The sequence below is a fragment of the Eptesicus fuscus genome, chromosome 9 (assembly GCF_027574615.1).
Source record: "Eptesicus fuscus isolate TK198812 chromosome 9, DD_ASM_mEF_20220401, whole genome shotgun sequence".
NCBI lineage: Eukaryota > Metazoa > Chordata > Mammalia > Chiroptera > Vespertilionidae > Eptesicus > Eptesicus fuscus.
The window spans coordinates 26,412,601-26,534,453 of record NC_072481.1 but is presented as its reverse complement, the minus strand read 5'-3'; the positions used below and the strand labels follow the sequence as shown (position 1 = coordinate 26,534,453).

Below are 121,853 nucleotides of genomic sequence, written 5' to 3'. Positions count from 1 at the left end.
GAGAAGCCATGCCATTTTAAGAATTTTATAATTTACCCTAATAGCAATTGGAAGTTATTTAATGGTTTTACAGTTTCAGATTTGTATTTTGAAAAGACAACTCCAGTTGCTATAATGACAATAGATTTGAGGAGATCAAGAATGGAAGCGGGGAGGCCTTCTGGTATGGAAGTTGAGATGATAGTGAAGCAGTGGATTGAGAAGCGATACCTTCAATTCTTACAAAGTTGGATTTGTGTATGGGTTGATGGGTTTTATTTAGACATGAAGCAGAGAAGTTATCAAGAATAATGACATTTCTGACTTACATAAGCAGCTGAGTTACTTATTCCCATTCACTGAAATAATGGAAGAGAAAGCGGACAATGTGATGACATTATGCGGACAGTATGCTGAATATGAGGTGTACCTCCCAGAAGAGGTCTGAGCAGGAGAAACAGACGGACATATTTAGTCTAGAGATGGTAGATGAATTCATGGATATGGATAGAACTGCCAGGGGGAAAGGCATACTAGAGAAAGCAGCAGGAGTCAAGGAGAATTAAAATGAACAGATTTAGGAGTAAAACTAGATGAATGAGTTGTCATGGAGCCAATGGTAGAGTTTTTCCTGGAGAAGATTAGTCAACAGTGATGGTTATTGAAGACATGAAGGAAAGTAGTTTCAAGTAATGGTGGAAACTGTATTGAAATGCTTAAGGAGCTGAGGCAATAAAGACAAATTTAGACAATTTTGTGAAACTGCTGTCTTGCACTCTTGCTGAGCCTAACAAGGCCCTCTTCTCATGGATATTGTGCCGCAGTCCCATGGATATATAAAACAAGCACGCAGTCAGTACCTGAAAAGACTATCTCTCCTCGGTGGAGTTGTCAGAGGCTGGGTCTGGACTGTTGGAGGCCATTTGTCCACCTGGAGAGAGCCTAAACACAAAGTGAAACCAAGCATGAGCTGGCATAGCAGAGATGGAGATATGGTGCTTGGGATATTTGAGGCCCATAATCAGATTTTCCAATTATATTAGCCAATAAAGGCCATGTTCAAATGTCAGTGGATGATTCAACTGAGAGGAAACAATGTTGAAAGAATTGCTACCTGATGATGGGAGGTTACTGAGAAGGTGAGAGAAAACAATCCAAGGGTTACCTTTTGTAATTTAATAGGTGAACAGGAGAGTTTTGTGAATACAGATAGGTTTGTAGATTTGGTGGTAAAAAGATAAGGGAATTCATAACCAAGCATGTTTTCTCTGTAAATAAGAAGTTAGCAGTATCTGTGGGATGCTGAAGTTCCTAGTAAAGATATCCAGTCAGCAGATGGAGTACAGAAGAGAGGACTGGACTGAAGATAGGAATTTGAGGTCCTTTGTAGAGTGGAAGCAACTCTTGGGATTCGGGGAAATAATCCATAATTCCTAGCAGTGGCCTTGGGGGTGCTATGTAGCTAAAATGTAGTGAGGGAGGTCACAGGCAAGGTCATTTAGAACAAGGAAACTATTCCCTTACCTGATCTGATTTGTAAGTCAGTGCACATCCATGGGGCCTGAGACATGGATGAGAACTGCAATGTTCTGTGCAAGCAGAGGTCATCACTTGTTTGTTGACTGTTCCCAACACATAGGAACCTCAACCAAGTACCTGGCAGAATGGTGACAAGGGCCTGGGGCAACAAGAGGACAAACGGTAAGCCTGAGCCCATTTCCCCTGCCTCCAAAATAGAATGTGAAAATACGTTTATTTCCAGGCAGAAAGATGTGATGAGAATCAATAAACTGGGCTTTCTAATCGTCAGGAATGGGGAGAGGAGGAAATGTCTCTCAGATTTAACTTTCCCAGATGAGTTTCTGAGTCTCCCTGTGTCCTGTGTCGGGCTGACAGGATTCTGGCTTCATACCTGTTTGGGTCGACTTTCTCCTCTTCAGGGATAGAAGTGCTTCTGGTGGCCCCAGTTTGTTTGCAGGACCAATCTTTTGATGCTCATGGGAGAGAAGGTTTGGAAGTTTCAGGGCTTTTCAACACCCCAGACCTCTTCCCCTTGCTCCTAGCCCCAAACCACCTCCCTCTATAGTACGAGGACAAAAAAGGTACTTTATTGAAATGTCTTTATTGCATTACTGGAGCAAGTTGGTCAAACTGTCCCCTCTTGGGGAAAGGTCCAAAACAAAAAGACCAAAAAGTATCTCCCCCATCCTCCCCCCACCCTCCCCTACAACTGCACAGCAATGTCTGAACACATCTGGTGACAAGAACAATTTGCAAAAGTGGTCTAGGAACTACATTATGAACTGTCCCAACACAAGACATATAGTTGGCTTCCTTGTGAATCATATTTTTACGTAAACTACATGAATTTTTTTGACTACATCAAAGACAACAGAATAGGTTTTTCACAAGTAACAACAGGGCACCAAAGTCACATGCTGGAATCTGTAAGGAAACAAGGTTGTCACAAGTGGCTGGAGCTGGAGCAAGGCTGAGCCATTGGCAGCAGAGGGCCCAGACAGACCCCCATCTGGACCCTCTGCTCTGAGGCCACTAAAGCCTCACAGAGGACTACTCTGGAGTCTTAACTGGCAACAGAGATCACCCTGAAAACCAGGAATTGCCCAGATGCAATTCTTGGCCCAAGAGGACCCAGGAGGCTGGTTCCTTGCAGCAAGAAGAAACCCATGGAAGACACCATATTGGCTCTCAAAAAAGCATTCCCGGAGCACATGAGGCCCAAAATGACTGGGAGGTCCCATCAGGGCTTGGAGATGAAATGGGGCAGGAGAGTTATTAGGAAGTCCTCAACCTTGACTAAATCAGCAATAAGGACACAGCTACCCTGTAGAGGCCTGAGCCATGGCCAACGTTTAGCATCTATGGCCTGGTGGAGACAGAACATTGTTCAGTGATGAAAGCTCCATCTGGAATAGATGGGCCTAGGACCTGTGTCCAGCCAGCCCCAAGCTGCTTCCATGTTGGTAGCTGGCTTCTCTAGCCAGGAAAGCAATGGGCCGCACTGGTCTTGTTCTGTCTCTTTACCCTCTGCCTCAGTGAGGATGCAGTTAAGATGCCATAAAAGAGCATCCCAGGACACAGAGCTAGACTCACACGGAGGCCAAGGCTTGCTGCCTAGACCACAGAGTAAAGAAGCAGCATACTACCCCTCCACATGGTTAGTCGACTGGTCCCTATGCCACTTCCACTGACTCATTAGGATCAAGCAATTCGTGGCAAAGAAGACACTTTTCAATTTCTCAAATGATCCCTGGGTCTTAGTCCCCACAAAGCAACAAATTCAAGAATGAAAAACAGGAAAGAAACAAAAAGTGAAGGAATGTAGGACTAAAAAAGAGCAGCCCTTCTCCACAAGCCAGCAGCCCAAGTGCAGATAATAGATGATGCTAGCTCTCTCCCTGCACACCCTTAACGTCTGCCTGACAAGGAGCAACATTACAGTTGTGTATCCTTATCCCCATTTTCATTTAAGACATTCCGGATACTAAATTTTAGTACCAGAAAGGAGGGACACCTTGCACCCAATCTTGAGCAACTAACACCAGGTTCAACACCAGGTGCAAGGCTACCAAGGTTCAACACCAGGTGCAAGGCTACCAAGGTGTGTCTAGCAGCAATCAGCCTGCCATTACCCTAAAACTTTCAGCAAGATTTCAATCTGGCAATTCGGGGAAGGGATGTGCAGTTCACACAGTTAAGGGCTTAAGTCAGAACAGAGACACTGAAAGGACTTCATTTGTCTGCCTCATCCAATTTGGAACTGCAACATAATGAAGGAATAGCCAAAGATATGTCCTTTCCTTCCTATCCTCATCTAGATCTAATTTCTGTCATAGTCCTAAATGCGCAGGAAAAGCAATATGTTTCTTCCATCCCCAAAACTAGAGCTTTCCTAGCTGTAAGCCTAAGTACCAAGACCCAGATACTGGCTTCTTGTGTAGCTCAGCCAGGACGCCTGACTGCACAGCTTTGGGCTCAAACAGCTGACTCACTCTGAGCCTATTCTGGTTCCAGGACTGGCTCAGAGGCAGCTGAATTCTATTTGTCCAATGAGTGTTGACTGCTGGGGGAGGGCATAATGGAGGTAGGAGGAGATGCCTGCCTCCAACTCCATTTGCCTAGCTCCACTCAGCTGGAAGGCTTAAACACATGGAGCAGAAGATCCTGGCCTAAAATCAGGACAGTCTGTGCACATCATCTTAATGGCAGGATCACAGAAAAGGCAAAGAGAAAAGCCTCCAGCTGGTTTTTACTAACAGTCTGAACTCCAAACCATCCTATCCTTTCCTTACAAAATGGAAGCACATGGGTAATGTGGTATGACCCTTGCCCTGGACACCGGAGCTCCTGGGTCTGTGATGTACTGAGGTCCCTGCCCCCCATCTGGTCCCTTACTGCTACAGCCTTAGCAACCTATGAATGCCCTGAAGCCCTACCCAGCAAAGGACAGGGGTGAGTCGTTAACATGGTCACTGTTTCTGCAGGGCCTTTAAACTTGGGGAAGCACATATAAGAATATTGTTCTATATCATTATTTGGTATATCAAGCCATCTAAAAGCACTGGATTGCACCTTTTCTTTACTCATACAAACAAGTTACAAAGGTTTCAAACAACAGACCATTCTTTAGGCTAAGGAAACACCACACAAGCACCAACTTCATTTTATGATTCAAAGCTTACCATGCCTACAAAAAGAACACTATTCCTCACCTCAGAGAAACAAGGGCAGGGCAGAAGGGTTCAACTGACCAATTTAGTGTTTGCTAAAACTAACAAATTCTAGCTTTCCTTTTATTTTCAAGTTTCGGTACAGAAGTGTGCATTCAGACACGAGTGCTGCCTTCTTCCATCAGACCTTAGTCCTATAACAAACATTGTTTTTCTGGGATCAATTTGGTTTCTAAACAATGCTTTTTTAGAGGGAGGAGCTATGAGACGCTGATGTCTAAGTTATGTTAATTAAGAAACACAGGACCTGCAGTTGAAGGGTTTTTACCCCTTAACTGAGAGTCTGTAGATGAAATCCCAAGCCTCCCCATTCTCCTTTGGTTGTCTTTTTCACTGAATGCCATTCTACCACAGAACCAAAACAACCTTTTCTGGGAGGAAGTTAAGAGAGACTGCCAGATCAAAACAGAACTCCCCACAGAGCCACACCCATCACATTCTCAGAGTTGAAGACCCAAAGAGGATATGGACTCTGCAGAAGCTTCCAGATATAACCCCTCACCACCTCAAGCCTAATGTGTTCTGTTGAGGGTGCTTGGCTAAAAAAAAAAAAAAAACACAAAAAAACCCCAGTGAAACAGACTTCCCGAAAAACCACATCTGCTTCCAGCTTCCTATGCTAGTGCAGCAGCACAGCTGGGTCCCAAAGACCCGTAGGCCCCTTACACCCTCTCCTGACCGCTGCTGCTCGGCCTCTCCACTTCACATTCACAGAATCACTTCTTGTGCAAAACAAGCAGTCTACGTAGAAAGAATGCCCTCATAGTCTAATAAAACTGTAGAAAAAAATGCTAGAGAGCCACCTCTCTTCCCACTCCCACTTTATCTGCAGAACGAGGGCATCTGTGCGTGGACAGGGTAGGCAAGCCTGACGTTGAGGGAGTCGTTGTGCTGAACGAGGGATGTCTGCTGGTAGTGGAGCACCAGCTCCTTCAGCGAGCTGTACAGGTTGTAGGGCTCCGCAAAGCCATAGCCCCGGGCGGTGCTGTAGATCACACAGTGCTTCACTTCCCCGTCGGCACTGCAAGACACAACACAAACACCACGGAATTAAGGCAGGGAATGATAAAGGGATCCCAGAAGCCTGAAAGCAACTGTTTTGTAGCGGAGGCGCAGAAATGTTTCTTCTCAACCAAGTTTGTAAAATGTTACATCCATGTGTGTCTCCATAACTCCCTTACAGACCTGTCACCTCCCACCAAGACCTGGTAAAGCTAAAATGGATGGCTCCATGTAGTCACTCAACTTAGGCAAGAATACTAAGAGGAGCAAAACAAACCAAAAAACATTTTTTTAGTGTATAAATCAGTATTTTTTAGAATATTGACAAGGTTGTGCAACAATCCCCACTATCTAATTCTAGAATATTTTCATCACCCTAAAAAGAAACCATGTAGCAATTACTCTGTATTCCTCTCTCCCCCCAGGCCCTGGCAACTAACCTATTTTCTTTCTCTATGGATTTGCCTATTCTGGACATTTCATATAAATGGAATCATATAATATCACACTTTTTGTACCTGGCTTTCATTTAGCACACTATTTTCAAAGTCTCTCATGTTGTAGCATGTATTAGTACTTCATTTTTTCTTATAGCTGAATAAATATTCTATTGTGTGGATATTCCACATTTTGTTTATCCATTCATCAATTGATGGACATTTGGGTTGTTTCCACTTTTTTGGCTATTATGAATGATGCTCTGAACATTGGTGTATGAGTTTTTGTATGGACATATATTTCCAGGTCTCTTGGATGTATATCTAGGAGTGGGAACTGCTGAGTCACATGGTTTAGCTTTGTGAGGAACTGCCTAACTGGTTTCCCAAATGGTTGCACCGTTCTATACTCCTGCCAGCAGTGCAAGGGGATCCAATTTCTCCACATTCTTTCCAACACTTCTTATTGTCCATCTTTTTTATTTTATAGTCATCCTAGCAGTGTCTCATTGTGGTTTTGATTTGCAGTTTTCTAATGGCTACTGATATTGAGCAACTTTTCATATGCTTATTGACCACTTATATATCTTAAGAAAAATGTATATTTAAATCTTCTGCTCATTTTTAAATTGGGACATTTGTCTTTTTATTAAGAGTTCTTTATGTATTAGACACTAGTTGCTTAACAGATATATGATTTCTAAATATTTTATCTTATTCTGTAGGTTGTCTTTTCACTTTTTTGACAGTTTCCTTTGATGCAATAAAGTTTTTAATTATGTTGAAGACCAATTTATCTATTTTTTCTTTTGGTGTTTGTGCTTTGGATATGTAAGAAACTACTGCCTAACCCAAAGTCACGAAGATTTATGCCTATGTTTTCTCCTAAGTGTTTTACACTTGTAGCTTTTACATTTAGATCTATAATTCATTCTTAATTATTGTATATAGTGTGAGGTAGGGGTCCAACTTTATTCTTTGCATGTGGCTCACCAGTTGTCACAGCATCATGTTGAAATGACTATTTTTTCCCCACTGAATGGTCTTGAGACCCTGTTGAACACCAATTGACCATAAATGTAAGAATTTCTTGACTCTCAATTCTGTTCACTGATCTACATGTTTATCCTATTGTCAGTGCCTCACAGTTTTGATTACGGTAGCTTTGTTGTAAGTTTTGAAATCAGGAGGTGTACTTCAACTTTTTTCTATTCGTTCAAGATTATTTTAGCTGTTCTGGATCCCTTGCATTTTCACATGAATTTTAGGATCATCTTGTCAATATCTGCAACAATCCAGCTGGGATTTTTGAAAGGGATTACATTGAACATGTAGACCAATTTGGGAAGCACTGCCATCTTAACAATATGAAGTCTTCTGTTCTATGAACACTGGATGTCTTTCAACTTATTTAGATCTTACTTTAAGTTCTTTCATTGTTTTTTTTTTCTTTCATTGTTTTATAGTTTTCATTATACAGCTCTTGTACTTCTTTTGTTTTAATCCTAGGTATTGAATCATTTTTGATGTTATTATAAATCGTATGTCTTGCCGAAACCGGTTTGGCTCAGTGGATAGAGCGTCAGCCTGCGGACTGAAAGGTCCTGGGTTTGATTCCGGTCAAGGGCACATACCTTGGTTGCGGGCACATCCCAGTGGGGGCGTGCAGGAGGCAGCTGGTCGATGTATCTCTCTCATCGATGTTTCTAACTCTCTCTCTCTCTCCCTTCCTCTCTGTAAAAAATCAATAAAATATATATTTTTAAAAAATAAAATAAAATAAAAAATAAATCGTATGTCTTCTTCATTTCATTTTCAGATTGTTCATTTCTAGTATATAGAAATACAGCTGATTTTTGTATCCTAATCTTTTAACTTACAACGCTGATGAACTCATTTATTCTACTCTTTTCCAATCTGGATGTCTTTTATTTCTTTTTCTTGCCTAACTTCCCTAGCTAGAACCTTCTGTGGAATATTTAGAAGTGGTGAGAGTAGACATTCTTGTCTTTTTCCTATTTTAGGGAAAAGCATTTGGTCTTTCACCATTAAGTATGACATTAGCTGTGGGTTTTCATAGATAACTCTTTATCAGGTTGAGGAAGTGCCTTCCTACTCCTAGTTTGTTCAGTGTTTTTTAAAATAAAAGAGTTGTTGGATTGCCCTAGCTCCGTGGTCGGCAAACTGCGGCTCGCGAGCCACATGCGGCTCTTTGGCCCCTTGAGTGTGGCTCTTCCGCAAAATACCACAGCCTGGGCGAGTCTATTTTGAAGAAGTGGCGTTAGAAGAAGTTTAAGTTTAAAAAATTTGGCTCTCAAAAGAAATTTCCATCGTTGTACTGTTGACATTTGGCTCTGTTGACTAATGAGTTTGCCGACCACTGCCCTAGCTGATTTGGCTCATTGGATAGAGTGTCAGCCTGCAGACCAAAAGGGTCGTTCGATTTGGGTCAAGGGCAGTTGCAGGCTGCTCCCTGGCCCGGACCCTGGTGTTTCTCTCACATCAGTGTTTCTCTGTCTTTCCCTCTCTTTTCCACTCTCCCTAAAAACCAATGGGAAAATATCCTCGGGTGAGGATTAACAACAACAAAAATGTAGGTAGGAGTAAAGATATTTGCCTTGCAAAAAAAAAAAAAAAAAAGAAGAGTTGTTGGATTTTGTCAAAGCTTTTTGCATCTACTGAAATAATTGTGTAATTTTTGTCCTTTATTTTATTAACATGGGTTATTGTATTGATTGATTTATACTGATCCACCCTTGCATTCCTGGGATAATTCCTACTACAATTCTTTTCTTGTGATAACTTTGTATGGGCCCAGCCAGCATGGCTCAGTGGTTGAGGGTCGACCTCTGAACCAGGAGGTCACAGTTTGATTCCCAGTCAGGGTACATGCCTGGATTGCGGGCTTGATCCCCAGTACGGGGTGTGCAGGAGGAAGCTGATCAATGATTCTCTCTCATCATTGATGTTTCTATCTCTTTCTCCTTCTCCCTTCTCTAAAATCAATAAAGATATTAAAATAAAATAAAAAAAACTTTGGGTTTTGCTATCAGGGTAATATTACCCTTATAAAATGAGTTGAAAAGTGTTCTCTCCTCTTCTATGTTTTTGTGAGGGTTTGTGAGGGACTTGTGTTAATTCTTTAAAATGTATTTGATAGACTTCACCCGTAAAGCCTACTGGGCCTGGGCTTTTCTTTGTGGATAGTTTTATTTTTTAATTAATATTTCAACTTCTTTACTTGCTATAGTTTTCTTCATATTTCAGATTTTCTATTTCCTCTTAAGTCAGTTTTGGTAGTTTGTGTGTTTCTTGGAATTTGTACATTTCATCTAGATATTTAATTTGCTGGTATATAATTGTTTTATAATATTCCCTCGTCATCATTTTAAATTTCTATAAGGACTACAAGTAATGTCTCCTTTTTCATCCTGATTTTAGTAATTTGTATCTTTGTGTGAGTGTGTGTGTGTGTGTGTGTGTGTGTGTGTGTGTGTGTGAATTTAGAGGTTGTCAATTTTGTTGGTCCCAACTTTTGATTTCACTGACTTTCAATTGTTTTTAATTCTCTATTTCATCTTTATTATTCCTTTCCTTCTGTTTGTGTGGGCTTAGTTTGCTCTTCTTTTTTGGGGGCGGGTAGTTTCTTAAGGTAGAAGGAGGTAAGGCTATTAATTTGAGATCTTTTTTAATAGAAATGTTTATAGTTATAAATTTCCCTCTTAGCACTACTTTCACTGCATTCCATAAGTTTTGATATGTTTTTTTGTTTTTACTCATTTCAAAGTATTTTCTAATTTCCCTTTTCCTTTTTGGTCTACTGGTTATTTAGGAATGTGTTTACTGTCCACATTTGTGAAATTTCCCAAATTTCCTTCTGTTTTTGATTTCTGATTTATTTCCATTGTGGTTAGAGAACATATTTTGTATTATTTTGATCCTTTTAAATTTATTGAGACCTGTGGTCTAACCTGTGGTCTATCCTGAATAATGTTGCATGTGCACTTGAGAAGAATGTGTCCTCTGTTGGTAGGTGGAATATTCTAAACATGTCTGTTAGGTCTAGCTGTTTTATAGTGCTGTTCAAGTCTTCTGTTTCTTTCTTTATCTATCTAGTTGTTCTATCCCTAATCAAATTTTGTATCCCAAATGGCAACAACAATAAGGATCACAAGTGCTCACTCTGACTCCCTAGCCTAGTGGAATAGATGTACTGCTGGCTGTAGGTCTTTAGCCTCAGAAGGCTATATGGTTTATTCTGAGGCTTTTTTATGATGGCATTAACAAAAATTAAAGTGGAAAAACAAAGGTGTTACATGCCTTCACTTCCTACTACATGATCATTTTAATTTTGGTATGAGTGTCTCCTAAAAAACTGAACTTATTCATGTCCCTCCTTTAGCAAATGTCTTAAGTATATTGGAGATCACTGTAAGCAGGCTTCCTGTAGCCAAAGTGGCTACCAAACAAGTGGAAGTTTTTGTGATGCCAGACTCTTTCGCTTCCGAAAATCTCAATGTGAACTCCAATTTGATATATGACTGCAGTTGGATTTAATAGGCAAGGGAAATCCACACTGCTGTGGACCTGAGTCTGGCCAAGTCTATGGCTAAAGAAAGGAGAAAAAGCCTGGCTGGCATGGCTCAGTAGTTGAACGTCAACCTATGAACCTGGAGATCACGGTTCGATTCCTGGTCAAGGCACATGCTCAGGTTGTGGGCTCAATCCCCAGTGGGGGGCATGCAGAAGGCAGCTGATCAATGATTCTCTCTCATCATTGATGTTTCTATTTCTATCTCCCTTCTACCTTCCTCTCTGAAATCAATAAAAATAATTTAAAAAAAAAAAAAGGAGAAAAAGAATACACAGCTCCCTAAGATATTCAAGCTGCTCCTTGGTCTCCCTGGATTTATGTGAGCCTGTGACCCAGTGACCTGGGGTGAGGGACCAATGCACTGGGATTATCACCTTCCTTCTTTTTATTGGTCTTAAAAGATCTCAAATCCTACAAGAACCATCCCTTTCCTGCCATTTCCACTCATATAACTTGAGCAGTCCATGTTTCAGAGAAATGAAACCGCTTTTCAAGTAGCTCTATCTCTGGAAAACAGTAATCCAATGTACTTTTCAATTCCTCCCATTTCCTGCCAATAGGTATCCCATTATTCATCTTTTCAAAGTTCAGCTCAAATGCCACCTCTTCCGCAAAACCCCCCAATTCTCTTTTTCTCCACCAAAATTAACAATTCTTCATGTGCACAGGCAACTAATGATACCATTTCACAGTGATTCTATTTATCTTGGATATTTAATTGTGAAATGAAGTGTGTTGCAATAGGAAAATGTGGGCTTTGAAACCAGGTAAACTTGGACTCAAACTCTGACTCAATACAGAGGTAGACCACTAAAGACAAGATGATCATGTAAAGCATTGAGCACTCTGTTAATGAGTGCCTTTATCCTCACCACACTGCCCTCTTTGAGGGGAAAAACATTTGGTCATCTTTGCTTGCCTTCTGCCATGTCCATCAGTAGCATCACTATCACAATAATATAGTAAGATTACTTACTGTGAGCTAGCACTGATCAACGCACGTTACATTACATATATTAATTCATTAAATACTTGGAAAAAACTTCCAAGTAGATATTATTATTATTATCCTTATTTTATAGATAATGAAACTGGGCAAAGAAAAGTTAAGTAATTTACCCTAGGTCACACATCTGGTAAGGAGCAGAATCAGGATTTTAATCCAGTACATCTGGCACCAAAGCTTGCTCTCATAATCATCATACTAAACCTCCAATCTAAGTATGGTCTTTGTCAATGAAGAAATTTGCCTTTCTAAGGAATATACATAACACTTAGGCAAAAATCTGACCAACACATGGTTAGTTGCCCCAGAATTTCCATTAAAAGGAAAATAGGCTTTTCCAAACAAATTCATAAGATGATCTTATGGAAAACACCGAACATTACCTATCACTACCCAACAGAATACTATTTAAGTACAAAATTTAGATAGAGTTTTTCTGCTGAAGCAAAAACATTTCTATTTAATCAAGCCTTCCTAAATCTGATAATGAAGACCACGTTAGGCATGCAGAAGACTACTAAAGAATTAAGTGATGCCTGGCAGGCATGGCTTGGTGGTAGAGCATGGACCTATGAACCAGAAAACCAGAAGGTCATGGTTCCCGCAGTAGGGGGCATGCAGGAGGCAGCCGATCCATGATTCTCTCTCATCATTGATGTATTTTTCTCTCTCTCTCCCTCTCCCTTCCCCTCTAAAATCAATAAAAATACATTTAAAAAAAGAATTAAGTTATCTTTTCAATGGAAGATCTCATTACTTTTCACAAATACCTAAAATCCAAGCAATACTGCAGGACCTAATCTACTTACCATTTAAATTAAAATCCCTAAAATGATTTCAGATATCATTTCTCCTAAAGCAACTGTTTTCTTTATTTTTATTTTTTTAAATATTTCTTTATTGATTTCAGAGAGGAAGGGAGAAGGAGAGAGAGGTAGAAACATCAATGATGAGAGAATCATTGATCAGCTGCCTCCTGCACGCCCCCTACTGGGGATCAAGCCTGCAACCCAGGCATGTGCCGTTGACCAGAATCGAACCTGGGACACTTCAGTCCGCAGGCCAACACTCTACCCACTGAACCAAGCCAGCTAGGACAGCAACTGTTTTCTTTATAAAATATTAATGGTCTAATAGATCAACCAAAAAACTCATATGTATGCATATAAGCATAGCCCATGGACATAGTAGGGGGGTGAGGGCATGTGCTGAGGGGTGGGAACGGCTGGGGAGAGATCAATGGGGGGGAAATGAGACATATGTAATACTTTAAACAATAAAGAATTTAATATATATAGCCGAAACCGGTTTGGCTCAGTGGATAGAGCGTTGGCCTTCGGACTCAAGGGTCCCAGGTTCGATTCCGGTCAAGGGCATGTACCTTGGTTGCGGGCACATCCCCAGTAGGGGGTGTGCAAGAGACAGCTGATCGATGTTTCTCTCTCATCGATGTTTCTAACTCTCTATCCCTCTCTCTTCCTCTCTGTGAAAAATCAATAAAATATATTTTTTTTAAAAAGAATTTAATATATATGTAATAAAAAATAAAATAAAATAAAATATTAATGGTCTAAGCCCTGGGCCCTCATTACTGCACCTGAACTAATTTTATTGAATTTTATGAGAGACTGATTTTCTTTTAATCAATGCAGAAGTTTTCAAAAGGTCGTACTCCCAGGAAGACTTACACCACAGAGCAAGCATAACATCCTTTCTTGCTACTCTCACGAATTAAGAATGCACCATCAGGCTTCCCATAAAGCAAGTCCTCTGCTTGTACTCGATTGATATCCTCAACAAACCAGGTTTTCTCATCATAATGGGGCAGGTTTTCATCTTCCTCATTGATAAAATAGGTCCTAAAAATTAAATGTTAAAATATTATTCTAACAATCAGGTTACTTATATCTAAAAGCAAATTCACAAATAAAACTCTCTTCTAAATCTTTAACCATAAAATGATAAAATGAAATTCTAATTAGTTGGATGCTTTTCAACAACTTCATTACTTGCTATGGTACGGAAAGCACAGAATTCACATGTCTCATCCAACAAGCTGACATGTGGGTATCTGAATGACCTTCAGACCAATGCTTTTGTTTCATGTGGTTAGGCAGGTCTCAGAACTCAAATGCCTATAGGGTACTCTAGAAAATTCAATTCAAAAAAAGGAGCAAAGTTCTTAATTCAATGTCCTCAAATGACAATAAAAACCAATATTTAACATGTATAAAGAAGGCCCAGGTCTTAAATTGGGAACAAAACCCTCTGACAGAAAGGTACAGAGGGAACTTACTCATCAGCATCCTCATTCTTGATTCCCAGCCAGGCATTTAGGCGTTTCTGTCTCACTCCTTTGTGATTGAGCCATCTGCCAGAGGGAAGATAGCAGTGTCAGTATCTATGCAAACTGCCTGGATGAAGTAGACCCGTGCAGCCAACCAAATTTCCAGAGTCCAGGAACCTCTTATTTTTCCCAATCCCACAGAGTGGCCAGAAATTTCCCTAAACTAGTTTCTCCATTACTTTCCCTTCAACTTCCTGCAAAAAGGCAGAAACACAAAGAGCTACTTGAAATGAGACTTCTCACTTTGCATTTTCCTTTTCTATAAGATTTTACTACCATAAACGTACACATACACTCAAACACAGTGGGAGACACATGTTGCTGAAATCATTAGTTAGATCATTATGGTGTCACATATTTGTGATTTCCACTTAGCTAGAGGAATCAATTCCTATGTGGTCTCTATATTATAGAGTTTAAAATTGTAAAACAGAATTTTAAGGTCTATACTTGCACCTAAGCAAGCCACAGAATTTACTTCGTCACCAGGCAAATCATAGTATTTTACAATACAGCAACATTTTTTAAAATTATTTTGGAGAGAGAGAGGAAAGGAGAGAGAAACATCGACTTGTTGTTCCACTTATTTATGCATTCATTGATTGATTCTCCTATGTCAGTGGTCAGCAAACTGTGGCTCACGAGCCACAAGTGGCTCTTTGGCCCCTTGAGTGTGGCTCTTCCACAAAATACCACGGCCTGGGCGAGTCTATTTTGAAGAAGTGGCATTAGAAGAAGTTTAAGTTTAAAAAGTTTGGCTCTCAAAAGAAATTTCAATCGTTGTACTGTTGATATTTGGCTCTGTTGACTAATGAGTTTGCCGACCACTGTCCTATGTCCTCTGAACGGGGATCGAACCCACAACCTTGGTGTACCAGGATTACACTCAAACAAACTGAGCCACCCAGCCAGGAAAATACATTTTAGATGTAAAATGATATAAACCACTGAGATGGCAGATGGTCTAAAACTTCAGTCGAATATAAAAACTCTTTCACTGCTGTCCCCCAACCAGGCCCCTATTCATTCAGATCTCATCCTAAACACCTCCCTCAGGGGGATTCCCAACTAAGGCAATCCCCCAGTCACTCTCTGTACTTTATCATCTTCTTAGCCCTTGCCTGAAATTGTTTTATATTTTCACTTGTTAATGTTTGTCTTGTGGATGAAAAGGGGCCACATACTAAACCTGACAAGTTCAGGGGAGGCCTACAGAGTAGTCTTACAAACTCAGAGACCTAAAGTAACTACATAGGATAGTCTGAAATTAAAACTTTTTAACTAAAAACAGTTCATGGCCGGTATTTTTCCATAACAAAGGTCAATCTTCACCTTAACTGAGCCTGCATATTGTCTTCTTGTGCATCTACAATAGCATACCTGATAACATATCTTCGGAATGCAAAGTAATTCCTTCCCCCTGCCACTCCCACCCCTCAAAGCACAACTACCACACCAGAGCAGAGACCACAAATCGCCTCTCTGTTATCGTGTTAACAGTTAACTATCCTCCTATACCAGTGGTTGGCAAACTCATTAGTCAACAGAGCCAAATATCAATAGTACAACGACTGAAATTTCTTTTGAGAGCCAAATTTTTTAAACTTAAACTTCTAACGCCACTTCTTCAAAATAGACTCGCCCAGGCCGTGGTATTTTGTGGAAGAGCCACACTCAAGGGGCCAAACAGCCGCATGTGGCTTGCGAGCCGCAGTTTGCCGACCACTGTCCTATACCACCTGTGTAAAAGTATGTGTCTATTTGTTTTACTTTTTATCCAATTCCAGAGAATCCCCGCCCCAATGCCCCCCACACACACTCTTGCTTTCTCCTGCCTCCCTAATCTATCACCAATGAATTTTATGTAACCCCTTACACTCTCCTCCTTTGACGGTAATGTATAAAATAAGGTACAAAACTGCCATTCTTTGCAGCATTTTCCCAGTCCCATAAGATTTTGTCTTTTGACAACTGTCATCAGTTTGACTCAAATAAACGCATAAAAATTCTTACAGGTTTGGGCATTTATTCTCTTGACAGTCTCCTCCACTAAAATATAAGCTGCTTTGCCTGGCCAGTATGGCTCAGTGGTTGAGTGCTGACCCATTAACCAGGAGGTCAAGGTTCAATTCCCAGTCAGGGCACATGCTCAGGTTGTGGGCTCGATCCCCAATAGGGGGCATGCAGGAGGCAGCTGATCAATGATTCTCTCTCACCATTTATGTTTCTAACTCTCCTCTCTGAAATCAATAAAAACATATTTTTAATAAAAAATAAAATAAAATGTAAGCTGCTTTAAAGAAAGGGGATTGTCTTGCTCATGGCTAATCCCAATGCTGAAAAGTGCCAGTACATGGTAGAGATTCAATAAATAGTCAGTAAATATTTGCTGGTGGGCTGTTTTTAATAAATCTTCATGGTCAACCCCAAGTACACTATATAACTTGGCATCACACTAATTTAAAGTTCCTTTAGACAGATTTCACAGCCTTTCTCAATAAGACATGTCTTTCAGTTAACCTGGGTTCCATTTCATATGCTTAGTGAAGCCAGAAAACAACTAATATGATCTTGATAGAATTTATTTAGTAATAAACTCCCTCCTACACCACCACTTCTATTAGCAAAATATCCAGATACCCTCCTCTAAGTACTCTTAGCATCCAAACTTTCTGTCCTTAAAATCTGTCCTACTTGGTTTGGCTCAGAGGATAGAACGTCGGCCTGCAGACTGAAGGGTCTTAGGTTCGATTCCAGTTAAGGACATGTACCATGAGTGGCAGGCTCGATCCCTGGCCATGTGCAAAAGGCAACCAACCAATGTGTCTCTCTCACATTGATGTTTCTCTCTATCTATCTCTCCCTCCTCCCTTCCACTCTCTCTAAAAATCAATGGAAAAATATCCTCAGGTGAGGATTAACAAAAATAAATAAAAATTGATCTTTCCTTTATTAAAGAGACAAGCACACTGGGTAAAAGTCTTGAAATGAACCAACCACACTACATTTTCTCTTGAGTTTTCATTTTCTTTTCTTTTTTAAAGAATAGTTTATTGATTTTTAGAGAAAGAGTTCCCATTTTCTTTTAAACACCGACCTCTTTAAACTGAGCCTCCTTTTCTACCCCAAGGAATGTTAGGACACCAAGAGAAATCCAGGAGAAAGAGAAGACTATTTTTGGTCCTCCTTTCATCTAAGATGGTGTCCTGCCTTTTCACATTTGCAACTTTTCTAATCTCCCAAAAGTCCATTCCAAATACTAATACATACTTCTGAGTCCTTAATTATCTATTAACAATGCCAGGAACTGACTAGCTTTTAAAAATGATTTTGAAAAAGCTTAAGTGACTTTAGTATGGCAATTCATATTTATCTTATGATTGAGTAATGCCTAGATCACTCCTAAAGAGTACATTCTAGCGGAAAAAGCTGAGGCCAAAAAATGAAAAGACCTAATGTTAGCATAGGTACCTAGATAATAAAGAGAAGGGAGCAAAACTGGCTAAGCTTAATTAGGTCGGAAGCTACAGCTTCACACACTCCAGGAGATAGCCACATTGTTCTGCCAAGAGGATTAACACTCCTCCCTTCCTCCCTGCATGGGGAGGAAGGACCTACTCTCCAATCTCCCTGGGTACCAACCGTCCACTTGCAGGGACTATGGGGGTGGGAGGAATAAACAATAAAGGGGAAATTCTTCTGTTAAGTGAATGCCCAGTAGAAGCCAGGATGGCGACCATAAAGGGTCAGTGTTTAATCTGGGAAAAAAGACCTGATTGGTTAGGGGAAGGACAAGCCCACAGAGCACTGGGAAAGAGACTGGTCAGTTTGAAAGCCTGAGGTAATATCATCAAAGCTTAACGAAGGCCTCACTAGGTAGCACGCATTTGTTCGCCCATTTGGTCCTGCACTGTATAATTGCATTCTCCCTCCCTAGCAGCCATGTATTCCTGGCAGCCACAGGGAGCCCGAGTACCTGCCTGGCTGTGCAGGCTCCAAGCATGCGGGCCTGGATACAGCAGCCCAGCACAGTGGAGAACAGAGACTAAGCTAGCCAAATGGGGACAGAAACTAAACCGGATTAAGCTTTAGCATGGATTAAACTAATGGTACAGAATTTCTGGACCCTGGCCCTTCTTCTGGGCTTGATGAAGACAAGGCTGAACTTCCACAGCAGGACGAAGCTGAACCACCTGCCCATGGCTGAGACACAGACTCCGGGCACCTGGGGACAGTCCTTTGTGTTTATTCCAGCTTCAAAAAACTTGACCATTACACCTCATCCTCCCCTGCATGGTCCCCAAAGTGCTTTCCTTACAACTCTCTGGCAGGACCCCATTTCCACCAGCAACATCAACATCCAGTTCTCATCCTACTAATTGTGTGGTTTTAATCAGCCTCTACTATGCTTCAGTATTCTCTTCTAAAAAACAGGAAAAATACTACTCCCGTAGTCAATTTACACTTATCTTAAGAAAAACAAGAGAAAAAATAGCTGGTGTTAGTATATCCTTACCTAGTCCTTAACCCAGCAAGTAGTAAAAAAAATCTATATATATAAAAGGCTAAATGACCATCTGACTGTTTGAACGGCCGGCACCTATGACGCACACTGACCAACAGGGGGCAGACACTCAACGCAGGAGCTGCCGAGCTCCGGTAACTTGGCAGCGGTAGTTCTTGGGTGACGCACCCTGGAACCAGAGAGGAGGGAGCCCGATTCCTCACAGGGCCAGTGAGCACTTCCACCTTCAGTCATAGGTTATGTTGTCGGCCTTGAACAAATGTTGTCAGCCTTGAACGCACTTGCATTTGCGTTCCACACCATGTACAACAGCAACTTTGCAGAGTGCCCTCTTGCACTCTAGGACCCCTCGGGGATATTGGAGAGCTGGTTTCAGCCCAATCCCTGCAGGTCAGGCTGAGGGACCCTGCTTACTCCACAGAAGCCCTGAGCCACAGCAGGTGCAGCCTGCTGAGGAGGGACCTTGGGAGGTTAGCTCCAGGGCATGTCCGGCTGGACACGCCCATCTTACCCAGCCCCCCCCCCCCACTTCCCCAACCCCTCACCCTGCCTCCACCAGGACCGCCTGCATTAGTCCCTGCACCAGAGCCAGTGCAGCCAGCCGGAAGATGGAGCATGAGTTGTCTTTCTTCCTTTTTTTTTTTTCATTCACTCCCCAGATACCCTTCCAACCACAGCACTTCCCCAGGAATTCTAATTAATTTCCTTTCAATGTGCACGAATCTGTGCACTGGGCCACTAGTGTGTACTGATAGTATCCTTTCTAAAGGTCTTAATTAGCCTTACAACCCAACTACCACCCCTAATAGAAAAAGTGCTTGTGTTTCAGTCCAAGGAAGAGGATTAAACTAGGCAGTCCCTGAGAGAGGGTAATACCAAAAAAATACTTTGAAGCTGAAGCAGTAGTCCTGGAGGGAAATTCATGCTTCCCTAGAGCCTGGCTATATTATGAGATGGGCAAAAGAAAAGGGTGCCCCATGTATAAGGCACCCTGGATGGAGGCAGAAGGTTTTAAGATGCAGAGTCTGTTGGTGGCCAAATAAGGAGATCGCTGTGAAGAGCACCTCTGAATTTTCTGGAACAGCAGTATTTAACCAGATGGCAGGACCCAATGGTTAGGGGTAGAGGATGGGGGACAAGGGACTTTTGCTCCACTCATTTCCTGGCAGTACTTCATGATGACATTCTCATGTAAAACAAGTGTGTGTGTATGTGTAGGAAGTAGGAAGAGTCCTAATCACAACTGAGATAAAATACTTTTCATATAACCAGGCAGATGGAAACATGGAATAAATTAATTTTCATTTAAAGAAAAAGAAGAATGCAACTTGTCTTATATAAAATTTTATAAACAGAACTTGACACTCCCTACATAAAAATGAGATAATATATAAGACATTTTGAAATAAAAAATCAGTTTTAAAAATTTTAAGTTATGAGATAAATTAAGAAGTGATTCACTACTTAAAAAAAATAAAAAACACACCATCACTGGTAGAAATGTAAAACAGTGCAGCCACTTTGCAAAAGTCTGGCAGTTCTTCAGTTAAGCACAGTTACAATAAAATGTGGTATATCCATACAATGGAATATTATTTGACCATTAAAAAGAATGAAGTACTAATACATGCTCCACATGGATGAACCATAAAAACATCATGCTGAGAGGGAAAAAGCTACTCCCAAAAATTACATATTTTATTATTTCATTTATATAAAATGTCCAGAACAGGCAGCAGAGACAGAAAATGGATTAGTGGTTGTTTAGGGCTGAAGGGAATAGGGTGATTAGGGGGATGATAGGTTAAGGATACCTGGTTTCTTTTTGGCATAATGAGTATGTTCTAAAATTGATTATGGTGATGGTTAAATATATCTATGAATATAATAAAAATATTGCATTATGTATTTTGAAATGGGTGAATTGTATGGGGTGTAAACTATATCTCAATAAAATTGTTTTAAAATATAACAAAACCTACCACCCCTCCACAGAACTCCTTTAGCTGCAAACTTCCCTAGTCCAGTGGTCGGCAAACTCATTAGCAACAGAGCCAAATATCAACAGTACAACGATTGAAATTTCTTTTGAGAGCCAAATTTTTTAAACTTAAACTTCTTCTAACGCCACTTCTTCAAAATAGACTCGCCCAGGCCGTGGTATTTTGTGGAAGAGCCACACTCAAGGGGCCAAAGAGCCGCAGTTTGCCGACCACTGCCCTAGTACATATTACTCAAAACTCATCATTAATGCACCTGTATTGTTATGCTAAGTTAGTCTTTATTTTGAATTTATGAATTTAGGTTTATAAATACCAAGAAAAGTAAATGGTAATCATGAAAACTAGTTCCTCATGAAAACGAATTACAAATAAACAACCAAATTCCTTTTTTTGAAAATGAATTTTAAAAGATTTTATACTTAAGATAATATTTATTCTATGTTTAAGAAATGAAATTCTATATTTAAGCATTCAAGAATATCCTAGACGCCCTAGCCCAGTGGTTGGCAAACTGCGGCTCACGAGCCACATGCGGCTCTTTGGCCCCTTGAGTGTGGCTCTTCCACAAAATACCACGGCCTGGGCAAGTCTATTTTGAAGAAGTGGCGTTAGAAGAAGTTTTAAGTTTAAAAAATTTGGCTCTCAAAAGAAATTTCAATCATTATACTGTTGATATTTGGTTCTGTTGACTAATGAGTTTGCCAACCACTGCCCTAGCCAGTTTGGCTCAGTGGATAGAGCATCGACCTGCGAACTGAAGGGTCCCGGGTTCAATTCCGGTCTAGGGCACATGCCCAGGTTGTGGGCTCAATCCCCAGTGGGGGACTTGCAGGAGGCAGCCAATCCATGATTCTCTCTCATCATGGATGTTTCCATGTCTCTCTCCCTCTTCCTTCCTCTCTGAAATCAATAAAAATATATTTAAAAAATATATATCCTAGAAACAGTACGCTGGGATTTCAGCCTTGTAGGTTATACAGTGGGAAGTCAGGGAAATGTCCACACCCCAAGTGGGCCTGATGAACTAACGACAATCTCTAGTTGGGTACTGTAGAATTCCAATCTATTCCAACTTCAAAACAGGACCAAAGAAAAATCATACTCAATATCATGCAGCACACATTTTACAACCAGTCTCCTCTTCAGCACTGACTAGACAATTTCAGTACTGGAACACATCCAGTCCACCACACTTAGTATTGTCTTTGCTAGAAACATCAAAGTATGGACTGTGGAACACTGGACTATCCTACCTGAAGTAATCCTTCCAAGAGAGGTAAGGGTTGTCTGTGTCTCCCTAAACATCCTATCTATCTTTACTAGCAGGTCATGGCTTATCATCCATGATGTTATCTAAGCTCTTTTATATTTGGTTTATTTATCCCATTAAAGGAACTTTTAAGGTCTAGTTTGCCTCACTTATTCATGCCCATTTGGATGGTGTATTTCTTAGTATCTTATTGCTTTCTAGGCCAAAGAAGTGCTTCCACTCATTCCTTTGGTTCATGGCAACAACTTCCTAAGCATATTTTCAGCTTCATTATGTGAGAACCACGTAAGTATTCCAAGAGCAGGCACACCCTGATTTTAGATAAGGGCAAATTCTTGCCTTGTTTCCAAAGCTCTTCTGTGTGCTCTGTATATGTGCTTGACTTTTGGGGAGGTCACAACAGAAAACTGAAATGATCTCTAGAGAGGAGTGTTATTAAAAACTACTCGGCATAGTGTAGTTGTAATTGTTTGCCCCTAAAACAATCACCTTAAATTTTTCTCTACTAAATCCAGATACATAGAAGTATGAAACAGTCTGTCACATCTCAGAGGGAAGGCGGGGTTGGACGGGTAGGTGGAAAGACATCAACCAAAAAACTTGTATGCATATATGCATAACCCATGGACATAGACAATAGGGTGGTGAAGACCTGGGGGGGGGGCGGGGCTGGAAGTGGTCAATGGGGGAAAAGGGAGACATATGTAATACTTTCAACAATAAAGATTTAAAAAAGAAAAGATTTTAAAATAAATAAATAAAAATTTTCCTCTACTGAAACAACAGCACTGTCCCAACTTCTAAGCTTGTATTTTATCCCTTCTCCCTTTCTGACACAAGGAAAGCCTGATTACATATGGAAAACACAGATGTCTTCTGCCAGGAGTTTGAATTGAGTTGTTTTACATGAATGAAACCCATAAACATATTTCATAACAGTCCATTCATTTCCTAAAACTAAACTTAATATATTCTCCTTTCTCACAGCTTTTCTCTTTGAAATAGTCATTTGTCCTAAAAATCTAATCCACACAATTTGTTCTGATAATATATCTTTCAATCTGTATTTGGATAACATCCCTATATCTAGCCAAATTGTATCATTTTTAATATTAACAAATTAGGTTTCACTCTTAGGATCAAATTATCTTTCATGCTTGCTATCCACACATTTCTATTACTTAAATACAGAATTTCATTTCTTAGACATAAAAACCTTTAATAGCTTGTTCTGTATACTTACCTACAGGCCCGCACTATTAGTGTCCTTGCCTGTGCCCATGAAGGACAATTTCCATTTCTGTGGTTCTAATATGTAACCAGAGATTCTGGTTTTTGTGTTTTAGGCAAACATCACTCTGTACATTTTAAGCTACATCACTTTGCTCATGCCACAGCCACCCTCTGAGATTTCCAAGGCATTTGTACAGAGTGGGAGTCCTATATTGCTCCCACACATTGACTGTAGGTCAACTCTGATAGCCCTACTACTAATAGGAATACTTGCCTACATTCTTACTGGCCATTTCTCAATTACAAATCTGTTCTTCTAAATCTAACGTTTCTAGTGCCAGCAGAAATCTGGTGCTAGAGGTACCTCCTGCCCTCCACCCCTCCCACACTACTCACACAAGATGTTGATCTCGGATCTTGCGCAGCTGGATCAGGTCAGGTTTGATACTATTCATTTTTTTATCTATTTCCCGGTTGTCCAAAGCTTGTTTCTTCAAATCTTGCTCTAGACGCATTTTGCTATCATGAATCTCACCCAGACGGGATTTCAATTTGTCATAATTCATCATAATTCTGTGAAAATATTTGACATATTAAGGCTAAAATAGGAACCAAGCAGAAGCATTCTATAGTGTGAGCAGAGACTAATATCTTAAGTGTGGTCGACATCTGCTGTTTTTTCCTGGTCCATATCCATTCCCACTCTTCTAGTAATAGCACCTGATTGTCCCTGCAGTATGGTTTCCCTGCCCTCATCTTAGATTCATGGGTGAACATCCACATAACCCAGCATGGCCAATAAAAGTATTCCATTCCATCTTATCCACACCCTCAGGCCAGTGACTGGTTCAAGAATAGGAGTAATACCCAAACTGACTCAATGAGAGTCAATTCCAGGACTTTTGCTACTATTGTAAATAGAGATTCTCTTTCCATTAGGATTGCTAAATTATGAAAGTGTATTTGATTCTAGGGACTCCCAGCTGCTATACTGCCATCTCATAGCGAAAGACTGCCTGAGGATGAAGCCAACACAGAGAAAAATGGAACCAAAAGACAGAGTATGGCTCAGTCTGTGTGGCTCAGTAATCAAACATATATCCGTGTACCAAGAAGTTGCCAGTTCGATTCCCAGTCAGAGCACATGCCTGGGTTGTGGGCTCCATCCACGGTGAGGGGTTTGCAGGAGGCAGCCAATCAATCGATGTTCTCTCTCATCAATGTTTCTATCTCTCTCTCCCTTTCCCTTCCTCTAAAAAAAAAAAAAAAAAAAAAAAAAAAACCACAGAAGACAGAGTATGAGAGAGGATCCATGCCCTTTTTTGGGCTTTGGACTGAGCCATGATTGAACAAATACTGGTAGCTATATGGATGATATAAAGAGATAACACAATATAACAGTTAAGAGCAATGGCTTTGCAATCAGCCTGCCCTAAGTATGAGGTTCTGGCCTATCACTTACTGTGTGGCTATGGGCAAGTTATTTAAATTATCTGAGCCTTTATTTCCTCTTTTGTTTAAAATGGGTACTTAAATAGTACCTACTTCACTGGGTTACTGTGTAAATTAAATGTGATAATACATGTAAAGGACTTAACAATGCCTAGCACATCTTCATAAGTACTCAGTAGGTGGTGGCTATAAGCTTTTCCAGCACACTAAATTTTGCTGTGCTCTGAATCCTTTCAAGGCACAATTGTCCACACTACTCACTTGTCATTTAATATATGGTTTTATATTACTAGAGGCCCGGTGCATGAAATTCATGCACTGGGGGAGGGGGTCCCCACAGCTCAGCCTGCACCCTCTCCAATCCGGGACCCCTTGGGGGATGTTTGACTGCTGGTTTCAGGCCAATCCCAGGGATTGAGCCAAAACTGGCAGCCGGACATCCCTCTCACAATCCGGGACCGCTGGCTCCGAACTGCCCCCCCCCCCCGCCAGCCTTATCACCCATAACTGCCTCTGCCTGCTAGCCTGATCGCCCCTAACTGCCCCCCCTGCTGGCCTGGTCGCCCCTTAGTGCCCCCCTTGCCGGCCTGGTTGCCCCTCACTGCACCCCCTGCTGGTCTGGTCACTCCCAACTACCCCCCCTGCCAGCCTGGTTATTCCTCGCTGTCCCCCTCTGCTGGCCCGGTCACACCTCACTGCCCCCCTCTGCTGGCCCGGTCACCCCTCACTGCTCCCCCTGCCGGCCTGGTGGCCCCATGAAGCCTGCTGGTCAGTCATTTGGTCGCCCCTCACTAACCCACCTGCCAGCCTGGTGGCCCCACGCAGCCTGCTGGTCAGTTGTTTGGTTGTCCCTCGCTAACCCCCCTGCCAGCCCTGTTGCCCCACCCAGCCTGCTGTTCGGTTGTTACTGTGAGGGTGTCATGACCACTTTGCATATTACCCTTTTATTAGTATAGATTAAAATGTCATCATGTTACTTTACCTCCCATTGCACTAAACTAAAAAAATCTTTTCTATTTCTTCATTATTAATAATTGCTATTGACTGCAAATGCCAAGATATATTCAGATACACAAACATGCCTTTCTGCATCATTAATGTATGTGTGTGTGTGTGTGTGCCACTCTCATGGCATTTCAATAAGATATTATCCACAGTTTATGGACGAGGAAACAGGCCCTAAGAATTAAGTAACTCACCCAAAATCACACAGCTAGTAAATAATTCAACACAGAATCCAAGCCCCTGGTTTTAACATTAGGCTATACTGCCTCATACCACTTAGCCCTAGTCTTTTGCACAAAGAAGTTCACTAACACTTTGGTGCTAACATGAGAAATAATTTTGCTTTTCTCTTGGCTTATTTTCCTGATAGTTACAGCACCTGCAATGGTGTGGAGAGTACATAGCAGTACTCAATGAATAGGATTCATTTTTATTTATTATCCACTTCTTCACTCCTCAACCCACTGTTTTCTGTCTTCCAATATTCTGTCTTCCAATATTCCACTAAATTTGCTTTGATAAAGGCTTACAATATCCTTTGGTTGCCAGATCCAATAGTTCTCATGCTGCTCATTCTCCCTGTGTAATCTCATTCTTACCATCTACCGTCACCTACACACTTATGCCTCCCAAATCCTTCCTGTACCCTGAGTTCCAAGTCTAACAGCCTTTCAGACAACTCCATTGGGTTCTCAAAGGAACCTCAAACTCATTGGTTCTAACCCCAAACTCTCCTCATACTCTCTATTTTGTGGACAACACCATTCCTTAGTCCAGTGGTCGGCAAACCGCAGCTCGCGAGCCACATGTGGCTCTTTGGCCCCTTGAGTGTGGCTCTTCCACAAAATACCATGGCCTGGGCAAGTCTATTTTGAAGAAGTGGCGTTAGAAGAAGTTTAAGTTAAAAAAATTTGGCTCTCGAAATTTCAATCGTACTGTTGATATTTGGCTCTGTTGACTAATGAGTTTGCCGACCACTGCCTTAGTCAGTAGGCATAAACTTTGACTTGCCCCACACCTATCATTCCTGATCAGGCTTCAAGTCCTCAGCATTTCCATTAACTCCACCTCCTTTCCTGCCATTGCTCTGGTTCAGGCCCTCACCATCTTTTAACCTGATGACCTAAGACTACAACCACCTGCAACAGTCAGCCAGCTGCTCTTCCTACCCACGGTCTTGTTCCACTCCAATTTATTCTCAGACTGCTGCTATTGATTTTCAGTTCAACAAATATTCAGTGAGTACCGCTATGTACTCTCCGCACCATAACAGGTGCTGTAACTGTCAGGAAAATAAGCCAATATCCCTACTTTCAACAAGCTCACGGATTAGCAAGTGGGACATTCAGTAAATGTTACAGTAGGGGTCAGGAGCAGATACTATAAGAATAGGGACAAAAAGCCCCCAAAACAGTCTATGGAATCAGGTAAATTTTTCTAGAAAAAATCTTGTCTAAGCTGAGTCCTAAAGGGTGTGCAAGAGTTAATATTTAGGAGGAGGAGAAAGAATGCAGAAGATAGGAGGTTCAGTTTGCTGCCACTGGTGGGAACAGCAAGTACCTCCATATGAAAAGACTGTGAAGTTTGAGGGTTAAAAGCAAACACAACAGAGATTATTGGGGAAGAAAAGACATCTTGTCTCACTGATGTACTTTGAGATGATTAGGTAGAGTTACCGTTCAATTTCCTTTTCATTCCCCTCTCTGCGAAATCGCTCAATATATTCTTTGCGATACTGTTCTTGTGTGTGACACTGCTCTTCAAAAATTTTAATTGTTTCATTAAAAGCTTCAATTGCCGTCCGCTTCATCTGTATTTCCTATAGGAGAGAAAAAGAAAAGCTATATACTTCATTATCTTTATTTTTTTTGTAAGTTTTTTACAGTTCCATGTAAGACTGAATTCAGAAAGCTAAACCAGCGATTTTCTATGTTTTTCATCTCATGGCACACATAAACTGATTACTAAAATTCTGCAGCACACCAAAAAGTATATTTTTTGCCAATCTGACCAAAAAACAGGTATAATTTTGATTCATTCACATCTGACGGCTCTTGTTATGTTGGCTGTTGGAATTTTTTTTATTTGACAAACTAAGGGAAAAGAGGTCAGTGCCCCTGACTAAATAGTCAGGTATTGCATGTTTTAAAAATTCTAGTGGGACAATGGTTGAAAATCACCTGGCTAAAATAAGACCCTTTGTTTAACTCCTACCCTTATTATTTATATGCAAAATGAATCATTCGAAACCTAAGATAAAAGAAAAAGTATAGCTGAGAACCACAGAAAGACTCAAGATGCTAAGAGGGATTAACCCTTGAAGACAAGGATGAAGTCCTGCCTTTGCACCTATTATAGGGCTGAACCCCAAAAGGTGCTAAAGGGGTGAATGGATAGAGCAGAGGAGTCCAGCCACCAACCTGCAAAGACTTATCCCTAGAAGAGCCCTATAGAGTCTATTCTTCTCTTAAAGATTTTTAAAATATCCTACCTAATAAAGAGGGAATATGCTAATTGATCCTCACGCCATAACAAAGATGGCAGTGCCCACAGCCAATATGATAATTGACTGCCCCGCCCTCAAATATGGCGGTGCCCACAGCCACAAAATGGCGGCGCCCAGTCCCCTCAGCTCCGCCGGGGCGGCAGGCACACGACAAGCCTTGGAGCCGCCCAGGGCCGCCCGAGGCTCAGGTAACCAGGGCCGGCCAAGGCTTGCACTGCTGGCAGTGGCAGCAGTAGAGGTGTGATGGGGCATCGCCTTCCCCTGATCGCCGGGGCACCTCCCGCCCCTGAGGGCTCCCGGACTGTGAGAGGGGGCAGGCCAGGCTGAGGGACCCCCCCGCTCCAGTGCATGAATTTTCATGCACTGGGCCTCTAGTGTGTATATATATATATATATATATATGTGTGTGTGTGTGTGTGTGTGTGTACACACACACACACACACACACATACACACACTATTGATTTCAGAGAGGAAGGGAGAGGGAAAGAGAGATAGAAACATCAATGATGAGAGAGGATCATTGATTGGCTGCCTCCTGCACACCCCCTCCTGGGGATCGAACCCACAACTCTGGGCATGTGCCCTTGACTGGAATCAAACCCTGGACCTTTCAGTCGGCAGGCCAACGCTCTATCCACTGAGCCTAACCAGCTAGGGCCAGAGTCTATTTATTCTTGCTTTAGTTTCTAAAGCATGTAGTTTTTAAAACTGAATCACCAGCAAATTAATCTGATTACAAGTAGAAAATGAAAAAGGGAAGAATAGCTGCAAAAAGCAGATGTAGAATAAGATGTAAAATGAAAACTCCATAAAACAAAAGCCTATTCAGCACTAGGGTAAGAAGTCCTATATATTTCGATGAGCTCTGAGGGTATTTGTAGACTTTAGCATCTGACTCATGATTCCCCTAAAACCTTCAAAGAGGATTAGACTTTATTCAATTTACTTTAGAAAGTCAAGAGATATGTATAAAGGTCTAGAAAGATTATTATCCTGAATGTTTATAATTTTTAAAGGTTTGGTGCTTACAAGATAATTCCTCATCTATCCAGCATTGATTAATTTCAACAAATGGTTATTGAAAATCCACTATACAGGAAGTACCATCTGGTGATAAAGAGATTCATAAAACATGGAGCCTACCTTTCAGGATTTAAACTACACAGGTGAAATAGATTTCTGAACTCTAATAGGTTCTGTTTCATGTCATGGTAGGGAAATCAAGTGGAATAAATTAATTACTTATTGCTTTACAGATGCTTCATGGAGAAGACAGCATTTGAGCTAGTTCTTAAAGAACTGGGGTGGAGGGTAATGCAGCATCGCACACAGATGGCATGGCATGTACATGTAATATTAGGAGATGCTCAGGGATAAGCAGCTGCTCAGTAGGGTTGGAACATAAGGGGATTGGTTGATGAGGGAAGCTCAAACCTTTATAATGTTCCATATAATTGGGGTAATATTATACATATCTCAAATAGTACTGCAAACTTATTGAAATGCCCCTATCCAAATATTTAGCTACAAATTCTGCACTCTGAAATTCATTTGGCTCAATGAATAGCAGTCGGACATCCCTCTCACAATCCGAGACTGCTAGCTCCCTTGTAAAGTTAGAACATACCTACAAAGCTCTGGCCCTGTATCTTTAAAGAAAACACCAATAATATAGACTTTACTAACACTGGTATATGTGTTGGTAAATGGGGCAGCAAACGGGAAAATATTTGACATCACTGTTCAAGCAGGAGCTCCCCTGTAAACAATGTCACTACATCTACTACCAAAACTATAAACCTACCTAGATCTACACCCCTTCCTTCTTCCTCCTTCCTTCATCTACGTGTGCTCTGGGGCTCACTTCCTCTTCCATTCTCAGGCACTTCCATCCATTACATCAGCCGCCCCTCTTACATCATTAACTCTCCCCATCTAATGGTTCCTTCTCATCAACATACAAACAAGTTCTAGTTACACCACTCTGGAAAAATAAAATCCCTAACCTAAATCCTCACCCAGTCACAGCTAAACTTCTTGAAAGAGTTGGCTGTCTCTCTTCCTCATCTCTCATTCACATTCCAACTCACTCTATTTTGGCTTCTGTACTCACCATTCCATAGAGACTGCTCTTCCAAGGTGACCAATGATCTCATTGCCAAATTTCTATCTCTTATCCCAATCTATCACTAAGTCCTATCACTTTCCTCCTAATTATATGTAATCCAGATGTTCAATAGCCTCACCTGCAGATTATTCTCATCCTGTGCCAACCAACACCATCTCATTCCCATTCTCTGAGAAGAATTCACTTATATCACAGCAATCTAGATTTTATCTGAGATTTCATAAAAATATAGAGGAAGTCTATAAAACTTAGAAACACACAACACAAGGAGTTCTATAACACTTATGAACACTACAACACTTATACACAGAAGAGGTCAATTATTTAATCTCTGGCAAAAAAAAAATGTTGGAGCCCTAACCGGTTTGGCTCAATGAATAGAGCGTCAGCCTGCGGACTGAAAGGTCCCAGGTTCGATTCCAGTCAAGGACATGTACCTTGGTTGCAGGCACATCCCCAGTAGGAGGTGTGCAGGAGGCAGCTGATCAATGTTTCTCTCTCTTTGATGTTTCTAACTCTCTATCCGTCTCCCTTTCTCTCTGAAAAATATCAATAAAATATATATATATATTTTTTTTTAAGTTGGAATAAATCTGGAGGGGTGGGGGGAGAAAGAGAGAGGGAGAGAGGGAGGAAGGGAGAGCGAGAGAGTGAGCAAGAGCCCGAGCCAGCAAGAGCAAATGACCAAGATCAAAGAGGAGAAATCAGCAAAGACTGAGAAGGAAAAACCAGGGAGGTCCAAATCTCAGTGACCTCTACTTATTTCCAGATCTGAAAGTTCCATTTATGGTTATTATTATGGACTAGAAGCCCGGTGCACAAAATTCGTGCACTGGGGGGAGTGTCCCTCAGCCCAGCCCGCACCCTCTCCAATCTGGGACCCCTTGGGGGATATCCGACTGCTAGCAGTCAGACATCCCTCTCACAATCCGAGACTGCTAGCTCCTAACCACTCACCTGCCTGCCTGCCTGATTGCCCCTAACCACTCCCCTGCCGGCCTTGTCCCCCCGCAACTGCCCTCCCCTGCTGGCCATCTTGTGGCAACATGGGGGCGACCGTCTTGTGACAACGTGGGGGTGGCCATCTTGTGATGTGAAGGTCAATTTGTAAATTACCTCTTTATTATATAGGATGCCTCTGATCTATAGAAATATTCATATTGGTTTTGCATACAGCTATGTGCCTTTTTATTTTTTATTATTATTTTTTTGTTAATCCTCACCCAAAGATATTTTTTCATTGATTTTTAGGGAGAGTGGGAGAGAGAAACATTGATGTGAGAGAAACACATCAATTGGTTGCCTCCTGCATGCGCCCCAACCAGGACCTGGGCCAGGGAGGAGCCTGCAACCAAGGTACATGCCCTTGACCAGAATTGAACCCAGGACCCTTTGGTCTGCAGGCCGATGCTATACCCACTGAGCCAAACCGGCTAGGGCAGCCATGTGCCTTTTAAAATATATATATCTTTATTGATTTCAGAGAGGAAGGGAGAGGGAGAGAGATAGAAACATCAATGATGAGAGAGAATCATCGATCAGCTGCCTCCTGCACATCTGCACTGGGATTGAGCCTGAAATTTGGGTATGTGCCCTGACTAGGAATCAAACTGTGACTTCCTGGTTCATACGATGATGCTCAACCACTGAGCCATACCAGTCAGGCCAGCCATGTGTTTTTAATGTTTATTCTTTTTAGTGGGAAATATAAAATAAGTGCATAAAACAAATACACAGCTTAACAAATTATTATAAAATAAACATCCACTACCAGCACCCCCAGAAATTCCATGCATCCTTTCCAATCACAACTCTCTTTTTCCCAATCCATCTCCCCTGCCTTGGTGATAATACTATCCTTTATGATGATTCTTTGTGATTCTTCATGATTTTACCACTTCATGTTCCTATCCAAAATAAAAAAGTTTACATCTGTCTGGTTTTGTACATTGTATGAACAGACATGTATTATATGTATTCTTTTGCATTTTTTACTCAATATTCTTTGTGAGATTAAACATAGTATCATGTGTCGCCTTATGATATTTGTGTGTGCAAGTATGCACACACAAATATAGTAATCCACCATTGCTTTGTTTAATGCAGAGGAAAGGGATTAAAGTTTAATATTTTTCCTTCCTGGTTGTTATGGTTGATATTGGAATAAGCCAACTTCCACAGATAGCAAGGCATCAAGACAAAAGAACCCTAGGCCCCAATTACTGTGGAGTTGCCATAAAAACCCTGAAATGCCTATACATAAAAGAAAACTAAATTTCTATCTGAAGCCTTTGTTATTTTATTTTTTTGTCACTTACAGTCAAATCTTATTCTAGTTAACATTAACTGACATAAAATATATGCTTAACCAATAAAAAAGTGATTTATGAATGGAAGAGGATTTTATATCATCCAAGTCCCAAAAAGGCTATTTAAGATATTAAGACCTCTAAAGATTGTCAGATAATTAAAGAAAATTTGATGTAACTGTAATGTTGCATACTTACTGGCCTAAATAACAAAAATATACTAACCTGGGATGTTCTGGTATATTCTTCATATAGCCTGTCATACTCTTTACTCTTTTCCTGATACTGAGAATGATACTCCTGCAGTTTTTTACCGACTGCATCAATGTTATCTTCTTTTACCAACTGATCCTGTGCAGGTAAACAAAAGAAGTAAAAAATGTCAAAAATTCTGATATTAATTTCTACATCTATTTATTTTTAAATTGAATTTCTACTGTAAGTTTAAACCACTGGTTTAATATCAAGCATACAAAAGCACTAAATCCTTTTGTTAACACAAATATCAATCTTTATATTACAACAAAATAGTTAATTCAAAAATTAAGAAAAAGTATAAACAGAAAACATAAACAAAAGTATTTTTTAAATATATTTTTATTTCAGAGAGGAAGGGAGAGGGAGAGAGAGATACAAACATCAATGATAAGAGAGTATCATTGATCAGCTGCTTCCTGCATGCCCCTTACTAGGGATCGGGCCTGCAACCTGGGCAGATGCCCTGACCGGAATCTAACCGTGACCTCCTGATTAATAGGTCAATGCTCAACCATCTGAGCACACCAGCCGGGCAACAAAAGTATTTTATATAAAGTTAATAAATACATGGAACAAGCTATTCATAGTTGCCACAAAATAAGTTACAAAATTCTTAAATCGTGAGTAGAAAATTTTAAATGGCTAGATTTCTTTTTTTTTAAACTGGTAAGTTAGAATAAAATAATCCTGTTAAGTAATTACTTGAGGAATAGCTATCAAGAATTTGTGTGACAGAAAACCAAGATGGCAGCATAGGTAAACACCTAAACTGCTGCCTCAGACAACAATATCAAAACTACAACTAAAAGACAAAACAGACACCATCCAGAACCACAGGAAAGCTGGCTGAGTGGAAATTCTACAACTAGAAGGAAAGAGGAAAGCACATTGAGACTCAGAGGAGCTGCAAAAGGCTGAGGTACAGAGACGCGCACGTGGAGAGGACGGGCAGCTGAGTGCACAGGCGGCTGAGTGCGCGGCTGGCTTTCTAAAGCGGGGAGGAGACAGAAGCTCCTGACTGCACTGTACTCCAGTCCCGGGCGAGACTCTGGGAAACCAGACTCATTCGGGGGGGAATCTGGACTGTCAGGAAAAGAGAAAGCACACTGAGACTCAGGGAAGATGCGGATGGCAGAGGTCTGGAGGCATGCGCACGCAGAGAGGACTGACAGGAGGCTGAGTATGTGGCTGGCTTTCTAAAGTGGGAGGGAGACAGAAGCTCCCGACTGCTCTGAACTCCAGTTCCCGGCGAGTTTCTGGGAACCCAGATTCATTCGGAGAGAAACTGGACTGTCTGCAGCAGGCGAAACTCGAGGGCGGTTTTCTCTCTGATGTGCGTGCAGCGATTACTGAGGGACACTGAGACCCAGGGGCTTCATAGGGCAGGGCTGATGGGAAGCCAAGGCTGTATGCTCCACCCTGAGACTCCACCCCATCCAAGCTGAGCACAGAGGCTTTTGCAATTTTGCAAGTCTTGTCTCATAAGGGTGTCTCCAGCACAGAAGTTCTCCCAGCATAGACACAGCTGATCCTCACAGCCAATTGGCCTGGAGGCCAATTCCTCCCAATGATACCAACAACAATCAAGACTTAACTACAACAAAGCTGTGCACACAGTCCACAATCGGTGCACCAAGAGTGTCCACCTCAGGTAACTGGGGAGGCTGAGCCACTGGGCCCTATAGGACACCTAGCACACAAAGCTAGTCTACCAACTCAGGGAAGCAGCGAAAATGCAGAGACAAAGAAACAGATCACAAATGAAAGAAATGGAGGAAAGCAAACGACTGGATATAGAGGTCAAAACCACAATTATAAGGTTTTACAAGAATTTCCTAGAAAAGGCCGATAAATTTAGCGAGACCCTCAAGGATATGAAAAAGGACCAACTAGAAATTAAACATACACTGAGTGAAATAAAAAATATTATACAGAGACCTAACAGCAGACTAGAGGACCGCAAGAATCAAGTCAAAGATTTGAAATACAAAGAAGCAAAAAACACTCAACGAGAAAAGCAAACAGAAGAAAGAATCCAAAAATTTGAAGATAGTGTAAGGAGCATCTGGGACAACTTCAAGCGTACCAACATCAGAATTATGGGGGTGCCAGAAGAAGAGAGAGAGCAAGATACTAAAAACCTCTTTGAAGAAATAATTACCGAAAACTTCCCCCACCTGGTGAAAGAAATAGACTTACAAGTCCAGGAAGCGCACAGAACCCCAAACAAAAGGAATCCAAAGAGGACCACACCAAGAAACATCATAATTAAAATGCCAAGAGCAAATGACAAAGAGAGAATATTAAAAGCAACAAGAGAAAAACAGTTAATTACACCTACAAGGGAGCACCCATATGATTGTCAGCTGAATTCTCAACAGAAACTATGCAGGCCAGATGGATGTGGTAAGAAATATTCAAAGTAATGAATAGCAAGAACCTACAACCAAGATTACTCTACCCAGCAAAGCTATCATTCAGAATTGAAAGTCAGATAAAGAGCTTCACATATAAGAAAAAGCTAAAGGAGTTCATCAACACCAAACCAGTATTATATGAAATGCTGAAAGGTATTCTTTAAGAAGAGGAAGAAGAAGAAAAAGGTAAAGATAAAAATTATGAACAACAAATACATATCTATCAACAAGTGAATAAAAAAATCTGATGAACAGAATAAACTGGTGAATATAATAGAATCAGGGGCATAGAAATGGAGTGAACTGACAATTCTCAGGGGGAAAAGGGTGTCGGGGGGTGCGGGAAGAGACTGGACAAAAATCGTACACCTATGGATGAGGACAGTGGAGGGGAGGTAAGGGCAGAGGATGGGTTGAGAACCAGGTGGAGGGGAGCTATGGGGGGAAAAAAGAGGAACAATTGTAATAATCTGAACAATAAAGATTTATTAAATTTAAAAAAAAGAAGAACTTGTGTGATCATACCTGTTGGTATTTGGACACTGGGTACATCAGCTTCACATCAAGTTTGGGATTGTATTGAGCAAGAGATTCATGATGATAGTGGTTAATGAGCTCCACCACAGAATTAAACGTCAGAGGATCAGAAAATCCGTATTTCCCATCTCGGTGATAGATCTTTATTAACTTATTATTGCCTCCTTTCCTGTAAACAACAAGATAACAACTGTAGATTTTCCCCAAAAAAATTCTACTGAAGTATTACTACTTTCATATGAAGATATGAAAGCTTGATGTCACATAATAAACAAGTTTTATTATGCTGAGGCTAAAGCAGGTGAAAAGACATATAAAAGTATATGTGCAAAAGTATATGTAATACCACATTATTTTTACAACTCTTTCTTTTATCTATGAATAACCTTGCTTACTAAAGGTTAATATACCTAAATAGCAGTCAGTATCTACAAATTTGGCAAAAATAATCACTTAAGAGAAATAATTTATGTATCTTTTTTTTTTTTTCCTGAATGAATTAGACTTCTAGCCCAGACCTTCTCCTGAACTTTAGATAAGCACAGCTGAACAACAGAAGAGATTCAAGGTTTGGGCCCACGGGTACACCCATGTTTAGTGGTCAGGGGATGAGGAAGAACCAGCAAAGGAAACCAAGAGAAAGCAATTAATGAAGTGAATGGAGAACTAAGTGTGTGTTATCTTAAAAACTAATTTTTTATTTTTTTCTAAAACATGATGTTGTGTGTGTTTTTTAATATATTTTATTGATTTTTTACAGAGAGGAAGAGAGAGGGATAGAGAGTGAGAAACATCGATCAGCTGCCTCTTGCACACCCCCTACTGGGGATGTGCCCGCAACCAAGGTACGTGCCCTTGACCGGAATCGAACCTGTGACCCTTCAGTCCACAGGCCGACGCTCTATCCACTGAGCCAAACCGGTTTTGGCTAAAACATAATGTTTTAAAAAGCATTTCAACATAGAGGAAATAATCAACTGAGGCTTGACAAAGTAGAGATCACTAAGTGATCTAGATAAAATGGTTTCAGTTGAATGGTAAGGATGGAAGCCTGACTGAAATGGATTAAAGACAATGAAAGAAGAGGGAAAAGACATGCCTACAGACAACTAACTGTCTTGAAGAACATTGCTGTAAATGATCACTCTGGCTGCTGTGCGGAAAATGAGTCAACAGGGGTGGGGAAGATTAGAAATGGTAAGATGCTGGGAAGCCTGTTAGGAGGTGACTGCAAAAGATCAAACAAGATGAGGGTGGCTTAGATTTAGATGGTAGAGAAATGTGAAGAAATTACTAATATAGATTTGAAGGTAGAGTTGGCAGGATTTATTTAATGACTAGTGACCCGGTGCATGAAATTTGTGCACATTAAAAGGGGATTAATTAGAGGAAATAATTTAATATTGCTATTTGCCCTTTCTCTATAATAGAAGTGTCAGAGATGAAAGAAAATTAGTAAAATGTATATGAAAACCTTCCTCCTGTCAGAGTCTGGGGCTCACCACGGGACCCAGAGTTAAGTCCCCGCCACCCACATGCACCTCAAAATCGCGTGAGACCTAGACCCAGCTGGCCTCCCACCATTGGGCTAGATCCTGACCCAGCCAGTCCCACCCTTGTTAAGCCCTGCCGGGCAGGGGGCATAGCCTCAGGTCCCCTGGCCTGGCACTAGGATGGGGAGTGTGGCCTGAGGTCCCCCAGCACAGACCAGGGCGGGGGGCGTGCCTTGAGGTCCTCTGTCAAGCCCCACCAGGTGGGGGACATGGCCTGAGGTTCCCCGTGAAGCCCCGCCAGGCGGTGGGGCACAGCCTCAGGTCCCTCGGCCCAGCACCAGGAGGAGGGGTACAGCCTCAGGTCCCCCATCAAGGCCTGCTGGGCGGGGGCATGGCCTGAGTTTCCCTGACCTAGCACTGGGGGTGCACCTTGAGGTCCCCCGTCAAGCCCCACTGGATGGGGGGCATGGCCTGAGATCCCCCAGCCTGGTGCTGGGGTTAGGGGAGCAGCCTGAGGTCCCCTAGCCCAGCACCAGGACAGGAAGAGCACCTTGAGGTCCCCCGTCAAGCCCCGCCGGGTGGGGGGGCGCGGCCTGAGGTCCCCTGTCAAGCCCCATGGGGGCAGGGGAGGGCGTAGCCTCAGGTCCCTGCTGATTGGTCCTTAAGGCTCCTTATGGGAATTTGGCCTCAGCTGTGGGTGCAGCCATCTTTGTGATGGAGTGATGGTCAATTAGCATATTCCCTCTTTATTATATAGGATGATTTGGATGTGAGAGTGAGAGAAAGAGGGGAAAAGACTTGTGGCTTGAGTAACTGTAGAGATGGTGGTTCTATTGCTTAAAAAGAGTGAAGACTTGAAGAGAAACAGTTTGGATAGGGGAGTTGGGATTGAAATAAAAAATTCTGCACTGACCATGTTAAAATTAGTATATCCCCTAGTTCAGTGGTCGGCAAACTCATTAGTCAACAGAGCCAAATATCAACAGTACAACAATTGACATTTCTTTTGAGAGCCAAATTTTTTAAACTTAAACTTCTTCTAACGCCACTTCTTCAAAATAGACTCGGTATTTTGTGGAAGAGCCACACTCAAGGGGCCAAAGAGCCGCATGTGGCTCGCAAGCCACGGTTTGCCGACCACTGTCCTAGTTATATAGCGGCAAAAGCAAGCAGGCAACTGGATATATGCATCTGGAGTTCTGAAGGTCAGAGCTGGAGATAAGGTTTATGAGTCATCACTGTATAAGTGTATATTAAAGCCAAGGGACAGGACAAGCTTTGCTGTGGAAAAATGAATACAGAGAAGGCCCAAGTCTGAAGCCAGGAACACTTAACATTTTGATATTGAGCAAAGGAGTGGTCTAGAATTAGGAAGAAAATCAGAAGAATGTGATATCACAACAGCCAAGATAATAAACTGTTTCTAGGAAGAAATGTCTATGACTAATGCTGCTAAGAGGTCAGGCAAAGTAAGAAAGAGAAGTGGCCATTGGTTTAGCAGTCCCTGTAGAGTGATAAGACAGAAGCCTGACTAGAATGAGAAAAAATTGTGTTGAATCAATACAGAACACTGATTATACCTCAGCAACAACTAAAGTCCTAAGGCATTAATTTATTTCACTATCTTTATCAGAAACTAATATAGTAACTCCAAATTTCTAGCATAAAATATGGGATTCTTTTTCTTAAAAATACTAGGATGGAAAAGCAGCAAAGAGCCAGATTAATCTGGATTTGAACCCATCCTCTGCCACTCTCTAGCTACTAGTATGTGTCTTGAGGTGACTTTCTTAACCAATTTAAGTTTTAGCTGCCTCATCTATAACATGGAAATATTAATACCTATGTGTCATAAGGTTGTTGTGAGAAATAAATAAGTTATTACATGTAAAATGCTTAGTACAAGAAAGTTGTTATTGTTGCTATTATTATTACTTTTAGATAGCACTTTATTTTTTTAAAATCACAAGACTTTATTGTAATTAGGCTATTTTAATGGTTAAAATTAAATGTGGAGATATCTAAAGCAGTTTTCCTAATTTTAAAAAAATATGTGTCCCACTTTTGTAAATATAAAAGAGATACAACCACCACTTATGAGATTCTAATATGCCCACATGGATGGCATGATACAGACTGAGAATTGCTTTATCTTCTACATATCATCATCATTCTAAATAAGGTTGAGTTTTAACGCTGAAATCTGCATTAAGGAAAATAATAGGGTTATTAGAGGGGTGGATTCCAAACATATCATGAACAACCTTAAGCTGTGCACATCACTTCTTCTATACTCATAAGGTCAATAATATACATCTTATTTCCTTACATTAAAGCTTTTTCACTTTATTGCTACCAAAAAATAAAAACTGTCATTTTTGTAAAACATTTAAATGTTTAATGTATAAAAAAGGATAGTTAGCCAAACAAAAATTATGTATCTATATTAAATTAAAATATGAAAAGTCCTATATAATAAAGAGGTAATATGCAAACTGACCATCACTCCAACACACAAGATGGCCGCCCCCATGTGGATACATGATGGCCACCACAAAATGGCCAGCAGGGGAGGGCAGTTGTGGGTGGTCAGGCCAGCAGGGGAGGGCAGTTGGGAGGGACCAGGCCAGCAGGGGAGGGAGTTGGGGGGGACCAGGCCTGCAGGGGAGGGCAGTTAGGGATGACCTGGTCAGCAGAGGAGGGCAGTTAGGGGCAATCAGGCCAGCAGGGAAGCAGTTAGGCTTCGATCAGGCTGGCAAGGGAGTGGTTAGGGGGTGATCAGGCAGAAGCAGTGAGGGGCAATCAGGCAGGCAGGCAGGCAAGTAGTTGGGAGCCAGCAGTCCTGGATTGTGAGAGGGATGTCTGACTGCCCTCGAGGGGTCACAGATTGGAGAGGGTTCAGGCTGTGCTGAGGGACACACACCACACCCCGTGCACGAATTTCGTGCACCGGGCCTCTAGTGTATATATAAAGATTTACACAAAATACAGAAATCTTTGTATACCAGAAATAAATAATGCTAATGAAAATGCTGAAAAATACTCACCGCAAAGTCAAAGTATAATCTCCCTGCATTTTTGTTGAGGCATCTCTGACCAAGAAGGTACCATCTGGCATGTCCCGTAATTTGTCATTTACCTCCTCCCTGAAGAATTATAGGAAAAATGAAAAAAACACAAGTTTCATTTGTGCTCTTCATATATTATTACTAAGGCTAGTTGGGAAGTGATAAGTCTAAAGTTATAGAATCATAGGGCCTTTCAGAGGTCATTTAGTTCCTCTCTCTAGGTATGTTCATTCTGTCTTGATTTTCGGTGTTATGCAATCTAAGGAAGGGCTATTTACTTCTTAAACTTTTCCAGATTTCAACTATCTATAAGAGATAGTGTTTCCATTAAGCCTTTAGGGATTCCTTGGGCAGCTCTGAACTTGCAGAGTTTCAGGAAAAACCAGCAGCTGTTTAGAAAGAAGGTTATATTTAAGCAACAGTGGCAGCTGTGTCCAATCGGGGGGGGGGGGGGAGGGGAATTTACTAAATTCACAATTTTTCAATATAATATCCTCCAATATAAACTTATACCGATAATAAATTTCTCTTTGGAGCTGGTTTGAGACTTTAAGGAACAATACTGGAACAACACTCAAAGGAAATGGCAGGGTCTAAAAGACCCTTGAATTATAGAACCACAGGGTCTTAAAATATAAATTTAAATATTTAAATATAATAGATCCTTTTATTGTATAATGCTAAAATAAATTTTTTCTGATAATTTTAATATAAATACATATTATCTTTCTCAAAAAATTAAACATAGAATAACCATATAACCCAGAAATTCCACTTCTGGGTATATACCCAAAAGAAATAAAAGCATGGACTTAAACATTTATACACCAATGTTTATAGCAACATTACTCACAAGCCAAAAGCTGGAAACAATCCAAATATTCATCAAAGCCAAATGTCCAAATGAATAAGTAAATATATATTAAGTGGAATATTGTTCAGCTTTAAAAAGGAAGTAAATTCTGACACGTGCTATGACATGGATGAACTTTGGGGAATAAATATTGTATAATTCTACTTATATGAGATAGCTAGAGTAGTCAAACGCACAGAAAACAGAAAGTAGGATGGTGATTGCCAGGGAGGGGCTGGGGAGAATAGAAGGCAAGGGGAGTTAGTGTATTATGAATGGGTACAGAATTTCACTTTAGGAAGATGAAATAGTTCCAGAGATGGATGGTAGTGACAGTTGAACACCAATGTAAATGTACTTTTTCCACTGAATTGTACATTTAAAGATGGTTAAAAGGGTAAGGAAAAGAAGGAATGAGTGCCATTTTGGTAATGAGAGAGAAGAGACAAAAGAAAGAGGAGGACAATCATATTGAGAAATATAGCATCAACCTAAAACCTGAGTTGGCTGAAATGTGTAGTGTTTTTTAAAAACAAGGAAATACAATATTCAAATTTTTAAAAAATATATATATAGTGTGTGTATATATTCCTTCTCTAGATTCAAATTTTTCCAAAACCACATTTTACTCAAAGAGAAATTTGTCCAAGAGTCCTGTTTCCCAAAATGAGGTGTGTGAAGAGTGCATCAAAATCACTTGGGGAGATTGTTAAATGCAAATTCCTAGGCCCCACCCAATTGATTCTTGCACATGTAAAGATTTGGAACTACTACTGCCTTAGAGACAAAAGGTAAGGAAAATTAAGTACCTATAAGTATCTTTCACCCTACGATATGTGTAACTATCTTAAGAGTATGTATTACTTATTCAGAAATATATCCCCAATATAGCATTAAAGTAAAATGATACCCATAATTTAAAGATTTTCTTGTCATTTTTTTTTTTTTGTGTGTGTGTGTGTGGGTGGGTGGGTGGGAAGAAAAGCATTTAGAAACCTTTGAAATATTCCCACACAATTTCTTAAAATGGTCATCTTAAAATGACAATTAATGGGACATTAAAGTATTTTATTTTAACTACTAATTCTAAAAAGTGATTTTTTAAAAACTACATTCAATTATAGCAGCATTCTGGTTACCTTGAAATATCCCCCCAGTACCATTCTGCATCCTGAAGAGAAACAGAATTGTCCTTCATTCCATTTGTAACAGCTGAAGTCATTGGCTTAGGTGGCTTTGGTGGAAGAGCTAGAAGAAAAATGAATATTATTTTGTAGATGTAAATTATAATTTGTTTTCTAATTCCCTCAGTCAGGAACCCTCATTAACCAACGTACACTGAGATTCAAATAATTATAAGTCAAATAGTGTTATTTTAGGTCAAATCTTTTTTTTTTCTAAAATGTTTTTACTGATTTTAGAGGGAAGCGGGAGGAGGGTGAAAGAGGAGGAAGGAAGACAGATAAGAGAGACAGAGACATCGGATGTGAGAGAGAAACATTGATCGGTCGCCTCCCACACGCACCCTAACTGGGATTTGAACCGGCAACCTTTTGATGCATGAGATGATGCTCAACCAACCTGGCCAGGGCTTATGTTAAATCTAAAACATTAGTCAAAAAAATCCTTTTAAAACTATAACAACAATTGCCTGAAAAGTAAAATTTTCAAACTATTTGAGGTTTTTACCCTTCCTATTTTTAAAAATGTATCTTTAAATACATTGCATAGAATATTATATTAGTTTCACGTGTACAACCCCATGATTAGGCATTTATATAACTTACGAAGTGATCACCCAGATAAATCTAGTACCCATATGACACCATACATACTTATTACAATATTATTGACTATGTCCCTATGCTTTACATTATATCCCCATGACTATTCTATAACTACCAATTTGTACTTCTAAATCCCTTCACCTTTTTTACCCATCCCCCAATCCCTCTCCCAGCTGGCAACCATCAAAATATTCTCTTCATCTGTAAATCTGTTTCTGTTCTGCTTTTTTAAATTCCACATGTAAGTGAAATAATCTAGCATTTGTCTTTCTCTGACTTATTTCACTCAGCACAATACCCACTAGGTCCAACCATATTGTTGCAGATGCTAAGATTTCATTCTCTTTTATGGCTGAGTCATATTCTATTGTATATATGCTATACTTCTTTATCCATTCATCTGCTGATGGACGTTTAGGTTGCTTCCATATCTTGGCTATTGAATATAATGTTGCAATGAATATATGGATGTACATGACCTTTTGATTTAGTTTTTGGGTTTCTTTGGATAAATACCCAGAAGTGGAGTTGCTGGGTCCTTCTTTGTCTCCTGTTGTAGATTTTGTTTTAAAGTCTATTTTGTCTGACCCTGGCCAGGAGGCTCAGTCGATTGGAGCATCATCCCAATGCCCCACAGTTGCAGGTTCGATCCTCCAGTCAGGGCACATACATGAATCACTCAATGAATGCATAAATAAATGGAACAACAAATCAGTCCCTCCCTCTCTCTCTCCCCCGCTCCACTTTCTCTAAAAAGAATACTTTTTTTTAAATTTTAAAATAGATTTTGCCTGGTTTAAGAATTGCTACTCAAGTTTTCATGTTTTGTTGTTTCTATTTTCATTAAATATCTTTTTCTACACCTTTACTTTCAGTCTTTATGTGTATTTTGATCTGAAGTGAGTGTCTTGTAAACAGCATATGAAAAAGTCTTGTTTTGTTATCCATTCAGCCACTGTGCATGTCTTTTGATTGGAGCATTTAATCTATTCGCACTTAAAGGAATTGTTGATAGATATGTAGTTATTGCCACCTTATTTTTCATTTTTTAAAATTTATTTTATTGATTTTTTTACAGAGAGGAAGGGAGCGTGATAGAGAGTCAGAAACATCGATGAGAGAGAAACATCGATCAGCTGCCTCCTGCACACTCCCTACTGGGTATGTGCCCACAACCAAGGTACATGCCCCTGACCGGAATCAAACCCGGGACCCTTGAGTCCACAGGCCGATGCTCTTATCCACTGAGCCCAACCTGTTAGGGCCATATTTTTTTATCTTTTTAAAGAAGGACCTTTAACATTTCTGTAATACTAATTTGGTGGTGATGACTCCCTTAGCTTTTTTTGTCTGGGAAGCTCTTTATCTGTCCTTCAATTCTTTTTTTAAAGTATGTTTTTACTAGAGACCCAGTGCACGAAATTCATGCACGGGGGGGGGGGGGGGGTCCCGGAGGGAGATGCGAGGGAGTCCCCTCAGCTCGGCCTGAGCCTCTTGCAGTCTGGGAGCCCTCAGGGGATGTCCGACTGACACAGAGGTGGGAGAGGCTCCCACCAACATCGCTGTGCTCACCAGCTGAGCCCAGCTCAGGGCTTCTGGCTGAGCAGCGCTCCTCCTGTGGAAGCATTGAGCGTCTGCCCCCTGGTGGTCAGTGCACATCATAGTGACTGGTCATTTTGCCATTCATTCTATTTGCATATTAGCCTTTTATTATGTAGAATTGATTTTAGATAGAAAGAGAGAGAAAGATCAATCAGCTGCCTCCTGCATGCCCCATACTGGGGTTTGAGCCTGCAACCTGGGCATGTGCCCTGACAGGGAAATCGAACAGCAACCTCACGGTGCATGGGAGGACACTCAAGCAACTGAGCCACAACAGCCAAGGCTGTCCTTCAATTCTAAATAATAGCTTTACTGGTTATAGAATCTGACTGTAGGTCTTTGGTTTTCATCACTTTGAATATTTTGTGCCAATCCCATCTGTCCTGCAAAGTTTCAGTTGAGAAATCAGCTGACAGTCTTATGGGCACTCCCTTGTAGAAGACTAACTGCTTTTCTCTTGGTGCTTTTAAAGTTCTCTGTCTTTAACCTTTGGTGTTTTATGATGTGTCTTCATATGGGCCTCTTTGGGTTAATTTTGTTTGGGACTCTCTGCACTTCCTGGGCTTATATATCTATTTCCTTCATCATGTTAGGGAAGTTTTCCATCATTATTTTTTCAATTTCTTGCTCTCTGACTTCTCTTTCTGGCACCCCATGATGAGAATGTTGGTAAACTTGAAGTTGTCCCAGAGTATGGTTTCCATGTCCTTTTTTATGCTGCTGAAGTTCCCACTAAGTTCCTTGAGCATCCTTATAACCATTGTTTTGAACTCTGTATCTGGTAATTGTTTGCCTCCATTTCATTTAGTTCTTTTTTCTGGAGATTTTTCCTGTTCTTTCACTTAGACACCGTTTGTCACCTCATTTTGGCTGCTTCCCTGTTTGTTTCTATGTATTAGATAAAGCTACTACATCTCCTGGACTTGGTAGAGAGACCTTATGTAGTAGGTATCCTGTAGGGCCCAGTGGCACAGCCTCCCCAGTCACCTGAGTTGGGAGCCCCAGGTGTACCCCAGGTGAACTGTGTGCACTTTCCTACTGTAGTTGAGCCTTGATTGCTGTTGACACATCACTGTGAGGGCCTGTTGGCACATCACTGTGGGCCAGCTGCTGTTCAGGGGTTGACCTCATGAAGCAGGACTCACTTCAGTGGGGCTTTGGTGCCTGCTGAGTCTGCCCCTTGAGTATGTCACTGGTGCAGGTGGCTGGGTTGTAATCAGGGTGTTCTGAAACTGTCACCAGATGCACTGGCTCTGGGACCTCCCAGGTGGTGCAAGGTCAGCCACTGCCTGTCCCCTGCCCAGAGCCACCTGGCATGAGCTACAGATTGGGTACATACAGAGAAATGGATAAAATAAGTAAAACCATTAAAGATAACAGAGCCTGGCCAGTGTGAATGAGCATCAACCTATGAACAAGAAAGTCACTGTTTGATTCCCAGTCTAAGCATATGCCTGGGTTGTAGGCTCAGTCCCCAGTACAGGGTGTACAAGAGGCAGCCAATCAATGATTCTTTCTAATCACTGATGTTCCTATCTCCCTCTCCCTTCCTCTGAAATCAATAAAAACTTACTTTTTAAAAAAGATAATAGAAGCCAGGTTTCTCATAGTCTAAAATGAAAGTTACAAATATAGAAAAGTAAAAAAAAAAAAAAAATAGAATAAACACTCTGGTTTGGACTGGAAATGCATATATTGATATAAATTCAGAGAACTAGATAGGTGTAAATGTCTACACTGAGTGGCCAGATTATGATGATCTCTAAACACATAATAATCTGGCCACTCAGTGTATATTCTATATAATAAAAGGCTAATATGCAAATTGTTCCCTCGACCAGGAGTTCAACCAGCAGGCAGGCCAGCCAACCACCCATGTCCCCACCCCCTGGCCAGGCTGCCAGGACCCCACCCGTGCATGAATTCATGCACCAGGCCTCTAATATCCTATCTAATAAAAGAGTAATATGCAAATTAACATCACTCCACTACACCCACAAGCCACGCCCACCGGCCAATCAGGAGAGAGTATGCAAATTAACCCAACCAAGATGACTGCGGCCAAGGAGAGAGCAGGAGGGAGGCTTGGGTTTCCCCGGCAATGAAGGAAGCCAAGCTTTCCACACACCCTGGCCGGTCCAGGCCTCTGCTTAAGGCTACAAAGTTTCAATTATAGAAGATAAATAAATCCCAACAGAAATGGCTGCCGCTACGGAGCAAGCAGAAGGCTTGGCTCCACTCCAGGCTACAAAGTTTCAATTGTAGAAGATAAATAAATCCCAGTCCTAACCAGTTTGGCTCAGTGGATAGAGCGTTGGCCTGCGGACTGAAAGGTCCCAGGTTCGATTCCAGTCAAGGGCATGTACCTTGGTTGCGGGCACATCCCCAGGGGATGTGCAGGAGGCAGCTAATCGATGTTTCTCTCTCATCGATTTCTAACTCTCTATCCCTCTCCCTTCCTCTCTGTAAAAAATCATACACTGACTGAAATAAAAAAGTATTATACAGAGACCTAACAGCAGACTAGAGGACCGCAAGAATCAAATCAAAGATTTGAAATACAAAGAAGCAAAAAACACTCAACTGGAAAAGCAAAAAGAAAAAAGAATCTAAAAATTTGAAGATAGTGTAAGGAGCCTCTGGGACAACTTCAAGCGTACCAACATCCGAATTATTGGGGTGCCAAAAGAAGAGAGAGAGCAAGACGCTGAAAACCTATTTGAAGAAATAATGACAGAAAACTTCCCCCACCTGGTGAAAGAAATAGACTTACAAGTCCAGGAAGCACACAGAACCCCAAACAAAAGGAATCCAAAGAGGACCACACCAAGACACATCATAATTAAAATGCCAAGAGGAAGAAGAAGAAAAAGGTAAAGATAAAAATTATGAACAACAAATACATATCTATCAACAAGTGAATCCAAAAATCAAGTGAATTAAAAATCTGATAACAGAATAAACTGGTGAATATAATAGAATCAGGGGCATAGAATGGGAGTGGACTGACGATTCTCAGGGGGAAAGGGGTGTCGGGGGTGCGGGAAGAGACTGGATAAAAATCGTACACCTATGGATGGGGACAGTGCGGGGGAGGTAAGGGCAGAGGGTGGGTTGGGAACCGGGTGGAGGGGAGCTATGGGGGGAAAAAAGAGGAACAAATATAATAATCTGAACAATAAAGATTTATTAAATTTAAAAAATAAAAGGCCAAAAAAAAGAAAAAGAAAATCAAATTATTTTTACTGTACTTGCAACTTTTCTATAAGTTAAAAACTGTTGCAAAAAAAATTATTAACAAAAAAGTGACAATATTGAGGGAAAAGGGGAACCATGTGAGTATGTTCTTCAAAACAGAATCTCTTTATTGTCAAATAATTTTAAATAAAGGTGTCAAGACAATTCAATTGCACAAAAGTAGCCTTTTTAACAAATGGATGTGGCACAACTAAATAGCCACATGCAAAAAAAAAAAAATGCAGCTTGACTCCTAACTTACATTTTATGTAAAAATTAACTCAAAATGCATCATCCTCAATGTAAGAGCTAAAATTATGAATCTTTTAGAACAGGCTTAAATCTTAACGACCATGGATTAGGCAATGGTTCCTTAGATATGACACCAAAAGTGCAAACAACTAAAGAAAAATATAAACTGGATCTCTTCAAATTAAAAAAATTTTTTTAAATATATTTTTATTGATTTCAGAGGGAAAGGGAGAGGGAGAGAGAGGTAGAAACATCAATGATGAGAGAGAATCATTGATCGGCTGCCTCCTGCATGCCCCACACTGGGGACCAAGCCCGCAACCCAAGCATGTGCCCTTGACCAGAATCAAACCCGGGACCCTTCAGTCCGCAGGCCGACGCTCTAGCCACTGAGCCAAACCAGCTAAGGCAAAAAAAAAAATAAATTATTTTCTAAAGGACACCATCAAAAAAGTGAAAAGATTACCACAGAATGAGAGTAAATCATATATGTGATTTTAAAAATTTGTATTTAATTCTGGCCAGTTTGGCTCAGTGGAGAGAGCGCTGGCCTGCAGACTGCAGGGTCCCAGATTCAATACTGGTCAAGGGCATGTACCTTGGTTGTAGGCTCAATCGCGGCTCTGGTTGGGGCACATGCCGGAGGCAACAAATCAAATATGTCTATCTCATTGACATTTCTCTCTGTCTCTCCCCCTCCCTTCCACTTTCTCTAAAAAATCAATGGAAAAATATCCTCAGGTGAGGACTTGTTTTTATTGTATTTAGAATATATTAAAAATTCTTGCAACTTAATAATAAAAAGACAAATGACTCAATTAAAAATGGGCAAAGGATCTGAATAGACATTTCTCCAAAGACATACAAATGTCCAACAAGATGAAAAGAGATTCAATCTCATCAGCCATCACAGAAATAAAAATCAAAACCACAATGAGATACCACTTCACACCCACTAGGTGTGACTCTAATAAAAAAGGCAGGTAATCACAGTGTGGGTGAGGATGTGAAGAAATTGTAACTCATACATTGCTAATGGCAATATAAAATGATACAACAGCTTGGAAAAGATTTGGCAGTTCCTCAAAAGGTTAAGCATAGAGTCACCAGCAATTTCTTTTATTTTTAAACTAGTGGCCTGATACACGAATTCATGCACATTGAAAGGAAATTAATTAGAAGAAAGATTTGTGCAGTAATTACATTAATGCAAAAAATTACATGTCAAAATAGTATATATATTATAAAATTAAAACATGCATGTGATTGGCACCAGCAAGAGCTTTATATATATATCACATGTGTGTGAGTCAACGTTTATTATTAAACTAGAGGCCCAGTGCATGAGATTCGTGCATGGGTGCAGTCTCTAGGCGATCAAAGTATGAGCATCTGGCATGAAGGGAAGGTCCCAGATGACCTCTGGGCCCTGGGCAACACCTGGCCCCCACACCCCTGCCTGACTCCCTCAGTGCCTAGGAGCCAGGCGGCAGGCCCGTCCCCCACTACTGCCGCTGGTCGCTATCTGCAGGGCCATCAGCAGGGTGACTGGGCCCCACTCATTCCCGCTTTGGCCTGGCGCCGCCCGCTCACCTGCTCCACCATCCCGTCATGGTCCCGCTCTCATCGGGGCCCATCAGGGCTGGCAGTGCCTCCAATGCTGCCCGCTGCCAGCACCACATCACCAACACCTGCCATGTTCTGTGTCGCCCCCCGATGGTCAGTGCATATTATAGCGAGTGGTTGAACTCCCAGTCGAACTCCCGGTCAAGGGGACAATTTGCATATTAGGCTTTTATCATATAGGATTGCCAGTGTGCGTCATATGTACTGGCCAGTCGGTCAGTCGGACAGTCGATGAATAAACAGCGATGTCAACAAAAACAACCAAATTCATGATCAACAATGACAGATCAAAACATACGTGTGCGATTGCTTTACATGTATCGCACATGCGCAAGTCAACGTTTATTTTTAAACTGCCAGTGTGCTTCATATGTACCGGACAGTCTGACAGTCGGACAGACAGACGGTTGGTCATTTAGCCTTTTACGTATATAGATATTTTTATTGATGTCAGAGAGGAAGGAAGAGGGAGATAGAAACATAAATGACAAGAGAGAATCATTGATCGGCTGCCTCCTGAACACTCCACACTGGGAATCAAGCCCACAATCTGCGCATGTGCCCTAATTGGGAATCTAACCGTCACACTGGCCAGGCATCATCAGCAATTTCAATTTTAGCTATATACTCAAGAAAAATAAAACATATACCCACACAAAATTTTATATATCAACTAGAGGCTGGGTGCACAAATTCGTGCATGAATGGGGTCCAGCCAGCCCACCCCGATTGGTGCGGATTGGGCCAAGCCGGATGGGGGGAGGGACCGGGGGCAGTTGGCCAGCCAGCCCTGCCCTTGATCAGGGTGGCAGTACCGATCAGGGGTGGGGCCGGCCAGGGGGAGATGCCACAGGTGGTTGGATGGCCAGCCCCACACCCTGGTCAAACTCCTGGATGAGGAGACAATTTGCATATTGGTCTTTTATAATATAGGATATTCATATAGCAGCATTATTTATAATAGCCAAGAAGTGCTGGGCTATTGTGACTACTTTCCATATAAAAATTGAACTCTAATTTTTCAAAATTTAAAACCCTTCTAGTTATTTATATATATAAAACCCTAATATGCAAATAGACCAAACAGTGGAACAACCAAACAACCAGTTGCTATAATGTGCGCTGACCACCAGGAGGCACAAGCGGAACATGGCAGTATTGGCAGCAGGTGGCAGAACGCAGAACATGGAGGGCGTCAGCTGCAGTGGGATGGTGAAGCAGGTGATCTGGGGTGTCAGACCAAGGCGGGGCGCTAGTCACTGTTATCGGGGTGAGCCTCTGGTGGTTACTGAAAATTCTATACTCCCGTGCACCGCGGTCCCACCCGGCACTTGCACCTGCTGCCAGTGCCAGTCCTGTTTGCACCTGCTGCCAGTGCCAGAGCCGCCACTTGCATCCACTGCCAGCCCTAATCGCCCCTCAGGGCTTCTCCATCTCCTCCTGCTCCCGAGGGGCAATCGGGGCTGGCAGCCAACTTTCACACCAGCAGCTGGCGCTGGAGCCACTGCTCGCACCCGCTGTCAGTACCCGGTGCTGATCCCAATCACTTGGCGCTGTCAGCGGGTGCAGGTGGCGGCTGCCAGCCCCAATTGCCTCTGAGGGCTTCTCCACCTTCCCCTGCTCCTGAGGGACGATCAGGGCAGCAGCCATCACTCGCACCCGCTGACGGCGCTGGCCCTGCTCGCCCCAGCTGCTGGCGCCGGCCCCCATCACTCCACACCATCAGCGTCAGCGGGTGCAAACAGGCCGGTGCCGTCAGTGCATGGGAGCAGCAGCGGCGGGAGCGGGGCTGCCAGCAGACAAGGGACTGGGGGCCGTGATCGGAGGGGCTAGGCAGGGGTATGGAGGATGGGCCAAGACCTGCCCCTGTGCCCACCACAGCCTCAGGGCCCACAGTTCCTTTCAAGGTGCACGAATTCGTGCACTTGGCCCCTAGCCCTCCTATATAATAAAAGGCTAATATGCAAATCGACCAAATGGCAAAACCAGTTGTTATGACATGCACTGACCACCAGGGGGCAGACGCTCAATGCAGGAGTTGCCCCCGGTGGACAGTGAGCTCCCACATGGGGGAGCGCTGGTCAGCCAGAAGCCCAGAAACCGGGCTCACAGCTGGCAGGAGCCTCTCCCACCTCCACAGCAGCGCTAAGGATGTCTGACTGCCTGCTTAGACCCACTCCCCATGGTAGCGGACCTAAGCCATCAGTTGGACATCCCTGGGGGCTCCTGGACTGCGAGAGGGTGCAGGTCAGGCTGAGGGACGCCCCCAAGTGCACAAATCTCCTGCACCAGGCTTCTAGTTATAAATAAAGGTTAAAAAAAAAATCCAAATCACATACATTTTAAGTAGGTCCAGTGAAACATATTGAAAGAAAAGCTACTTAGGATACATTATCTTCAATTCCTTGACAAATTAGTTCTTGCATTGGGTGAGCACTGCAATGCTGAGTGATGAGTTAAACACACCTGAGTATACACCTTTCTAAATAAGTATCCATAAACACCTAGCATTTTTATTTCTATTTAGTAGACAATGAAAAGAATTTCTTCTCATTTTGAGAAACTATAATGCAACTTTTTAATATTAGCAATACAGAAAGATATCTTAAATTCCATTTTAATATGTGCATATATGAACAAATATACACATACATGTACATGTGTTTGTGTACATATGTATGCATAAAGACATCAGTAAGACTACACAAACTGTTAACAGTATACACAACAGGGATGGAGAAATAGCACAGGAGAGCACTTTCTTTACCTATGTATGCATGGTTTCTTTATGTATATTTTAACAACAAAAAATAAAGATAGCCGAAACCGGTTTGGCTCAATGGATAGAGCGTCGGCCTGCGGACTCAAGGGTCCCAGGTTCGATTCCGGTCAGGGGCATGTACCTTGGTTGCGGGCACATCCCCAGTAGGGGGTGTGCAAGAGGCAGCTGATCGATGTTTCTCTCTCATCGATGTTTCTAACTCTCTATCCCTCTTTCTTCCTCTCTGTAAAAAATCAATAAAATATATTTTTTAAAAAATAAATAAATAAAAATAAAGATAATGGGGTATAAATAATATTTCATTTTAATTTATTGTTTTCTGATTTTTTAAAAAAACTTTCAAAAATTCACTTTGATATTTTTTAACTAAAGAAAGTATTCAGGAACTGAGGCAATATAAAAAATTATTTCTTTGGTCATAATCTATAAACAGTAAACAAAAGTATTATATCAGTTAAATGTACAGAAGTTGATAACTATAGTATGTAGAGAAATATTACTATTCTTTTTTTAAAAACAACATATTTTATGGATTTTTTGCAGAGAGAAAGGGAGAGGGATAGAGAGTTAGAAACATGGATGAGAGAGAAACAATGATCAGCTGCCTCCTGCACACCCAGACTGGGGATGTGCCCGCAACCAAGGTACATGCCCTTGCCTGGAATCGAACCCAGAACCCTTCAGTCCACAGGCCGACGCTCTATCCACTGAGCCAAACCGGTCAGGGCAGAAATATTACTATTCTTAAGAAATACATATTGAGGTATTTAAGGGTTAAGGGCCAGGATGAACATAACTATTCTCAAATAGTTCAGGGGAAAAAAGGAATATTATCTATCCTATATAATAAAAGCCAATTATGCTAAGTGTCCAGTCGTCCAGTGACTGGTCAACTGTTCAACCAATCAAAGTGTAATCCTATCTAATAATAGACAAATATGCAAATTGGCCATACCTCCGACATATCCACAAGCCACGCCCACCATCCAATCAGAGTGAGTATGCAAATTAACCCAAACCAAGATGGCTACAGCCACAGAGAGTAAGGTTTCCTAGGTAACAGAGGAAGCCAAGCTTTCTGCCTGCCCTTGCCAGGCCTAAGCCTCCATTCAAGCTACAAAGTTTCAATTATAGAAGGTAAACAAATTCAAACAAATGGCGGCAGAATGGAGCTTGAGAGAGCAGGCCAGGGTTGCCACCGGCAACAGGGGAAGCAAAACTTTCCGCACACCCTGGCCGGGCCCACCCACTTAAGGCAACAAAGTTTCAATTATAACCCCAACACAAATGGCTGCCGGCCTCGGCCTAGGAGGGAGCCCCAGGCTTGGCTCCGCTCCAGGCTACAAAGTTTCAATTGTAGAAGGAAAATAAATTCCAGATACCAGGGCCTCTGCTTTGGTTGGCAGGGGTCGTGGCCGGCCTGCAAACCACCACAGGCCCCTCGCTCAGGCCACCCCACACCCCAAGGGAACCCCCACCTGATCTGGGACGCCCTTCAGGACAAACCAGCTGGCCCCCACCCCTGTACCAGGCCTCTATCCTATCTAATAAAAGAGTAATATGCAGATTGATCATCACTGCAACACACAATATAGCTGCCCCCATGTGGTCAAAGATCCTGCCCCCATGTGGACACAAGATGGCCACCACAAGATGGCCAGCAGGAGAGGGCAGTTGGGAGGCACCCAGCCTGCAAGGGAGGGCAGTTGAGAGGGACCAAGCCTGCAAGGGAGGGCAGTTGGAGGTGATCAACCCTGCAGGAGAGGGCAGTTAGGGGTGACCAGGCCGGCAGAGGAGGGAAGTTGGGGGCAAACAGGCTGGCAGCAGAGTGGTTAGGGGGTGATCAGGCTGGCAGGCAGAAGCGGTTGGGGGCAATCAGGAAGGCAGGCAGGCAAGCAGTTGGGAGCCAGCAGTCCTGGATTGTGAGAGGGATGTCCGACTGCCCGTAAACGAGGGGTCCCAGATTGGAGAGGGTACAGGCTGGGCTGAGGGACAACCCCCCTCCGTGCACGAATTTCATGCACCGGGCCTCTAGTATGCTAATTATATGCTAAGGCTGCTCAATCGCTCACTATAACGTGCACTGACCCCCAGGGGGCAATTAACTGGTCGACCAGTCACTATGATGTGCACTGACCACCAGAGGGCAGACACTCCAACCAGTAGGAGCTGCTGCTGGGGTCCGGCCGATCAGGACTGAGCAAGATGGGCTGGACACACTCTGGAGCCCTCCCACGGTCCCTCCCCGACCTGATCGTGCACTGATGGGGTCCCTCAGCCTGGCCTGCGCCCTCTCACAATTCAGGACCCCTCAGGGGATGTCAGAGAGCCGGTCTCAGCCCATTCCCACAGGCCATTCCCCTCGGGAGGGCGCCAGACACAGGGCTCATGGCTGGCGAGCACTGCTAAGGCAAAGTGAGCCTCTCCCAATTGGGACTGATTGGGCATGAGCCCATAGTAGGCACAGTGGGGCTGGGATGAGCGGGAGAAGCAGGTAGGAGCTGCAAGAGGCATTGGACTGCAGGTTTCGGCCTGATCCCTGCAGGCCACCCAGAGGGGCCCTACCCGTGCATGAATTTGTGCACCAGGCCTCTAGTCTATACACACTGAGTGGACAGATTATTATGATCTCTGAACGCATAAACGCATAATAATCTGGCCACTCAGAGTGTGTGTGTGTGTGTGTGTGTGTGTGTGTGTGTGTGTTAGAGGCCCGGTGCATGAATTCATGCATGGGTGAGGTCCAGCCAGCCTGGCCAGGGGAGGGGACATGGGTGGTTGGCTGGCCTGCCTGCTGGTCAAACTCCTAGTTGAGGGGACAATCTGCATATTAGCCTTTTATTATATAGAATATACACTGAGTGGCCAGATTATTATGCGTTCAGAGATCATAATAATCTGGCCACTCAGTGTATATAAAAGGCTAAGCGACTGTTCGACCATCCAACCGGAAGCTATGACGCACACTGACCTCCAGGGGGAAGACACTCAATGCAGGAACTGCCGAGCTGCAGTGACTTGGTAGTGGTGGTTCTTGGGTGATGCACCCTGGAACCAGAGGAGGGAGCCCGATTCCAGGGTGCATCACCTGAGAACTGTCCTCTTGCAATTTGGAACCCCTCGGGGGATGTCGGAGAGCCAATTTCAGCCTGATCTCCACAGGCCAGGCCAACAGACCCCACCTGCTGGAGGGACCCTGTTCACTCTACAGACACCCTCGAGCCGTGGTGCTGCCCCAGGTGCAGCCGGCCAGGGAGGGACTGTGGGAGGTTGGCTCCAGAGCGTTTCCGGCCCGTCTCACCCAGTCCCGCCCCGCCAGCCACCATCTAATTAATTTCCTTTCAATGTGCACAAATCCGTACACCGGGGCACTAGTTTTATATAAAGAGAGAGCATGAATGATAAAGCAAAAGGAATACGTTAACAGGCGAACAAAGGACATATTGGGTGTTCTTCATATTCTTATTTTTGCATCTTTTCTGTAAATTTGAAATTTCCAAAAATAATATTTATTTTTTTAAATTAATAAAAGTTAGATACTTATTAAAACCAGGAAGCAATGACAGATCTCAGCCCTCAAAGCCTATGCTGTAATTTGACTTTATGAAGGATGGCTTTAAATCAAAAAGAAAAGAAAAGAAAAGAAAAAAGAGAAGAGAAGAGAAGAGAAGAGAAGAGAAGAGAAGAGAAGAGAAGAAAAGAAAAGAAAAGAAAAGAAAAGAAAAGAAAAGAAAAGAAAAGAAAAGAAAAGAAAAGAAAAGCTAAAAGAACATTTGAATGTATGTCTCCAGTGTGTGCTGGGGGGAGATGAGGCACATTTAGTGATATAAGGAAAGTTGCAGAGGCCTTCAAGCCTTTTGATTCCAAATACAAAACCAGGAGCCAGCTATCTTTCCCCCATATTAGGGAAAAGTTCTGTTTTTCTTCCATTTCTATCATTTTATTTCAAGAATGCTATATAAATGGAATAATACAGTATGTGACCTTTTGGACTTGACTTTTTTTTAACTCAGTATAATTCCCTTGAGATCCATTCCAAGTTGTTTCATGTATCAATCATTTGTTCCTTCTTTTGCTATTATCAAGTTTTAACCAACGTTTTGTCTGAAACTCTGACCAAAGACTATCTTACTACTGTAACCCAAACATACAGCACAGTGCCTGGTACATATACAATAAATATGTTCATTCAATAAATACTGATTTAGCACCTACTTATTCTAGGTCTTTGTATCTTCCATCCATAAAAACGGGGCTAAAGTATCTCCTATGAGGATTAAATGAGTTGATGTATAAACTTAAAACAGCATATGACACATAGCAATGAATAAATATTAGCTGTCAGCTATAGATGCTAGGCTACATGACTAAGATAGTAACAAGACAGTCCAGTAGGCAATTCAAATACGCAAAACATATAATGGTATACTGTGGTTAAACACGGTAAAAGATAATTTTTTTCTTTTTCAATTACAGTTTACAAATCAATATTATTTTGCATTAGTATCAGGTATACAACATAGTGGTTAGATAATCATACACTTTACAAAGTGGTCTCCCCCAATATTTCAAGTATCCCTGGCACAATACATAGTTATTACAATATTATTGACTATATTCTCTATGCTGTTCTTTATATCCCCATGACTATTTTGTGACTACCAATCTGTACTTCGTATTTTTTTTAACCCCCTCCCCCGTCATGCTTCCCAATCTGTACTTCTTAATCTCTTCACCTTTTTCACCCAGTCCTCTAACCCCCCTCCCCTCTGGAAATCATTAGTGTGCTCTCTGTATCTTTGAGTCTGTTTCTATTTTGTATGTTCATTTATTCTGCTCTTTAGATTCCACATATAAGTGAAATCATATGGTATTTGTCTTTCTTTTTCTGACTTATTAAAGAGAAAGTATTTTTAAAATATATTTTAAAAGGTGAATGTTATGGTAAATGCTTATATCTTAAATTTTTTTTAAAAAGAGAGAGAAAGAATAGGGTGCCATGGAGCACAAAATAAGGGCACTAAATCTAGAGAGAGTCAAGGAAGATAAGACATATAGTGTCCCAGACTAAAGGAACAACATGTATTTAAAACAGAGGGAGGAAGGTAGGGGGAGACAGGGAAGGAGGGAGGCAGAGGGAGGGAGAGGGAAAAAGGAAGAAAGAGGGAGGGCAGGAGGGAGAGAGGGCAAGAGAAAAAAAGATGAAAAAAAAAAATAAAGAAGAAAAGAAAAAAGGAAATAAAGTCAGTCCAAGAGAGAATTAAAAGAAATGCCTGGCACATAGGGAGTGCGAGGTAGGGAAAAGTGGAAGTTCATTTTAGCTAGCTGTCATCTCCTGTGTAATCATCCCAATATTGCTCTGAGCTGCCTACCCAGCAAACCATCTTCTTATTGTTAATCATTCCATTGTGTCCTCTGGAGCTTCTTCCCTGATCATTCTCCCCACATTCTAATTAAACAAACTATTTTATAACTTCAACTAGAGGCCCAATGCATGAAGATTCGTGCAAGAATGGGCCTTCCTTCCCCTGGCTGTCGGCACCACCTTCGCTCTGGCCGGAGCCACCTTTCCGCCTTCCCACACTGCCCAGAGGCCTGGAGCTGCTGGGGTGGTGCGGAATGCCTGCGTCCCGCCCCACCCCCTCGCACCTTCATATGCAAATTAACCCGCCATCTTTGTTGTGTTAATTTGCATACTTGCTCCTGGTTGGCTGTTGGGTGTCGCAAAGGTACAGTCAATTAGCATATTACTCTTTTATTAGTATAGCTATCTTCCCAGAAAATATTTTTTCCCCATTTCCCAGCCTTCTCTGAAATCTGGCTCTCCATGGAGGCTGACGCTCTATCCACTGAGCCAAACCAGTTAGAGCTCCATGGAGGACATTACTAACCTTGCAGCCTTCTCTTTTGAAAGGTTGCTTATTTTCCTCATGGACTCTGGGCCTCTGTTCTTCCTTAGCTCTGAGTTTTCCTAGGACCTCTTTTCTTTCATCCACACCTTAAAACTTTCCCTGGCCTTCTTTTTATTCTGTCCTCTCATCTACTGCCATAACTTTAAATAATACCTACACTCTGCTCCCAAAACAGTATTTCTAAGTACAGGGACTTTTCTAAATTTCTGATTGTCCAACAGAAGACACTTAATATGTGTCAAGCACTATAGCAGGCACAGTGAATTAATGTGGTTATAAATCACTCAGGGATCCTGTAAAATGTAGAACATGGTTTGCTAGGTATGGCTTGGGCCTGGAATTCTGCATTTAGAACAAGCTTCCAGGTGATGCCAATGCTGCTGGTCCAAACTGAGCTAGCAAGGAGCTCAAAGATGTCTCTACTGGAAAAGCTCTGGGGGGAAAAAAATATAAGTAGAGTACAATAGCTAAAATATAGTAGATTAAATGCATGTGATTCTTCACTCCCTCTATAAATCACTTCAAATGGTAATATAATCTATTTTTTTTAATATAATCTATTTTTAAAGGTATGAACACACAACAGCAAAGAGATCAGAGGAGGAAGCAACAGCAGAGGACAGCAACAAAACTTTTTTTAAAAATATATTTTATTTATTTTTTTACAGAGAGGAAGGGAGAGGGATAGAGAGCTAGAAACATCAATGAGAGAGAAACATTGATCAGCTGCCTCCTGCACACCCCCTACTGGGGATGTGCCTGCAACCAAGGTACATGCCCTTGACTGGAATCAAACCCAGGACCCTTCAGTCTGCAGGCCGACACTCTATACACTGAGCCAAACCGGCCAGGGCAGCAACAAAACTTTAATACAGGTAAAGCAACCAGATGAATCTGACTTGGTGAAGTGCAGAAACTGAAACCTAAGCCTGAAGAGAGAAAAAGTCCTGTAAAAAAAAGAATTGGAGGCACAATGCATCTCTGAAGGGAGGAATGAGAGATGGAGCTGAAAATAGAAGGATTGGCTGAAAGTCTATAGAAAGAGCAGTTCTCCTCCCCATGCAACTGGGCAATACCCCTCCCCCCACCCTTGGTAAAGGCTGCCTGTCAACTCATCAGTCCAGAGAAACAAAGAAATCCCAAACACTAAGCACAGCTGGGGCTAGGGTAAGTCCCAAATTGAAAACAGAATTAAGAAGTCCACTAGACAGGTAAATGTCCCCAAACCCCTCCCCCATCTCAGTTCTCTGAACAGTAAGCCTCCAAGCTTATTCCCTCAGGCAGAATTTAGGGAGATTTTTTTTCTCTGAAGAAACTGATAAGACCCCCTGCAAAAGACCTAAAAATACAGATATTTTGTGGTTACCCAAGAAAAAGAGATTCATTATCTTATCACCTTTCAATGAAGGCCTCTAGTTAACACAGCCTGCCCACTTACATGGGCCTTCCAATTAGCTTTTTTTTTTTTTTATGAGAGAGAGAAAGAGAGATTTTATTGTCCAACTTACACATTCATTGACTGATTCTTGTATGTTCCCTAAAAGGGGATAGAACCTGAAATCTTGGTGTATCGAGGATGATGCTCTCTAACCGAGCTACCTGGCCAGGGCTCCAATTAGCTTTTTAATTTCTCATTCTTGAATAAGAAATAAGCCTTTTAAAAGGAAAGATATTGTAACATATGCTACATGGATAAACTTTGATATGTCTTCATAAAGACATTAAGAGCCTTGAAGAAACAAGCCAGGCACAAAGGGATAAATATATGGTTTCTCTTATATGAGGTTCCTAAAGTAGTCAAATTCATAGAGAATGAATGGTGGCTTCCATGCGCTGGGGGGCGGGAGGAGGAGGGAAAGGGGAGTTACTGTTTAATGGGTACAGAATTTCAATTAGGTAACATAAAAAGTTCTGGAGATGGATGATAGTGATGGTTGCACAACAATGTAAATGTACTTAATGCCTCAAAACTATATGCTTAAAAATGGTCAAAATGGCCCTGACCGGTTTGGCTCAGTGGATAGAGCGTCGGCCTGCGGACTGAAAGGTCCCAGGTTCGATTCCGGTCAAGGGCATGTACCTTGGTTGCAGGCACATCCCCAGTAGGAGGTGTGCAGGAGGCAGCTAATTGATGTTTCTCTCTCATCAATGTTTCTAACTCTCTATCCTTCTCCCTTCCTCTCTGTAAAAAATCAATAAAATTAAAAAAAAATGGTCAAAATGATAAATTTTATGTTATGTATATTTACTACAAAATATTAAAAAAAAACAACTGTAAGACATTTGAAGAAAGCCATCACTTCAGACATGAGTATCAAATAAACTTAAAAAACAGAAAACAGAATAACAAGTTAAATGACATCATGAGGAAATACTCAGGTAAATAAAGAATTTAGGGCATTCAATAAGCCAGGTGATTTGGATTCTTCTAAAGTCATATCATTTTATTTTTTACTTTTTTAAATATATTTTTATTGATTTCAGAGAGGAAGGGAGAGGGAGAAATAGAAACATCAATGGTGAGAGAGAATCATTGATTGGTTGCCTCCTGCACACCCCACACTGGGGATCAAGCCCGCAACCCGGGCATAAGCCATGACCGGGAAATCAAACCTTGACCTTCTGGTTCATAAGTCAACACTCAACCACTGACTGAGCCACACCAGCTGTGCAGTCAATATCATTTTTTAAAATTGTCAATACATTTTAAAAAGTGATTAGAGACTATTATAAAAAACAGACAAAAGCAACATCCAATGTCAATTTTATGGGGCTTTTTATTCAGAAACATAGTTATATAAATTAATTATGGAGGCAATTTGGATAATTTCAATATGTATCAGATATTAAAATTATTATTAATTAATGTCTAACCACTATGTTGTACACCTGAAACTAATATAATATGTCAACTATAAATTTTAAATAAATTATTTAAAAGTTTTAAAAGCATTAACGACAAGGCCAAAACAAACAGAAAAAGAAAACAGGAGTAAACAAAGAATTCAAGGAAATCTTCACAGTATAATATCCTTAGAAATATAAAAGGATATGAAACACAAACTAGATCTATAAGGAAGTAACATTAAAGAACAAGAGCCCTGCCCTGGCCAGTGGCTAAGTTGGTTGCAGGTTCTATTCCCATTCAGGGTACATACCTAGGTTGTGGGTGCATATGGGAGGCAACCCACCAATGTTTCTCTCTCTTTATTTCTCTCTCTCTCTCTCTCTCTAAAAATCAATAAAGAACAAGAGCCCTGCCCTAGCTGGTTTGGCTCAGTAGACAGAGCATCAGCACTTGGACTGAAGGGTCCTGGGTTCAATTCCCATCAAGGGCACATACCTCTCTTGCAGGCTGGATCCTTCGCCCTGGTCGGGAGCGTAGGGGAGGCAACCGCAACCGATCGATATGTCTCTCTCACATCGATGTTTCTCTCTCTGTGTCTCTCCCCCTCCCTTCAACTTTCTCTAAAAATCAACGGGTAAGGATTAACAACAACAAAAGAATAGAAATAAAAAAAGAACAAGAGCCCTTATACATTAAAATTATACTAGAGGTTTTTAAAAAATCAATTGACAAACTTGCAGATAAATTTGAAAAAAGTGGAACAAAAGAGAAAGTATTGAAAAATAGAAAAGAGATTTTGAGGATAAACCCAGAAGATCCAACATTGAACTAACAAAAGTTCCAGAAAGCAGGAAAAAACAAACAAACATTAAAAATAAATAAAAAATTTTCAGAAATGAAGGACATACATTTCCAGAATGAAAATGCCACACATGTATTCAAAGTATGTACACAATTAATAAAAAAGACCCACATCAAGGAACAGCTATGTGGAATTTCACATCAGAGATAAAGAGAAGGTCCTAAAATTCATCTATCATAAGGTAGGGGGTGGGGGGAAAACAGCTCACAAAGGACTAAGGCCTATAATATCTTTAGATTCCTCAACAACAACACTAGAAATTAATGATACTGGAAAAAAACCTTCAAATTCTGAGGGAAAATGATATTTCAACCTAAAATTATATGCCCTCTGAAATGATCAATTATGTACCTATGAGGGTAGAATTGACATTTTCAATCATACAAGGTCTCAAACAACTTCTCTTTTTTTTTTAAAGTATTTTTTTAATTGATTTCAGAGAGGAAAGAAGAGGGAGGGAGAGATAAAAACACCAATGATGAGAGAGAATCATTGATTGGCTGCCTCCTGCACACCCCACACTGGGGATAGAGCCTGCAACCAGGGCATGTGCCCTGACTGGGAATCAAACTTTGACCTCCTGGTTCATAGGTTGACGCTCAACCACTGATCCATGCAGGCTGGGCAACAATTAACTCTTGACACATTTTCTTAGGAAGCTCCTGAAGGATGCTTCTATCAAAATAAAAAAATAAACCTAGGAAAGGAGATAGTGTAAGATACAGGAAAATGGAGGCCAACAATGGAGGCAAAGACAATCCCTAGGATAAGGGTAATCAGAAGCACCAGGACGACAGTTGAAAACAACAGTGGGATTCTAGCAAAAGAATCAAGGGAGATTTAGGGGGTATATTGAAAGAAAAATGATAGATTATCTGATGTTATACTGAGATGAGTTCTGTAGTTCTGTCAGGGACGACGCTCTAACCAACTTAGCCACCCAGCCAGAGCCTACACATCTCTTTCAAATGTTGCATTCAGTAAATTACATTGGTAGCTTAAAGTCAGCCATGGTAGGATTATTTATACTTCAAAAATCAGCAAACCCTACAAATCAGAGCTTGATTTATTGTTGTATCAATTATCTGCCAGGGGTCAGCAAACTATGGCCCTCTGCCTGTTTTTGTACAGTGCAAAGAATGGTTTTTATATTTTTTAAATGGTTGGAAATACACACACACAAAAGGAATATGCAACAGAGACCACATGGCCCACAAAGCCTAATTAATAACTGACTCCTTACAGAAAAAGGGTATCCACCTGATCTACACTTAAGAGATAAGGAAAATATTAAAGAAATTAGATGGTGTTCAAAAACAAATATATCGAGAGGAGGAACCAAGATGGCGGCATAGTTAAACAACTAATCTGCTGCCTCACACAACAATTTCAAAAATACAACTAAAAGACAAAACATCTACCACCCAGAACCATGGGTAAGCTGGCTGAGTGGAAGATATACAGCTAAGAAGAGAAAGGAGCACAAACGCTGAAAAGCTGAGGTACGGAGGCACGCGAATCGGGCCGGCGGCGGGCGGTTGGGTGCGCGGCTTTTCTTCAACCCGCAGGGAGACAAGCTCCCGATCACTCTGAAATCCAGTTTCTGGGGACACTCGGGGGACCCAGACACCTACGGGGAGAAGCTGGACTCTCAGCCATCGGGTCGGAAAGTGAGAGTGACTTTTTTGCAGTGGTGCGCCCAGCAATCATTGTTTACTGCGCTGGAGCGCGGGGCGCAGGGACTTGGAAACGTGGAAAGGCAGAGAGGGCTGACGGCAGCCATCGCCGTTGGCCACGCCCCAGCCTAGTGACGCCCTGAGACCCCGCCCAGCCCTGAGGCCCCGCCCCGCACATTCTACAAACCCGCCCAGGCTCCACACAGCGGCTTTTGCATATAAATGGCCTGTTCTGTGACAGCTCAACCAAATTAACTGTAGCTCTAGTCAGACTGCTCCAAATCCGCCCAAGCAAAGGAGGAGAAAACTAGCCCTTGCTGTAGCTCCTGCTGGGGGACACACAGTACACAAGGGTACATCAAGAGTGTCCACCTCAAGTAACTGGGAGGCTGACCCGTTGAACCAATAGGACACCTAGTACACAAAGCTACCCTACCAACTCAGGGAAGCAGCGAAAATGAGAAGGCAAGGAAACAGATCCCAAACCAAAGAAATGGAGGAGAACAAGCGACTGGACATAGAGTTCAAAACCACGGTTATAAGGTTTTTCAAGAATTTCATAGAAAAGGCCGATAAATTCCATGAGGACCAACTAGCAATTAAACATACACTGACTGAGATAAAAAATATTATACAGAGACCCAAAAGCAGACTAGAGGATTGCAAGAATCAACTCAAAGATTTGGAATACAAAGAGGCCAAAGACACTCCTCCAGAGAAGCATGAAGAGAAGAGAATTCAGAAAGTTGAAGATAGTGTAAGAAGCCTCTGGGACAACTTCAAGCGAACCAACATCAGAATTATGGGGGTACCAGAAGAAGAGAGAGAGCAAGATGCTGAAAACCTATTTGAAGAAATAATGAACGAAAACTTCCCCCACCTGATGAAAGAAATAGACTTACAAGTCCAGGAAGCGCACAGAACCCCAAACAAAAGGAATCCAAAGAGGACCACACCAAGACACATCATAATTAAAATGCCAAGAGCAAAAGACAAAGAGAGAATCTTACAAGCAGCAAGAGAAAAACAGTTAGTTACCTACAAGGGAGCTCCCATACGATTATCAGCTAATTTCTCAACAGAAACCATGCAGGCCAGACGGGAGTGGCAAGAAATATTCAAAGTGATGAATAGCAGGAACCTACAACCAAGACTACTCTACCCAGCAAAGTTATCATTCAGAATTGAAGGGCAGATAAAGAGCTTCACAGATAAGAAAAAGCTAAAGGAGTTCATCACCACCAAACCAGCATTATATGAAATGCTGAAAGGTATTCTTTAAAAAGAGGAAAAAGAAGAAGAAAGATAAAAATTATGAACAACAAATACATATCTATCAACAAGTGAATCTAAAAGTCAAGTGAATTAAAAATCTGAGGAACAGAATAAACTGGTGAACTTAATAGAATCAGAGGCCTAGAATGGGAGTGGATTGATAATTCTCAGGGGGAAAGGGGTGTCTGTGTGGGGAGTATGGGAAGAGACTAGACAAAAATCATACACCTATGGATAAGGACAGTGGGGGGGAGGGGGGGAGATAAGGGCAGAGGGGGGTGGGAACTGGGTGGTGGGGAGATATGTGGGGAAAAAGGAGAAACAATTGTAATCTGAACAATAAAGATTCATTAAAAAAAAAAAAAAAAAACAAATATATCTTCCTCACCAAACTTGTTCCTCCTATCTGCTCTATCCTATTAAAGGCCATCACTATGCATTTGCCAAAACTCACTGACCTATACAACAAAGATAATAAATTTTCCTATATGTAATTTTTAAAATTTTTCTGTAAATTACATGTGGAACTTTTAAAATAAAGATTCATTTGTCCAAATACCTAGAGATTCTGATTCAGTTGATACAGAATGATACTAGGGCAGTCTGTGGATTTTTTTTAAACACAACTGGTAATTTTGATTTAAAAAATAAACAAACAAAAACTTAGGATGACAATCCTGTTCATAATCCCACAAATGTGCTCTGACTTCTCTCTCTACAGATTTCCCGCTTACTCCAGTACTCCCCCTCTGTTCTTTTACTCTATGAGAGTCCAATTCCTCAAACTCATTACTTTTTTTTAAATATATTTTTATTGAGGTCAGAGAGGAAGGGAGAGGAAGAGAGAGATAGAAACATCAATGATGAGAGAATCACTGATTGGCTGCCTCTTGCACGCCCCCTACTGGGGATCGAGCCCACAACCCGGCATGTGCCCTTGACTGGAATCAAACCCGGGACCCTTCAGTCTGCAGGCCAACACTCTATCCCCTGAGCCAAACCAGCTAGGGCAAAACTCATTACTTTCTATATCTTCACTCCCTCTCTATCTTAACTAATACCCTTATCTTTTTTGTCCCTTTTATCCTCCCAACTACAACTATCTGTGAAGACCACAACCATAGCTCAATCCATTTGCATGTCTTTTCTGCTCTCTCCTTAGGCTGTTGGAGAGAGGAGGGGGGAAGGTTGGGGCGGGGTGCACTAGGAGCTACATCATCTTCAATTTGGTTTCGCTAATAATGATCTCCAATCACAGTACCTCAACAAGATCCAAAAATCTTGCCCTAGATTTCCCTCTCTCTAACTGCTCTCTATGGCTATTTCAAACCTTCTCCTCAAACATCATATTCTACCTCTCTTCACTCATTTTTGGTAGACCCCATTTTACCTTCCACATAACAGAGATTATTTTCCAAATACTTCAGTTTTCTGCTGTTCTCCTATTAATTTATGCGCATCTACACCCATTTCTCCTTTCTTTTCTAAATTAGTCCCTCTACCAAATGCTCTGGGATCTCGACTCCTTTTACCACCAGAGATACTATAGTCCTCCTGTACCCTATTCCTGGCTCCTTTCCTACAAGTTTGTAAATATACCAAATAACTCAACTACAGGCCTCCTGATAGAAGTGGTTCTTTTGGGCTATAAACTCTTTTGAAGAGATGGTAAAAGCTTCAAGACTTCTCTCCCAACAAAATGTGCATACACACACAGTTTGCACATAATTTTGAGGAAGAGGGGTCCATAAATCCCAGATTAAAAACCTATACCCGCCGAAACCGGCTTGGCTCAGCGGATAGAGCGTCGGCCCGCGGACTGAAAGGTCCCAGGTTCGATTCCGGTCAAGGGCATGTACCTTGGTTGCGGGCACATCCCCAGTAGGGGGTGTGCAAGAGGCAGCTGATCGATGTTTCTCTCTCATCGATGTTTCTAACTCTCTATCCCTCTCTCTTCCTCTCTGTAAAAAATCAATAAAATATTAAAAAAAAAAAAAAAAAACCTATACCCTATAACTTCTGTCCTCTCTTCTCCTTTTATATATATAAGTATATACATATATATTATTTTTTTAATAAATCTTTATTGTTCAGATTATTACAATTGTTTCTCCTTTTTTTCCCCTCATATCTCCCCATCACCCGGTTCCCTCCCCCCCCCCCGTTGTCCTTATCCATAGGTGTATGATTTTTGTCCAGTCTCTTCCCATACCCCCCACACAGACACCCCTTTCCCCCTGAAAATTTTCAATCCACTACCATTCTATGCCTCTGATTCTTTTTTCTTCTTTTTCCTCTTTTTAAAGAATACCTTTCAGCATTTCATATAATACTGGTTTGGTGGTGATGAACTCCTTTAGCTTTTTCTTATATGTGAAGCTCTTTATCTGACCTTCAATTCTGAATGATAACTTTGCTGGGTAGAGTAGTCGTGGTTGTAGGTTCTTGCTATTCATCACTTTGAATATTTCTTGCCATTCCCGTCTGGCCTGCATAGTTTCTGTTGAGAAATCAGCTGACAATAATATGGGTGCTCCCTTGTAGGTAACTAACTGTTTTTCTCTTGCTGCTTGTAAGATTCTCTCTTTGTCTTTTGCCCTTGGCATTTTAATTATGATGTGTCTTGGTGTGGCCCTCTTTGGATTCCTTTTGTTTGGGGTTCTGTGCGCTTCCTGAACTTGTAAGTCTATTTCTTTCACCAGGTGGGAGAAGTTTTCTGTCATTATTTCTTCAAATAGGTTTTCAGTATCTTGCTCTCTCTCTTCTGGCACCCCAAAAATTCGGATATTGGTACGCTTAAAGCCATCCCGGAGGCTCCTTATGCTATCCTCACACTTTTGGATTCTTCTTTCTTTCCGCCTCTCTGGTTGGGTGTTTTTTTCTTCCTCATATTCCAGATCTTTGGTTTGACTCTTCGGGTGCGGTGGTCTACTTTGTATATTCTTTATTTAGACAGTGTATGCATAATTTCTGACTGGTCCTTTTCCATTTTTTTTGGTATTCTCATTAAGGTCCTTGAAGGTCTCTTCAAGTTTCTCAGCGTTTTTTAGAAGATTCTTGAGTAACCTTATAAATATGGTTCTGAACACTGTGTTGTCCATTAGTTTGCTTTCATCTATCTCTCCTACTTGTGACATACTTCGATGTCTCCACATTTTGGCTGCCTCCCTGTGTTGATGGAGTGGCTTTGTGTGGTCAGTGACCTATAGGGGCCGGTAGCTCAGCTTCCCCAGTCACCCTAGGTGGTCGCTCTTGGTACTCCCCTTTGTGGGCTGAGTGGAAAGTCTTGGTATAGTTAAAAGCCCTGATTGCTGTTGGTTCACTGGGAGGAATTGACCTCCGGTCCAATTTGAGGGCCTGCTGTGTCTATAACGGAAGAATAGCTGTGCTGGAGACACAGTAGGGCTTTGGTGCTCACTGAGTCTGCCTCTTGAATGTGTCCCTTATGAGAGTGGTTGAAATCTGGTGTCGTCCACACCGACAGAAAAGTCACTCTCACTCTCCGACCGGCCGAGAGTCCCATAGGCGTCTGGTTCCCCCGCGTGTCCCCAGATACTGGAGTTCAGAGTGGTTGGGATTGTTGGTATCACTGGCGAGAATTGATCTCCAAGCCAGTTGGCTGTGAGGATTAGCAGTGTCTCCGCTGGGAGAGCTTCTGTGCTCAGCTTGGATGGGGTGGAGTCTCAGGGTGGCGCAGACAAGCTTTGGTTTCCCGTCTGCTCCGCCCTAAGAGGGGCGGTTTCTCCGTGCCCGAATTAATGGCTGTGCACCTCTGAGAGAAGGCAGCTTTCGAGCCTCTCCCGCTGCCAAACAGACCAGTTTCTCCCCAGCTGGGGCTGGATTTCAGTGCAGACCGGAGGTTTTGTTTTTCTCCCGAACGAGAAATCCAGTCACTGGGAGGGCTGTGCTCAGCTTGGATGGGGCGGAGTCTCAGAATGGCGCAGACAAACTTGGTTTCCGTTCAGGCCGGCCTAAGAGGGCTGGTTTCTCCGTGCCCTAATCAATGGCTGCGCGCCTCTGAGAGAAGGCAGCTTTGGAGCCTCGTCCGCTGCCAAACAGACCAGTTTCTCCCCAACCGCAGCTGGATTTCAGTGCAGTCGGGAGTTTTTGTTTTTCTCCCAAACGAGAAAGCTAGCCATGCAATGTCTGCTGCCCTCCCTCTCCGCGCGCTGCAAGCAAGCCTGCCGCGTATTTAGCCGCCCACCCTTTCCGCGCTCACGGATCTCCGCACCTCCACAGCTCCTGAGGCTCAGCGTCCCCCTCTCTTTTTTTCTCTAGTTGTAGGTTTTCCACTCTGCCAGCTTTCCGGTGGTTCTGGACGGTGTGCGCTCTGTTTTCCAGTTGTAGTTTCAAAATTTTTGTGGTAGGCAACAGTTAGGTGTTTACCTTATGCCGCCATCTTGGTTTCTCCTATTATTATTATTATTATTATTATTATTATTATTACTTTCAGCAAGGAAGGGAGAGGGAGAGATAGAAACATCAATTATGAGAGAGAATCATTGACTGGCTGCCTCCTACATGCCCTCTACTGGGGATTGAGCCCGAAACCTGGGCATGTATGTGCCCTAGCCTGGAATCGAACCCACAGGCTGACACTCTATCCACTCAGCCAAACCGGCTAGGGCCTCTTTTCTCCTTTATACCCAAGTGTTTCAAAGAGCTGTACAATGCCTCTCCATTTAAATTGCCTCCTCAATCTATTGCAATCCTGCCTCTCAACCTCAACTCCACTGAAACCATTCTTACCAAGGTCAGTGACCCTGTTGCTAAATTTAGTAGACACTTCACAGCCCTTATCTGTAGCATTTGATACTGTTAACAATTCTCTTCTTTTTGAAACACCCTCTTTACTCAGTATCTGAGACCTTACACTCTCCTGTACTACTTCTACTTCTCTGGCCATTCTTTCTAAATCTGTTATAGGCTCCTTTCCCCAGGCCAGTTGGAGTATCATCAAGGTGATCTATCTTTGATTGCCTCCTTACCCTACCTCAGTGGTCGGCAAACTCATTAGTCAACAGAGCCAAATATCAACAGTACAACAATTGAAATTTCTTTTGAGAGCCGAAAACCACTTCTGCGCATGGGCCACGAAGTTTCAATCACGCTGTACGTTCACGCCCGCACGTGGTATTTTGTGGAAGAGGGGCCAAAGAACCGCATGTGCTCACGAGCCGCAGTTTGCCGACCACTGCCCTACCTAACTGGTTCTTTGGGGTTTCACTGTTTTTCTGTGAAACTCCTATGTGTATAAGTGATAAACTCTTTTTCCTGTTAACCTGGTGTATGTCAGTTTAATTTACAGGCCCCAATAACTGAACTATAAAGGAAAAGGTTTCTTTCTCCCCTACACTCAGCAAAGGTGACATAGTAGGCACCAAAAATATTTATTAGCCATTCACAGGATCTTTCAGTTATCACTAAACCAGACCTAGGTTAACACATACAGAACCAAAATTACAAGCATAAAAGTAGTCATCGCTGTATTAAGAAAAAAGTCCCTCCCACTTTTGGCCTAATTACTGGAAGTTTACTGATAGTTTGCACAGTGGTTGGCAAACTGCGGCTTGCGAGCCACATGTGGCTTTTTGGCCCCCTGAATGTGGCTCTTTCACAAAATACCACGGCCTGGGAGAGTCTATTTTGAAGAAGTGGCGTTAGAAGAAGTTTAAGTTTAAAAAATTTGGCTCTCAAAAGAAATTTCAATCATTGTACTGCTGATATTTGGCTCTGTTGACTGAGTTTGCCGACCACTGGTTTAGCATAACTAGAGATGGAAAAATAGTAGTTGAGAAATTGTATTTAATTTCATAAAGAAATGGAAGAAATAAATTACTAATACCTGTTTCCTATTTGCAGTTAACTCATTAAACTACATTTTACTTACTGGTTCTGCTCAATCAACTAAGAAGAAATAAAGGAAAGTGCAATGCTCTTATAACATATCCCTGTCTTTCTCAACTTCCTAACATTTACCCTAAAAACAGTAAATCTTATCTTCTACAATATCCTTGACATAAAAATTCTCAGTTTAAGAAGTGTTTCATTCATATAAACCATTGTTACATGGTATTGAGGGTATTGTGTACCAAGTACACACACCAAGATTATCCTGTTAAATGTTGTCAAATGCCAATGATTTCTCAAAGACACATGACAAACCTAAAATATTTCTTTTTTAAAAAACCTAAAATATTTCATCTGATGATAAATTCTGACTATCTGAATAGAAAATTTTAGCCATGGTACTCTCACCACAATAGTAGAAAGATATTCTGAATTTCTGGAAACATTAAACCAGCTTTAATTAGCCACTGCTAAGGAACCAGGGAACAACAACAAAAAAATTCCCAGTACATATATTTGTGAATAATCAGAAATTATGCAAGGTTTTAAATACAGAAATAATATAACTAAATAATTTTATTAAAATATATCTCCTAAACTCACAAATATATTTTATTTTAGAAGAATAAAATAAAAAAATTAGAACTATGCTGAATGTTAAATATAATAATCTTAGATATAGATAAATTTGCTTAGAAAAAAATGACTGGTTGATCAGGCAACTGTCTTCAAGGGAAACAAAAAAATCTATTTAAATTAAATCTTCAGCTTTTTAAAACCCTAAAAATAAAATTATGGAAACAAGAGTAAGGAAATAAAAACATTTCATCCTTCTAAAAGGGAAACAATGGACAGCTTTAACTAGCTTCTTTTTAAAAGAAAATGATTAAACAAAATTTCCCTCCTGCATCAGTGAGTTGCCACATTCAAATACAGAGTTCACCAACTATTTGGCATGCAGCATTGAAATGCAGAACAATTTTGCTCATGCATGGACAAATACTATTTTTTCCCACTGAAATGAATTATCTGTAGCATGCTCACTAGTAACACTAACTCTTTTCCTATGTCCTAACAACCAACCTGCTTTGTGAGCTAAATCCCAATACCAAGTCAGATGTTGTTAGCAAAATTAAACTCTGAATGAAAACAGTACAACAGCCAATCACAACACAGAAAACTGCAATTTCTAACAGGTAGTTTTAGTTGAGCTTCTTGGCTCAGCAAAATTGAAGTATGATCTTATCTTTGGAGACACACATAATATTTTCTTTAAATTATATTGCTGGTTTTCTTTAAAGATGTTTTTCTAAAAAACTGTTCACAACCAAAACAAATAATGATTTCAACAATTAGGAGAAATGACATTTAAATAATTAGAAGTTTAAAACATTTAGGTTGAAAGACTAATGTGATTTTCCCCTCCCCCTTTCCCTTTCCCTAAGCTAGAGACTAAGTTCCTTCAGATTTTAATTTCTTTTGACAATCTTTTTTTGCCTACTCACATGATATAATATAGGTAAACAGAAATTTCTTCAGTTAAAGTTAACTGCTTTAAAGATTCCAAAAATGCTAACAATAATAATAATTCCTCCTGATAGCAATGAATTCATTATATTTTAAAGGACTTCCCCAATTGGAAAATAGGATGATTACTGCATGATAAGATTTAGGTATATTCCATTCCCATAAAAGAATACTGCTTCTTAGCATTCCTCACAAACACATATATGAAAGTGAAACATTTTAGACCTATCGTTTTCACAGATTACTAATCAATGGTGAAGGAAAGCTACTGGTCTAAAATAAAATATAACTTGGCCATAACCTAGCAATGTAACTTTGGACAAGCCTCTTAAACAGCCTTGTATGCCTAACTATAAAATGTCTGATTACATCATAATAGTTCCTCCTAGCTCTGTTTTATAAAAATATATTTGTACTGATTTTAGAGAGGAATGGAGAGGGAGAGAGAGAAACATTAATGATAAGAAAGAACCATTGATCATTGATCAGCCACCCACTCCCGCCTCCTGCCCCTGACTGGGGGGGTGGGGGGGAGCCCACAACCCCTATGGAAATCCAACCGTGACTTCCGTTTGACTTCCCGTTTATAGGCTGACACTCAACCACTGAGCCATCAATTATCCTGTTAAATGTCGTCAACACTCTTTTGATACTTTAGTTATCTATTGCAGTATCACTCTTTTGATACTTTAGTTATCTATTTCTCATATTATTATTCTCCTCTAACTGTTTTCTTAATTGAAAAATGAAAATTAGAGCAATGTTTAAGGAAAATACTAGGAAAGACTGCATATATAAAATAATAATCAGTAAGTATTATAATAGTTATCTCTCTGCCATTTACCAAAATATGACTCTCAACAAGTCACGTTGGCTAAATTTCATTTTCTTCACCTATAAAGTGAAGATAATAATTCCTGTCAAAGTATTATCTATGTGCAAATAGGAGTCACCAATATTCTTTAGTTGTGAGAGCACTGTTGCATCATTATGCCTAGAATATTACAGTTGATCATTACTAAACTTTTGTATAGCATAGCACTTTTATTACCTTAACATTATAAAATAAGCTTTTATAAGCTCTTTATAAATATCAAATTTAAGAGCTTCAAAATAGCTTTTGATATAAATGTGTCATAATATACTTAACTATTCCCTCTCTTGTCACTATCTCCACCCAGTTCCTTGTTGTTCTTTTGCCACACCAGCCCGTAAATCTCTCAACCATGAGGAATCAATCTAACCACCTGCTTCCTCTGTTCCCATACCACATTTGCTGAGTTCTGCTGAAGAAATCACAAAAAGCTGGGAATTTATGCCACTACAAATTGATAAATTCTTCATCTTAACTGAGATTAACTGTCCTATGAGTAATTCATCTATATGCCTTTGATCAGTGACCTTTTCCACCAGTGACCAGTGGCTAGCTACTCCATATCTCAAGCCAAACACTCTATATACCTCTTCTCTCACAGCTGCCCTACACCAGAAAAAAGAAATCTGACCTCACCCCATTTTCCAACCTACATTCTCTTCAAATCCATCTTCTTCCTATAAGTTAGACAAAGGTTATCTCTTCTTCCCTGGGTAATAATCCCTCCTGACTTCCAAATTCATCACCTTCCTGTTTCATCAAATCATACACACCCATATATATATTCAACTTTATCGCTACTTTATCATCTCCACAAAAACAAAACACGTTCAATTCTTTTATCATTAACAAAAAAAAAAATTGTTTCTTATATCTACATCTCTCTCTATCTACCTCTCACTTATGCTTCACAGTAAGTTTTCTAAGACTGGTCAATACTTGTAGACTATTTTCTCATCTCCCATTCACTCTTCAATCATAATAATAATAGACCAAGAGGCATCATGACCAAAACACCAAATGACCAGTCACCCCAGGAGGTGCATGGAGCTCCTCTTGGCCATACAACCTAACAACCAGTCGCTATGACTCCCACTGTGGCCAGTGAACTGCCCGATCAGGGGGTGGGGCCCTCGGCCAACCTTGAGGCTCCTCTTCCCTGTCGGCCTGTCCAACCCTGCCGGCCAAACGCCCCCACCCATTCCCCCCACCACCACCAGCAGCAACCCCATCAGCCCACCCCACCACAATAGGCCCGCAGCCCTTCCCCACCCTCCCACCGGCCCACCCCTGATCACATCCCCCACCCCAATAGGGGGCAGGGCTGGCCAGCCAACCTCCTGCAGCCTCTCCCCCCACCCAAACCCACCCCAGATCGGCCCCCCAGATCGTGCACTGGGCAACCTCTAGTCTATTATAATTTGATTTCTACCCCATTTATTAAATATATGTCTTGTTAATGTCCTCTCAATAACAAAATCCTGCATAAACATTTCTATCTTTATTTTACATAATTACTTCAAGTTTTAGAGTGTTACCCATTTTTTCCTTCTTAAAAATCTCTCCCTGGGCTTTCCAAAGACCAATCTTCTTGTTCTTTTCCTACCTTCCCCTCAGTTTTTGAGTTCTAAATCTAATCATATTGGTTTAGCATATTATGTTTCAAGAGTTCCCCACTAATGGGCGGTGTTGCTCAGTGGTTGAGCATCAACCCATGAACCAAGAAGTTGTGGTTCCATTCCTGTTCAGGGCACATGCCCATATTGCAGACTCGATCCATAGTAGGGGCATGCAGGAGGCACTCTATCAATGATTCTCTCTCATTACTGATGTTTCTATCTCTCTCTCCCTCTCACTTCCTCTCTGAAAGCAATAAAAATGTATTTTAAAAAAGAGAGTACCCCACTACCTATAGCATAAAGTTCAAACTCTTAAGGATGGCATATAAGACCATTCATGGTCTGGTTCCTTCTTACTCTTCTATGCTCATTTCCTATTACTTTTCCACAGGCACCTTTCACCCTACGCACACCAAATCAACTGCAGCTCATCCCAAAATACAAACTTTCTCATGCCTTTGTACATATGGTTCCCTGTACCTCACAAAAAGCCCATTCCTCCCTCTCCCCCAGCCCTCATTATCTAGCTACTCAGGTTGTGTATAGTTTTTTCCTTCCCTCACATCTTTAGGCCTAATTAAGCACTACCTCCTCTTTGATCCCAGAGCTTTTCTCAATCTTCTGATATAAAGCTTTTTCATTATAGTTTAGCTGTTGATCTGTCTTTGTACTAAAACTGTGAGCTCCTTGAGGACACACATTTTCTTATCTTTGTAGCTCTAGTGCTGAGTGTCTCACAGATAGAAGGCACTCAATAAATATTTGTTGAATTAATGCATGAAATCATCAGCATTTAGGCTTACCATAGAGAGGAACTGAAAATCCAATAATAATTATGCTGAAATAACAGCAGTGGAATTTTACTGACGGCAGAAAAAAAAAAAAACGGTCAGCCTGGAGACAGAAACAAATTTTTGAAATTTCTCACAGAAAAAGTATAATGAGTCATAGAAAAAGAATGGTGAGCAACCATATTAGCTACAAATATTAACCCATACTTTTCTTATCCCAAAATCTTACCCATTCTGACCTTAGAGGCAAACACACTAGTCAGGTAGCCTCTGGTAAGTGAGATGTGCAGCTACCTCTTGCAAAACCTCTAGCACATGCCCCTCACCCTAATTTCTCTAACATTTCCCTATTACGTTATCACAAAAACACTAACCGTCAAGAAAAGAGAGTGCCTGCTATATGCCAGATACTAAGCTAAGTATTATTTCCTTATACATAAATGTTTATTTGCAAATGTGTGTGTATATATTACATTTTAAAATTCTTATAAAAATCTTTGTGAATTGAGTATTACTACTCCCACCCTGGCTGGGTAGCTCAGTTGGTTAGAGCATAGTCTGAATACGCCAAGGTTGCAGGTTCTATCTCTGGTCAGGGCACACACAAGAACCAACCAATGAATGCATCAATAAGTGGAATAACAAATTGATGTTGCTCTCTCTCTCTCTCTCTCTCTTTCCTCTCTAAAAATCAATTTAAAGATTTTTAATTAAAAAAAAGAGGCCTGGCCAGAGTAGCTTCATCCTGTGCATTGAAAGGTTGCTGGTTTGATTCCTGGTCAGGGCACATACCTGGGTTGTGGGTTCAATCCCTAGTTGCACATACAGAAAGCAACTGATCCAAGTCTATTTGTCTGTCTGTCTCTCTCTCGCTCTCTCTCTTTCTCTAAACATGTCCTCAGATGAGGATTTTAAAAAGATTTTTTGTTAAAGGTATTACTACTCCCATTTCATAGATGAGAACTATTCAATGTCACATAGTTGTTAAGCAGGCCAAATTCAAAGCAGTCTTCTAACAAAAAGTACAATCCTCTTTCCTCTCAAAGCAGCAACTACATGAAAGTATGACTTAAAAGTTTCCCGTCTTTCAGAGAGCCCTCACATCATGTAAGGCTAACTATAAGGTAGCCAGCCCTCTATGGCAGATGTTGTAGGATATTCAAAATTAAGATACAACCTTCATCAAGCTCATTCTCTGCTAGTAAGGACTCTCTCTCTTTTATCTGTACTTCCAATTCCTCGTATCAAATCACAAGAGAGTTAGTGAATTTATTCTCAAATGTATAGAATCTGTGGTAAATTAATAATCCTCCAAAAATGTCCACATCCCAATCCCTGGAACCTGTGAATGTTACATAACATGGCAAAAGAGACTTTGCAGATATAATTAAGTTAAGAATATTGAGATGAGAAGATTATCTTGAATTATCCAAGGGAGTCAAAGAAATCACAAAGATCTTTATAAGAGGGAGGCAGAAATTTCAGAGTCTATAAAGGAGATAGCACAACAGAAGCAGAGAAGAAATGGCAGAGAGAGAGAAAGAGGAGGGGGGGAGATTGATTGATTTAGGATGGACCACTACTGGCTATGAAATGGACTGAGGGGTCAGAAGCCAAGGAATGCAGGCAGCTTCTAGGAGGAAAGGGCAAGAAAACAGATTTCTTTTTTAGAGCATCCGAAAGGAATATAGCTTGCCAACCTTTTGACATCCAGAACTGCAAAAAATAAATTTGTGTTGTTTTAAGCCACTAAGTTTATGGTAATTGGTTATGACAGCAATAAGAAACTAATACAGAGTTTCTACTTATCAATGCCTGAAAGAGGCAGCTCCAAGTTTATTTTCCTGAAGATTAATTTTTTCAAACTTTAGTATATACTCATAAATCTTTTCAAATGTACTTTTTAAACATTGCTTTTACTATTTAATAACAAATCTAGGAGGGAAATTGCCCATAATGCCATCATCAAATCAATGTTTTCATTTGATCATATTCCAATTTTTTTCCTTTACCATATTCTACCCTCCTATATAATAAAGAGGTAATATGCAAATTGACCATCACTCCAACACACAAGATGGCCACCCCATGTGGTCAAAGATAGCCACCCCCATGTGAACACAAGATGGCCACCACAAGATGGCCAGCAGGGGAGGGCAGTTGTGGGTTATCAGGCCAGCAGGGGTGGGCAGTTGGGAGGGACCAGGCCTGCAAGAGACGGCAGTTGGGAGGACCAGGACTCCAGGGGAGGGCAGTTGGTGGGGACCAGGCCTGCAGGGGAAGACAGTTAGGGGCAATCGGGCTGGCAGGGGAGCAGTTAGGCGTCAATCAGGCTGGCAGGGGAGTGGTTAGGGGGTGATCAGGCTGGCAGGCAAAAGCGGTTAGGGGCAATCAGGCAGGCAGGCAGGCAGGCAAGTGGTTGGGAGCCAGCAGTCCTGGATTGTGAGAGGGTGGGATCAGGCCTAATCGGGCAGTCGGACATCCCTCAAGGGGTTCCAGATTGGAGAGGGTGCAGGCTGGGCTGAAGAACACCCCACCCCGTGCATGAATTTCGTGTACCAGGCCTCTAGTTTTCATATATTTGTAGTAATATCAAGGAATGGATTTTATAACCTACATTTTTACTAGTTACATTCCATGAGTCTTTTTTTTTATTTTGCTTCATTTTTTTTTCTAAGATCCTCTCACCCCTCTCCTTCCCAACTTCAGGTAAGCATCCTTTGCTGCTCCTGCTACATTTCAAAACGCCTTCTGCCCTGAGGTCTTTGGAATTGCTGTTCACTCTATCTGTAATACCCTTCATTCAGCTATCCTCACACCCTTCATCACGTCTCTACTCAAAATGTCACCATAAGAGAAGTTATTTGGAATATATGTTACAACAAGGACTAATATCCAGAACGTGTAACTCCTAGGAAACCGTAAGAAAAAACAACAACAGACAATCCAGCTGAAAAATAGACAAAAGACATGAAAAGGCATTTCATAAAAGATAACCAAATGGCCAACATATGAAAAAATGAGATAGCCAATCAATGATTCTCTTTCATCATTGCTATTTCCATCTCTCTCCCTTTCCCTTCTTCTCTAAAATCAATAAAAATATATTTTTTAAAAAGGAAAGATGATCAATATTATTAGGAATAAGGAAATGCAAATGAACTTAAACTATAATGAGATCATTACAAATTTATGAGATTTGAAAAAAATGTAAATGTCTGACAATACCTAGGGTTACTGCAGATGTAGAGTAACTCATACACTATTATGGCGGCAAGTAGTTTGGCATTCTCTAGAAAGGCTGAAGATACACATATTCTAGAATCTAAATATACAGAATTCTGAATCCTAAACATACCCTGCAGACATGCATTGATGTGAAAACAGGGGACATGTGATAAATGTTCATAGCAGCACTATCCATAATAGCCAAAACAGAAATGACTCAAATTATCTTGATATAGTAGAAATTATGGGGGATGGGAGTGGGTGGGGAGAGGTCAACAGGGGAAAAGGGAGACACATGTAGTATTTTCAACAATAAAGAATTTAAACTAAAAAAAAAAAATAGTAGAAATTAACTGTGATATACAATGAAATACCATATACTAACAAAAAAAGAAACTACAGCTATATGAAAATAGTATAGATGACACAACATAATGCTGAATAAAACCATAAAAGGACATATGTTATAATTCCATATATATGAAATTCAAAACCAGGCAAAACTAAAATGTATCATTTAGAAATACAATTCTAAAGAAAAACAAGGTAGCCCTGGCCAGTTGGTTGGAGCATCATTCTGTACACGAAAGGCGAAAGGTTACACATTTGATCCCATTCAGAGCACATACCTAGGTTATGGGTTCAACCCCGGGTCAGGGTGCATATGAGAGGCAACTGATTGATGTTTCTCTCTCACATTGAAGTTGCTCTTTCTCTCTCTAAAATCAATAAAAAAAACATATCTTCATGTGAGGATTAAAAAATAAACAAAACAATATTGCATATATATACTTTTACATGTTGATACTTTTATTTCTACAAAACAGATTTCCAGTAGAGGACCTTTACTAGATAGTATTGCAAAACTTTCCGAAATGGCTGTAGCAATTCACATTTCCACTATTCAAAACCTAACTGATGAATCTTTTTTAAAATGTTATTGATTTTTATTTTTTTACAGAGAGAGAGAGAGCAAGGGAGAGGAATAGAGAGATAGAAACATCGATGAGAGAGGAACATCATCAATCAGCCCTGACCTGGAATAGAACCAGCAACCTCTTGGTTCCTGGGTCAACACTCAACAACTGAGCCACACCAGCCGGGCATAACTCATGAATCTTAAGAGTTAACTTTTTTACCCAGGTAAAACATACATGGTGTCAAAACAAGCCAAAGGAAAATCATTTGGGCAAAAAAAAAATGAAAAAGGATCGCAAGTCAAATTTATAGAAAATATTCCTTTATTAACTTTTGGTCGAGAATATGTTTGTATATTTTCAGAAAACAACTCCGAGACATGTGGATTCCTGCAACAGAGAGGAATTGACAGGAGTGCTCCAGCCATGAAGTCAGAAGAGAAACAGTCCAGAGATGGAAGACGATGACAATGCCTTGCCATACTAGCAGTCAGCAGATATGCGTCACTGCAGATTGCCCAGGACCAAACCAGAGAGGGTCGGACCTGCAATACCACCATTTGTCCACCATCCAGAACTGAAATATCATTGCTGTTATGAACACATTAACAACTGTTGGACATAGAAACTGGGACTCAAAAGAACTGTTGGCCCAGAAAGAAACTCACTATAGACTGATTCATTTGCCTCTCAGCATAACCATTATTGCTTGTCTCATTTTCAGTTCCTATAAGTGTATTCCTAGTATCACACGAGCTCACTCATCTAGAGGAAAAGATGAACAACATAGACTGAAGAACAAGAACAGCATTGATCAGACTGTCAGACCTCAGAGGGAAAGTAGGGGAGGGTGGGGACAAGGGAGATAGATCAACCAAAGGACTTGTGTGCTTGCACATGAGCCTAACCAGTGATCATGGACAACAGGGGGAGGGAGGCTTGCGTGTGGGGGGGATTGGGAAGGGAACGGGGGGAGGGGGTTGATGACAAATATGTGATATCTTAATCAATAAAGTAATTTTAAAAAAAAGAGTTAACTTTTTTATAATGTATGTCCCGTGGCTTGCAAAAGGGATGAGGCAGCTTACACATCTAGAAACTTAATATGACCTTAGTAACTAATAACCTGGGAACAGTCAGGGTCCCACTGCAATCTCTCCCATACCTTGAGGAACTCAGTATCTGATTTACTACCATCTGCTGTAGATTTCAAAACTGGAAGCAGTAAAAGCCACTCACTTGTCCTCTCCTAGTAAAGCCTAGAAGAAAAAGAACCCCTCCAAAAGGAGAAAACCTGAACCATTTCACCTCTGCCTCATTTTGATTTTACAGACTATATGATCCAAATCTGTCCTTCCTCCTTAAATTTCATCTCTTGGCTTATAGTACCACCATCTCCCAAGCCAGAACTAAAACTCATTCTAGATTCTTTCATTTTTTTCAGGATTGTCTCTAAGTTCCATCAATTCTACTTATTAAACAACTCTCCTATTCATTCTCACTGCTACTACCTTAACTTGGGCTTTTTTTGGGGGGGGAGGGGAGAGAGGTTTTATATTTCCATTTACTTATTAAAAAAATGATTAGAAGATTAAACAAAAATAAAACCTCTGGTTATAAATGTTAAGTACGTACGAATGCCGAACTATGGATCAGTAGTTAAGATTGGCTAATACAATGTCTCTGTTGCTAAAACAAAATTAAAATTACAGTGGAAATCTCCGTAAGTCCACCTGAATTTTGTGCATGAGGTCTGCCCACCCATATTTTTTTTAACCTTAGGCTTTTATAACATCTTTCATCTCTACTGAAATAGCCTCCTAACCTGTTTCCCTTCTTTAATCTTATTCTCCTCCAATCTATTTTTTACTTTGGAACCAACAAATCTTTACCCTACTTGAAACCAGTCAGTCAGTGGCTTCCCCAACTACCCACAGGATAAAATCCAACTTTAAGCCTTTCATGATTTGGCCCTCACCTACCTCTCCAGACTCATGTTCCACCACTTCCTATCACACACATTATATTTCAACAAAACTGAATTACTTACAGTTCCCAGAATATACCAAGGTACTTCAACAATTCTGCATTTACCCAGGCTGTTACCATAGGGAATACTAAAAAATACTGTTTAGGCAACTATCTAGCATCTCTCTAAAATAAGGGTTGGCATATTCAGTTAAATTTGAATATCAGATAAACAACAAATAATTTTTTAGTATATGTCCCAAATGTTGCATTCGACATATTACATGTATTCTATCTAGCAACTCTACTCTAAATGCTCATGGTTGATCCCTAGGAATCAAAGGAGAGGCCCAAGTCACTCTCAGTCACATAGATATGATAGCTGCTCTTAATAGTTCATGACTACTAGAAGAAAGATTAAACCCAAAGTCCTGAACTAATGTCCTGCAAACAGGGTCTGAACCACCTGATTGCCCTTTTAAAACTAAGCAGACTTCTTTCTAAAAGTCAAAACATGTTATACCCTCTATGGCAGCTAAGTATCCTATCTAATAAATAGGGAATATGCAAATTGATCATCACACGTCACAAAGATGGCGGCACCCACGGGGGTGGGGGGTGGTCCGTAACACAAGATGGCTGCACCCACAGCGGAGGCCAAGTTCCCGTAAAGAGCCTTAACTAGCAATCAGCAGGGACCTGAGGCTGCGTGGCACTGGGCCAGGGCAGGGGACCTGAGGCTGCGCGCCCCCGCCCAGTGGGGCTTGACAGGGGCCCTGAGGCTGTGCCCTCCACCTGGTGGGGCTTGATGGGGGATCTCATACCACGCCACCCGCCCAGTGGGACTTGATGGGGGATCTCAGACCGTGCCTCCCGCCCAGCAGGGCTTGACGGGGAATCTCAGGCTCCGCCTCCCGCCCTGGCGCTGGGCCAAAGGACCTCAGGACACACCCCCCACCCTGGCACTGGGCCGGGGGACCTGAGGGTGCGCTGGGGAACCTGAGGCTGCGCCCCCCACACACACACCTGGCACCAGGCCAGGGGACCTGAAGCTCTGCCACCCACCCAGCGCAGCTTAACAAGGATGGGGGCTGGCCGGGTCTGGGTCTCTCGCAATTGTGAGGCTCCACGGGTGGACGGGGATTTGACTCTGGGTCCCACTGCGTGCCCCAGACTCTGACAGGAGGAAGATTTTCATATACATTTTACTAATTTTCTTTCATCTCTGACACTTCTATTATAGAGAAAGGGCAAATAGCAATATTAAAATATTTCCTCTAATTAATCCCCCCTTGTGTTTTAAATAAATCTTTATTGTTCAGATTATTACAGTTGTTCCTCTTTTTTACCCCCATAGCTCCCCTCCACCTGGTTCCCAACCCACCCTCTGCCCTTACCCGCCCGCCGCCCACTGTCCTCATCCATAGGTGTACTATTTTTGTCCAGTCTCTTCCCACACCCCCACACCCCTTTCCCTCCGAGGATTGTCAGTCCATTCCCTTTCTATGCCCCTGATTCTATTATAATCATCAGTTTATTCTGTTCATCAGATTTTTTATTCACTTGATTTTTAGATTCACTTGACAGATAAGTATTTGTTGTTCATAATTTTTATCTTTACCTTTTTCTTCTTCTTCCTCTTCTTAAAGAATACCTTTCAGCATTTCATAGAATACTGGTTTGGTGTTGATGAACTCCTTTAGCTTTTTCTTATCTGTGAAGCTCTTTATCTGACCTTCAATTCTGAATGATAGCTTTGCTAGGTAGAGTAATCTTGGTTGTAGGTTCTTGCTATTCATTACTTTGAATATATCTTGCCACTCCCGTCTGGCCTGCATAGTTTCTGTTAAGAAATCAGCTGACAGTAGTATGGGTGCTCCCATGTAGGTAACTAACTGTTTTTCTCTTGCTGCTTTTAATATCCTCTCTCTGTCTTTTGCTCTTGGCATTTTAATTACGATGTGTCTTGGTGTGGCCCTCTTTGGATTCCTTTTGTTTGGGGTTCTGTGCGCTTCCTGGACTTGTAAGTCTACTTCTTTCACCAGGTGGGAGAAGTTTTCAGTCATTATTTCTTCAAATAGGTTTTCAGTATCTTGCTCTTTCTCTTCTTCTGGCAGCCCAATAATTCGGATGTTGGTACGCTTGAAGTTGTCCCTGAGGCTCCTTACACTATCTTCATATTTTTGGATTCTTTTTTCTTTTTGCTTTTCCGGTTGGGTGTTTTTTGCTTCTTTGAATTTCAAATCTTTGACTTGATTCTTGCGATCCTCTAGTCTGCTGTTGGATCTCTGTATATATTATTCTTTATTTCAGTCAGTGTATGCTTAATTTCTAGTTGGTCCTTTTTCATATCCCTGAAGGTCTCACTAAACTTATCGGCGGTTTCTAGGAAATTCTTGAAAAACCTTATAACAGTGGTTTTGAACTCTATATCCAGTAGTTTGCTTTCCTACATTTCTTTCATTTGTGACCTGTTTCTTTGTCTCCACATTTTGGCTGCTTCCCTGTGTTGATAAAGTGGCTTTGTGTGTTAGGTGTCCTATAGGGCCCAGTGGCTCAGCCTCCCCAGTTACCTGAGGTGGACACTCTTGGTGCACCCCTTTGTGGGCTGTGTGCACAGTCTTGTTGTAGTTAAGCCTTAATTGTTGTTGGTATCACTGGGAGGAATTGACCTCCAGGCCAATTGGCTGTGAGGATCATCTGTGTCTATGAGGGGAGAACTTCTGTGCTGGAGACACCCTATGAGGCAAGACTTGCTTCAGTGGGACTTTGGTGCTCACTGAGTCTGCCTCCTGAGTGTCCCTTATGGATCTGAGGAGTTGTAATCTGGATGGTCCTACTCTGACCCCTGGGTACACTGGCTCTTGGATCTCCAAGGAGGTGCTAATTTAGCCTCTGCCTGAGGCCACCCAGCAGGAGCTATGGAGAGATCTGCAGATTCCTCTTCTTTGTTTGTGTTTTGGAAGTGCCCAGATGAGGCCCAGCTGTGAAGCAATGCAAGCTGCTGCGGGGCCTTGGGCCTTCTTTTGGATGTTCTGGGTCTCTCTGACTCAGCTGCAGTTTGATAGGTAATTTTAGATTTCAAGGGACCAGGCCATTCATAAGCAAAAGTCTCTGCACACAGCTTGGGTGGGGCGGAGTCTCAGGGCTGACCGTCGGCCCTGCCCTAAGAGGCCCCTGGGTCTCAGTGTCCCTCAGTAATCACTGCAAGCACCTCTGAGAGAAAGCCGCCCTCGAGTTCCACCCGATGCCAGATAGTCCAGTTTCTCCCCGTATGAGTCTGGGTCCCCAGAGTCTCACCCTGAACTGGAATTCAGAGCAGTCGGGAGCTTGTCTCCCTCCAGCTTGAAAAAGCCAGCCACATACTCAGTTGCCAGGCCTTTCTGCACATGCACGCCTCCGTACCTCTGCACGTTACTTCCACACCTCCTCTGAGTCTCAGTGTGCTTTTCTCTTTCCTTCTAGTTGTAGAATTTCCACTCAGCCAGACTTCTGTGGTTCTGGAAGATGTCTATTTTGTCTTTTAGTTGTAGTTTTGAAGTTGTTGTGCGAGGCAGCAATTTCAGGTGTTTACCTATGCAGCCATCTTGGTTTCTCCTCTAATTAATCCCCTTTTAATGTGCATGAATTTCATGCACCGGGCCACTAGTGACAAAATAAAAAAATGTTGCTATAAAAGTATTCTTAGCTTATTTTCTTCACTCCTTTTTTTCCTGGTCCTTATCATACAGATCAGAGTAATTAAACCAGCAATGGAGAGCATCTAAAGGGAAACAGGTACTCCTGGAAGAGAAACTAGTAAGTTTGAGAAGGAAGAAAAGAAACAAAAAGAATGAGACTATATAGGTTGTTGTGAGAGAGTTTGTGAGAGATAGAATTTTGGATTTAACCATAAAGATACTAATCAAAAATGGAGAAATCAGCCCTCGCCTGTTTGGCTCAATGGAAAGAGTGTCAGCCTGTTGACTGAAGGGTGCCAGGTTCAAATCTGGTCAAGGGCATGTACCTCAGTTGCAGGCTTGATTCCCTGCCCTAGATGGGGCTAGTGTGGGAGGAAACCAATTGATGTGTCTCTCTCACATCGACGTTTCTCTCTCTCCATCTCTCCCCCTCCCTTCTACTCTCTCTAGAAATCAATGGAAAAATATCCTCGGGTTAGGATTAACAAAATTTTTTTTAAAAAATGGAGACATAAGATTTTAAGTAGTATTGCAATATGGAATGAATGTTAATACCCTTTGGCATTTTTGAAGGCTGGAAAAAAGATTTAAATTGCTTTTCAATTTAAATTTTAAGCTGGTTCTTCCTCTGAATGGAAGACAAGAGATATGTCACAAAGCATTCCAGCTTAATAGTAATTAAAATAATAGTAACAACAGTTACCCGCTCTAAGTGTCTTACGTGTACTAACTCATAATTTTCACAATAGCTCTACAATGGGATTAATATTCTTTCCCCTGCTACACAGTAGAGGAAACTGTCCAAGGTCAAAGCTAGAAGTAGACAGGGCTAGAATTGGAAATCCAAGCAACGTGAGTCTAACAGTGAGCAACACTTCCCTATTTTATAGTAATGTCTATCCTCAAGCACTTAAGCATTACACTATTAAGCAAAAACACATAAACATAATTTAATTACTCTAAAATACCAACAACTTTGCCCTAGCTGGTTTGGCTCAGTAGGTAGAGCATCGGCCTGTGGACTGAAGGGTCCCGGGTTCGATTCTGGTCAAGGGCACATGCCCAGTGTTGTGGACTCGATCCCCAGTAGAAAGCATGCAGGAGGCAGGCAATCAATGATTCTCTCTCATCATTGATGTTTCTATTTCTCTCTCCCTCTCCCTTCCTCTCTGAAATCAATAAAAGTATTTTTTTAAACCAACAACAACAAAAAAACATGTTTATACATTTAAAAAATAAAATGCCAACAACTTTAACACATAAAGTAAAATGAAACATGTATGCATGTCATGGCTTCCTTCACTTTAATTTCTTCTCCCCTTCATAGCCCACCATGGAAACTAAGAACTTTAAGATAATTTATTTTTCCAAGTTACTTTTGAAAGTAAATTATAGTATAGTATAGATTTATAAAGTAATGTTTTTAGAAGTAACTAATGAGTAAGCCTTCATCAAATAGCATAGTTAAGGCCACATATTATGCTGCTTTGCACTCAGATGTCAGAGATCAAAAATCATTAACACATCAAAAAATAGAAAAATATACATCAAAATATATATATAATAGTTTTGGCATTATTTTTAAAGTTAAATATTTTCATTATTAAAGCATATAGAGAAATTTAAAGCTTGAAAATTAGAAAATAAAGTGAGCCCGGCCAGCATGGCTCAGTGGTTGAGTGTCAACCTATGAACCAGGAGGTCACAGTTCGATTCCTGGTCAGGGTGCATGCCTGGGTTGCAGGCTTGATCCCCAGTATGAGGCGTGCAGGAGGCAGCCAATCTCTCTCATCATTGATCTCTCTCATCATTGATGTTTCTATCTCTCTCTCCCTCTCCCTTTGCCTCTGAAATCAATAAAAACATAAAGAAAATGAATTTAAAAATAAAATACAGTGACTAAGTTTAGAAATGACATGCTATATAACTAGCAATAATAATATTCAGAATTCAACCACTTTACACCACCTGCACAACTCCCACCCTTGTCCAAGCCACCATCAATCCCTCAGCTCATTTATTGCAATCGCCTCCTCACCATTTTCTCCACAATCACCTTTGCCTACTCTGCCCCAGCAGCCTGAATGACCCTTTAAAGCCAGGAATCATAATACATCACTGTTCAATACATTAGCATGGCTTCTCATCTAAGTTGTTTTAAAAGCCTAAATTTTTACATGGTATTCCCCCACCACCCACACTATTACTTGTCTTCATTTCTTACTACTATTTTCCCCTTATTCCACTCCAGCCACGCAGACCTCCTAGATGATCCCTGAATACATGAGAGAGATGTTCCTACCTCAGAATAAGTCATTTGGCATTCCCTCTACTCAGCACACTCCCCTGCCCTCACACCTCCCAGATATCTACATGGCTGACTCCCTCACTTCCTTTAAGTCAGGCCCTCCCTATTCTCCTATATAAAATAGCAGTTCCCCCACCCAGCCTCTCTATTTTGTTCTCTGCTTTTTCTTCAAATCATTCATCACCATCACTATGTATTTTACTTATGAATTTATTTATTCTCTGCTCTCTTCCTTCTCTTAAAGATGCAAGCTCCATGAATACAGAGAGTTTTACTATTCCGTTCACACTATGTCTAGAACAGTGCATGGCAATCAAATATTTGTTGAAAAACATGAATGAATTAATACATGAACAAAAACATTTATGGGTACTTAATATGTTCCAGGCACCATGTTAAGTGCTTTATAGTTATTAATTTACTAAATCCTTACAATAATCCATTGGAGCAGGGACTATAATCATCCCCACTTTTAAAGTAAAGAAATCAAAACACAGAAAGTTAAGTAGCCCTAGCCACTTTGGCTCAATGAATAGAGCATCAGCCTCCAGACTGAAAGGTCCAAGGGTCGATTCAGGTCAAGGGTCCCTGGGTTGTGGACTTGATCCCCAGTAGGGAGTGTGCAGGAGACGACCTATCAGTTATTCTCTCTCACCATTGATGTTTCTACCTCTCTCTCCCTCTCCCTTCCTCTCTGAAATAAATAAAAATATATTAAAAAAAAAAAAAGTTAAGTAACTCACCCAGGGTCACATGCTAGGAAATGACAGAGGCACAATCTGAACTCGGGCAGTCTGATTCCAGAGCCCCTTTTCTTAACTACCCCACCATAGTGCCTCTAGATTTCCAACATAGTACTGGAAAAGTCAAACTTAGTTACACAGTACTTTAATTGAAAGACATGATCTATGATTTCACTCATATGTGGAATATAAAACTGAAACTCAAGAACACAAACAGAGAAGCCAAGATGGCGGCATAGGTAAACACCTGAAATTGCTGCCTCGCACAACAACTTCAAAACTACAACTAAAAAACAAAACGGACATCATTCAGAACCACAGGAAGACTGGCTGAGTGGAAATTCTACAACTAGAAGGAAAGAGAAAAGCACACTGAATTGGAGAAACCAAGATGGCGGCATAAGGTAAACACCTAACTGTTGCCTACCACAACAATTTTGAAACTACAACTGGAAAACAGAGCGCACACCGTCCAGAACCACCGGAAAGCTGGCAGAGTGGAAAACCTACAACTAGAGAAAAAAAGAGAGGGGGACGCTGAGCCTCAGGAGCTGTGGAGGTGCGGAGATCCGTGAGCGCGGAAAGGGCGGGTGGCTGAATACGCGACTGGCTTGCTCGCAGCGCGCGGAGAGGGAGGGCAGCAGACGCTGTGTGGCTAGCTTTCTTGTTTGGGAGAAAAACAAAACTGCCCGACTGCACTGAAATCCAGCTGCGGTAGGGGAGAAACTGGTCTGTTTGGCAGCGGACAAGGCTCAAAAGCTGCCTTCTCTCAGAGGCGCGCAGCCATTAATTCAGGCACGGAGAAACCGCCTCTCTTAGAGCAGAGCAGACGGGAAACCAAAGCTTGTCTGTGCCACCCTGAGACGCCGCCCCATCCAAGCTGAGCACCGAAGCTCTCCCAGCGGAGACACTGCTGATCCTCACAGCCAACTGGCTTGGAGATCAATTCCCGCCAGTGATACCAACAATCCCAACCACTCTGAACTCTAGTTTCTGGGGACACGCGGGGGAACCAGACGCCTACGGGACTCTCGGCCGGTCGGAGAGTGAGAATGACTTTTCTGTCGGTGTGGATGACACCAGATTTCAACCACTCTCATAAGGGACACATTCAAGAGGCAGACTCAGTGAGCACCAAAGCCCTACTGTGTCTCCAGCACAGCTATTCTTCCGTTATAGACACAGCAGGCCCTCAAATTGGACCGGAGGTCAATTCCTCCCAGTGAACCAACAGCAATCAGGGCTTTTAACTATACCAAGACTTTCCACTCAGCCCACAAAGGGGAGTACCAAGAGCGACCACCTAGGGTGACTGGGGAAGCTGAGCTACCGGCCCCTATAGGTCACTGACCACACAAAGCCACTCCATCAACACAGGGAGGCAGCCAAAATGTGGAGACATCGAAGTATGTCACAAGTAGGAGAGATAGATGAAAGCAAACTAATGGACAACACAGTGTTCAGAACCATATTTATAAGGTTACTCAAGAATCTTCTAAAAAACGCTGAGAAACTTGAAGAGACCTTCAAGGACCTTAATGAGAATACCAAAAAAATGGAAAAGGACCAGTCAGAAATTATGCATACACTGTCTAAATAAAGAATATACAAAGTAGACCACCGCACCCGAAGAGTCAAACCAAAGATCTGGAATATGAGGAAGAAAAAAACACCCAACCAGAGAGGCGGAAAGAAAGAAGAATCCAAAAGTGTGAGGATAGCATAAGGAGCCTCCGGGATGGCTTTAAGCGTACCAATATCCGAATTTTTGGGGTGCCAGAAGAGAGAGAGCAAGATACTGAAAACCTATTTGAAGAAATAATGACAGAAAACTTCCCCCATCTGGTGAAAGAAATAGACTTACAAGTTCAGGAAGCGCACAGAACCCCAAACAAGAGGAATCCAAAGAGGGCCACACCAAGACACATCATAATTAAAATGCCAAGAGCAAAAGACAGAGAGAGGATATTAAAAGCAGCAAGAGAAAAACAGTTAGTTACCGCGCCCCTGGGTCTGGGAGAGGCCACGCGCTCCTGGGTCCGGGTGAGGCCATGTGTCCCTGGATCCGGGTGAGGCCTCGCGCACCTAGGTCCAGGTGAGGCCACGCGCCCCTGGGTCTGGGAGAGGCCACGCGCCCCCGGGTCCAGGTGAGGCCATGTGTCCCTGGATCCGGGTGAGGCTGGGTCCCGGGTCCAGGTGAGGCCACGCGCCCCTGGGTCTGGGAGAGGCCACGCGCCCCTGGGTCCGGGTGAGGCCATGTGTCCCTGGATCCGGGTGAGGCCTTGCGCACCTAGGTCCGGGTGAGGCCACGCGCCCCTGTGTCTGGGAGAGGCCACGCGCTCCCGGGTCCAGGTGAGGCCATGTGTCCCTGGATCCGGGTGAGGCTGGGTCCCGGGTCCAGGTGAGGCCACGCGCCCCTGGGTCTGGGAGAGGCCACGCGCCCCTGGGTCCGGGTGAGGCCATGTGTCCCTGGATCCGGGTGAGGCCTTGCGCACCTAGGTCCAGGTGAGGCCACGCGCCCCTGTGTCTGGGAGAGGCCACGCGCCCCCGGGTCCAGGTGAGGCCATGTGTCCCTGGATCCGGGTGAGGCTGGGTCCCGGGTCCGGGTGAGGCCTCGCGCACCTAGCTCCGGGTGAGGCCACGCGCCCCTGGGTCTGGGAGAGGCCACGCGCCCCTGAGTCCGGGTGAAGCCGTGCCCCTGGCTCCGGCCGAGACCAAACCAGAGGGAGTCGGACCTCCGTTACCACCATTTGTCCACCATCCAGAGCTGAGGGGTCAGTGCTGACATGTACACATAAAGAACTGGTGGACATTGAAATTGGGTCTCTAAAGAACTGTTAGTCCAGAAAGAAACTCACTACAGACTGATTCATTTGCCTGTCAGCATAACTATTATTGCTCGTCTCACATTCAGTTCTTATAAGTATATCTCTAGTGACACATGATCTCGCTCATCTAGGGGAAATGATGAACAACATAGACTGATGAACAAGAACAGAACCAGAAACAAGGAGGCATCGATCGGACTATCGGGCCTCAGAGGGAGGATAGGGGAGGTTGGGTGGAGGGGGGAGAGATCAACCAAAGGACTTGTGTGCATGCATATGAGCCTATCCAACGGTTAAGTTCAACAGGGGGTTGGGGCATCCGTGGGGAGGGGTGTGGGATGGGAATGGGGGATGAGGACAAATATATGACACCTTAATCAATAAAGAAATTTAAAAAAAAAAGAAAAAGAAAAACAGTTAGTTACCTACAAGGGAGCACCCATATTATTGTCAGCTGATTTCTCAACAGAAACTATGCAGGCCAGACGGGAGTGGCAAGAAATAGTCAAAGTGATGAATAGCAAGAACCTACAAACAAGATTACTCTACCCAGCAAAGCTATCATTCAGAATTGATGGTCAGATAAAGGAGTTCATCACCGCCAAACCAGTATTATATGAAATGCTGAAAGATATTCTTTAAGAAGAGGAAGAAGAAGAAAAAGGTAAAGATAAAAATTATGAACAAATACATATCTATCAACAGTGAATCTAAAAATCAAGTGAATAAAAAATCTGATGAACAGAATAATCTGGTGATTATAATAGAATCAGGGGCATAGAAAAGGTGTGGACTGACAATCCTTGGGGGGAAAGGGGTGTGGGGGAGTGCAGGAAGAGACTGGACAAAAATCATACACCTATGGATGAGGACAGTGGGGGGGAGGGGGCAAAGGGCGTGGGGTGGGGTGGGGTGGGAACCGGGTGGAGGGGAGTTATGGGGGGAAAAATAGAGGAACAACTGTAATAATCTGAACAATAAAGATTTAAAAAAAAAAAAAGAACACAAACACAGTGCGGTGGTTGCCAGAGGGAAGGGGGTGGGAGGAGAAGGGGGGTCCTAATATAATGTGACAGAGATTTGACTTTGGGTGGTGGGCACATGGTGCAATATACAGATCTTATAACACAGAAACCCACACCTGAAATCTCTATGTTCATGTTGAGGATGTGACCCCAATAAATTTATTAAGATAAAAAAAGAAAGACATGATCTATGGGTTACTTTAAAGTAGAGTCCTAACTTTTAAGGCTAGTCATTCAAGTCATAAATCATTCCACAGGTCCCCAGGTTATTATGTAATTTACTAAACTTTGGAATTTGGAATTTACAGTTTTTCAAAATGCTCTTTCACACTCACTTACTTGATATACTAACAAACTCTATTCCACATCTCAAATAAGGAAACTGTCAACCAAAGCTACTCACAAGAAAGACAGGAAAGGCCTGTCTTGTATTTAACTCACAATAATAGTGTATGGCCCTGTGAATTCCAATTCAGAAAATAAAACTGGGTTTCCCACAACTAGATTTTAGTTTTGAAAAAGAAAAAAAAATAATTTGGCAATTCTTTTTATTTACAAACATAAAGACAACTTTGAAAATAGCACAGCTGGTTTGGTTCAGTGGTTGAGCGCTAACCCATTAACCAGGTGGTCACAGTTCGATTCCTGGTCAGGGCACATGCCTGGGTTGCGACCTAAATCCTAGTAGGAAGGAGCATGAAGGAGGCAGCTGATCAATAATTATCATCATAGATCTTTCTCTCTCTCTCATCTCTCTCTCTCTCTCTCCCCCTCCCTCCCACTTCCTTTCTCTGAAATCAATAAAAGCATATTTTAAAAATAAAATAGTTGTGGTCCCCCAAATTACTTTCCAGAGTGGTCACTGTTGATTGCCTTCCTGGCTGTCAGCCCTTATTTTTCCAAACAGAACCACTCTCTAATATAATGCCATGGAGAAGTCAACACCTCTCCAGAATCAGGCACAGACATAGTTGATTCAAAGGTAAGCAATAGTGATTGCTTCAGCAATGAGAATATGATCTAATTCTGGTCAAAAAGATATATTAGATGTTTTGGGAGAACATTTCCTCTCTCCAAAAGGAGGCACAGGAAGAGACATTTCTTCTTTTAGAAACTTATGTATGATGATGCCTGAAATCACTAACAGCCTTTTTGCTGCTACCCTGAGGATGAAGCCAATCCCAAGGAGAACAGAATTGAGCAATGGAAAGAATATGGGTTTCTACTGACATTGTTGAACTGCTATAATCAACCAACTTGGAAGCCTATTCTATGAGAAGATAAAATTTCTTATTTCTTAAGCCATTTTGAAATAGGTTCTGATGCTTGCAGCTGAAAACATATGAACTAAATACTTTTCTATGAAACATACCCCAGAACTAATCTCAAAAAAGTTTGTGGTTAATTCTACAAATGCATATTAGAAGTTCAATATGAATTATACCATACTGAGTGACTCTTGTAGAGTTAGAAAGAATAATACATATGAAAGAATAAACTCTAAAACACAAGTTTTCTAGCACAAACAATTCATATGAAGGCGGCCTTGCATGGCCAGCGTGGCTCAGTGGTTGAGCACTGACCTATGAACCAGGAGGGAATGGTTCAACTCCCAGTCCAGGTACATGCCTGGGTTGCGGGCTCGATCCCTAGTAGGGGGCGTGCAGGAGGCAGCTGATCAATAATTCTCATCATTGATGTTTCTCTCTCTCTCCCTCTCCTTTCCTCTCTGAAATCAATAAAAATAAATACATACATACATACATTTTTAAAATGAACGTTATTTTTTAATAAAAACTATAACAATAAATATTTAAGATTATGTAGCCACATGCTAAATTATTGTCCTGTACCCTTAGACCAGTGGTCAGCAAACTCAGTAGTCAACAGAGCCAAATATCAACAGTACAACGATTGAAATTTCTTTTGAGCCAAATTTTTTAAACTTAAACTTCTTCTAACACCAATTCTTCAAAATAGACTCTCCCAGGCCGTGGTATTTTGTGGAAGAGCCACACTCAAGGGGCCAAAGAGCAGCATGTGGCTCATGAGCCGCAGTTTGCCGATCACGGCCTTAGACAAGGGTGGTAATTAACCTGGCCTACAAAGAGAACACCACATAGGAAGTCCAAGGCTGGATAATGGTGAATGGTATATCTAATGACACAGACTTGGCTTTGTGTTGGTTCATTTTCCCAGGGCACAGGGCAGTTTTTATACCGACATGAGATATATGAAATGGTATGATCTGAAAGGCTGGACCTAGCCGACTGCATCTTTTTTAAAATATAAGATAACCCTCTTACTCTATGTGAACTTACAAATAGGCACAAGGAATAACAAGTATACCACATGTGGGTTAACAATTTAGAAATTGATCTTATAAGGCTTGATGGCTGACTTTATCTTGTTATCCCAAGTCAAGTCCTACACACTCTAAATTTAATTACTATAATAACCCACTGGGTAACTTAAATCTACATTTGGCCCAGAGCTGAGTAAAACTAGCCTAACAAACTTTCAAAACCTTACCACTTCTAATGCTTCAAAATTTTTTTAATGACCTTTATTCAAAAACATAAAATTTTGTAAATAACATTAAGTATTGCATTTTTTTATTATTTCCTTTGTTATAACAAATTTCCTCTATAAGTTTAAAGGTCACATGTTGATAATAAATTATATGAACATTTTAAAATTTAAGCCACAAAATGAAGGTAGTAGGGTTCACAGGCCTAAGATTTAACAAAATATTTGGGCATTGAGTGTTTAAAGAAATTTCAATCGTTGTACTGTTGATATTTGGCTCTGTTGACTACTGAGTTTGCCGACCACTGGTCCAGCCCTGGCTGGGGTGGTTCAGTTGGTTGGGCATTCCCTTGCACTGAAAGGTTACTGATTCAATTCCCAGTCAGGGCACATGCCCGGGTTTCAGGCTCGATCCCCAATATGGGGGAGTGCAGAAGACAGCCCATGGATTTTTCACTATCACATTTGTTTTTCTCTCTCTCCCTCCTTCTCCATTCCTCTCTCTAAAAACAAATTTTAAGTCCTTAAAATAAAAAAGGATACATAAAGCCCTAACTGGTTTAGCTCAGTGGATAGAGCATTGGCCTGCGGACTGAAGGGTCCCAGGTTCGATTCCGGTCAAGGGCATGTACCTTTGTTGCGGGCACATCCCCAGTAGGAGGTGTGCAGGAGGCAGCTGGTCAATGTTTCTCTCTCTCATCGATGTTTCTAACTCTCTATCCCTCTCCCTTCTTCTCTGTAAAAAAACAATAAAATATATATATTTTTTTAAAAAGGATACAAAAGAAATACAATAGCTTGACCTCAAGAAGCTTTCTTGAAAGTTGAGATAAATTATATTTTTAAAATAATTAAATACCATAATATAAAACTTTATTTTGTATCAAAATAATATACCATAGCCCTAGATAATTAACCCTTTGCACTCGCTTGCTTTTTTCTCGATTCCTTTATTCTACTCAGGATTTAATTTTTTAAATACCCCAGATTTTACAAAGCGCAGCAATAGAATAAAAAACTGGAGTTTCTTTTCATACAAACTTATTTATTTGGATTTTTTAATATTTCAAATTATTGATACATTCAAAGAATAATTTTAATCTCGACATCCGAGTGCAAAAGGTTAAGGGGTTCAGTGCTAGAACTTTTGGAGGAAGAAAAGAAGGGGGACTTGAAGATGGGGATGGGATGGGCATAATCTATATACATAAAAGGCTAATATGCTAAGTGTCCCTCTTACCGTCCAACCAGTCGCTATGACATGCACTGACCACCAGGGGGCAGACGCTCAACACAGGAGTTGCCATGATGCGTACTGGCCAGCACCACGGACCTGGCGCTGACAAACTAACACTCGACTTTCCCCAAGTGTAAGGTGACCAGACATCCTGCTTTTGGCGGGACAGTCCCGATTTTTAACAATTTGTCCCGCGTCCTGCGGCATTTTAAAAAAGTCCCGATTTTTGGAAAGAATGCACTACAAGCTAGGGAACAGCAGGAGAACGGGAAGGGAATATACGGTTTTCAGCGGCCATGTGGCTACTTAGCCAGGATATGAGTTTTATATTATTTTTGTTAATTTTATAATGTTAAACTTTAATAACAAATAATAGTTGAGAACTGATTATTGAGAACTGCTTATGAAAGTTTGCACTGTTGATCAGTTGTTAGAATTCGACACCATTGTTTGGACTTAATGAACAATGGCATTTTTTGGGATTGGCAACGACGAAAACATTTTGTAACTGTCTCTCAGACGATACACATTGTACTGCGTGCTAGTAAGCTAGTTAAACAAGTGATGTCATTACAAATCAGCTATTCAGATAATTTAGGTAAGTAATTTACTTATTTATTTCATAAATAAATTTTCTTGAATTTAGCAGACAGTACTCGTATTATTTATATTTTATAGTGGCGGCAAAAAGTCTAGCGCCGGCCTTGAAAGTGACACTTACGACTTACGTTACAGCAAATTCAGAGGAAAAATAATACAAGTTAGTATTGTTATTATTTAGAAAGAAATATAGGATTAAAATAATTTTTAAAATGCAGTTACTTTATAACAATCAAATTTAATTTATAAACTAACAATAAAATATGTTCATGTAATTATGTACCTACTTACTGTGTTTTTAAGCAATATGTATATAATAATTTATAATATAATTTTAAATTATTTTTTTAGATTTTTAACATAATGAGTAAGAAAAGAGGATTCAAATTCAACGATGATCTAAGAAGTGAATTTTGTTTTATTAAAAAAACCAAAAGCGATTACAATATAGACCAAATTTTTAATCAAGAACCTCCCCTCCCCCCCAGGCCGAAACCGGTTTGGCTCAGTGGATAGAGCCTCGGCCTGCGGACTCAAGGGTCCCTGGTTCGATTCCGGTCAAGGGCATGTACTTTGGTTGCGGGCACATCCCCAGTAGGGGGTGTGCAAGAGGCAGCTGATCGATGTTTCTCTCTCATCGATGTTTCTAACTCTCTATCCCTCTCTCTTCCTCTCTGTAAAAAATCAATAAAATATATTTTTTTAAAAACAACAAAAAAAGAACACACCCCCCCCCCCCCCATCAATGGTGTCCCGCTTTACCAATGTTAAAATCTGGTCACCTTACCCAAGTGGAACACAGGCCCCGCCACCACCCCTGAGCAACACCCCACCAAATCGCAGCCAATGCTGCCAAGACTCCATGACACAAAATGCGGCCTCCAGCCCAGCCTGGAAATGGTCGCTGTGGGCTCCAGGTAATGACGTCATGTAGCAACACCCAGCTTCCTCTCCCTAGCGACTAGCCTCCCTGCAGTTTCTTCAGCCCAAGAACACAGGTGGAAACATTTTACACTTTAACCAAATGTCTGTGTAGCATTTTCCCGTGCCTTATCTCATTTGATCCTCACAGAAGTCCTGGAGTAGGTAGATAGGAGCCTAGGTGGAATCCTATTTTCTTTGCATTAGCTGGAGAACAGAGATTTAGAAAGCTTAGAAACTTGACCTGACTGAAAAGAAGAAATGGTGGACCTTGAAAATGACTTCAGGTTTCCTCACTGTGCAGAATATAGTCAAACACTGCTGCAGTTAAATATTTTACCCTTTGTTTTCCCTGTGTGATCTACAATAATAATCTGCTTTGTGTTGATATTTACTGCTGTGTTGCTGACAATTACCTGAAAGAGAAGTTGGGATGCTTCACTGAACTGGAAAAAGTTTAGCTAAATCAGAAAGCAGGTCTAATTAAGCAAGTTCATTCTATATCTATAAAAGGCTAAGTTGACTGACACATGCATGATACACATACAGCTCTCGCTGGCACTAATCACACATGATGTTTTGATCTGTCATTGTCAATCATGAATTTGGTAGACACTTCTATTATAGAGAAAGGGTGAACAGCGATATTAAAATATTTCTTCTAATTAATTTCCTTTCAATGTGCATGAATTCGTGCAATTGGGCCACTAGTCTAAATACAAGAAGCAGCATAAGCAAAAGGTTGGAGTTGGGACTAAGCAAGGTATATTCAGAGGATAGCAAGGAGTTGGGCTACAAGAGAAATGAAAAGAGAGGATAAGTAATTAAGTTGGAAATGTAAGTTGATGCCATATTACTAAAGGTTACATATGCCAAGTTTAAGAATATAATCTCTTAAAAGATGCATAAAAAATAGAGAGCTGCTGATTATTTATAAGTAGAGTGGTAAGACAATGAAAATAACATTTCAGTATAATTAATCTGAAGAATTCAAGATAAACTTATGGGGGAGGGGGGAGAGAAATTAAAAACAGAGTAACCAGTTAGGAGGTACTGGTTAAGAACCTGGGCATTAGCAGTCAGAAAGACCTGCTCTGCTACTTGCTAGCTGTGAAGCATTGAATAAGTTATTAAACATATCTAAGTCTATTTCCTGTCTGTAATGTAGGATAACAATAATGCCTACTTCATAAGGTTGTTACGTGGCTAAAAGAAATAGTACATATAAAAGCATTTATTATAGTGCTTGGCCTATAAAAATAGTCAACAAATGTTAGCACCTATTACCATCATTACAAATTATTTCAAATGTGAGGTGCTATGGAACTGGTGCTGCGGAACTGGGCAAGGGCAACAGAAACTAAAAAGAAAGGATGACTTGGAATGACATTTCCATAGATTCGTGAGATGTTATAACTAGAAAAGGCCCCAAAAAACTCTTCTAAAAGCAAAATGGTCCCAGTTTAAATGTCAAGGATGAAGAAAAGAATGAGACGAGATAGCTCAAAAAATTTGTCTACAGCAAGAGGCAGCTGATCGATGTTTCTAACTCTCTATCCCTCTCTCTTCCTCTCTGTAAAAAATCAATAAAATGTATTTTTTTAAAAAATTTGTCTACAAAAGTATCCAAAGAGACAGATATGGAATAATTATATGATATCAATATGCTTTAAGACATAAGCTACAATGAACTGGATACATTCCATGTGCCAAACACCATGCTAGATATAGTACATCTAATCCCCAGAACAATTCTGAAAGGTACGTATTGGCTCAATTTTACAAAAGAGAAAATAGATGCTCAGAGAGGCTAAGTACTACCCATATAACCTTGAGCAGGGTAAGAAGCAAAGCCAGGTTTGAAATCCATATCACCTGTTTCCAAGGCTTGTGTTCTTTCTATTACAATCAGTCTGAATCCTCTTTAATACCAATAAAAATTATGATATCACATAGACATATCTGTAATTATTTTTCTACATACCTCATTAAATATGGTGACCATAAACATGTCCAATCTCTTCTACATTATAAGAAAAATATAAAGGCATTCAGCATAAAAACAATAATGAAAATAAATTTTAAAAGCATTATGCAATGGAGAATCACCATACCTTCATGAAACATAGTTGGTTATACTATAAACTATAATATATTCAATAAAAGCACTAACTATCTTTCTCAATAAAATGCAAAATGGCATAGCTTTTACATCATTTGATTATATTAACACTAAAGGCCCGGTGCACGAAATTCGTGCAAGGGTAGGGTCCCTAGGCCTGGTCTGCGATCAGAGCTGATCAGGTTCCCTGCCTCCCCAGCTCCCCACCTCCTCCTTCCCTTGCTGCCCATGCCCCACCACCGCACAGTTCCAACTCCCCTCCACCACCTCCTCCCCTTTTCCTCGCCACCTGCACGCACGCAACCACCACACAGTTCCCCCCGCCTCCCCGCCTCCTCCTTCCCTCTTTTCCTCAGCGCCCTGCAGCCACCGCTGGTCACCTGCCATGTTCTGCTCTGCACCACCCCCTGGTGGTCAGCGCACATCATAGCAAGCGATCGAACTCCTGCTCTCCTGGTCAAACTCCCAAGGGGACACTTTGCATATTAGCCTTTTATATACTAGTATATAGATTTGTCCCATACTACAATATCATTAAATATTGTATTTAATGATACAATAAAAATAGTCAACAAATGTTAGCACTATTACCATCATTACAAATTATGTAATGATGTGAGGGGTCAAATGTAGCCCATAGCCTGTTTAGTAAAGAAAGTTTTAAAGTTATTTGCAAAAAAATAAAACAATGCCACTCATCACTTTTTTTGAAAATACAGTTTTTTGACACCTGCCCTGGCTGGTTTTGCTTAGTGGTTAGAGTCTGCCCTCGGACCAAAGCATCTCAGGTTCGATTCCCAGTCAAGGATTGCAGGTTCCCCACCCCATAGGGGCACATGCGGGAGGCAACCAATCAATGTTTCTCTCTCTCACCCCCTCCTTACTCCCTTCCACTCTCTCTAGAAATCAATGGAAAAAATATCCTCGGGTGAGGATTGAGAAAAAATAAAAAATAAAACTGACACCTGGCTTACAAAAGAAATACCTTACCACACATAGGAGAAGCATTTATATAAGATGAAACCCATCCAATGTTCAGAGTTATAAAGAATAATTCAACCACAGAAATAGAATACCCAACCTGTTAACAATAAGGACCATAGGGTGGCAGGTGACCTATTTCTTCAATGTGTTTCTCCACAGATCTTTTCCCCAACCACAGAACCAGTGTACCAGTTTTTCCATCAGAATGTTAATCTAAATTTTACTAGGATGAAAATACCAAGTATGCTAGAGTAAGTTAATTTCCTGAAACAATCTTTTCATCTGATTTCAAAAAAGTCAGAAGACACTTTACTAGGTTGGCCATCAAATTATGTAGTCAGGTAACTTCTGGACTAGTAGTTCTAAACCCTTTCTAATGGTCCAAGAGGTCAAAAATACTTTTCATAGTATTACTAAGACATGATTTGTCTTTTGCACTCTTATTCTTTCTCAACTGTACAGTGGAGCTTTCCAGAGGCTATGAACTGTAATATCTTAACAGAATGAATGCAGGAGCAGACATGGAAATTTTGATGTGTTCTATTATGCCAGACATTAAAGTTATTTGCTAAAAAAATAAAACAATGCCACTCATCACTTTTTTTGAAAATATAGTTTTTTGCCCGGCCAGCGTGGCTCAATGGCTAAGCATTGACCTATGAACCAGGAGATCACAGTTAGATTCCTGGACAGGGCACATCCCCGAGGTGGGGGCTGGATCCCCAGGAGGGGACATGCAGGAGGCAGCTGATCAATGATTCTCTCTCATCACTGATGTTCCTCTCTCTCTCCCTCTCCTTTTCTCTCTAAAATCAGTAAAAATATATTTTTTAAAAGAAAATAGTTTTTTACTGAAAAAGTTATGTTTCATGTTAACATGTAATACTTTATTATTTGTGAATAAATTAAATATTTTTTAAATTTCAATAGATATAACTCAAACAGAAGGTCTTTTGGGAACCTCAATAATTTTTTAAATATATTTTTATTGCTCTCAATAATTTTTAAGAGTATAAAACAAGTAGACGGTTTGGCTCAGTAGACAGAGCATCAGCCTATGGACTGAAGGGTCCCGGGTTCGATTCTAGTCAAGGGCACAAACCTGGGTTGCAGGCTCGATCCCCAGTGGGGAGTGTGCAAGAGGCAGCCAATCAACGATTCTCTCGCATCATTGATGTTTCTATCTCTCTCTCCCTCTTTCCTTTCTGAAATCAATTTAAAAATATATTTTTTAAGTACTAAGACCAAAAAAAATTGAGAACCACTTTATAGCCCTTTCTATATTTATGTTGTGCCAAACAATTGAAGCATTTAATTTTCTAATTACTACTTAAGAGATGTTGCTGCCCTAAAGATAATTTCAGAAATTTGTCTTGATCAGAACAAAAAAGGTCCACATATACCCTTAAAATAATTGTATCCGCCCTAACTGGTTTGGCTCAGTGGATAGAGCATCCGCCTGCGGACTGAAGGGTCCCAGGTTGAGTCTGGTCAAGGGCATGTACCTTGGTTGCAGACACATCCCCAGTAGGGGGTGTGCAGGAGGCAGCTGATAGATGTTTCTCTCTCATTGATGTTTCTAACTATCTATCCCTCTCCCTTCCTCTCTGTAAAAAATCAATAAATTACATATATTTTTTTAAATTGTATCCACTAATTTAAAAAAGAAATCATTGATTACATCTTCCCAAAATAAAAACAGTAACAATGTCAAAACTAAAGTACTAGCTAACAGACCACTATCTACAAGCTTTGGACATGAAAAGGGCTAGAAGAGAGAGGGATGTCTTCGAACAGAAAGGGTCAGGGAACATACATCCTGGTAAAGAAGGCACCTAACCTGGGCCCCAAGCATTTATAAGATGTCAACCAGTAACCATTGGGAATGAAAGGCATCCCAGAAAAAGGAAAAAAAAAAATACATTCAAGGAATAGCAAATACAAAATAGCTTCCATAGAACTTATGATGGACTCCAGCAGGAGAATAGACAGGAAAATTAGGTTGGAAGCAAAAATAGAGGGACTTCTATGACAGGATAAGCAATCTGGAGCTTTAGTCAGTAGGCAAAGGGAAGCCCTTTGGTAGTTTTTGTAAAGTCATTGGAAGATTTACCATTGGAAGGTAAATTATCAGGTGATACTTTAATGATGCTGTGGACTGGACAGAATAGAAACAGGGGACAACAATTAGTACACTATCATACCAATCCAGGCAGGAAATACTAAGAGCTTGATCTGGGTGAGGAGCTACGAAAAAGTCAGATACAGGACATGCTGCAACCTCTTCACTAATAATTTACTTAGTTTAAACGTTTCAAAATTTAATTTATTACACAAAACAAGGTTGATGTTCACATTACTTCCAGTAAAAATCATTCACTTCATAGGCAATTCAGCATATCCAAGTGTGCTTCCTTTTTAAAAAGCTGTTAGAAATAACTAACAATATTCTATATTAAGAAATTTGTCTTGATCAGAACAAAAAAAGTAATAAAGAACATCATATGCATATATCTCCCAAGTTTACTGCCATGGAATACACAAAGTTTGGATCAGAATTTTCTATATAACCCCATAAGACCCACATCACTACATAATTATAATAGTCCAACTATTCTTAAAAATCATTTTTGGACAACTCAACTAAACTTGGCCAATATTCTTCTACTAGGCCCACATTTTTCAAACATTAGTGCCTTCTTCATTTTCTCCCCTCCTCCCCACTCACTTCTCCGCCCAACAAAATCCCTTTGTATGTCTGTAAGACAAGACACAGTATGATTCTAAGGCAGTTTGAATATATAATTCTTATAATAACAGAAATCTAAAATTATTAATCTTACTTTTTACAAGAGAGGAACCAATGATGTACTTAATTTCCGTTCAGATGAATGACAAATGCATCTAACAGAAATGATGCTTTATCATTGGGGGGAACAAAGGGGGAAATACACACAATAGATGGGTGGCAAATCTTACAAACTTTATGAAACACTGAAAAGCTGCAACTGGATTGTAGTCACAATTATAAAAGCAAATAATGAAGGCTCCAAAATGAAGGGAAAAGGAAAACATTCCAAGTGATCATTAAGAGTGAAAAAGGTTGATTCAACATTAGTAAATTTTAATATAGCATAATTTAACACTCTGTGACTAACTGGGGGGAAAAACAAAGAGGATAATTCACTGTTCACAAGGACACAGGAAATAATTTCTGCATACATTCTATAAGGCAGTTATACTTCATTACACTTGCATGGTCGCAAATCCTTTCAAACGTTTCCAAAAATACATAGGCTTACAATAATTGCGATTCCCCAATGACACAATTTATTCTGTAGGTATAACTATAACACATTTTTAAAAGACCTAACGAATTCATGCTCAACAAAAATTGGGAGTCACAAAGGCCCTCTACTTACTCAAAGTCATTACATAAAGCACTGTCCATAATTGCCAACACGGTTTGAACATCTGACAGCTAATAATTATTAAATGGGGTAGATTTTAAAGAAAAAAAATTACCCAACTTTTCCATTTTCCCTTCCTTTTCCTTCCCTACCTGATACACAAAATGTCTGTAAGGGTCTCAGACAAAGCTCTAAAGTAGAAATACAGTATATGTATACTTTACATGTCTCCAAACCTATCACATATATGTACACATCACATATATTCACACAGGAAGGTTCTTCCTTTTTTAATGTAAGAATTGAGGTTACATCAAACCCTATCCCAGAAATTAAGTTAAATCACCACAAATTAAAGAGTAATAAAACACTGCACGTAGATCTCTCTGAGCGACTATATCCGAAGAAGAAAAACCTCGGACTAAGGCCATGACTGAATAAAAACGCCCAATCCCTGAAAATCACTAACCAGCATTAGGTTTCTTTAAGAGAAGAGGGGGGAGGGGTCTTAAAATGAATAATCACACAGGCAAGCCAGTTTCAGAAGTTAACGAAGGTAAAACCACGAACCAAATGACAGAAACGTAAGAAATGACAAGCTTTAAAGAATTCCCCCAAAGGGAAAGACTGGCTTCAAGACTGGAATATAATGCATCCTTTGCAAGTAGAAGAACCTTTAATTGAAAAAGAAAGAGGCGGGGGGAGGGGGAGGGAGGCTGGGGGGAGGGGGACAAAAACCTGAACGACAAGCCAAGGCAAAAAAAGTTAAAAAAAAAATTTTTTTTTTCTTTTAAATTAAAAAGGTCGGGTCTCCCCTCCCACCCCCACTCCGACCCCCACCCCCACCCGCGCAGGACAATAGGGTCAGGGTCCTAACTGCAAACTTTAAACGTGTAAACCAGCAGCAGTTTTACTGCAGCTCTAACTGCAAAATCTGCCCCACATCCCAAAGCTAGCGCACCCAGGAATAATCCCGCCCTGAAGACATCACCAAGATATGGTTAAACACAAATCAGACCCATCACAAAATTCTTTGTTTCTCCCAAGTACCTGGAGGATCCATTTCAATATAAAATATCAGTTCTGTCGAATAGGGCATCATCACCTCCCTCCAGTCTGCGTCATCGCGGTCCATACTCCACACCGTATTGTACATCGCGCTGTCAGGAGCAGGTCGTCAAGAAATATATAGAAAGCATATATTTTTTTTTAATCTGATACTTCAAAAGATATATATTTGTAAAAAGTCCCACTCGGAAATGTACTTCAGCGTTTCCAACGGCCGGGTATTAAGTCCAGGCAACTACCGGGACGAGGACGGAGGTCCTCCACCTCTCTCCTCTACCGAACCCCGCAAAATGCCCCCCGAACTTTCAATCGACGGGCTCTGCTCCCCGGGAGGTACACAGAGGCTGGGCGGAGGGGGGCCGGAAGGCAAAGGTGTTAAGCAGCGGCTTCCCCAAAAATCCCTTCTACACAGTCTCGCTCTTCAGAGAGGAGAGCTCCCACCGCCTCCAAATCTTCCCGCGGAAGCCACTTTTGTGTCCTTCGGTCAATGGAGACGAAACAAAAGAAAGAAAAGAAAAAAAAAAGAACCTGCTGGGAGCAAGGTGAAGAAGTGACAAAGGCAGGCATAAAAAGGGGGCTGGGTAGTGCATTCAAGTTTCGGGGTCCCCACTGGTCTGCAGAGAGGGATCCCCTCAGGGGCCGGCCTCGGGCTCCGTTTGTTCGGGCTCGGACCCAAGCTGCTGCAGCCTCGGCCTGGGGGCCCGTTGGAGAGTTCAGTTAGCTCCGTTCGGCCGGGGGCTCCCGCCGGCTGCAAAGAGGCGCCGCCGGCGCCCGCTCCCCTCACGCTCTGCTCTGGACTCCAGTCACTAGTTTCATTTTAACGGCGCGGAGGGGGACACCCTTCCCCGCCTCCATGCTCCCCCGCTGAGGCGCCACCCAACCGCACCGGGCAGGGGACCGCCATCATTTCCACTGCCCCTTCCCCTCCATCCAGCCTTGACAGACTGGGGATTCTGTGAGGGGCCTGAGGAAATACTCTGAAACTCTCCTCCATCTCCGCGTTCAACTCTCCCCCATGCTCTCGGGGCCTCAGCGCCTTCAAAACCCATCCACGCTCCACCCATCCTCGGTCAGAATGGTACGGCCCGGGCGCTGGCCGCACGCCAGGAGCCGGTGCCCCGAGCACGCGAGCGGGCGGGGGGCGGAGCGAGGAGGAAGAGCGGCTGGAGTGGCCTGGGATTGGCTGCTCCCGGTTGCTCGAGCCCAGAGCCTGCGTCTTTTGTCTGCCTCGCTCCAGCGGAGGAGCGGGAGACGGCTGCGCGCCCCGAGCGGGCCAATCAGGAGCCAGCCGGTGCCGGCCGGTGAGGCAGCGATTGGTCGGAGCTCAGTTACTAAGCGGGACAAAGGCAGAAGGGGGGAAGAAAAGACGGGGATGGGGGGGAAAAAAAAGAGAAAAGGAAAGCGCAAACGGCCGTTACTGACAGGCTGGGCGAGCGCTCGGGGCTCAGGCTGCCCGGAGACAGGCGAGGCTCCCGCTGAGGCTCGGTCCACCCGGACGAGTGAAGAGAGGGGGAGGACCGAGACTGGCCGCGGGGGAGGGGAGCGGACCGATGGGGGCGCTTGCTGTCACTCGGTGGGACGCGCGCTCCTCTGGTCCGTAGGAGGTCCCGGGGCAGAGCCCCTCCCCGCAGGCCTCTGCACCCCCTAGGCGAAGTTGTCGAATAAAGCAGAGGTCCCCAAACCCACTGGCAGGACCGTTGCCGCTCCGTGAGAGGACGTGCCCATGGCCCCCGGCAGCCTCCCCCGCGGCTACCTGAGCCTAGTCCCGGCTTCTCCCCGGGCGGTTAGGCATTTCTCACGGAGGCATTTCTTAGTTTCTCTGCGCTTCCCAGGTAACTCCCCACAACTGAAGTAGTGGAACGCCACAGCAGGCCCCTCCGCAAGAGTGCCCAAGCCAGAAAAGAAAAAAAAAAAAAAAGAAAAAAAGTGATTTCTGAGATAAATCACAGGTGTTGGTATCCCTAGCCAAAAGGGCTCTATTCTGTTTTTCTGACAGACCCCTCTCCCACATACACCCAGTCTCTCCTCCACCCCACCCCAAGCCTAAAACTGTGATAGACTTCAGTATGAAAAGGCTGAATATTTATATGCATTTCAGAAACATCTGATTAACTTGCTGGGGAACACTGAATAGTCAAAGCAGATTTGTATCTGTGTGAAGGTTGTGCCTGGAATTGCCATTCTGCAGACCCTACAATACAGTCTTGGGAGGCCAAAAACTGCTCCATTTCCTCTTTACACAGGAGCAACAAAGCCTATTGTGTTTGGGTGGACAACCTGAGTTAAGCCCTAGCAAAACCTCCTACCTTGAGCGGCTCTGTTATATTGATTCGAGCCTGTGGAAGAGTTGCCACATTCCACCTCGACCTCCTAAAGTGGTTCTGTCTTCCTTAAAGGTGCTCTTGAGTTGAGACAGTTCCTGGGAGCAGATTCTCAAAATGTGTGTGGCCTGGGTATGGCGTCATGGATTAAAAAGAGCCACTAGAATGAATGGACAGGGTTGAGCTGAAAAAAACACATTAGGATTCTTATATGCTTGCTTTCCTGCATTTCTAAAATCCAAATGTAATTCAGAAGCCCGATCAACTTTGTGACAGGGCACATTATTAATTTGAATGTTCTGAACCCTTCTTCTAGGTAGAAGAATCTGGAAAGTCAACTCTAATTTGTGGTTTGGCTTCCCAGCAGTCTCTCTACTTCTATATCTGGGAGCCAGAAGTACTCACATTTGATAACTCAAAAGGCAGAACAATCAGTCAAGGGCAAGTCGGTTTATTTTTGTTCACTGGTGTCCCTGTGCATTCCCAAACAAAATGAAGGTGAAGAGAGGAAGTGTGGAAAAAATAATGGCTTTCAGATTTCTAGAGCAGCTTTTGCCTGGACCACTTTTCATCATTTAGTGGCGGGGTTTCAATTTCTAATACACAGAGCAACCACCTAGGCCTTTCCCGCACCTAAGGCTTTGGGAGATGTAATAAAGAAGCAGCACAGTATATAGTCTGCTGCTCAAGACTGGCACATGGAATAAAACTGTGATTCGACCTTGCCACCTAAAATTGTATTGACCCAACTGTCCAACAAATAAACCTTTGAATAAAAAACCTCCAAAGAATAACATTGATGCAAGAGGCAATGATGAATCAAGGGGAAGCACACTTCCTTCCAATGGGCTTGAACCCCTGCCCTGCCATGGTGGGAAGTGCCTGTCATATGATGCTGGCCTTTCTTTCAGTTGAGAAATAGAAGTGAGGTTCTGACTGTTTGTCACCAAATCGCCTCAGGCTCTTTGGCAACGGTATTAGCTCTGGTGTCCTGGACCATTTCCATCCTGGAGAATTATATTTGGCCTGGGTGTGGATTAAATTCAGCTCTAAGAGCTCAAACTCCTGGGTCACAACCTGCTACTTTTGAGTTGTTTTCTTTTTCCCTTATGCCTCTCTCCTTTCTTTTTTCAATAAAAGTAGTCTTTGGTAAATCACAAAATCTGTCTGCCTTTATTTATATATCTGTGAAATAGGAGACTGCTTTCAGATTTATGCAAGCTTCTTAGTTTATTATGAAACACTCAGAGAATGAAAAAAAAAAGCCACTTAAGTACTTAGAATTAATAGTTTCTTTCTATACCTCCAAATGGATAGGGTTGTCCTTCACTTTTCACCCTGGTATGGTCTTGCTATGAAACTGTTCCAATAAGATCCATTGCTCCCTCTTTATTTCAGAGATGGATGAAATATTTCTTCTGTGCACTGTATATAGGGTATGATCTCAGAGCTCTCTGTGCCAACAGAATCAGCCTGGAGCTCAGCCAGAAGTTCTTCGTGATTAAAGGTGTCATCTGAGCACACAATATTTTTTAAAAGCCTTGCAAAATGGAAACATACTTTTGTTATTTTTTAAGGTCACTAACTTTAACCCCAGGACTGACTTCACTTTTAGGGAAGGATCACTGGCCTCAGTCCCCCTCTTATCCTCTTACCTTGACCACTTGTCTTATGTTAAGACCAAATCCATGCAACTAAATAAACTCAATAAATGACATGCCAAGAAAACTCTACAAAGTATTAGTTGCGGATTTCAGAACCTCCCCAATCATGTAAGGTAGAGGTATATCAAGTTTTGATGGAAAAGTTTGCCTTTAGAATGTAAGAAGAGCAATGCTGGTGGATCTTCAAGAAAGACATTTCACCTGAGAATTGATTGTTACCTCTTGAGATGGCAGTGTCCAAAATCATGATTTTTTCCATTTTTCCATAATGATATACCTTTTACTTGGCATTTGCAATTTTTTTTTTTTTTTACTTCACCTCTACTTATTTCTTAGAACTTGCAAAACCATAATAAGGTTCATCAGCTCAGCTCAAGGCACTGGGAAATTATGACATGAGATAAATGAGTGGTCTTCATATAAGTGTCATTCTTCCAGATGCTGCTAAATTCCTGGGCTTACAGACACTGTTTGAGGGCTTCCTCAGACCCATCAGCAAATGATGTAGATCTGCTCTGCCTCGCTCTCTCCTCTTCAGGTTCTCCTTTAGCTTTAAAGTTTAAAGGATCACAAAAAAAGCAAGTCTCTCCCTCTAGCCTAACATGCCTGCCCCCCCCCCTATTTTTGGTGTTTGCCCTTCCAGCAACACAGGGGTCACCTGGATGGTATCTATGCCACTGCTGCAAACTTTCCCTCCATCGAGGCAACAGCTTTCAGCTTGGCTCTCACCAGGAGAGAGAAAGCAAATGAGATCCAAATGACAGGAACAATAGTCCAGGCTGTTTCACAAGGGCAGAGCACAAACAGGGCAGGCAGCTGGTGAGCTCTGTTACCTCATTTAATCTCCATCACCCTGAGGAGGGGGGGTTGTATTTTTATTCTCATTTTACAGATGAGGACATTGAGACCCAGAGCAGTGAGACTTGTTCAAAGTCACGCAGGCACTTAGTAGCAGAGCCAGGATTAGAGTCCCAGTTCCAGTCAGCCAGTTCAGTGCCTTTCCCACTACACCACACAGCTTGCCTCTCCTCTTCCTTCACTTAGCAAATGTTTATTAATGCTTCCAAACACCGGGGATGCTAAAATGAATAAGACAGAGTGCCTAACATTGAGTTCAGAGCCCTCAGAGGAGGCCAACAAAGGAATAAATAATCCCAGGCATGTGATAAACGCTATAAGAATGAAACTGACAAAGTGCTGTGTGAGCCCCCAAAACAGTGAGTGATACTCTCTGCCCACATGCAGGTGAGTAAGGCTTCCTAGAGGAGGTGACATTTGGGCTGCCCCAAACTTGTATGCACCTGCTTTATTTTTTTTTAATTTAATAAATCTTTATTGTTCAGATTATTACAATTGTTCCTCTTTTCTCCCCCCATAGCTCCCCTCCACCTGGTTCCCAACCCACCCTCTGCCCTTACCTCCCCCCCACTGTCCCCATCCATAGGTGTACAATTTTTGTCCAGTCTCTTCCCGCACCCCCCACACCCCTTTCCCCCTGAGAATTGTCAGTCCACTCCCTTTCTATGCCCCTGATTCTATTATATTCACCAGTTTATTCTGTTCATCAGATTTTTAATTCACTTTTTAGATTCACTTGTTGATAGATATGTATTTGTTGTTCATAATTTTTATCTTTACCTTTTTCTTCTTCTTCCTCTTCTTAACGAATACCTTTCAGCATTTCATATAATACTGGTTTGGTGATGATGAACTCTTTTAGCTTTTTCTTATCTGTGAAGCCCTTTATCTGACCTTCAATTCTGAATGATAGCTTTGTTGGGTAGAGTAATCTTGGTTGTAGGTTCTTGCTATTCATCACTTTGACTATTTCTTGCCACTCCCATCTGGCCTGCATAGTTTCTGTTGAGAAATCAGCTGACAATAATATGGGTACTCCCTTGTAGGTAACTAACTTTTTCTGTTGCTGCTTTTAATATTCTCTCTTTGTCTTTTGCTCTTGGCATTTTAATTATGATGTGTGTTGGTGTGGTCCTCTTTGGATTCCTTTTGTTTGGGGTTCTGTGCGCTTCCTGGACTTGTAAGTCTATTTCTTTCACCATGTGGGGGAAGTTTTCAGTCATTATTTCTTCAAATAGGTTTTCAGTATCTTGCTCTCTCTCTTCTGGCACCCCCATAATTCTGATGTTGGTACGCTTGAAGTTGTCCCAGAGGCTCCTTACACTATCTTCAAATTTTTGGATTCTTTTTTCTTTTTGCTTTTCTGGTTGAGTGTTTTTTTGCTTCTTTGTATTTCAAATCTTTGACTTGATTCTTACGGTCCTCTAGTCTGCTGTTAGGTCTCTGTATAATATTTTTTTTATTTAAGTCAGTGTATGTTTAATTTCTAGTTGGTCTTTTTTCATATCCTCGAGGGTCTCACTAAATTTGTCGGCCTTTTCTAGGAAATTCTTGAAAAACCTTATAATCGTGGTTTTGAACTCTATATCCAGTCATTTGCTTTCCTCCGTTTCTTTCGTTTGTGATCTGTTTCTTTGTCTCCACATTTTCACTGCTTCCCTGAGTTGGTAGAGTAGCTTTGTGTGCTAGGTGTCCTATAGGGCCCAGTGGCTCAGCCTCCCAGTTACCTGAGGTGGACACTCTTGGTGCACCCCTTTGTGGACTGTGTGTACAGCCTTGTTGTAGTTAAGTCTTGATTGTTGTTGGTATCACTGGGAGGAATTGACCTCCAGGCCAACTGGCTGTGAGGATCAGCTGTGTCTACACCGGGAGAACTTCTGTGCTGGAGACAGCCTTATGAGACAAGACTTGCAAAATTTCAAGAGCCTCTGTGCTCAGCTTGGATGGGGCGGAGTCTCAGGGCTGAGCAGACAGCCTTGGCTTCCTGTCAGCCCTGCCCTATGAGGCCCCTGGGTCTCAGTGTCCCTTGGTAATCGCTGCAAGCACCTCTGAGAGAAAGCCACCCTCGAGTTTCGCCTGCTGCCAGACAGTCCAGTTTCTCTCCCAATGAATCTGGATTCCCAGATTCTCGCCCGGAACTGGAGTTCAGTGCAGTTGGGAACTTCCGTCTCTGTCCTGCTAGAGAAAGCCAGCGGCACACTCAGCAGTCAGTCTTCTCTGCGCACACTCGCGTGCGCACCTCCAGACCTCTGCCTTTTGCAGCTCCCCTGAGTTTCCGTGTGCTTTTTTCTTTTCCTGACAGTCCAGATTCCCCCCATATGAGTCTGGGTCCCCAGGGTCTCGCCCAGAACTGGGGTTCAGTGCAGTCAGAACTGGGGTTCAGTGCAGTCGGGAGCTTCCTTCTCCCTCCCGCTAGAGAAAGCCAGTCAGGCACTCAGCCGCCTGTCCTCTCCACGCGCGCGTCTCCGTGCCTCAGCGTTTTGCAGCTCCTCTGAGTCTCCATGTGCTTTTTTTCTTTTTTTCTAGTTGTAGAATTTCCACTCAGCCAGCTTTCCTGTGGTTCTGGATGATGTCCGTTTTGTCTTTTAGTTGTAGTTTTGAAATTGTTGTGCGAGGCAGCAGTTTAGGTGTTTACCTATGCCGCCATCTTGGTTTCCTCGTATGTACCTGCTTTAAACGTGGTCTCTTCACCAATCCATATGCTTAGCTCCAAGCCTGAAAAACTTTTATTGAAAGCTGACCCAAAGATCAGGTTACCAAAAAGTTCCTCGTCATCTTTAATCAGACTACAACCACTTCCTCATCATCTCCATGCCTGCCCTCCTCCAGTCCATACTCTACACAGAGTGATGGCTCTAAATTAAAAATCTTAACATAAATTAAAAATCTTAACATGACACTCCCTTGCACAAACCCTGCAGTAATTCCTTTAGCCTTTAGGATAAGTTTAAGTCTCCTAGCCTGTCATTCAAGGCTTTGATGATCTAGCCCCTGCCTATCTTGCCAGTCTCTTCTTACACAGTTCTTTGTCACTCCTAAGACTACCTATACTGAAGTACTACAATTCTCAGAACAGAAAATTTCTCCTCCATACAACACACTCCACAATAAAGTGGCAAACTCCCATTTGTGTGCAGCTGATCTCCCTGATTGTGCTCATGCAGCTCCCTGTGTTGGCCTCTGCACAACCCTTGACACACAATGTTCAAAGAGTGTTTCTGGGTCTATCTCTCCCCCACCACCAGTCTTGGAGTTCCTCATGGATGGAGAGCTGTGTACCCAAATCATCAGTGCCCAGCACCAGGCCTGACACATAGTGTGGCTGTGAGTGTTCTTTGAGTGAATAAACAAAAGTTGTAAGAAAAAACTCAACTCTCCAAGAAGGTTCTAGGGCAGTCAAAGTTCAGGTTACCTTGATAATATTTTCTGTAGTTCCTCAGCTGACTCCCATTTATTTAAAAGCACAGAAAAAAAATTTTAAAACTATACAGTTTTTAGTTACAGAACTGTGAGGGGCAGACAGTGACCCTTCTTTCCTACTGGCTGCCTCTAGGGTCTTTACCACAGACAGTTCCGCTGCCCTTTTATTTTATCAGCTGTGAATTGTTTGCAAAATTCCAAGCAGCTTGTAGGAAATTCAGGAAAACTCAACAGCAAGCAGAGAAGCTGGTTTCATTTTCCAGCCCAGCTCATTTCTGAAATGTAACACCATATAGGGCTTTGAAGTATGCTCACTTCCTGTGGTCATTATTTCAATAGTTTGGAACAATTTGTAGTTCATGCCTCCTTTCTGGAATTTACAGTAATCATCCTGTAATTCCACAGATATCAAATGTAAATATTGCCTAACATGTTTCATTGCTAGAAGGCAAAATCTGTCCAGTTCCCGTATTGGAAAATTTTGGTTTAAAAATAAAAATAAAAGGAATAGCATTAGTCTTCACTTCTATGAACAATAAAATTGTAAGCACCCTCTATAAATATTTTATAAAACCTATGTATTAAGCCAAAAGGCTTCCCCAGATACCTTTCTGCAGGGTCATCATCCTTGAAATCTGGGAAAATGTTGAAACCTTTAGGGCTCAAAGATCACCATTTGAGTAAGAAAGGTATAAGCATGGAATGTAAAGGCCTGGTCACTTATGTCTTTAACGCTGAGAATTTGATTGAAAAATGATATATAGCCACAGTAACATTCTTTTAATTCAAGAGTAGAGACTACCTGTGTTCTGCTCATCTTATATTTCTTGCAAAGAAAGTGTTCAGTGAAGATTACTATTATTCCCCAAACTTTTATTTCTTCCCTCTTAGTACCAATGAGTGAATTTCTAAATTATGTAATATTAGGGCTAAGTAAAGGCATACAAGGTACTGGGGATATATATTCAAAAGCAGTATATCTACACTAATAAAAGAGTAAGATGCAAATTGACTATACCTTCACAACACCCACCAGCCAATCAGGAGTGGGTATGCAAATTAACCCAACAAATATGGCGGGTTAATTTGCATCCGCAGGTGCCAAGCAGTTGGGGGCAGGGCATTCTGGGCCTCTGGGTAGTGTGGGAAAGTGGAAAGGCAGCTCCAGACCAGAGCGAAGGCAGTGCCAGCAGCCAGGGGGAAGGAAGGCCCATTCTTGCATGAATCTTTGTGCATCGGGCCTCTAGTCCTATATAATAAAGAGCTAATATGCTATTAGACCGAACAGCAGAACGACCATCCGGACAACCTTCCAGATGACCTTCTGGATGAAGCCAGTGCTGCGAGAGTCGGCCAAGGCTGCAAGGGGCTGTGAGGACCAGCCGGGGCTACAAGGGCTGAGCCCCTTGCATGAATTTCATGCATCGGGCCTCTAGTTTTCATATAATAAACAAAAATGAAAATTGGTCGCCATATACATAAATATGATAATTGTGTTTAAAGTAGATTTATTAAATGTTAAAAGTAGAAAGGGAAAGTAGTCCAAAATGAAAAAGGCTCTTTCATTTCAATTCAATTAACCCCTTCCACAGGCTAGATCTTATGCTGAATGTTCATTAAAACACTATTTCTGTCCTTGATGAGCCAACCATCTAGTAGGAGAGATTCGTGTGAACAAGCAATAACAGTTTAGCTGCCCTCTGTGCTTTTAAACTCTCTTTGAGGCCATAAGATAAGGGCAATATAGCACCCTTTATTTACCCATCTTTCCTCCAATAGCTTTATTCTGATTCTTAATTTTTTCCTGACCTTGACTGCTGACTCTTAACTTCATACTCCTCCTGATTCTGTTCTTGCAGCATTGATTTCTGGCTGCATTTCCTAACCACAACTCTAATTTGTCCCTTGTCTTCTTTTTTGGGATAATGAAGAAAATTAACCCAGTACCCTATCCTGACATAGGACCTTGTTCGTCGGTGTGTTTTTCTAAGTTCTCCCAGTACCCTGCAAATAAGAACCAGACAATAAATACCCAGGAATTGCTCCCTCTCTGGAATCTCAACTCTAATAGATGACTCTCTCTGACCTTCCCCCACCTCTTTTATTTTTATTTTTTTTGCCAAGTAATTTGAATAGTGGCCCCCCAAAAAGATATGTCCAAATCTTAACCCCTCAAAAGCTCTGAATGTGACATTATTTGGAAAAAGGGCCCAGCCAGGGTGCTCAGTGGTTGAGCATCAACCCATGAATCAAGAGGTCACCAGTTCAATTCCCTGTCAGAGCACATGCCTCAGTTGTGGGCTCAATCCTCAGTAGGGGGTGTACAGGAGGCAGCCGATCAGTGATTCTCATCATTGATGTTTCTATCTCGCTCTCTCCCTTCCTCTCTGAAACCAATAAAAATATATTTTTTAAAGAAAAAGGGCCTTTGCAGATACAAAGATTTTGAGATGATATCATCCTGCATTTAGGGTGACCCTAGATCCAATGACAGGTGTCTTTATAGAGGAAGGGAGGAGATTTGAGACACAGACACAGAGGGGAAGACAATTTGAAAACAGAGGCAGAGATTAGAGTGATACCTACAAGTCAAGAAACACCAAGAACTGCCTACAACCACGAAAAGATGGGCGAGAATCATGGAACAGATTCTCCCTGAAAGCCTCCAGAAAAAAAAAACAATCCTGCCAACACCTTGATTTCAGACTCCAAAACTGGGAGATAATAAATTGTTGTTTCAAGCCATCCAATTTATGATAATTTGTTATGACAGCCCTAGGAAACTAATATACACACCATAATTTAATTTTTAAAAGACATTTTAGTATCAAGATGTAGAGAATATCATTTCAAAATAAAGGACCATCTTTCCCAAGAAGTGACTCTAAGTCACTTTAAACTAAGCATGGTGCTCAAAATGATAAAACTCTGTCATAGACTAGCTCTAGTATTAGGAACCACAGGCCTAACCCCAAAGTGAATCTTTTAAATCATTTTCTCCCAATACCTTCAACTGTGTCTCTCTCCTATCCTTCCAAAAAAGTCACCCTGCCAAAGCCAAACCCCAGACGAAAACCAGAGTCCCCCTTCTGCTCTTACACTCAGATAGTTGGGCTTAGGTAAATATAGTAAAAACATTTACCAACTTCTCTCTGGGTTGGTCTCTGGTCATAATCAGTTTTCCTTTTGCTTATCCTGAATCTGTTTCCTCTGACATTCCAAATTTCACCACTCATCTCAAATGACTACCTTCCATCCTCAGATGAGTAAATATGACCTACACTTTTAATTCACAGAGACCAACAGGCATAATGCCCCCTCTCCTTACAACCCCTCCCGAACCTATAAACTTGTACCCATCCTTGCTTCCTTGCCTTCCTCTCTGAGAAAGCATGTCTTTCTTCCAGTAGAAAGCTAATCACCCATTTTGACCTCAGGATGTCCCCCTCTTCAGCCTCCTAAAGCACCAGTCCTAGCCCATCTCTTATCCATCTAAATGCCTCCTGGATGTTCCAGAAGACCTCAAAATCAACACATCTAAGTTAGTTCCTTTTCTAGATGACAGGCCAGGTGGAAATTTAGGCTGACAAGGAGAATAGCATGTGTAAAGGCCTGGAGGAAAGCATGTGTCTCTTAGAGGCACTGAAAATTGTGCAGGCTGTTCTAATATTGAAGGAAGTAGAGGATAGTGAGAGAATAAGCTACAGAGTAAGCATAGAGCGTCTTGTAAGCCAAGGTAAGAAATGTGTACTTTATACTAAAAGCAATAGGGAGATGGATTCAAGAGTTTTAAGCAAAGGAGTGGCATGATCAGATTTGTATTTGAGAATTGTCAGAGATTGCAAGAGTGAATTGAAGGGGCAAACTCTGAAGACATTTGAAGACAAAGAAAACATTGTTGAGCCCGGCCAACGTGTCTCAGTGGTTGAGCATGACCTATGAACCAAGAGATCACAGTTCAATTCCTGGTCAGGGCACATGCCCTGGTTGTGGGTTCCATCCCCAGTGAGGGGCATGCAGGAGGCAAATGATCAATGATTCTCTTTCATCATTGATGTTTCTATCTCTCTCTCCCTCTCCCTTCCTTTCTGAAATCATTAAAAACATATTTTTAAAAAATTGTTGAGCTCTAGCCAGTTTGGCTCAGTGGGTAAAGTGTCAGCCTGTGGACCAAAGGATTCAGGGTTCAATTCTGGTCAAGGGCATGTACCTTGTTTGCAGGCTCCTCCCCAGCCCAGGCCCTGGTCAGGGCTTGTGCAGGAGACAACCAATCAATGTGTTTCTCTCACATCGATGTTTTTCTCTCTTCCACTCTCTAAAAGTTCAATGGAAAAATATCCTCAGTTGAGGATTAACAAACAAAAAAATTGTTGCAACAATGTAGGCAGAAGATGGAGAGCCTTGTGTAGATTTAAGAGATGTTTTAGAGGTAGATAAGGCCACACTTGATGAATGATTAGGTAATCAGCACATCCCCACCTATTAATGGCCTACTGCAAAATGAGGTTACAGCCTTTCTGATTGAAAATCTTTCCCTTTATTGGTAGCATTTTCCTCCTCTGCTTCTCCAGATGATTCACTCACTTCCAGGACCTCACTGGGTGGATCAACCAGTCCCAAGAGCACTGCTTATGGGTTAAGGCCTGAGAGTGTGAGTGGCTTGACAACTCAAGCTGGTTGGTCAATTATCCCATGGGAGTAGACACCTTTTAATACCTCCACCCAGTTCACCATGACAGTTCTCTTCTTAATTTGTTCATGACCTTCTCCCTGACCATAGTTGATGAGACACAGGCTGAAACAAAATTTCTTCCACAAATATTTGAAAATACTACCTCAAACAAGAACTGGTCTCTCTCAGGGTTTGGACCTGCAGTATGGAATTTCTAGAGCTGGCTGTAGCCACTGTCCACCTTGAGAGCTGAGCTTCAAACTAAGCCAGTGTTCAGAAAGCCAAAGAAAGATGAAGGAAATGCCCTGAAAGGAGGAGTGGGAAATGGAAAGGACACAGGCAGTAGTTAATTTCTTGACTCGATAGCCTCCTAACACCTAGCTTTGTCCCTGTTCTAAGGTTAGGTCCACCCCTAACATTTGCAGGGCCCAGAGTAAGAATAAAAATGGAAGCTCACATACCATATGTCAAAATATTTAAAAATTATAAATCAAAATAACAAATCATTAAATAGAATATATTTAGTCCTTCTATCTTTTTTGTTTGTTTTTGTTAATCCTCACTAGAGGATATTTTCCATTGATTTTTAGAGAGAGTGTAAGGGAGGGAGAGAGACATAGAGAAACATCAATGTGAGACACATGGATTGGTTGCCTCCCACACATACCCCAACCGGGCCCGGGATCAAGCCCACAACAGAGGTATGTGTCCTTGACCGTTTAATCCTTCTATCTTACCAAATAAACCTTCATGCAAACCTTGGAAGATTACATTCAAATTTAGAATTCATGGATCCTGAGTTCTGACAGAACATGGTGGTAAGGGGAGAGCTGACCCCCATCTCTTCCCACTCCTTGCTTCACACTGCACTGTGAGGGAAGTCCTTATGCACATGTCCAAGCCTCTTCTATCCATTCCCCTACAAACACCTGACCCTCAACCACCTCTTTGGGCTAAAGGTACTAAGATTGACAAATTTATTGGTCATTAGAAAAACAGATCCAGGGAAAAGGCCTAATGTAGGTCCTGGAAACAAGTTTGGGGCCATTTTGGCAAAGAATTCCAAGAGCATGGGTTAGAAGAGGGAAGCAAGGGATCTGGGTGAATAAATTCCCTTGGCTCTACTTATTTCTCATCCTAAAAGTGTCCTGGGCCACTCTTTCCCAGTCTAATAGAAGTGCTTATATGAATTTCCTGTCATTTAAACTGGCTCCTACTAAATTCTGTTACTTGCAACCCAAGAATCCTAACCAAGGTCTCTGCTTTTACTCTCTGAACCACTGTCCAATTTTCTCTCTCTGTTCCCCAAAAGGCCTGCCTGCAGTAGTGCCTAGCAAAGGACTTCCCCATGAACCCTAATGCCTACCAAGTGGGCTAGAAGCAGAGAGGCAGCTTTTTTTATGGGTTCCTCTTCAGTGGTAAATTATTTTGGTCAATCATTGTGATTTTTCCTTCCCATTCTCAGGTTATATGTATATCTTACCTCTAATTATCTATTTTAAGCTCAATGGACAACCCCAAATCCTAAAAATAGCATTTTAGTTCATTCTTGCATCTCCTGGCACCATACTCAACAATATATTAGAGTTTATGGGCCTTGCCTCCCATCTGATTTGGGAGTCCTCCAAAATGGGAAGGGTGTTCAGATGCTAGGCAGCCAGAAATGTCAAATGTTCTGTATAACCCCATTAATCAGGTCTTGAAGCTGACTCCCTTGACATATGCTCTAGTCCTCTTCCTTGGGAAGCTTTAAGAGTTTTCTTTGGGGACAAACCACACACACATACACTTTTTGCTTGGGTCCTGCCCATCACTCCTCTCTCCAACTCAACCTTCACAATTAGTGTCATAACTATCTGACCTAGACCACACTGTCAAATGCCACATGAACAGGGTGTCCAAGGCTTCCTGATAGACCTATCTCAGAGCCTAACTCTCAGTAGCCTGTGAGCGTAGCTAGTAAAGAGAAACCATCAGCATTCTCACAGACCTAAAGTAGCCAGTTACCAGAAACAACCAGCCTAGTGCTGGAAAACACATGGGCAAAGGAAGTGTAGTCTAGCACCTGACATATCTGCTCTTTCTCAGAAGTCATCTGTGATTTCCCACTTTTGATCCAGGAATTCTGTTGTTGATTTTTATTAGTGTTGCACCTCACTATCAGATAGACTTGAGATAACAAAAATTATAGACTTTCTTTCTTCTTCATTTTTCTAATATAGTGCCTACTCTGATGCCCTCAAAATTGCTATCAGTGAAGGTCAGTAATTTCCAGGACAAGCCTGAACTAAGTAGCTCACCAAGGTTACCTAGGCCTTGAACTCCCAAAAGAGGTCAAGGAGTGAGGGAATTGACTTCTTCCTGGATTTTAAGCTGACTTGTGAATTTGGTGCTCTAGATCTGTCCTGATAATGCCAAGTTGAAAAGACTTTTGAAATCATGGAATAATTTTGCATAAACATAAACATTATGAATGTTTCTAGTTTTCTATAATTGATGGGGTAGGACTAGTTGTTAATAATGGAGACCCCTTCCTGCAGCCTGTACTTACCTCTGTGTGATATTACATGTCATCACCTTTCACTGAGGTCAAGCAAAATTATTCAAGTTGTAATGTCTCCCACATGGTCTAGTGCCACTATTGTATTAGCATGCTTTTGTAATTGTAACTAACAGAAAACTAGCTTAATCCAAATAAAGGGGTAGCCTCACTTGACACATTGCTAAGTAAAGAGGTGCTCAATGTTGACAGGAACCAGATTAATTCTCAGTTCTCCTTCCATCTGATATTTCCCCAGGTGGTGACAAAGATAGCCTCCAGGAACTGTAGTCCTACATTCCACTTGCTTAGCAACTCCATCTAGCAGAGTACAAGTTTCTCCATATAGTTGCAGAAAAATTCTAGGGGTTGAATCTCATTGGCCTAGCTTGGGCCACAAGCTCACCTCTGAACCAATCACTGAGTCTAGTTAAATAAAATGTTCTAATTGGACAGGCCTAGGTCCTGTGGCACCCTTAGAAACAGAATATGGGGTCAGCTGTGGCCAAACTAGGTAGGTTGAGAACTGGGAATGAGCAGTTTCTCAAAGAAAATCTGGGCAGATAAAAAATATGTTCATAATTCTCTAACTGAATGGTCTTTTCTTTCATCTATATCCAGTAACTAGGCCAATGTTTCTGGTGGAAGTTGGGGCCATTTTCATATAGGAGCACTTCTAACCATACCCAGCACTGTAACTCCATTCCCTGGCATCTCCCTAGGGCTACAGACTAGTTAACATCTTTAAAAAACTTGAGTAAAACTGTTCTCTTCCCCCCTTGAAGACTTTCATGGACTCTCTTTATATATGCTCAGTGAAATAATGGAAGTTTACATAGCCTCTTCAATTTCAGGTTATCTTTGGAATCATACAATTCAAAAGGCTTCTAGAAGTCTCCATCTACTTCCATGTGCACATTTTCTAATGTTATATTGATCATTGTCCTAAACATTTTAATTGGCTCTATTTCTAGTGATAGTTATGAATGCATGGTACAGAAATAAACTTTAGTAAGATTCCTAAAACTCACAGGTAGAACACCCAAAATAAACCCACATATCCTTAGCCTCATTTGCCTGTATCAAAACAGATTATATTATTTTATAACTTTTTT

The 121,853-nt window shown here is 41.6% G+C and overlaps 1 protein-coding gene across 1 annotated transcript; it reads right to left on the bottom strand.

Annotated features, from left to right (window-relative positions):
* Window positions 1-2,104: 2,104 nt before the first annotated feature.
* On the bottom strand, window positions 2,105-106,052 carry PIK3R3 (phosphoinositide-3-kinase regulatory subunit 3). The gene is made up of 10 exons (XM_028160094.2): window positions 105,247-106,052; window positions 42,316-42,424; window positions 40,303-40,401; window positions 35,751-35,931; window positions 32,776-32,901; window positions 27,281-27,423; window positions 23,544-23,720; window positions 14,066-14,140; window positions 13,458-13,628; window positions 2,105-5,751 (listed from the first exon to the last, which is right to left on the bottom strand). The coding sequence occupies exons 1-10, from the start codon at window positions 105,350-105,352 to the stop codon at window positions 5,553-5,555; spliced, it is 1,386 nt and encodes a 461-aa protein (XP_028015895.1). The 5' UTR covers window positions 105,353-106,052; the 3' UTR covers window positions 2,105-5,552.
* Window positions 106,053-121,853: the final 15,801 nt, after the last annotated feature.

Excerpts from the sequence above, each read along its gene's own strand:
- PIK3R3 (XM_028160094.2), bottom strand. The coding sequence starts at position 105,352 with ATGTACAATACGGTGTGGAGTATGGACCGCGATGACGCAGACTGGAGG. Across the intron at positions 42,425-105,246 it reads TATTGAAATGGATCCTCCAG|CTCTTCCACCAAAGCCACCT; the intron begins GTACTTGGGAGA and ends TTTTTCTTCTAG. Across the intron at positions 32,902-35,750 it reads CAGTGTCCAAATACCAACAG|GATCAGTTGGTAAAAGAAGA; the intron begins GTATGATCACAC and ends TTACCTGCACAG.